General features: G+C 44.7%; 1 protein-coding gene across 1 annotated transcript; it reads right to left on the bottom strand.

The window, feature by feature from the left end:
• Positions 1-29,993: 29,993 nt before the first annotated feature.
• On the bottom strand, positions 29,994-128,732 carry MSTN (myostatin). The gene is made up of 3 exons (XM_078680378.1): positions 127,660-128,732; positions 39,930-40,300; positions 29,994-34,225 (listed from the first exon to the last, which is right to left on the bottom strand). Exons 1-3 carry the CDS (start codon positions 128,033-128,035, stop codon positions 33,845-33,847), a joined length of 1,128 nt encoding a protein of 375 aa, XP_078536504.1. The 5' UTR covers positions 128,036-128,732; the 3' UTR covers positions 29,994-33,844.
• Between the last annotated feature and the right edge of the window lie 15,447 nt (positions 128,733-144,179).

The following is a 144,179-nucleotide window of genomic DNA, read 5'->3' as shown; positions in this document are numbered from 1 at the left end:
TGCACACAACTGCAATGGCGGAAGGGCGGAAGTTTGTGACCCACCTACACAGTGTACCGAGGGAGGATAGACAAGAAAAGCCCCTAAAAACTGAAGAAGGATGGCAGGACGATATCGACCACCCATTAACGCAGTCAGATTGGAAGAAAATCCACGAGGGAGTCCGTAGAGTGTCCATAGGGCCAGGTTTAAAGTAATACAATACAATATAATACACATGATGTACCTATCCCCCAGAGGACTGCACACGATTAACGCATCAAGAGACCACCATTGCTCTAGATGCAGGTGTACACAAGCTAATGTTGTGCATATGGTCTGGCAGTGTCCCCATATACAAGAATACTGGATTGAAGTACTAGAGCAACTCAATAGGGTGACAGGATGGATGGTAGCACTGAAGATAACAATGTGCCTTATGGGACTGATACCGAGCAATCCCAAGCGTAAAATGACTAGATGTTTTCTGATATTGGGATTCACAATAGCAGAGACAAATTACAATTCTATGCCTGTCTGCACAGGGCCCATCCATTGATAAATGGAAGTCAGATCTGAAGGAATGGGCGACTGCAGAGGAGGATCACATGAGGAAAACTAGACACAATGACGTATTATTAACCTGGGGAATGATGATACAGGAGATGGCAGCCACACCCCAGTCATCTCAAGTGGTCCAACGGGATACAGGGGACTCCATAAGACAAGAAGTACGAGCTGAGGACATGAAGTTGACTCCTGAGAACTAACATATTGTATGATGTCAATTGTCACATTGTATCTGTCGGAAGGATATATAAAATATCAGTCATACAATGGGACGTGATTGTTGCCTACGTGATGAAACAATAAAGACATTTGTTTTAAAAGAACTTGCACGCCTCTGTGCAGAGTGTTGTTGACTTGCAAGTCAGACTGAACAGACTAAATTGACTATAACTGGCACCTTCCCCATGCACTGCTGATACCCTATCATGTTACATCACTTTTAACATATTAATACATAGCATTCATACCAACATGCATGACATCTCAAACGACATATTTTATGGGAAGACTACGCATGGTAGAGGGCTGAATTATAGCTAAATTTGTCTGGCTGGCAGGTTGACGGCATTCTCTCTGCTGGTGTGCGAGTTACAGTAAGTTTTGGGCAGCGTGCAAATTAATACTTAGAATTATAACTATAAAGTTAAAACTATAACTTTTGATTTTCTAATGTTTGAGTAGTTTAGGTTGGTTTTGTATGGAAATAATAAATTACGTTTTATAAAAATATATATAAATATAAAAAAAATATATATATATATATTTACAAGGCCATGAAAATCAATGTAAAGTGGCTTTGTGTGGCCTTGTAAATATGCTGCGGCACATTGCGCCACTGGGGAGTCAAAACCGTGATGCTCTGGCGATGCAAAAGTGCCGCTAGGGACCCTGTAAATGAGGCCCATAGAGACTACTGCTGTTTTGGAATAGCAAAAAGAACAATTGATGGACAGAATGCTGAACAATGTCAAGCATTCATCCCAGTACAGAGACCTGGACCTAAATCTATCCATTGTATTGCTCCCCATGTCATTTCAGTTCAAACCCAGCCATATGCAAATCAGTCTTGAACCTGCTCCCGATGGATACAGCTCTAACTGAACTGCCAGGCCAGGTCCTCCCTGAACCAGAAACAAGCATCCTGGGACTGGTTTCGGGGTATCACCCCATATCAGCCAGGCTAGCTTGACTCCAGTGGCATGGAGAGCATGGGACTCACGTCTGGGCATATCCGTCTCACTCGGGGTGACAAATGCAAGAAGAACAATTGATGGACAGAATGCTGAACAGTGTCAAACATTCACCCAGGTACAGAGATCTGGGCCTAAATCGATCGTTTTTTTGCTCCCATTGACATTCCAGTTGAAACCCAGCCATATGCAAATCAGTCATACTAGTATAGAGATCTGGGCCCAGGATGCTTGTTTCTGGTGAAGGGAGGACCCTGCTCGGCAGTTCAGTCTTGACTGTTACCATGAGGAGCAGGGTCAAGACTGATTTGAATATGGCTGGTTTTAAACTAGGATGGCATGGTGAGCAAAAGAATAATGGATTTTACCCAGATCTCTTCACTGATGATGTTTTATTTGCTCCATATTCCGTCCATCATTTCTGTGCAGTTTGCTTTCTGGAGAAGCCAGCATCTGTGCTAGTTTTGCTCCACAACAGTTGAGGAGCAGATTCTCAAAGCTGTGTGGTTGGGAAGCTCCCATCAAACCCTCTCATCTGGCTCACCTATTTATTTAATCATACAAGTTTTTTAAATTGCGCTGATCCCCATTAAGGGCGTCAGCGCATATTGCATGGCCAAAACAGAACGTACCAAAGAAGCATTTGTGTTTTCCACCTTGGGAATGTATTAAAGTGAAGTGACAGGAAGATGGTCTCTCAAAGCTGTAGATTGCCACTTGGCCTCTATCATACATTGTGCCACCAGCACTTCCCAAGGGCTGGGCGCTGCCAGAGGGGATGAATAAACGCCGGAGTGGCTGGTCCTGGCACTCCGCTACCACACTAAGGGCCAGATGTAGGTGGCCCAATACCAGTCGGTAACGGCCAAAATTACCGAATTTCGGCCGTTACCGACCGGTATTGGGCATTTGGGATGTCGGTGGCTACATTTCAGATTTGGTGATTTACTGAATCGGTATTTTTTTTTTTTTTTTTAATATTTTTATTGTTGCATTGCAATATTCATTTTGATATGTATCGACATGGAATAGTGTGGCTTCAACATTCAGCCATAATCAATCATTACTGCAACTTACATTTTCTATTTGTACAACTAAGAACTAAAAACGCTGTTGCATGGATACTTGGCATCAGTTCGTACACTCATCATTACATTGTTTATTAGCTAAGCAGTAGTATAGGCTAAACATGTTATGATTCTTATGAACTATAGCCCCGTCCGGTGAACAAGAGTGTTTTGGTTTACCCATTGTGTGTATCCTATCTACTTCCCCCCCAACCTTATTCCTCATCTTCATCCTCTCCCGAACTATCTACGTCTATTTCCTCTGGTAGTGGCGCGCATATATCCCCCCTATAGGTGTTCCAGGGTAGCCATAATTTATTCCACTTGCGTGGGTTAGACCTTTGTTCATACACCGCCCTCTCCGTCACCATAGTTATGTCCATGTTCCTACACCATTGGGCCAGGGTAGGTGTTTCCGCTGCTCCCCATTTTTGCGCTATGTCGCGCTTCGCCAACATCATACCGACTCCTACCCATCGCCTCCCATATGCCGTCAAATCATTTGGGCCCCATATGTTGAGTAGGCAAAGCCTGGGGTCCGGTGTAATGGGTAGTTGTAGAGTTTGAGCCATAGTGCGTGTTATTCTCTGCCAGTATATCATGATTTGTGGGCACTCCCAAAGAGTATGGAACAGGGTGCCTTGTGCTCCGCATCGGCGCAGGCAATACGGATGTTCAGCTCTATGTATTTTGTGAAGCATAGTACGTGTATAGTAGACTCTATGCAGTATCTTAAACTGCACCAGTCTAACTGAATCGGTATTTTAAGGAATCGGTAAATTACCGATTCCTTAAAATACTGAATCGGTAAATTACCGAATCTGAAATGTAGGGAGCACTCAAATGAGTGCATTGCACAGTTAAGGATTCGGTATTTGCCACCAAAAAAAGGTTGGTGGTAAATATCAAAAACCTCAATAAAAAGCAATTTTGTGCTTTTTTTTACTGTGCCATGTGGCAGACATGTATGTGTGCCACAAGTGCACCCGTGCACTATTCAGGGGTGCAACAGGGTGTCAATGTGACACCCTGCCACCCTTGAACATGATCCCCCTATTACCGAATCGGTATTTACCGAATCGGTAATTCCCAATCATTCCGATGGCCCATAGGAATGAATTGGAATTACTGATTCAATAAATACAGAATCGGTATGTACCAATTCGGTAAATACCAAATCGGTAATTCCGAATCCTACCGATTCGGTAAAATGTACCGAATAATTAGCTACATCCCATTTACAGATTCTGAAATACCGAATCAGTAAAATTGGTATTTTAGAATCGGTAAAATAGGATTACCTACATCTGGCCCTAAGTATGTGTCTGTGTGTCCGTTATTTCAAGCACCTGAATACGTGTGTCCTATCTTCACATTGGAGCCAAGAGGGCTCAACATTGGCGACAAGGACGGTCTTGCCCGCGTTGGAGCTGTTAGTGAGAACTTGACCATGGTGCGAGCCTGCTGTGCGACTCAGTGATGGCTGCTGCTCCTGCAGGAGGGACAGCACAGCCTGCCCCTTCTCCCTGTGATGCCTCTGGCAAACCACAATCTGAGAGGGCCAAGTGCCTGGAGGTCCTGAGAGAGAGAATAAAAAAAAACAGAAGGAAAAAAAAGGGTCCGAAAACACCAAAAGAGATGGGAAAATGGAAAAAAGAACAAAAAGGCAAATTGACTCTACAATACAGTAGGCCACTGAATGGATTGGCAATAGGATTAATGCTGTGCTGTGGAAAAGGTCATTTGCTGCTGCATTGAGGCTTCCTCAGTTGCTTTGCATACCTAAAGACGTACCAGGCCTCCACCCTTTCTGCTCCCAAGCTAAGTTGTACACATGTCAGTCCCCGGCACCAAAGCGCTCAGGAGGTGAGGAAAATCAGTAACTGCCGATGCTTCTGCCCAGGTCCGGCAGTGGTGAAAGGCCTTCCGGCCAAAGAGTGCCTCGTACAATGTCTCAGCAGCAACGGGATCCACCCCCACCACCACCTGCTCCATATACCCACTCATCTGTCATGGCACTGCTGCCATTCAGTGAGCTAATGCCATTCAGTGAGCTAATGCCATTCAGTGAGCTAATGCCATTCAGTGAGCTAATGGACCCAACAACAGCCTCACTTGCGCTCTTGGTTCAGAAGGTCACAGCACTACTTCCATACCATACTTCCATACCACACGAGATCATTGCTGTTTCACTTTTCAGGGGCAAAGCTGTGTCAACTGTTCGAAAACCTACTCAACCTGGGATGATGATGTGGACTTTGATACTGCCGTTGCAGCTTTTAACCGACACTTCGAACCTCAGCTAAACCCAGACTACGACTGGTTTTAGCTGCGACAAGCACGGCAGATGGAGGATGAGTCCATCAACATCTACGCACAAACTGGCGAGCATGTGTATCAATACTGACCTGCTCAACGAGATCAGAGCGCAACTGATACAGGGCTGCAGGTTGCCAGTCCTGTGACTGCTCATCCTAAGCCAACCAGGGACCACTCTCGATGCTATCCTGGTTCTGGCAAGGTCGAATGAGTTGGTGAATAGCCAGGATCTACGAGGGCCCATTTCTATATCACAGAAGGCGACACCAGCACCCTCCTCGGATGCCATATGGTTTAAAAATCTGGTACTCGTTTTCTTCGCGAAGCAGATCCATGAGTCACATGTGTGGTGATCATGCAGGAGTTTACCCAACTGTTTGAAGTGCAGCTCAAGATCACAAAGGAGTGGCTCCACATTGATGATATTCATGAGGCCCACAGTGCTCCGTCACTAAAGAGTATCCTTCCACCTGTGCTCCTTGGTGGAAGAGAAACTACGGAAACTGGAGCAGCAGGGTATGATCAAGAAAGTCACTAGGCCCACACCCTGGGTATCACCCCTTCTAATCGCGCCCATGCCTACGCAGGTCCATTTGGCTTTATGTAGAAATGTGCCTCCCAAACAAGGTCATTCGGCTTGTAGGGCATATCACCCCAACAATGGACGACATTGTGGCAGACCTGAATGCTGCACAATGGTTCTCCAAACTTGACCTCAGTGCCGGCTACCACCAGCTGGAGCTGGCTCCCGCCAGTCGATATATAATGAGGTTATTGATGCACATGGGCCTCAGAAGGTACAGGTTCTTGAACTTTGGCATCTCCTTGGCCATTGAAGTGTTTCATAACACCACCCATGAAAGTCTTTCCAGCCTTGTGGGTGTCTTAAACATAAGGCTCGATTTTTTTCTGGTACCCTAGAAAACACCATATGCAGCTCCGAGCAACGCTATGAAGATTGGAAGACTATGGCCTAACACTCCATGGATCGCCCAGATATGGTGATTTGCCAGGTGAATGATGACCTGCTGGCAGATGCAAGACAAAACTTGTTTTGGATGCTAGCCCTGTAGGACGCGGCGCTGTCTTTTTGCAGGAAAAGAGTAACAGGTTTGTAGGTCCCAATCGCGTATTTAAGCAGAACTATTTTGGACACAGAGGTTGGATGTGCTGAGATAGAGCAGGAGGTACTGGAAATCCCATGGGTCTGCAGGCATTTCCAACTGCACTTGTGTGGCCAGCAGTTCAAAGTTGTCACGGACCACAAGCCTCTTGTCCAACTCTGTGCTGGAACATCTTGACATGCCCCTTGCAGCATCGAGGGGTGGGCAGTACAGCTGCAGCCGTATTCCTTATAAATAGTGTAGTGCCGCAGAATTAATTGCCTGGCTGAGTACCTGTCTTTCCACCCCCAGGAGCAGCTGTGAGGAACACTAGGAGGCTGAAGCATTTGTAGAGATGGTTGTACTTGAAGCATGTGCCAGGGTTCTGTTGATTCGAAGAAATTACTGACACAACCATGACAAATATGAGTTTGTCTGAGGTCAAGGAAGCACTCTTTCGAAGCAGTAACATCATTTTCTGGATGGGGTCATATCACTACAGCCCACTGATCAAAGAACCATGACCCACTCCCACTCCAGTGGCGCTGCCTCTCCCGTGCTCCCCGCCGGCCCTGTGCCCGCGGCGGCCACCGGTGCTGGTCGGTGACTGCCTCCTCCCTTTCTGTTGGTGCACCCGCCCCTCGGCACTCCCCCCTGATGTTATTATGTGTGTCCCCCTTTGAGGGGAGGACCTCTGTGTAGTGGAGCTGTGATCTCAACCTTTGAGTATTTCCGCTCGCTGTAAGATATAGTCTACTAGTTACCAAATGCTTGACTTGATTTGTACTCTGTCGTTTTGTGCTGCTATGTTGCACAGTGTAATGTGTCTCACTTGAATTCCCTCAATAAAGGTTTTTGAAAAAGAAAAAAAAAAGAATCATGACCCAGCTCAGGAGGGTCAGGAATGAGCTGAGCACCAGGGGCCTCATTTATGAGGCCTTGCGTCAGTTTTGCGCTTCTGATGCATCACTTTTTGTGACGCATCGGCGGCGTAAAACATGCCTCCTGTTGTGCTCTATTTACAAAGTGACGCATCTAAGCAGATGCGTCACTTTGTAAACCCCTGCGCTACATTATACCTGCGTCAGGTATAATGTATGCAGGGGGGGCGTTTCCCCGCAAAAAGCTTCGTAGAAGTGACGCAGTGAAATCTATGAGATTTCACTGCGTCACTTCTAGGACACTGTTGCGTCAAAATCTTGCGCCTGCCTCACAGCAGGCGTAAGAATGACGCAAGCCCTTTCACATGGGGCTTGCCCCATGTGAAAGGAAGCATTGCTGGGGTTGCGTCACTTTTGTGACACACTCCAGCAATGCGTCACTTTTGCGCTTACAGATACGTCAGAAATGCTGACGTATCTGTAACTCCTTGCGACATGATGTGTCATACATTAAATACGACGCATCAGGTATGTCGCAAGGAGTGCGCACTGAGAAGTGACGCATCACTGCTTTCACGCAGCAATGCGTCATTTCTCATAAATGAGGCCCCAGGATGAAGGACTTCTAATAAGAGGAAAGTGTAATATAGTGCCCCAATGCCTAACGACAATGGTTGACTTGGCCCATCAAGATCTCTAAGGGGTGGTGAAGACCAAAGCACGATTGCGAGATGAGGTCTTGTTCCCAGGGATGGACACCATGGTAGTGGAAAAGGTACAGGGTTATCTTTCCTGCACGATCACTAGCGGGGAACCCCATCCTTCTGTAATAACCGAGGAACCATGCCTAAGACCCTGGTCCCGAATCAACATGTAATTTGGAAGATTCCTTGATGGGCGACTTAGGGCAGTGGTAGCAGACAGTCATATGAACTGTTACAATCCACTGCATTTTCAAAAGTAAAATCAGTCCAAGAGAAAGTCTTTCCTATGCTAGGGCTTTGACAAAGTCAAGACAAACAATGGCCCCCATTCTAAAGGTAGGAGTACCAGTGGTACCTGCTATTGCTCTACATTATGCATTGGAAGGGGACTCCCACAGTGGCCCCAGCCGAACGAGGAGGTGAAACGTTTCATGCTCGCAATGAATGGAGCACTCCGCATAGGCGTGGAGCAGGACGAGGATGCAGAATGCTGCCTCCACCCGTTCCTGCAGGCATATTGGCAGACTCCGCATAGCACCACAAACTGTGCCCCCATGGATTTAGTACTCCAGAGGTCCACTAGGTCCAGCCTCCCAACCGGGCCCAACTTGCAGCCAGCGACTCTTGATCTGCAAGTGACTTAAGAGAAAAGGAGGGACAACAACAACTGAACCAGTAGGGCCTGACGTGCCGCTGTCCCAGTGCTATCAGTGGGCAATCAAGTGATTATGTGGGATCGCTACCCAGGGTGTAAGTTCATTACGCCGTTTGAGAGTGAAGTCTGGAGAATAGTATACCTCCAGGGGACCATGGTCACTGTACAGCAAGGCCAATCAACCGTAGCCTGGAAAGGGTCCTGGTTCAAGCGAGTGCCGCCTTCACTCAAGGAGCAAAGCCATGATTTGGTGGAACAGGATAAGAGGTTGGCTGAGGGGGAGGTGGCAGCTGGCCATAGGGCTGATGGCGCAGGAAGCACCCCTCACAACCTGCAGGGCACGTCATTAACTGCCCATCCTGTTCCCACTAGTGATCATCAGAACTCAGGTGCCACTGTTGCTCCACACACTGGTGTCAACCCCGGCTTAGTGAGAGAGATGATGGGGCTGGGGCCAGAGGTATGCTCTTCGCCCCAACCCAGCCCAGAGCCAGCAGCTCTGAGACTATGTGTGTATAGTGTACATTTAGTTTGGTTTTCCTCTCATAAAATATGGGTGTGATGTAGAATGCCACCTGGCTTCTACCATCTGTTGTGTCACCAGCACACCCCAAGGCCCGGACGCGGCCTGAGGGGATAAATAAGTGCCAGAGCAACTGATCATGGCCCTCCGGCTACCACACTAAGAATGTATTTGTGTCCGTCATTCCAAACACCTGAATAGGTGTGGCCTAACTTCACGACAGAGCCACGAGGGCTCAACAAGTCGCTTGACTAGTGGCTTTAAGGATCTGAGCTGAACTCTGCCTCCAGTCAACTGCGCTGGTGAAAAATGTTTTACTACAGTGTTTCTCTTTTACTACTAGTAGCCTATTAAATAGCGTCAGTTTAGAATGCCAAGTAGTAGAGGCGGTTTTACTGTAGAGAGCATGCTCTGGTTTTAACTCCTTCTAAAGTGAACTCGGAACACCAAAATTAATAATGCAGGAAATAGGTACATTATAGAAGGGGTAGAAGAGGAATAGCTTGAAATATGAGGTCTTCGGTTACGGGCAGGCAAGGGCTCTTCTGTGGTGTGGAAAGGTGTGGGGAAGTACCACTCCAGCTTGGTACTGCTGGAACAGCTGAATGATAGGTCAAGTTCGCCTATCCAGAGCCCAATAAAAACCTCAATAGCACATAACCTTGTGTCTCTCCATTGTGGCAGTTGTCCCTTGCAAGAAATCCATGTCCAAGTGGTCTTCACCCTCAAGCGTGTTCTGCCTTTACATACCAGTACCGCACTGCATCATTGGGAGAGTGATTGTGTGTTGGTGTTTAATATGTTACACAGTCACTTCAAAATGGCAGCTGAGGTGGAAAGGCAGAAAATACAGGGTTGGAAGACCGAAAGAAGAGGGTGGAATAGGTGTGACATAAAGGTATGCATCTGGTAGTGAATGGCCTAAGGAGAGAGAAGGGCATTGAAGGAGATAGGATGGAGGAATCTACAAGGCTACAAGAATAGTGTTGAATGGAGAGAGGTGTTCTAAATGTAGTTGGGCAAGGAGAGCCTATGCAGATATTTTTATGTCTAATATTGCAAGCAGATGGGGACAGCTAATTTTTCAACATTTATGGACCAAGTTGAGGTGCTATGCTTGCACCTCAACTTGCATAAGATACTCTCAGCTAGGACATCGTTCCATTGCCGAAAGATACACAGGTTCTCCTCTGCATTTATGAAGCATATTCGGTATTACTATAGGGGGCCGAGTGGAAGGGGTCGGATGTGTTCATCATAATTGAAACCCTGCAAATATTCACTATATAAATGAGACACCAAAACAATCACCGCAAAAATGTGCGTTCTGTGATGCTTGGATTCATAGACAGTTATGGTCATTCTCCCACAGCGCAGACATCCCTAACAGCAGTCTTAAACGTACAGATGGCAAGTATTTCAGCCATATGACCTCTAGGCCAATCAGAATCATTCAAACAATGCAATGGATTGAGGAATTTTAATGAAACAATGGCTGGCTAGTCTTTCCCTGATGTCTTCTCGTCCCACGGGCTATGCATACTGTAAATGCTTCGTTGACACAGAAATGTTAGGTATGTATGTGTGGAGCGGTGAATGTGTCATCAGTGGATAGAGATGTACTTTCCATGCAAGGAAGCAGCTGAATGTAAATGTGACAAGTTCACTGAAAGTTCAAATTCGCTCACTGGTGACCTGTATTTTAGGGCCGACGGAAATCTATCAAATGAACGATTTACAGAAGATCAGGATGGTTTTTCATTTTACTCAGTATGACCACGAAAAGTGTGGCTTTTCAGAATAATTATCAATTTTTCGACTGACAGCCAATTAGATACTCAATTACAAAATTGTAGTACATGACATTTTAAAATCATCGATTTGATGCCGTCTATGTGATAAGTTAGATCTGAGCAACTAAATATCTGGTGCACGGGTATATGACTCAAAAGAGATTTGGCTTTTGCGTCAATGAAAATATGTTGAGGGCCCCCTTTGCTACAAAATGACGCAGCGCAGCACATGGCAGCAAGTTAATATGCTGCGTCATTTCAAAAGCACAGATGTGGTCGTATTTACAACAATAAGACGCATCTGTGTGCTTTCCGCTGCGCTGGCACACAAGTGGCTGTCATGCTCCAGAGCAGGCAACCTGGCTTCATGTTGCGAGGGTCACTCCCTGGAGTAGCTGTTGTGCTTCATAAATGCCTCAGTAATAATAATGATCTGCACCACAGAGTGCTTCTGACCTCTGCTCTACAGGGCTCATTATGATGGTGGGCAGACATTATTCCTCCCGCCATCATAACGGTGCTGAGACCACCCGCCAGACGTGCGGTGATCCCACCAGTGCAATTAGATGCTCCTGCCAGTATGGCAGGCGCATCCTGGCCTTTTAACATTGCGGACGGTGCTGCTGGCTGCAGCACCATCCACAATGTCCAAAGAGCATGCACAGCATTTCCCTGCCCCACTTGGCAGGCACCACGCAGTGCCTGCCTTTTGGTGCATGGAACTGCAGGGGGTACCATGGGTACCCCCCTTGTGCACCTCCCGCCACACACAGAGGGGGCACAAAACGGGCCCCCCAAAGCCAGTCTCCGCCTGTCTTTTTGCGGTGGGATATTCGCCGCAAAAAGACAAATGTAAGGGCTTACCATAATCACTAATGCGGGGCCTGCATTGCACTGCCGCAATATTGCCTGGGTCAAGGTTCCTCAAGGTGGGTGGAAAAGGACCGCCTTACGGAACCATGGCGGACGGACGGAACCATTGTGATTTTCACCACCATCCTAATTTGGCAGTGGGAATTTTCAGTATGATGGCAGAAGGACCGCCACCGCTGGCCCGGAGGTGGTGGTCCTTCCGCCATCATAATGAGCCCCTCAGATCTGCACTAAAACAGGTATCACTTGGCTACATTTCAGTTTATTTTAGAGAAGAGTTTAGCCTACAAAATGCTATATAGTATTTTTCCTACTTCACAATGGAGATGCTGGGAGCTGTCCTAGAAATGGAGTGAAATTTGCAAATCGGTCTATGCAATTTTCCATACTTTGGATATATTTCTTTAATGCTGGTTATTGCGTTCATTATATTGAGTTTATCTTGGGGTAAACAAATGAAAATGAAACTACATTTAAGACTTCGCATTAAAGCATTCCGCCTTTTTGCACTGTTTGATTCTCAATAAAAGTGTTCACAATTGATATTAGCAACCATATTTTATTCTGAATACAAAAAAAATTTACACTGAATTCATGCTGCTGTATTAAATATTATTCTTAATTTTTCACTTTGAATCTTTTCATCTGCCTTATTGCAATACTTTTCTTAAATTCAACATCAACTGGTTTCTTATATTTTATTGTGGAAGTTGAATAATATCTGCAACCATGTGACACAGTTGCCTTACCCCTGCTTGGGAACAGGTGCATATGCTCATGTGGTGCCTCTAATGCCCAGGTTCAACTGGCATATACAGAGGTACAGCCAGTGTGCCCAGGTTTTGCCTCCTATATGTGCTGCACTCTACTCCAGTATATTCTATTCCACTCTATGCTACTCCAATAAAGCCACTCCACTGTATGCTACTCCATTCTACACCACTCCATTGTATGGTACTCATTCTACCCCACTCCATTCTACACTATTCCATCAGACTCCACTCCACTGTGCGCCACTCCACTCCACTGTAAGCTATTATACTCTACCCCATTCCTGTGTAAGCTGGTATACCCTATTTCAGTGTATGCCACTCCTTTATAAGCCACTGCACTGTACTATTCCAGTCTATGCCACTCTACTGTACAACTCACCACTCTACACTGTTCCACTGTATGCCACTTCACTCTCCACTCCTCCACTATTCACCACTCCAGTTTACACCACTCCACTCTATGCAACTCCATTCTATGCTAGTCCATTGGACTCCACTATATGCTATTTCACTCTACCCCTTTTGCTCTGTACACTACTCTGATCTACACCACTCCAATGTGTGCCACTCCACTCTACCCTATTCTACTCCATGCTATTCCACTCTACGCTATTTTACTCTAACCCACTCTACTGTACTCCACTCTACACTATTCCACTGTATGGCACTCCACTATACCCTATTACACTGTACACAACTTCAATATTTACCCCTCCACTTTATGATATTCCACTTTGCCTCACTCCACTGCATGCCTCTCCACTGTACACTGCTACACTATTCGCTATGACTGTATGCCACTCCACTGTACACCAATCCAGTCTACGCTATCCCACTTTTTCTGCTCACTGTACTCTGCTGCACTTTACGCCACTCCAGTGTATTCTCTTCCACTCTATATAACTCCTTTACAAAACTCTACTACATTCTATGCCACTCTACTTGCGTCAAATCTATTCCTGTAAACTCCATTTTGCAAATTTGCACTCAACTCTATGCCTGTGCACTCCATTGTACAACTCTGTAATCCACTTTATGACAGTTTCCACCACTGTACGACACACCACTCCAATTTATACCAGTTTTCTCTATGCTATGCTGCTTCAATGTATGCCACCTCACTTTAAGCTAATCCACTGTACCCTACTCCACTGTACACCACTCCACTCTATGCTATTCCAATCTATGCCACCCCTTCTACTCTCCATTTTACAGTATTCTACTGTATGCCTCTCTACTTTACGGTAATCCACACTACATCAATACAGTGTACGCCACTCTACGCCGCTCCATTGTAGAACACTCTCCTCTGCTCTATATAACTGCACTTTATAAAAGTCTACCACACTTCATGGCACTCTACGCCATACTACTCCACTCTGTCCAGGTACACTACACTGTCTAACTCTATACTCCACTCTATGCCCAAACACTCCAATGCACAATGCTCAATTCAACTATACAACACTTTCATATATAGGACACAGCACTCCACTCTACTATACAAGACCCCCACTCCAGTTTAGAACAGTTTATTACCTACACTGAGCCGGTACACTCCACTCCATGCCACTCTATTCTATGACACACCAATACACTGTATTGTACTTTACTCTACACTAAGTTACACCACTTCACTCAACTTGACTCTACTCCACTGTGAGACTTTACATCACTCTATGATACTATACAACAATTCACCAGGGGTGTGGAATTTAATAAAAGATCTACTTGTCCATGGGACAGGTTGCTTCATAAATCTACTTGTCCTGTAACAAAATCCACTTGTCCCATTGATGCCATGTAGTGTGGCGACAAATTATAGCAGCAATCTTATTATATGAGAGCTCGGATATAGCCTCTCTGATTATGCCACGTTTCCGCAGATCTACATACTGGGGCTGAAAGTAGTGGTAAGCTATAGTTCCAGGATTAGAAGGGCCTTTTGAGTCTGTGCAAACCTACTAACTTACGTGTTTAAAGGGTTTTCAGCAACTCTTCTCTAATCTTTTCCCATATTGAGAAAGGTTGGAAATTTACTCCTGACAAGGGCAGGCGTAACCCTTATTCCAGAGTTGGGAAAAAAGTGGTTGGAGGGAATGTGAACATGCAAAAATTCAGATTTTCACATGAGCACATCTACACATGCAGATATGCTCATGCTAAATTGCAGTTCCCAAATATTTTGTAGGAGTACTATTTCTTGTCCTACTTCTGTAAATTTTTGGGAATTCACAAAAGCTGTATAGCTGCACTTAATTCAAGGACATATACCATGGGTGCACTTTTGGGACTTTGTTTAATAATTGGGCCCCTAATTTGGTCCAGCGTTGACCGTGACCTTTTGTGTTTATTAAAAGTCTGTGTCTCTCTCTCTGTATCAGCTGGCTTCACTGTGAGTGACAGCATTCTGCTGTTTCACAAGGAGCATATCGGCACACAAAGTAGTTCTGTTCAGTCCAGTAACTGCTGTGCCAGTGTGCGCTTTTTGAGACCAAAACAATGCTTGCCAATGTTTGTTATAATGGTGAGAGCCTCCAGCTCCCACACCAATAAGGTTTCACAAAAACCCATGCCAAAACAAGTCAGGCATTGACAAAACTAAAAAGCTGACCACCAATGTCAGCCCTACTGGCTTTGCTAGTGCTTGTTTATTTTTGTTACCCATAATATTATTGAAACTGGTTACACTGATTCTTCTATTATGAATATTTTTGGGAAATACTAGCGTGCATCAACACATGTTACTAAATGATGCTGCAAAGAAATGGTACCTGAAATTTTACAGTAGTTTGGCGAAATGTTTTTTTTCCTGCTTTTATTTTTTTATGAACATTTTATTTTGAAAGCAAGGAATCCTCAATTCTCCTTTCAAGCTTCTGCAAATATTTGCATCAAATCAGAGAGCATTCTGGGAGCATTATACATAGCCTCATATTGCTAAACTTGGAAAACGTGTGCACACATTTTTATACTGGAAACACTGTCAGTACTGCGGTCAGAGCTTACAACATTTACTTAGAGTGCTCACCTTAATAATAAAGGCTATCAATTAATGAACCATAAATACAAGTTTGAACAGCATTAACAAATGGACAAAAATATTACCTTAACTGCAGACATTGCCCCTCCCGATCCATAATGTGGTACTGCAAACCGGCAGCCAAAGGGTTTGTGCTGCAGGGGCTTGGCCTACTTGTCCCAATGATAAAATACACATGAAAACTTGTTGCTCTTGTCCCAAGACAATATGTCCTGGGCGCCAGGCTATTCTACGAAGCTCCACTGTTTCAAACACTACTGAACTCTTAGCAACTCCACTCTACTACACTGCATGGCACTCTTTGACACCCAACTTCTATCTATGGGCCTTCGCTCCACTGTGTAACACTGTACTGTACAGTATCCCACTGCACACCACTCCACTCTACACCACTCAATATCATCGTACTCTGGAACACTATATGCTAATCCACTCTACCACACTCTCCAGCATTGTACTGTACTGTACTGTACTGTACACCACTGCACTGTACAAAAATGAGCTAGACTGTATGGCACTCAACTGTAGTCCACATCACGTTTCAATACTGTACGACACCCCACTACACTCTACTGTACAGCATAGCACTCAAGTTCATGACACTTTACTCATCTGTATGCTAAGCCTCTCCACTCCACTCTACTTCACTCCACGCCACTAAAGTCTATGACACACCATTCCAATCTATGACACTTTAATCCACTCTACACTAGCCCACTCCAGTGTATTCCACTCCACTCCACTTTATCCTACTCTACACCACTGTACTACACTCCACTCTGTCACTCCACTTGTCTGACATCCTATTCCACTGTATGCAGCTCCACTCTACAGCACTGTACTGCAATATATGCCATTCTGTGACACCCTACTCCACTTTACACTACTGTACTACACTGTATGACACTCGAAGACATACCACTCATTTTCTGTCAATGATACGTCAGTCCACAACATGACATGGGACTCCACTCTAAGACACTCTCCTCTGCTGTATTCTACAGCACTCCTCTTGATAATACTCCACTCTATGACATCCTACTTCACTGTACTCCACTCTAAAACACTCTACTCCACTCTGTGACAGTCTACCACACCATACTCTACTGTTTGACATGCCATTCCACTGTACAACTCGCTGCTGCAGTCTACGAAACTTGACTTCACTATTTGAGACACCATGCCAGTACACTTTAAAACACTTTACTACACTGTACGCTACTACCCTCTACTTGATTCCAATCCTCAATATTCCAGTCTATGACAATAGACTTTACAATACTCTCCCCCACTGTACCATACAACACTGCACATAAAAACTCTCTACTTGAGACACTGAACACTGATTTGAAACACATTTTATTAAAAATGTAAAAAAATATTGAAATTCAATTAAAAAAAACAAAGGTTAAAGCTTTGTTATAGTTAGGGAAACGTTTTTCCATATACAACCCAAGTTCAAACTATATACACTTGAAAAATGTCATGGTTATAGCTTTCATTTACAATGTATCCACCACCTTCAAATTATAGTATAAGTAGTGGACGTCATTACACACTCTTTTCAGCCTGCTAGCCTTGACAACACTAACTATAATTCCCCACTCTACCACGAACTGTTCTCACAAATACTGATACTCCACTGTACCACACTATACTATATGAGACTCTCCGCTATTCTACTGCGTGATACTACACTCGACAAAACTGAACTATACAGCACTCTACTGAACATCACTCTATGCCACTACACTAGGACACTCTATGCCACTGCTCAATGACATTACACTCCATCACACACCATTTTATGACATACCAGACGCTCGTACCTGCTTTGCCACAGACACCAGTGGAGCCGTGAGGGCAACGGCGGATTAGCGGAGCTCTTACCGGGAGGCAGCCCGGACCGGACTTCACTACCCAGCAGGCGCTGGGGCAGGGGCGCCCGTGACGCCACACAAGCGCCCGGAGGCGCGAGTAAAAGGCTGACCCCCGCGAGCATAGTGGGGAACACCAGACGCTCATACCTGCTTTGCCACAGACACCAGTGGAGCCGTGAGGGCAACGGCGGATTAGCGGAGCTCTTACCGGGAGGCAGCCCGGACCGGACTTCACTACCCAGCAGGCGCTGGGGCAGCAGCGCGCCCGTGACGCCACACAAGCGCCCGGAGGCGCAAGTAAAAGGCTGACCCCCGCGAGCATAGTGGGGAACACCAGACGCTCGTACCTGCTTTGCCACAGACACCAGTGGAGCCGTGAGGGCAACGGCGGATTAGCGGAGCTCTTACCGGGAGGCAGCCCGGACCGGACTTCACTACCCAGCAGGCGCTGGGGCAGCAGCGCGCCCGTGACGCCACACAAGCGCCCGGAGGCGCGAGTAAAAGGCTGACACCCCTCTCGCCCCGCGAGTCGCGCCCGCGGGAGTGCCCGTGGCGAAGCCTGGGCAAAGGGTGGGCCCTCTGAGGCCCTCAGAGGTCAGCAGTGGTCGGGCGGGCCTCCCCTCTAACATCCCCTGTGAGAGGTGAGCATTCCAGCAAGTTATTAAAATGGGTGATTGTAACGCCATTAGTAACATCACAGTTTTCGCCACTCAGGGCGCTGAAACCTCTGTATCTCTGATTACATCTTTCGAGACATTGATAGATACTGCATTCAATGAAATTGCCGAAACCGAGAGGAGGTTTTCTATGGGTTCAAGTACTATTAACAGATCAAGATCAAGCGCAATAAGTGCAACTGGTAATCTAAGTGGTAACATGCACATAACCCCTGAAGTCATCGTGGTTAAACCACCCCATTCTGCTGCCAGTGTGCCCATTGTCCATGAAGATGAAAATACTATTGTGTATACTGCCCCAGTTGTAACTCCTGACCCTACCTCATTACCATCAACTATTGAGGTCACTGAGATTACTAAGAACACAGGAGCTAAACGTAAAAGGGGCCCAGCGAAATTGACATTCAATAAAAGGAAGCAGCCCCCTAGGAGTGCCAATCAACCGACACCACAAAGTATGTGGAGCAGGGGTAAGAAACAGAAGCAAAAGCAATACATAGTATCCGTGCAGGACCAACCCCACCTGGATGACGTTGTAGTTATAGACAATGATGGTTCTAATTCAGTGTCTATTTCCACTCAAACCGAACTCCTCAATGTAAATGGCTACAACCCAAAATCAGAGGGGAATCTAATTGAGACTATCGCGGATACAATAAGTAAGCAACTTGAAGGTCAAATGATCAAACAATGTAATAATATTTTTAAAAGACTTGATAGACTGGAAAATTTAATCAAAAATGTTGATGCCAAGAGTAAAGGTTCAGTTTGTTTGGATAAACTAAGAGGTGAACGCCTGCTAAAAGACTTGGAATCCACCACTCGTGCGTTAACTAGCGGCGATCATATTACAAATAGGGCCGAGGAACCTAAGGTTGCCACTAACTTACCCACGACTATAACATCTGTGGCGACTACAAGCGTAAGGGAAAGTACTCCCTCTGTTTCCTTGAATAAATCTCCTTTGCCTCCCATTGTTGTCACTAGTGCCCTAAAAACTAATCCAAACAGTAACCCTGCTATAAGCACTACAACGCAGAAGACGTCCATAAATTCCAGCCAACGCCAACATTACAATAAGACTCCTGACGAAGACACCAGGCCTTTTAAACATCAAGGCCCTGCCTTACATCTACCACCTGAGGCGTGTCCCTACGTCTTGGTTCTGGCTGGCATTCCACCCCTTAGGGAAGGGCAAGGAGAATCGTGGGTCCAATTGCATAATAAATGTATCGACTGGCTAGCTAAGTACAAGGGGGTGGGTTATGATATTTCTAAAGAAATTATATCCACACGCCGAGTAACTTGGGTAGGTCCTCTGTTTAAAAATATTAACGGGGACTGCATTGTAGTTAACTTTAGAAACCCGGGCACTGCGAAATTTCTGTTGAACAAAAATTCTGCTCAACATGGCCCACCCACTGTGGTGACTCCTCTATCGTTAAATTACTTTTACCGTCCCCCACACAAAATGATGCAGCCACCACCTGTATTCCCTCTACATAACAGGTTCTCAATACTCTATGACCAGGGAACACTGGATTGACTGCCCCCTACTATTGTAGAACCTGTCCCTGTGAGTCCAGTTCTTGATCACACAGTGGGAACATCATCTGAGGCACCATTGTTAACATCTAAAACTTCTTTACTTGAAACATTATGTGAACAACAGGGGCTTTTTACAATCACACCCTCCCCAGGAATTGACCAGGGCCTTTGCTCGAAGCCAGATAAAAATTTGTCAATCCTTAGCTGGAACATTGCTGGCCTGAAGGCTAAAATGGAGATTACATCCTGGAAGGATTGGGTTAATTGCCACGACGTATTAATGTTCCAAGAAACCTGGTGTACCGATGATTTGTTACTTGAGGGGTACAGCTGTCATAATAGGATTGTTTTGGCCCCCCCTTTAGGTCGCCCTAGTGGGGGCTTATCTATCTGGGTCAAAATAGCTGCAGAAGTTAAAGTCGACACACTCCAAACCGACTCACCAAGCTTCATGGCACTATCATATACTCAAAAGACAAGGCTATGTCTGATCAATTTTTACAATAACGACTTTTTGTCCCAACCTAATTGTAATTTTATTGTTTTATTCGATTTTATCGACAGAATTATGGATGGACAGAAATATGGGGAATTTGACGGCATCTGTTTAGGAGGGGATTTCAATGCCCATATACATTCTAGAAATCCCCCATGTAGGAGAGGCACAGAACTGTCAAATCTCCTTGCAACTAGAGATCTTGTAAATTGCATGGAGCACGCTGGCAGGGAAAGTAGCGTTGCCCCCTTTCCAACTTTCATTGGTCATGGGAGTGGTACTACAATCGATTATGTATTTGTTTCACCTCCTGTTGCAAATGTTCTAACGAAGGCGGAAGTTGTCTGCAAAGTATATAGCGACCATTACCCTATCATAATTCACCTATTACTTCCGAGGGGTAAGCGTACACAAAACGAAATAGGTGCAAGAAACTTGGAGGTTTCAACAGATAAATTGAGGGTAATTTGGAGGGGCGTGGATAATAGGGGAATCCTGGCAAACGTCATTAAAAAACACCCAGCTCTGATTGAAAACTGTCTTACTACTGATGTTCATGGGGGTAATATAATTACATCATTTACTGAACTCTGCTCTGTAATAAAAAGTGAGATCTCCAAACCAGTTTTAAGGAAATCTGAGGAAACACCCAGATGGTTTGATGCTGCTTGTTCCAAGGCAAACAGGCAGTTGAGAGCCGCCCTAAAAGCAGAACCTAGGGATATTTCCCAAATAAGGTTACTCAGAGCAGAATATAAATCTACCCTACGGTTCAGAACAAATGAACTGGTTAAGACCCACTGGGGTTCTTTGGCACGCTCGGCCGAATTAAAAGACACTACTGGGTTTTGGAGTGAGGTAAAGAAGCTAAGATCTTTAGGTTCAAATTTAACAGCAATTAACTGTAACATTACTGGTCCTACGTGGGTTGAACATTTTGCTAAAATTTATGCCACACCAGACAACCCCTCTTTAACCTCCCTCCCTTTAAGCCCCCTTAACATCTCTGTGTCTGAGGTTGAGGATGCCATATCTGAAAGCGCCGGAAATAAAGCGCCTGGCCCCGATGGGCTCTCAATTGACCAGTTAAAATGTGAGCTTGACTTTTGGGCCCCATTGCTATGTAACGTTTTTAATAATCTAACGAATGAACAAATTCCAGAAAGATGGTCTTGCAGTACAATAGTCCCCATTTTTAAAAAGGGAGATAGGTTGGATCCCGGGTGCTACCGCCCCATCTCGTTAATCGATAACACTTTGAAAGTTTTGGGGAGGGTTATCTTTAAAAGGATCAGAACCTGGGCGGATGAGAGTAAGATTCTACACCCCAGCCAGCTTGGTTTCCGTAGCAATGTTGGCACGGTGGAACAATGCCTGAACTTGAGTCTGATTATGGCAAAATATAACATTGCTAAAAAATCCCCTCTATATTTTGGTTTTATGGACTTAAGTTCTGCATTTGATTTTGTTAACCGTTCCCGCCTCTGGTCCACCCTTCTTAATTATGGTTTAGATGATTATTTGGTCCACTTTTTAGCTTTTTTGCACAGTGATTTAAGAGCACGAGTGCGTATTAACCAATTTGGCGAAGTCTCTGACGACATCAGGATTGGTAGGGGGTCAGACAGGGGTGTGTGCTGGCCCCCCTCCTTTTTATTCTTTATATAAATAATCTGAGCTGCAGGTTGAGTACTTCCACACATGATGTCCCCCATGTAAATGGAGTCCCCATACCAACTCTCCTTTACGCTGACGATGCGGTCCTAATGGGCCGCACACCAAAGGCACTTCGCTCTTTAATTTCAGGCTTTGTTCACTTTATGGCAGACCTTGGTCTGACCACTAATTTAAAAAAATCTTTAATCATGAGTTGTGGCCCTAAAAAATATAAAATTTCTGAGATTAAATCAGGGTCAAATGTTCTGAAAAGTACTTGCACTTTTCCCTATTTGGGGCTGCTATTTTCGAATACTGGTTCGTGGCAACCACATGTATCTTACGCTAGGAATAAGTTGGGTAAAGCCATAAATTGTGTCACTTCTTTGAAACAACCCAACTATGTTGATGTGATTACACCACTAGTAAAGATTTACCAAACCCAATGCATCCCAACTGGTACCTATGGCGCCGAGGTTTGGGGTTATACAAATTGCACCCATATCCAAATCGAAGAAAATAGGTTCTGCCGGAAGGTGCTGGGTGGGGTTATCTGTTCCCCTCACTATATATGTCACAGTGAACTAAACATCTCATATATAGAAGACTTTGTAAAATCTAGACCAGCACTCTTCTGGCTAAAGATATGGATTAACCCGGCAGCCACCCTCACCCGTGACATAATCTTGGACTGTTTAAAGTGTGATAGGGCACACTGTATACCATGGCTAAAAGCTGTAAAAGATTGCCTTGATAGCGTAGGACATGGTTTTTTGTTTACATCACCCAGTTTAATAAATCGCACTCATAAAACCATTCTTCATAGGGCACTATATCAGCTGTATAGAGACGAGCGTGAGAGGAAGAACCTGTCAAAGTGTACTATCATGAAATACAAGGGTTATTTTGAACCTCATACTAAAAATCCAGGTCCCCCACATAGGTATTTATGTTTACACTTTGGCAGATGGAATAGGAGGTTATTGTTTCGCTTTCGAGATGGGAGTATAGTAAATTTACTAAACTTCCCTCTGGGCTACAACAAGCATTTAGAAACCTTGTATTGCCCATGTAACCCTAATATGAAACAGAGCCTTATGCACTTTTTGTTTTTCTGTGGTTTTTATAAAAATCTCTCCGCTCATTATTTAATGCCCTATTGTAGAAAACATAATTTGTCTAGTTTTAGAACTGCATTGAGGTCTTTTTTATCACTGGGATCGGATGAAGTAATATTTAGAGTGAGTTGCTTCCTCAAAGCTGCCGTCCGTTCATGAGCCACTTTACACATTGATGTATAACATCCGCACATGTGCTCTTTATACACTTTGTAATTTTATTTTGTACATTTTTGCATTTTGCACATTACTTATGTGGACCTATTAATGACGCTGATAACATTTATCCTTTTTAATTATGTTTTTAGAAATCACTTTTTAAATTGTGTAAAGGTTGTTGCTTTTAATAGGGAGGGATACTTTGTATGTTGATGTGAAATTGACTGACTGGCCTTTTGTCTTTTAGCCAGCTGATATATTACTGTACTGTATTGTTTTGATTGAATTTGTCGCACTTTTATGGATGTTTTTATTCCGAATAAAGATCTTTAAAAAAAAAAATGACATTCCAGTCGATGACACTCCACTGTACAACACTGAGCTCTACTGTTCAACATGGCACTACACTACAACATCTTGCTCCACTTTACGATATTATACTTCAAGATACGACACACGTACTACTCCACTGTATTACACCTTACTTCACTGTACACTACATCACTCCCCTCGACTTGATTACCCTCTACAATACTCCAGTGTACGACACTAGACTGTACAACACTCTCCTTCACTGTACTGTGCTACACTCCACTTTACGACACTCCAATCAATGACACTCCACACTGCAATTTAAAACACATTTTTATTAAAAAATAAAAACCATTAACATACAATGAAAAAAACAAAGGTTAAGGATAATTTATAGTTAGAAATACCTTATGTACTCTTTCTATAAAAATTTAACTCAAAATACACAAACATTAAAAATTGTTAAGTTATAATCATAACTCAAATTTATAATTTACAAACCACCTTCCAATTACTACAAGTCACGCATCTCCTAACACAGGCTTGTCACCTCACTTGCCACACTACATTAACTATGACTCATGTCTTTTCCATGCACTGTTTATACCCTTGCATACAAAATCACTTATAGAATGTGAAATCATAGCATTCATAACTACTGTAACAACTTTTCAAATTACATTATTTGTCACACCACAATCATGGTAGAGTGGAGAGTTATAGTAAGTGTTGCTGGTTAGCGTGCTGGAAAGAGAGTGTAACAAGGTCCGTTACTTATAATAATTTGAAGGTGGTGAATAAATGCATTCGAATATTTATGTTTGGGTACTTTAAACTTGGATTGTATAGGCAAAATAAGTGTTCCTAACTATAACTAAGCTTTAACCTATGTTTTTTCATTGAATATATCTATCTATATATACAGATATCCATCTATCTATAGATAGATATCTCTCTCTCTCTCTCTCTGTATATATATATATATATATATATATATATATATATATATATATATATATATATATATATATATATAATATATATATATATATATATATAAATATATATTCAATTAAATACTGAGGAAGAACTCGATTTACATTTGTAATTGTGGGATATATGGAAGGCAGCATCCTCTCTGTTCTCAAAGGCTCAGTTCAAGGTGGAACCTTTGAGAACAGCATTCTTTCCTGTAATGTGTTGCAGGAAAGAATGTTTCGGTTACAACTCAATTAAGGTGCAGGTGTTGAACACAGATAGATGAGTGGGATGCACAGTGATTTCACTATGTGAGAGGCAATAACTGATTTAAGGATTTTCAATTCATGGGGAAATGTGTTTGTGATTTGAATTCCAGATTAAATTTCAAGAATAACAATTGGAAGTTAAAAACCTGTTCTCCTTGTTTCCCTTGGGTGATAGTATCTTAGCCCACTTGGGCATAATTCCACGAGGTATGAAGTATCTTGCACACCATATTAAGCACTATGCACTTTAATTGTACTTTGTAAACTCCCAGTTAAATGACAAATAATTTACCACTTGCAGGTGACAAAGAGAGAGAGAGAGATACTGTCATGAAAGAGATTTCTGTAGGAATACATTTTTCTAAAAAAGAATTAAAAAAAGAATTTTAAAGAAAGAATTTTAGGATAATCTTTCATGAATGTTGTGCACTATACTTGTTATAAATGTTTTAAGTATACATTTATTTATTGAATGTATGTATTGAAACCACCTTTTGCACTTTGTGTATAAAGATAGAAAAGTCGAGAGCTAGGTGACGAAGTATTTCTTCCCTGTTTATATGAAACACCAAAACATGTTGCGCATATTTATTGGTTACCGTAATGATGTATAGTCACTTTGAAAAAGGCTGGGGAGCCAGCTGAAACGCGTTATGTGCGGCAACGCTGATGACAAATAACATTAGAAATTTGCTACCCTGTGGAGTGTTGGAGTTTGTAAGAAGGAAGGTAGGACAGACCCGTGCCAGATACATATATCACGTAGGGGGCTGTTGCCGATATAAAATACACGTTGGAAAGAAGCTTGGGCTGTGGCGTTATTGTTCGTGTGAAAAAGGATGGCACGTTTGGTGGAATATATATATATAAATATATATATATATATATCAAACACAAACTGTCCCGTCGCAGAGGGAGCGCTTCGCAAGTTGGTGCCGGAGTCGGGACCAGGACAGGGTCTCGTAATTAATCGACTCACAAAATAATAATTATTTAGCACACTGTGATCACAGTGTGCTAAATAAATTTAATTTCATCTACCAAGCGGAGTGCCGGATTATTATTTTGTGAGTCGATATATATATATATATATATATACACAATATAAAGTGCACTTCAGCTTGTAAAATACTTTAACATTTGTGTAGGATTTCTTCAGAGTGCCTAGATTTGATTGCTACAGCTTTTATTGAAAACCTATTTATTCCATAACATATTGCAGTAGCTTTCTTTATTAAAGGTCTTTTGTTTTAGAATCACACTTTGATATTGATACATCAATGTAAATCTAATAATGGCTTACAGTGCAAAGGAGGCGAATTGTTTTAAAGCAATATTGTGCTTCATTTAAAAGTAAACTATTACGTATACACTATGCTACTAACGTTTATTTTCCAGGGCACACTGTAGATATTTTAAAAGTGTTTTTACATGGAATATAAGAATTGATCAGACCTAGTCTACCAGTGATTGTGTGCACTTTGACTGCACCAACCTCACAAACCAGAAGCATGTCTAATTTAACTAAAACGTGATTCCATTGCACACTAAGTGGGATCATGTGTATGCAGCTCCTATATATTTTTCTTTTTAGTTATGGGACTACATAAGCTTGTAAAAATCGATTGCAAGTGATCAGTTTTAAAACACCATGATGCCCAATCATAAGTTACACTAATATTGCATACAAGTAATCAGATATAAACTACTAATTAAAATGGGCGCCACAGCTGTATTTCATAAATTCAGATAGTCACTGAACATTCACATATCATAGAATCAGAATATATTTTTTAATTTTACATGTATAAAAATAAAACATTGGTAGCACAATGCACATCAAACATTCATCCTCTACTTATGTAAAAACAGGAGAGTAATCAGCAGCTCTTCCTCACCCCTACTACAGAGCATTCTACATGTGTTTTACTTGTAAATATATTTAAAACTAAATGTTTATGAACGTCAACTTATTTTATCTCATGGCTCATATAACGATGCTAGTATGCCTGGTATAAACCAGTGGGCATTTCTTTTCAAAACTTGCTGAGATTAACACTTAGCAGCTTTTGAATACAATGGCCCAATTAATTGCGATAATATCGCAACTCCTGTTACTGCACATATTGCGATTATGAGGTGTGCGAAGAGTACTGCATACCCACTGCATTTTCCACCAGGTAAGCTCCAGCAGGTCCAATCGGCTGAAATTTACCATGGGCCCTGTTTTGAGGGCATGAATCCTATCTGGCTGCTATTTATTGTACTGGATTGCTTCAGATCCTTGCAATGTTGGAATTTACTGCAAGAAATCTTCTCTAGGGTGGCCATAATCGGGGCCTGCAGCATGCCTTTTTTACATGGTCACCCCAGATTTTTCACCTGGGCCCTATTCCTGCTGGTTATTAGACTGTGCATTTTAAAGTGTCCATGCACTTCTTTTAAACATGGTTACATTGTCTTACCCAATTGACATATTTAATTTGCCAATAAGTCCCTATTATATGGTATATTTAAACAGGACCTGTAAGTTAAATGCCATGTGTGACTTCAGCACCTATTGTGCCATCCACAGAGTAGACCTAGAAAACATGGTTCCTGGCCTACCATGTGTAGCCTGACTTCAGCAGCCTAAAGTCCTGCTGTCAAACTGCCAAAATAATAATTTTTGATAGACAGACAACCCTGCCTTTAAATATTAATAAGTCACCACTGAGTATACTTTGTTGAACACAAGGTAGGGTGCCTAGCATATAAAAGTGGAGCATGTGTGAAATGAAAATTGACATGTTTCTCCAGTGATTTAGCCAAAAAAGCTATCTTTACTGGCCGCCCTGTAGCTGAATCCTAGAAAATGTCAGAGTCCAGATTATAAACTATATTCTGTAACATTTTATAGGAACCGGCGGCAAAAGGGATTCAATTACTATTTTCTAATATTTGTTAAAAGCTCAATTCAATGGTGAAGTCAGATACTTCATACATATTTAGGAAAAGTAACTTTTAGAAAGTTACCTTCTCCCTGCCTGAAGCTCCTGAAGGATAATTTACACATGGTCTCCAGCAACTATCCCGCCAAGTGCTTGACCTTAACCGCATGCGTGCGGGCGGAATTCCGCTCGCACGCTGAGATATGCGAAAGCGCATGTTACGTGACGAGCTGGGCTCGTCATCAGCGTAGCAGGAGGCTACCTCATGACGAGCCCAGCTCGTCATCAGCGTCGAAGGGGTTAATGACGTAAGAAAACTCCACTCAGAGCAGAATAATGGATTAGGACAATGATAGGATAGACTGGGTGTCGGGCATGTGATCCTAATCGCCCAGGGAGGACAGTTCTGGTGGACAGATGAACTTCATTAACTTGAAAAGAACAGGGGTGTGGCTTGCCCGTTGACAGCTTTGTGTAATGAGAGACATGAAGAAAGGAAAGCATTTGTTCCCAAATCTCACACTAGCCAAATGACTCTTACAGTACTTCATTTGAGCTGGTGGAGACCACCAGCACTCATTTTTGGGGACTAACACTTACTTTTATGCATTTGACTTCTTTATAGTGCAAGAGATGTAAAAATGCACAAATAGGAAAGAGAAAGAAAGAGTAAAACAGAAAACAGTCACAAAGGGAGAATTCAGGAACCTGCAAGAGTGAAATAAAAGAGTAGGGAATGTTTGGTATCCGATTATTGAGCCATGAGGTGGATTCCAAACTGCATCCTTGGTATTCGATGCACTGATGACAGCCATGGTCTTCTGGGCAGACTCTGGTCACAGGCACTTATTCTTCTACAAATATAGCTCTGAACCAGTGGGTGGAGGAGGGAAGCTATCCTGAGAATTGTTTTGAAGTGACACAGGAGAGGTGATGGCTTATTTCCCTGGCCACACCTTTGGGTGGGCTCTAGAGCTCTATAGAAGGTCGAAAGAGTTTCCCCATCCTAGATTCTAGGAGTGAGGTAAACTGTGGGATTGTTTGGAGTAAGTCAAACGGGAACTGCTGAAAAAGTGGGTAGGGCTGTCCCATGAACTTTTTCCCCATTGGTCAGGAATTATCCAGGAGATATCCCTACTCACCGGCTAGTGAGAACCATAAATGTGGCATCCCAAAGAACCCTCCTCACAACACCCACTGGACTTGTGGAAAATCAGAGGAGGTTTGGACCCACTGTATGTATACTGAGGGGAGCCTGAAAGGACTGGACCTGCTCTCTCTTGTGCCAAGGAAAAAAGGTTGACTCCAAGGGTCACTTAGCTAACCTTCTCTGTAGCTAAAGGAATTAACATGCAAAAGGCCTTTTTCCTGAAGTGACCAGTTGACCAGTACCAACTGGACCTTGCAGCTTGCTGTTGTCTCTGCTGAAGTGATGCCTGGCTCCTATGTGGTGTCCTTTAGGTCTTTGGGGCTTTAAAAGAGACCCAGACTAGCTGTTCCTGAAACCCTGAAAAGTGGGGACTTAAAACATTTTTGGACTTCCATACCTCTGGAGCCTTAAGAGGGATCTCTCTTCAAAGGTGCCTGATTTTGATGCATCTTCCTCAGATATAGCTACTGGCTTGTCCCGCTGGAGGACTTTGACCCCCATAAAAAAAACTAAGCCAGAAGGTAAAATCTTTGACCGGGACGAACCCGCTTGGTGTATCCGACCTGCTCTCCATTGTGGTCAGATTAAATCGTTCCCAAATCCAGGTCCACCATTTTCATAAGCTATCGTTGGCTTTTAGTACTTTTTGGCGCTATTGTTACTTGCAAATGTAGAAATTCATATCTCTGGTTCCCCTTACTGGATTGTTGTAGTTTCTGTGTCCTTTTGTGCGTTACAATTTGCTATATTTTCCTAATCTGGCTTGGTATTTTTATTGGTTGGTATTTTGACTTTATACTGTTTTGCAACTGCATAAATACTTTACATGTTGCCCTAAATTAAGCCAGGTAACTAAGTTAGTGTTCTTATTCTTTGAGGTTGGCGACCACCTACCCCACGTAATAGTCTACTTTCATATATAGCCTAAATCTCAGTACCAACTAGAACAGCAGATCGTGGTTTGAGTTTCTATTAAGAGATCTGGGCTGTTTAGAAAATTAAATATTAATAAATTAATAAAGTATATTCATAACAAATTAAACACAATTGTTTTAATGCTCTGTAAATGTGAAGGAATTTTAAACTGGAGACTGCAAAATTAAGTTAGTGTCCTTATCTTGATTTGTGGGAGCAGCACAATTTCAGTAAACAGAATCTAGTATGGACAATTGGTGGCCACAATTTAAGCACTGATATGCACCAGCAAAAAGAGATCATGCATCAGGAGCAAAAAACACAAAGGGATATACTGGAGTCTAGCATATTAGATCGTCTTAATGAGATAAAATTACATTTTGAACAGCTCCAACCATCCCAATAAAATTACAACTGAGATTTTTGCATATATTTTTCTTTGTGAATCCAATAAAATATTTAATCATTTTTATATTTGTTTGATGTATATTTTTTTTTTCGGTGTATTGTTGTGAGGTTCAAATCATAGAGATTGCATATGCAGGGTTCCTGGCTTCTACCTGTGAGTCAGTGGGAGTGGGGGGGGGGTGTTCCTAGAGTTCAAAAGGTTAAGAACCGTTGAACAACAAGCGAGCAGGTCTTTCCAGGAAATACCTTTGTCCTGAGTAGCACCTTAGTCGTGATCTCTGAGGACCTATCTGTGATTCAATGCCTTGTAAAGGTTATTACAAATATAATTCTATAATAATATTCAAATAATATTTTGCTCCTGGTGAACCTGTCCACTGACACCCAGCAGCGTCTGCATTTGTGCGGAAGAATTCTTCAAGAACCTCTAAGACTTTAGCTAAAAAATATTCTCCTCCACACAGCAGATAACATTGGAAAGGACAAAATGGTTTTTGCCCCAAAATAAATGCTATTCTAAATACTCATCGATAGGCGAGACACTGGGAATACGCTGATTTGTGTAGGATTTTATTGCGTATATGACTGGAACTGGAGTCAGTCGTTTCAGGTGTAAGTATTTTATTAGGTCTTTTTTTGCATTCGCTGATTTTGTCTATTTTTATTATAAATATAGAAGTACGACATAGCTGGTATCCAGTTTAGTGATTTAACAAAGATTACTATGGATTGCGGGACTGGTAACTTCTCGTTACCCGATAAAATGACGGAAGTCTCAGTCCAAGAATACAAAGTGTTTTGGAAAACAAAGGAGAGTTATCTGAATTAAGAATGTCTCTCAGTCACCCCTACTGTTGAATGTAGGAATCGGTGCATTCTTGTTCTCAGAGACTGTAACTCTGAAAGCTGGCGGCGACTGATACTCGAGCTGGCCACAGCTCCATTTTAGCTGCTGTGCAGCACTTCATCACCCATCTCGATTCTGTAAGTTAGTGGGACAGATTGATGGTACTACAACTGAATAGCAAAGTTGCACAAAATGGCCGGTGTGCCTAATGAGCTGCCTGCTGCAGTAAAACTGGGAGTCTGGGGAGACAGGGTATCCCAGCAAGAAGAATGGTTGAAAGCACTAGTTGTAAAGAGGGGAACTGTCCTTTGAAGTGGCATCAGCAATGCCTGCCTGTTCCCTTCTCTGAAGGAGGAGTAGGTCAAGAGAAGTACAGAATGAGACCTTTAAAGCGACGGCCGCAGAAGAGGCCATTGCACAGGCACATGAAAAGAGTGTGTGGTGGCTTATGCCACACGTGTGTAATGTGTGCGCTCTACCAGTCACGCAGGGTGTTGATGCAGGTAGAGAATTTAAGCATATCTATTGAGTGCTGGTGACCAGAGCAGGATGGAAGGGCACAGGATCAGGGCTTTAGAACGCCCACGTTCCAGTAGAAATAGGTTTGCTGCTGTTCTAGAGTTGACAGGAGCAGACTGAGATGCAGGCAATTCAACAAATGCTAAGGGTTTCCTCACCAAAGATGATCGAGAATTGGCCTGCTGGAGGGCACAGCTACTCTACAGCAATGTGGACAATTCTATAGACTGAGGAGAAAAGAAGACACCAGCCGTTTGTCACTACTGTCACGAGAGGCTGAGTGGTGCTGAGAATGGCTTCTCCATGTCTTTCTGCTGTGAACGGGTGAACAACCAAACTAATGTCGTCCTGTAGAGTGAGGCTATTCCACTTAGTAGAGAGACTAGCACCGATCACCCGATGAACCCATAAAAAACACCTTGCTCTGAATTTATGATTGGCAGGTATAAATGAGATGCATGCATCAAATCAAAACTGCGCAAAACAATCAATGGAGGATGTGGAGAGTTTGTTGTCTGGATTAAGAAGCTTTTTTTTAAAGTGATGTGCATTGTCCTATAAAGCCCTTCACCGAAAATAGCACTGGGTATACAGGCTCTCAGCAAGGGACAATGGATGTAGATTGCTGAAGGCTGGTTTGAGGGAGAGGTTTGAAGAGAAAAGAGTGCAGAGTAATCCGAACAGAACTGCTGGTTACAAGGCTCAGGGTATTATTGGAGGGACATTCTTCAGGAGGGATGATTTCAGCTGTTTAATATTTTCTTGCGAAGTATTCATTACAGGATACAGGAGTATCATTGATGAGGGAGTAAAGAACATCTTGCGGTACATAAGAGAATAGTGGAGTACTTTATCGTCCTTACTTCTGGGGCCCACATGGAAGAGTGCCTAGAGCTCACTGATAGTCGAAATAACAGGAAAATCTTTGATTAGAGTGCATTGTTTGTTCTAATAGGACATAAAGTTAAATTCTTTAAGATCTCTCTAGCTGGAAAGAGGGCTCCCCTCTACCTTGTAAACATGGGCTTGTCCTTGAGTATTTTAAATGAGTATTGCCAATGTAATGTTACAGATGTTGGTTTGAATTGTGCAAGGAGAAAGAACAAAGCAATGAGGCTTGCCTTATTTTTTACTTCAGGACAGGGAGATTAGTCTCGAGTTAGGTGCACCTTCCTAATGTCTTGTCGGAACCAGGATGGTCAGGGTCACTGGGAGGTCATGAAAAGTGCAAGGTGGGGACAATAGAGCTAGAGCAGGTGACAAAGAAGTTGGGAGAAGGTAGGGAGAGCTTAAATGATATTAGAGCTTTGGAATGTTGGGCACTCCACTGAAGACAATGAAGCAGCTCAGGCTAATACTGGTTCACCTAGACCTTTTGCACACACATTCCAAAGCTTGTCTTTTTGTTTCTCCCTGTATATTATACCTCCAGTGGGTGGAATGTTCTAATGGCATTATTGCCCATCTGCCTTTGGCTATCCCAGTTGCTAAAGGCTATTTTCCTTGTTACAGGCTCGCATCTGTAACTCTGGTTCATGGCCTTAACAATGATTATAACCTTGGCAGTGTGCTATAACGCTCAAACGGATTAGTGGCTATGTTAGATGATCACGCTAGGTGACAAACATACTGTGAGTTGGACCTGTTTCATGAAAGCATTCTTTTTCACATTATTATGATGCTCATGATATTTCACCACCATTCTTTCTAGGGTAGCCAGGCTATGAGCCCCTGACTGCAAAGAAAACCGCTACTCAATGAACTTCTCACATCTGTAGTGGAAACATTTGAGATCTTTGCAAATTTGCTCAAACAGAACCTACACTTCAGTTCTCTTCACATTGCTTCTAATAGAAAGTGGCAAGACAAGGTAAGCAGAATACAAACTTTAAAAAATGTAGTACACTATATTTTCACTAAAGCAGGTGAACTGTTTCAAAACGACATAAAAAACATCAGACATGCTTATGCCCGTATCTGCAATAAATATCCTTGTATGTTTAGTTGCACTGCATGATTACATTACATTGACAAGTGATGGGTGAGTTGCTCTGGGGTTGCATAAAGGGGTGGATGCCTGCATACATGATTGGATTGTGTCAGCCAGTACGTTTGCTTTCTTGTAGAAAGTCCTTAAAGAAATCCCCTGTTATCTGGTTGCCGGACGTCCTGCATTGAGAGTGCATATATATTACTTCTCTTCATTTTAAAGAACTATTGACCAGTGAAAACATTGTGGCCTATATATACTGATGTACTATTTTATCACATTCTAACTCACTGAAAGCTATTGGAGTTAGAACTGGACACAGCAGATATTTTGGGATACCCTACGAAGACAGAGGTAATCTGTCGTTCACATGCTATGTCCTTGAGGTGCAGTGACTCTGCACTGTAATTCACTTCCCATCATAGTGCACTGAATGTCAGTTTTCAAATTGCCAAAGTCGAGGAAAACTATTTGCATTGCACTCCTCATGTTGCGAAGCAAGAGCCCTGTAAAGATAGTTCATGAGCACCCACAACTATCTACCACCATGCTGGGGATTTTGCCGTGTATGATCTCCTGTTCTCCATTGAAATACAGCATGTTGATTGGGGACATTTTGGAGGGGGTGCAGCAGTGGCCAGCAAGGCCTTTACGCTTCTCGTTTTGCATCAGAGGGATGTGAGGGTACTTATGCAGGAAGATGGACTCGCAGTCGCCAGAGCAGTAGTAGGCTTTGTATCTTTTGGGAGCGATTATCCAATCCCAGCCAAAGGCTTCGAAGTCCACGGTCAGGGGGTAGCGGCAGCAACGGGTTTCTGTGGATTGCTCATCGCAGTCCAAGCCGAAGTCTCGCCGGGATCTCTTGGGGGAGTCCGAAATTTTGACTTCCAGAAACGGGTTCTGAGAATTGAAGGGAAAACATGATGAGAAAACCTCATATAGCAATGGTGTTGACATTCAAATTATAATACTACAATGCAAATTCTGTGCTGAAATAGTCAAATTAAAGGAGGATTTCTCACTACATGTTGATGATACCACAGACTGCACTGTTGTATAATGTCTCATTTGAGCTAAGTGAGCTCAAGGAGTAATGGACCTAATGTACTATTCTACACACAAAGCATGATGTTCATTTTGAAAATCAAGTAGTAGGCAGATGGGAATGCAGTTTGCTTTAGGACCTATTTACTGATAGGTCGCAATGCAAATTATCCATTCACAGGGGGTACCAAAATGACCAGCCTAATGAATATGAATTCTCAGACAGCAATTTGTGACCCCTTTAATTAGCTGCAAATGTAAGGATGGAGGTCTGCAAAGGATAGCAGACCTGCAGTACTGCATTTCCATTCCAAAACTATTTACGCCCATTAAATGGACAGGCACTTAAAAAAAAAAGTTTCATGTTTGCCTGAGGAAACATTGGTGGAACCAGGCAGTGGTCAGTTTCTCATTTGCAAATCAGTTACACCACCACCTCTGTGGTTCAGCAACTGATCATGTATTTGTGACCACTGATGTGACTTCCAAATAGTTGGGGTGGGGGTTGTCCCTTGTTACAGGTCCCTTTATTTGTGGTTCCTGATGGGTCACAAAAGCCATTTTAGGAGTTGAAAGGAATTTTCTAAATCGTAAATGGACTTTAACGCATTGTAAAAAGGTGATTTACAGTCATAAACCCTGTGATTTTATTCTTTGCTTCTGCAAATTTCAGGCTTTCCGACTACAAATTACGTCATGGTGCAAGGGTATCTGCATTGCAGGCAGGATTGTTTTTGTGCAGGAAGGGGATACCTTCCTGCACAAAAACAATTCTCTGAGGCTTTTTTCTCTGTCCAAGTGTGCCGCAAAATGCAACGCAGGCATCAGAATGCAGCACACTAAGAATGAGGAAACAATGAGGAGAAATTAAGATATTTCTCCTCATTGTGCCTCCCCTGTGACGGCGTACCATTGTTACACATTCTCAGGTTTATGACTGTTGGTATAACTGGGAATGTGCCACCATCTATGGGTGGATGCATAGGAACGCCCACGCTCCACCCATGGACTGCCTTTCTAGGGCAGAGTAATGCAAGGCAGTGCTTTGCTCCGGAAATTCAAAACAAAGTAATTAAGTTCTAATTTTGCCCTGGGACACATTATTGTTTATTTTATTATCTTCACATGCTTATCCTGTGTGCATTTCAAATCGGAGAACAACTTCCTAGGAGGACCCCTTGATACAACGTAGTCCTTGATTCAATAGTTGTAAAGATTGTGTAGGAGCAGTGGCATTTGTAGTCTGGACCAATCAGTTGCATGCCTATAATAACGTTATTTAACTACTTTCACTGTAGAAAGGTGCAAGGGAAGAAATATCAAAACATGAAATAGACACGAAATACAAAAGAACAAGTAAGAGAAAGACAATTACTTCAAGAACAAGCACTAACAAAGCCAATAGGTCTTGGAAGTGAAAGCGTTTGTATTTGCCAATGTTTTTATTTTTGTTAAATGCCACAGTGGATTCACACGCCTCTATGACATGAATTCTTTAAATGGGTCTATTCAAAGATTAGAAATGCATTCAACGATGGCCGTCATCTTTGAATACGTTTATAATATTTGAGCAAAACCATTCAAAGAAGACTCTATTTCAATAGGTTTGGGCAAGTATTAAAAACTCATTTTATGGTAAATGGTTCTAACTGTTATAGCACATACCTAAAAAGTATTTGTTTCACGGATAAAATCTTGATTTGTTATGAACTTGAAGCTGCTAAAAGTTTCCACAATGGAAACCTGCACACATTTGGATTAACCGTTATATAAATCTTTTCTTCAATATTTTAGGATTCAACTACCTCCTTATGCTAGTGTCAAATAGCTGGTGATGATGAATCTTCAGGCATTATTATCTAACTGAAGTATTAATCTTTATTGCTGATTCCGAACTTTTACCATCTTTTGAGGTAATTGAATCAAGTAACATTTTTATGGATTTAATGTTATTTTTACACATTTATTTGAATCGAAAAAGGCTGAAGTTCATTGCCTTTTACAACCACATACACATTGCTAGTTATTGTGCAACAGTACTAGGGTCGTTTCTAATTTTGTGCTCAAAAATGTTGTTAATATTCGCTTGAGTGAAGCATAAGCAAAACACGAAAATGTTTTCACACATATATATTTAGAGGATAAGAGAGTAGAATTAATTATATGAAAAGACGTGGACCAACAGTCTTGAAAGAACTCCACGTCCTCCATTCTCCAAGCAGTTAGGGCCCCATTATGATGGCGGGCGGATCGACACCGCCCGGCCGGCGGTAGCGATCCGCCCGCCATCACACCCACGTTACCCGGTACCGTGGCGGATAGAAAGTCCGTCCGACGATTTTCTGCCGGTCGGATATCGTTACCATTGCCGGCCGGGTGGTTCTCGGGCGCAATATGGTGGCGGTGCCAGGAAGGCACCGCCATCCATATTATGATGCATATTATGATGCCTCCCTTCATTGCCATGCACATGGTGGCAGGCAACGCGCGTGCCTGTCACATTGGGCATGGCAATGCACAACATGTATCTGTGGCATTGCGGCAGGTGCTGCTTACAGCAGCACCCGCCGCAATAAAACAGATGTGGGATGCAACCGCCAGGGTGGCGGTCGCATCCTAATTGGCAGTGCAGGACTGCTGCACCGCTGGCGGCCAGTCTCAACACCGCTAGGTCCACCAGCCATCCTAATGGGGGCCGAAGTGTTTCCACTATACCATCTTCACAACAATCAGCCAAAGCATTGTACAGCTGGGTAATGGCGTTGGTAGTGTAGAATATTCCAGGTATTTCATCTGAACGAGATTTGATCTGACTTATTCGGGATACTTGATCCTATACTGTAAGTATAAGTAAGAGTTTGAAATTGTGACACGGACAAATACATTTTATGTAAATTTGCTGAGCAGTCATTTATCTTAGACACATCTATGTCACAACCTTTACATTGTTTTGCATTTTGCAAGCTATGTTTATACGGTTTAGCAGGTATATTTACTAACCCTTAATTCCAATGAACAAAAAATGTATGTACTAAGTTTAGATGTAATATGGTTAGTCAGCAAATCCTGGTCCCAAAGTAGCTAAAAAATTAATACACTCCGTTTTTCCTTACTGTAAAGTGATTTATCCTGCGTCTGATCCATCATCCCGATTCTGTTTTCCAAGTGTTTTACTTGTCTTTGCAATACTTATGAACTCAGCTCAAGGTCTGACCTGTGTATTTGTGTCAAACTATTTAAAAAAAACAACCTTACATGTAAAGTGGTCTGCATGTAAAATATATAAGGAGAGAAACGGTAGCACACCATCTTCTCAGTCACAGTACAGATTTTAAAAGTTTATTTAGGTTACATGAATGTAAATGTGAAAATGATATAGTGTATTGACATGGTCATTCCAAGCTTAACACTTGCAGTTATGTATCTAGAAACTGTCAGTCCAAAAATATACTATCTTTGAAACATACATCTATTGAAAAAAAACATGATTCTGATTGGGGGTTTTCTCAGATTGTTTCCTATGAACTTATAGATGTTTTACTTTTCCGTTTCAATCTAATAAACGTATATTTGGAAATGATGAGAACAGCATAATAGGTACAGACAAGCTCTTCTGTTAATTTTACCATTACTACATTTTGGGTTGGGATGGGCAACCCTAGTGTTTCTCAGGTTCTTCCTCCACATTTCCTCCTTAAATTAAAACTCCGAGCGAAACCAGCCCACACTGTGGTACTGAGCTTCCCAGGTTCTCTATGCAACCGGCAGAGAGAGGCATTGAGGGGAGAGCATTTTTTCCAGATAATCTTTGCAGTAGTCATATTGGCTCATCCGTAAACAATATTTAAGATTTGATTTGCATAAATTAAATTTAGAGTATAAGTAGCATTTGTAGGTAAGTTAACAGTTGATTAGGTTAACCTTTGATTGAAAAGCCCACTAAATAATGTCAGAGGTTTCTACATAGAGTGGAAACCTATGTACCACCTCAATGACTCATCTAAAGGCCTGATTATGTATTTGCAGCAAAGGCGTCCCAGCAGTCCTACTAAGGGAAATGTAGGATAGTATGGGTCTATCGCCAGACCTGAAGGACTGGGCTAGACTCCACCTGGATAGCTGTCATGCTCGCTGAAGAATTTAATTTAAAGTCCTCTCAACCCTTGGAAATGAGGAGCCAATTCAGTGAGAACTGGAAGATTCTCTGATTGTGGAAATCACTTTGTACGTTGAAGCATGTAAATTGTTTGCCAAGACTTTTAGGCAGCCCTGCCTCACCAAGCTAAAGGAGTACACAACCTTGCCAGCCACCAGTTTGGGAAATCTGTGTGAAAAGAATCTAGAAGACTGCAGTAAGAAGGAATCATCGTAGGGCATGTCCACATGCCTCTCCAAAACAATGCCAAGGTATCTCAAGGTGCTAGCACCACAGCCAAGCATTGACACCTGAAGCACATGCAATAACAACGTATTTAGTAGTGCATCCTAGCACCTAAGGCCTGTCTGAGGACCTAGTGTAGCAGAGCCAACTCACCCCCTTCCCCAGAAGGAGAGAGAACTTCATCATACTACACACAGAACATTAATCAATTCCTAGTGCTTTGTGGAGTATACTTTGTCTTTTATAGACCATTATGGATGAGGCTTTATATTTTACTTTTATGCTCTTATGGTCAAACAATGTGATTTGAATACCAATAAACAATTAAAATGTTTTACATGTTAAATTGATCCTATTTTTCAAAAACATTATTGTTATGTAGATTACTCCTGTTATCCTGGCCTTTTAGTGGTATTTATTTAATATGTTTAATATTTTTATTTTTATCTTTGTCTAGACCCCCTCATCCTTGTCTTTTGCTAGTTGTGTATTGTGCTCATTGATTCTATCTAACCAACAACATCTCTCTTCTGGAGAGGCCTTATCATACCATTGCTACCAAAAGGAGAACTCGCCCCTGTCTTTGAAATGTTTGTATAGTGCAGATCAGCCACGTCATTCAACTCTAGGTGCTTCTGGTATTGAGAAAAGGTAAGCGCATGCTCATTTTCTTGTAAACTTTAAGATGATCAGTGTTGATGGGCACGTTTATTGGGAAAACATTCCATTAACAAAGATATTGGACTGTGGAAAAACATTTGCATCCCTTTGATCTACATGTGAATTTGGAGGATCTAAAGCAGTTCTGGTAGGATAAACACAGTGTCTATGGAGGCAGTTTTGTATTTAAGCCTTTTCTTTTGGTTCATTTCTAAATGAAACCGCATTGATGGTGACCAGACCATCAGACTGAGGTAATTGTTGAGGATATAAAAATTCAAACTTCTTTCTAGCACCAGACTGAAACGTGACTTGAGGAAATGGAAGATAGAATAGATCAGTCAATTGATGTGAGTGGGACAAATAGAGGCAAATGTTAGAGTAGCTACACGTATTCGTGAGATGTGCTTAAAGTGTTTGGTACCGAAAGAGATGGTAATATGTTACTAAAGCAATAGTCATATAATTATGCTCACTAGAGGAGGATGTTAAGTCAGTTGTTCTGCATGCATCACTTACTAGTCCATCATCATTTCTCCCTTGGTAGGTGATTGGCAGCTCACGACCTGCCTCATCGGAGGCCTTTATCTCAATGCCCAGGTTGGACTCCGGTTGCTTCAGCCAGTTTTGCACAATGGATTTCACGTCAATGCTCTGCCAGATGCCAGTGTTGGGCATGTCGAGCTTCAGGGACCTGATACCTGTAAGCCTTGTGCCATCTCTCAGGGGTTTTATGAGCCGCAAGATTTGCACACACACTTTTGTAGGCTTTGGAAGTGGCTTGAGGTAGATCCAGAGCTGAGCCTTCATCACTTTATTGTGCTGGATCTTGGAACTTAGCTTAAAGAAGCAGCATTTCGGTTTTATTTGTAAATGGGTGTAACTTTCATCTAGAATAAGAACAAAAAAAAGGTTACTGTGAGTTTTCAAGAGATTTGTCTCCATTCAAATGTAAATAGTACAGCTAAAAATTATTTTCTGCAGCTGTTTGTCATATTTCATAAACGTTGGTGTCAGAGCCCGTTTGTGGGCCACAGTGCAGGCAGGGGCTGCTGTGCCCCAACTGTAGTGGCCGAGGTCATTTGACACTGCTATCTTTGGGCCTACCTTCAATGGCTTTGCAAACTGGGCCAAAACACCCTTTCTGCACTGTCAGGACAGCGATGGCAAGCAGTCACCTCTCAAAGAGGTAGCGTAGGGGGCACGAACATGGAACTCAACAATCAACAGATAATAATTTCGATGTTGAGGTCTGTGCTGTCATTTTAGGAAAAACGTTTAAATCTTACAGCAGTAGTCAGATACTTGGTTACAACTCTCTCATGTGGCAGTTCACCTCTCCTTGCCGCTTCCATGCTGTCTTACCCGCTGGATGCCCCTTAAAGAATTTGCCCCACAAAGATTATTGCAAAAACACGAAAAAGTGTCAGGTGCTGACTACTGATGCGCAAGTCAAATGCACTTTCATTCCACTCGTTTGTTTGTTTGAAGTTCTACCTCTGACGGTATACAGAGTAGGAATTCAGTTATTAATCCCTCACAATTGAGCAGGGCAAACTTGGCAGTGTAATTCTACGGAGGCGTAGCACGGCCCATATTTGTCACTCACGTGGCTTCCCTTGTTGATCCACTGTCCCATGGTGATGTGTGTACTCATGCAGGTGTCAGCCTCACAATGTTGCTCCCTCCTGTTAGGGAATCAGTGGTAGCCCTGACTTGACTGATACAAATACGACAGCACTTGTAGCCCGGATGTTGCCAGGCGAGCCTTAATTTCAGGTATGTCCCTGAGTGGGCTCAGTGAACTTCACGGCTTTTGTAGTAGTTCTTTCCTTAAACTGTGGAGAGATCAGGAGACCCTGTTCCGCACGGTGTGCGCCTGGCTTTGCTTTTCAACACTATACTTTCTCTGTGTGTCCCTTTGTTGTTCAAACATACTGGGCTTCTTTCCTTGGACAGTATCTCCTCGGGCAGGACTCCTTATCTCTCTCAACAGGCTTCTAGGCAGTAGGCAGATACTCACCTCCTCTAGCAGAAAGTGCAGAGTTCAGGTGCTATTCCATGGGAGACTGGCTGCCAGGCACACACCAGCCATTGTCATACAGAAGTCTTTCAAGTACTCTCTCGAGCACTCCCTTCCTTGGGCATGAAGAACTCTGAAACAGAATAAAGTGGGCTTGGATTCCACTTTTATACACATTTGTTTAAATGGTGAAGTGGATCCACTGTCTCAAACTTTAGAATCAGTTTTGAGGGGGTCTCTTTCACGTGACATTCTTAGACTGCTCGACAAACACAGACTTTGGGACCTGTTACGTTGTAGCGTCCGTCCGAAACTGTCCCGGAACTGGGACCCACCGACCTCTGGTCGGCGGTCTTGACCTCCTGATTAGGATGCGACCGAACACTATTCAGTTGCATTCCGACATTTCCCAATAGGAGCATGTATTACGGCCGTAAACCTGCCGTAGTACATGCTCCCATTGGGAAATGAAAGGTTGTGTTAATCCCTGCACCCCGTGGCAGGTACCTCAAGGTGCCTGCCACAGGGTGCAGGGATTAACGGGGGCAATTCATGTGCCCTCTCGGCCCCCAACCAGAGGCCGCAGAGGCAAGGGGCTCTGCAAGGGGCCTCCATATTTGCTTTCTGACAGGCTTTCCATGTCAGAAAGCCCGACATGAAAAGCCTGCATGAGACCGAGTATTGTAATCCCAAGGACGAAAAGGCCACCTTTTGGGATTATGGGCCGGCCTCCGACGAAGCGAGCTGAAATGACCAGCTGGTTTAAGTTCTGACCACCAGCATATGAAATTAAAATGAGATGCGACTCCGAAATGCTCCGACCAACGGTCGGATCCTTTCCAGGCCACATCGTAATTGATTGACCCCATGTGTAAAGCAATGAATCCTGTACTAAGAGCTACTTCTGATAAATGAAAACCATCTTGATCTACTGAATAATATATTGATTAGATAAGGGCACTTATAGGCCAGACAACAAATGCTGCTTCTGGAGAACACCTGGTCACATGTAATGTGCTTACAGTGAATACCAATGAGGGTCTCCAGGGACAAATCCAATTTTGTTCCTTTATTCTTAATTAGAAATCACCTCTCTGAAACGAGTGACTGACTGGGTGATTTGGTCTATTTGTCCTGCAGTACATGGGATGAGCTCCCTTTTTGAGACCCATGTCTCCAAATACTTCTATTATCTGGTTAAATGGTCTAAAGTTAACTGAATCGCGTCACAAGCAAGCGAATCAGAAAAGTGTTTATTTTTTAAACAAATAAATTGTACCCTTAACTAGGATTTACAGCAAAAGTATACTTTGTGTAGTAGATACAAACTTGTTTTCTATAAATAAACATATCCTGGCAGCTACCCCTATGCTGATGTACATGCCTTCAATCATAGAAAGAAAAATCAATGCATGAAAGGAAGAAAGTGTAGAAGAATCAAAAAAGGTAGGAAGAGAAGGACAGAAGGAGAAAAAAAGATGCAAAGGACAACTGGGAAAGAAGTACAGTAAAAGAAGAAGAGAAGCAAAGGTGTAAATTGAGAAAGGAGGAATACAATGTGGAAGATAGATAGGACAGACGAAATTACGGACAATTGAAGAATTGATAAGTAAAGGAGAAAAACACTAGATTGAGAAAATAGAGAATTAAAGGAGAGGCACAGTGGAAAAGGAACAGAAAGGAGGAAAAGAAAACACAACAGAAAAGCAATGTAGTAAAATGAAATGGAAGGGGAGAAGAAAATGACAAGTGAGAGAGAAGGAAATGAGAAAAAGGTGAGAAGCCAAAGTAGAGAAGGAAAGTAGAGAGGTGAGAATGGAAATAAGGAAAGGAATAGAGATAAAGGAGAGAGTGAGAGAAGGAGGGCAAGAACGAATAAAATGAGAGCAGTGAAGTAGAAGTAGGAGGGAATGAATAAGGATAAAACAAGGAGAATGAGATAATAGAGAAAAGGGAAGGAGAGAACAAGAGACAGAATGGAGAAACAGAAGACAAAGGAAAGAAGAGAGCATAAGAGAAAAACAGGTAGGAGAGAATGGGAGATCAAAATAAGGATAGAAGGAAAGGAGAACAAGCGGGGGAGAAATGAAAGAAAAAAGAGAGGGAATGGAGCAAAGCTAGAGAGGAAAAGGAGGAGAGTAGGGAAAGGACTAGTGAAATGGAGAAATAGAAAAGAGAAAGGGTGGCTAGAAAAAAGAGAACGAAACCGAGCTCCAGCACTATGTACAGGTGCGTAAGAAACTCTCCTGCAAAACTGAAAGTAATTCACATTGGCCTTTTCATTCTAAGGGGTCAATTCCGATGTCGTTCGGAAAGGCTCCGAATCGGATTTGGGTTTGCCGAATCCGATCCGGAACACTTGTTTCCAACCACACTTCCCAAAATCCGATTCCGATGCCTGGAAACCTTTAGGGCTGTCCGAATCGGTTCCGAAAGGCATTCGGACAGGTTGCGTCTTTCGGACCAGAATCGTACAGCTCCATGGACTTGGTTTCCGAGCGAGCGAGTACGATGACCGATTCGGACAGCTGTTCCGATTCAGTTTCTCCAGAACTAATTGGTTGCCAGAATCTTTCTTTGGGGGCCCATAGCAGGCCACCCCTCCCATGGGGCCTTCCGAATGGAGCCCATGGGGGTACGCAAAGGACCCCTTTTCCAACCATGCACAGTGTGGCAGGCACCATGGCGTGCCTGCCACAGGGTGCAAGGTTTTCCCCAGCAACCCCTTTCTTCAATGGGAGACTGTGTTCTCGTACGGAACGCAGGCTCCCATTGAAGTCAATGGGAGTCTGGCCGAATCGTTCCCGGAAGCATCCGGATACATCTAAATCGCTCAGCTGAACTCCCCGGATCTGAGTCGACCGGAAAGCATTCTGGAACCAATTCGGTAGGAATGCTTTCCGAAGTACATCAGAATCGACCCCTTAGTGCAGGATGAGTTCTAGCCTATCACTATGAATGAAGAAGCTTAAGCACAATAATTCTGCACTATCTGCTGTGCGGTATGTGGCTGCATGGGTAGCTTATCCAGGCTCACAAAACCAAACACACTTTGTAAAAATTGTGCCTTAGCATTGGGCAACTGCATAATTCAAATCGACTGACAAGCAGTTAAAACTCGAGAGCTACTCAGAGGCCAATGGTAGCTCGCAATCGACCTGTTGAAGAATCCTGCTGTACAGCTTTTCACATTAGGTAGCAATGGGGCAGTTTCTTAACTGAAGTATTCACAACATGAACACAATAAAGTGTTGAGGTTTCTGCAATTGGCTTTCATCAGCCTCACTAAATCGGTATTCAGGGAAAACTAAAGGACAGTTCTGAGCCAAAATGTTCCTCGACTTGAACAACAGAAACTGCAATCCCAACCTTCACCCCTACCATCTTCTAAACGACAGTGTTCAAGAAGTAGTAATCAGCAGCTCATCACTAAAATGCCTTGACATTTCTAAAGTCAGCCCTGACTCTCCTCTCTTCAGTGCCTGAATCTCCTCCCTCTCTTCAGCCATACGAATGCAGGCAATACACAGTCACTATCTGAGGAAGCTGCCCTCCTCTTGCTCCTCCATTTTGTGCCATGGCAATCCAGGGGCATCCTAAATGGATCGAACTGTTTCCAGTATTAAGACTCACACACAGAGACTTGGTACTGCACATGTGATATACACACACACACACACTCACATGCACGCAATATACACACAGGATCTCAGTGCAGAGTTCTGGGTATTCACATAATACAGGACTTTACATGAGACGGGTATTAGCATACACTCTCTGACTTCATGGCCTGGTCACACTATCACTCTCAAAACACTGTTTGCTACCATCACAGCGTTATGTGCTCCACCCAGGAAGAGACAGTATTCTTCTTCTCACTAAGATGACATGCTTGGTGCACCCCTTCATGCCACACGACTGATCCTTGACCTTGCATAGTCATGGACAGGCCTAGGTCTCTGCGTATATGGTTGATTTCTGTGACGCTAGGACCAAAATATAAGCCAGGTTTGCAGACAAGCACTCAGGGGATGGGTACACCTGTGTATACCTTGCAGGGGGCATTCCAGTCCCAACAATTGGGATTACTAATCACACATTGGCATCTGTGTTTCCTATTATGATGGTAAATGATTTCTGAAAATTTCATTTGTAATGGAAAATCTAAAAAAAACAACCGAGTTTACTTACAAAACGTGTGAGGAGCTTTTATGCACTTCACTTTTTTCAACATCAAATTGAAATGTGGAAAACATTTAAGAAATCTTGGATAGTCCAGACATTTGGAAAATGAGAGGAGACTGATACATCAGAAGGAATGATAATGTTAAATTTATTTGCTAAGCATACCTCTGCAAAGCTTCATGGAGCTATTCATGATGACATCCCTAATACCACTAAAATGTCCCAAAAAGTGGAAATCTTAAAGCTGACATCAGCATTACCCAGGCATAGGCAGTGAAAAAGGCAAACATATCAATATTTTTCTTACCGAAAGCATAATATAGCCTTATAGCCCGCCGTAGAGGGCTATACCGGCTATTAAAGGCCCTCTCCAGCATTAAAGGCCCCGAGCCGAAGGCGAGGGCCTTTAACAAGGGAGAGGGACTTTAATAGCGGTATAGCCCATCTACGAAGGGCTATAAGGCTATTAGAACATTCTGTCACTAGAGGGCAGAATGTTCTAACAAAACAAAATAAAGCCTTTTGGGAGCGTGAGGGGATTGGAATCCCCTCAGGTTCCCTGAATCCTTTGTTCACAGCCAGAGCTGTGAACAAAGAAACATTGGAATGTTGGAGCTCCAGGCTTATACCAGCTATTATAAGCCCAGAGCACTCCATTGTTTTCAATGGAGCTCCCAACATACCAATGTTCTAATACGTTTTATTAACAATTTGAGGAAGCAGACTATGCTATTTTGCAATAGCCAGGGATGCATTTCTGTCCTCGTAGGAAAGCGTTCTGGTTTTGAAGTTGTCCAAAGGGCATTGGTGGCTGCTCATAAAGGGTGGCGTCAGAATACCACGTTATCTTCTTTGCACAGATGTTTGGTGTTTAGTGTAGAGTGCCTTGTGGATAGTGGTCATGGCCTACAATAAAAATATCTTATGAACAAGAGATATTGCTTTGAAGTAAAACTTTTTTTTAATGAGAAGCAAATCAAGGGGTCTGAAGACTGGTGAGATATGATCTTCTCGTAAGTAGCTGGTGCTCATGGAAGCTGTAAATGATGCAATAGTTTTAGGTTCACTTACAAAATATCGCCTATGAAAAAATTGCCATACCAAAATATCGTGTCCAAAATATCGATGTAAAAAATATCATGATACTATACTTCTAATGGTAATTACAAAAATATAGAGAATAAGAATTGTTATAATGAATTCTCATTTTTAAATATATATGTACATTTGAATATTAAATAGTAACATTAATTTAATAAAAATAGAATAGTTTTAATATATATTTCAACAAATACAATTTTGTTAAAGTTAAAGACACATATACATTGATATATATATATATATAGAGATAGATATACATTTACATATATCTAGTTCAAAAACTACTATTGAACTAATATTTTTAATTTGTATTATAATTTTAGAATGTTTTAAATCATGTAATAATATATAATATTATAGCAAATAACTATCAACAAATAAGCAAATATATATATATATATATATATATATATATATATATATATATATATATATATATCAGGGCTCGACAGCTCACATTTTCAAGGTAAATTTAATGAGGGTGAGCTAGTTTTAGGTCCTACTTGCCCTTTCTGGCGAGTAGGAAGACAAAGGAACTTTTGTCCTCTGTCACGGAAAAGGGAGCAAATGTGACAAGATAACAAGATTTATAGGCATTTTTATGGCTCACAAAGTGATTGAGCAATAAAGATGTCTTTAAATCTTGTTATCTTGTCACATGTGCTCTGCTTTCAGAGACAGAGGTCAAGTAGATAGCAGTTAGTTCGAGGAGATTTTTCAAGGTACTAGACCTGCAGGACTAGGCCCATTTTTAGGATTTTGTGAGCCATATATATATATATTCACTGAAAAACCATAGGTTATAGACCATATATAGTTAGGAATTAGCATTTACAAAACCTTGAAAATTCACTGAAAAAACCATAGGTTATAGACCATATATAGTTAGGAATTAGCATTTACAAAACCTTGAAAATTCACTGAAAAAACCATAGGTTATAGACCATATATAGTTAGGAATTAGCATTTAAAAAACCTTATTTTACTCACACAAAACCATTGAAATTCCATATATAGTTAGTTGCACTAACTATATATCGCGCACCCGCAATCCACTGCTGATGATGTCACATATTACATCATTCATGACATGGTCAGTGACATCACTGATGACATCACTGATGACATCTCAAATGACATCACTGATGACATCATCCAGTGACTGTGTGTTTCTGTAAAGTTTAAATATGTTTTACATATTGAAGAATGAGTAGATGTAGAAGTGTCTGGATGAAGGATTTAGTAGGTGCGTGACTGACTGTATGAGTGAGTGATTAAATGTGTCTCACTGAGTGCATGGGTTAGTGACTAAACTGTCTTAATTTGTGCATCATTATGTCTGTTGTTCTGTAAACTGCTGCATGTGTTGATCAGTAGCTATATGAGTAACTATATGGGTTATTGATTGATTGCCCAAGTATTTGTATGGGAGACTGAGTGTGTGTGTGGCTGGCTGGGAGGTGTGTGACTCTGTGCAGATCAATGTGTACTTGTATCAATGATTGTATAAGAGAGTAATTATGTGTTAGTATATGTTTCAAAATGTAAGGTGCTCTATGTTTAACTGTATAGATTAGAAAATGGAAGTGTGATTGATTCTTTACAGGACTGACTAGGTGTGTGAGTAACTCCATGGATGAGTGACAGAGTGTGAGAGTCTGTATAGGTGTATGAGTGCATATGATAGTGTTGTAAAGATGAGTGATTGTATGTATGAATGATTGTATGGGTAAATGAGTGAATGTGTGTGTAAACATAGGAATCACTGAGTGCGTATGTAGTAACTAGTATTGGTGTGTCAATGGTTTCAAAAATTATACTCTGTATTTAACACTGGGTGTAACAGAGGTTATATTAAAGTGTGAGGAGATGCATTGTATTGTCACATGAATGATATCATCAGTGATGTGGTCATTGATGTCAAATGAGATGTCATCAGTGATGTCATTTGAGATGTCATCAGTGATGTCATCAGTGATGTCACTGACCATGTCATGAATGATGTAATATGTGACATCATCAGCAGTGGATTGCGGGTGCGCGATATATAGTTAGTGCAACTAACTATATATGGAATTTCAATGGTTTTGTGTGAGTAAAATAAGGTTTTTTAAATGCTAATTCCTAACTATATATGGTCTATAACCTATGGTTTTTTCAGTGAATTTTCAAGGTTTTGTAAATGCTAATTCCTAACTATATATGGTCTATAACCTATGGTTTTTTCAGTGAATTTTCAAGGTTTTGTAAATGCTAATTCCTAACTATATATGGTCTATAACCTATGGTTTTTTCAGTGAATTTCAATGGTTTTTTAATAGCAAATATCATAAGCTGTCGAATGTCAAGTACGTGGTAAGTAAAAACATTTTCGTGTTTATGCACACTGATCTGCTTTGAATGCTGCCCCCCACCCCTCATTTCTATTAGGAGTACTCTCTCTTTGCAGATAGTGAAGGGTAGTTAACGCAGCCCTTTGCCCCCTTTGTAATCCGTCGTGCCTGCTTCTCTCTCCATTTGATTGATTGTTCTCTTTGGTTCATTCTCTATTTACAAACAAGCACAGAGTCGCAATACTCTGTTTAGTCTTTGCAGATAGCGAAAAATCGTGTAAAAAAACAAAAGGAATCGAGCAAAATCAGTAGGCCACTAATGGGATCTCTTTTTGACCTCGCTAAAATAGAAACATTAGGAACAACCTGTTGAAAATAGCAATGCGTATGTATATAAGCGGCGTTCATTTGTGTTCACAGTACCCCTTGTTGATTGTTTCAATCGAGCATTGAATTGTTCGAAGTTAATTCTCTTAAGGATCTTCTCTACCTGCAAACGAGGAAGAATAGGAATATTCTCTCTCCCTTTGCAGATAGTGAAGGGTAGGTAACGCAAGCCTTTAACACGTCGTACCTATTTCATTCCTCATTGATTGATTGATTGTCCGAACATTGACTGTTTGGGAATTAGTTCTTTTTGGAGGTATTCCCTGTTTGCAAATAAACGTAGGAAAATCTTTGCAAGTAGTGAAAGGGTACGTAATGCGGACCGTTCTCCCCCGTTGTAATCTGTCATGCCTATCTACTCCCCACTGATTGATGCACCTTTTTCACCCGGACCATTTACTAGAGATACGTCATCTGGCCCGACCAGAGAGCACCCCTAGTGAAAAGGACATATGCAATAATAACGAAGTGATCACTGTATCCTGTTAACAGAAACTTTACCATGAAACAACCTGGAAAGAAAAAAATAGGAAAACGAAAATCAGTAGGCCACTGATGAACATGAACTTTTATTAAACAACGAACAAAGAAACGATAACATAACGTAATGATAAAACCTATTAATGTCCTAGAAACAAGAAAACGTTAAAATATGCCAGTGGTGAGAGACCAGAAAAACAGTAAGAGAAACCAAATCACCCCTCGCTGTCCCACCGCCTGCCACGCCAAAAAAATCGATAGACTAGGGAAAATGCAAGTCAGTAGAACATCCACCCCCACTCTGGAAACTTCCAAGGTGGGGCAGGGTTCCGGCTACGCCCAGCCGGGAGCAGCCCATATAAGGCAGGTCCTGCTGCCACGCCTCGGCCAGGAGATCCTAACGTAGGGTGTAGCCGGAGGAGAGGCCGAAGCCAGCGGGACCCGGCCAGGGGATTGCCTTTACAACGCTGAACAGTTGCAGGGGGGGGGAATGTCTCCTCGACCCTCCCCTCTCTCTCCCAGTCCGGCCGCGGTGGCCCTTGAGAGTTGCAGGTAGTCCCGCCACATGCTCTTCCGGTCCGACCACCAACGGTCAGGGGGCCGAGGCCGACGGGATCCGGCTGCAGCCGATAAACCAAGAAACCCGTTCATGGGGCCAGAGCCAGGGGCGTCCGGCCGACATCCACCGGAAGCCCGGCCCGAAGACGGACGGGACACTTCTTTCTTTTATAATGGCTGCGACAACACTGGGGGGGGATGTCTTGCACATGCCTCCGACCCCCCCCCCCTCGTCCTCATCGCCTGGTCCGGCCATAACAAATCTCAAGCGAGACGCCGTGGGGTGCACTGGGAGGGAGAGACGGTGCGAACAGGCCTCTCCCGCCTCCCCAGGTGGAGGCTTCCCAGCTGCACCCTCAGCGCTCCAGGCGCCCGGAAAAGGGTTCTTCCACTGTGGCCATGCTGCAACGTCTCGCCCGGCAGGGTGGAGCCCGTCCGCTCATGTGACCCCGCGATCGCCGGTAGCTGCCGAACTCTCAAAATGGTGGTCGACCTGGCAAGAGCGGGCCCAGCATAAAGAAATGGCCCGGTCACTGGTTGACTCCACCACCGTAGTCCTCCACGACCTTGAAGATTCTAGAGGACCCGCGGGAGTCTCCGACCCCCGATGGGGAATGACTGCCATGATCGCCCGTGGAGTGACGAAACTGTATCCGCGGGACGTCGGCGCTCCCATGCTGGCGCCAGCCTCACTTTGAACTACTAGAATCCTGCAGACCTCAGTTCCGGTGAAAGCACAGTGTGACCCGGTAGGAAAACTTGTTGCACCCCCTCCCCTTTTTGACTGATAGTTCAAACCACCGATCCTTTCCTTTGCCCTTTTAACGGAACTTTGGACTGCCTCCCCCTCTTTTACATTTTCTAGAGAAAACAAAACATTAACCACTACATTAGCATAGCAGTTGACACCAGAACTGTTTTCAAATTGAAAACCAACAACATCTTCAACAGAATCCTTTTTGTTTCTGCTGTGACCCTGCTACAGCACAGGCATTGTCCCCAGCAGTAATTCTGCAATGCCGGTAAGAATAGCTGTGGTGCCTACTGGACTCACTCACCCCCGCGGCGCCCCACGCCGTTTTTTGCTGGGCGGCAACTTACTAGACATCACTTTCGTGCCATCTAGATTTCAGCGCGTTCTGCTGCCTTGGAACTATTCGCACAACAGACCGCTACTGACAAGAATATTTCATTATTGGTGCTGTCAATTTCAATAAATCTATTGGATAATTCAAAAGAAATTGCCACGGTCTCTTCGTTGTTTAAATGTTTTTACTGTTTTTGTTTTCTTGTATATATTTATATGTTATTAAAGTTTTATATTCCTACTACTTTGTTGGAGTGCTATATATTTTTAATGTGACACATAATTGTAAAAACTTTGATGTACAAAGAGTCATTCCTGGAATCTTCCGCTTCAGGCTCGGTCCCCTCCCAAATAACAATATAGGAGGGTTTGCAGATAGTAGGAACACGTGTGGTGTGACGGATCTCATCGAGTGTGGGCCATGATCTACTATAACTCCTTTGAAGAGGGGTGATTCTTTACAGCTGGGGCCATAAACTACATCTGCAGGGCTAGCTGATAGCCTGGACAATCGGACACAGAGAAAGAGGAGTGTCAGAGGGTGCGGTAGTGAATAGGGCGAAAGGGAGGTGTCGGGCGGGCACAGAGTGTGATTCTCAGGGAAGAACAGCGCAGATGGGGGGAGGTTTATTGCCGATGCATAAGACAGAGAGCGGTGGTGACCAGTGCCTAGGGAAGATGCTTGCGTGGGTGAGGAGCCATGCTACGAATCGACAGCGTGCAGAGAGTGGGTCTGGTCAACACATCTAAAATGGCTGCCGTGCACGACAAAAGTGTGGCATTTCAAAAAAGGCAAGATGGCGCAGACAATGTTTTTCAACACTTCCTCATTTCCTTCGAATCGAACGTTAACAGACGTTGGGGCATATTACCAAAGTTAAGCAATATTTATCGCTAACGATGCTTACCAACCAATTTTTTACCACTAAGCATCGTCAGAAATTATCGAAGATAAACCTTGCTATTATCAAGGTTTATCGCAAATGCGATAATAAACGGCCGCAATGCATGAATATCGTTAAAACTCAGCGATATTCATGCATTACCGAGCTAATGCTCTTAGCCATGTTATCCACCTCCCATTGGATAACATGGCTAAGAACTGCTCAGGGCAGGTGTTACTTTTTGGAGATATTCGCGCTTAGCGCGAATATCTCCAAAAGTTGGTAATAGGAGATAGATATCTTGCATGTTGTAATGCAAGTTATTGTGGTATATGGAACTCATACCATAATCTCTCAGGAAAGCAGAAACTGATCCTTTTGGGACCGCCTAAAAAGGCCTAGGGGGTGAGGAGTACTCTACTTTGCCCCCTTTTCACGTTCCGAACTATTTTATTTTACTCTCTTCTGTAATTACACAAAATAGCAGCGATAAGATGCATCGGAGACACACAGTGAGAGAAAGGAGGCCGGAGATGAAGAAGAGATGTCAAATACACATTGGAGATAATATAGTGGCAGAAGGGAAGTAAATATGAGTAAACTTACCATGTAACATAAAAATGTTGCACTCTATACTATAAGTCTCATTTTATACTACAATCACTTCGCTACAACCTCATAAATTAAAAATAAAAATGAATAATGTCTCAAACAATTTTTGATTTCTAAATATAAATTTATTCTTCAGAATTTTCTAAATTTGAAACAACTAGTAACATGTCCTCATCAGCAATGTCCTCATTAAAAGTCTCCAATGATGATTCTTGTAACTCTATGGTCTCCAAACACTCGATAAATTCGCCATCAAGAGATTGATCAAAAAAATCATTCAAGTCATCTCCTCCTTGTGACAATATTTCATTATTGGTGCTGTCAATTTCAATCAATGTAGTGGAATCATTCAAGTCATCTCCTCGTGACAATATTTCATTATTGGTGCTCTCAATTTCAATCAATGTAGTGGAATCATTCAAGTCATCTCCTCCTTGTGACAATATTTCATTATTGGTGCTGTCCATTTCAATCAATCTAATGGAATCATACAAGTCATCTCCTCCTTGTGACAATATTTCATTATTGGTGCTCTCAATTTCAATCAATGTAGTGGAATCATTCAAGTCATCTCCTTGTGACAATATTTCATTCTTGGTGCTGTCCATTTCAATCAATCTAATGGAATCATACAAGTCATGTCCTCCTTGTGACAATATTTCATTATTGGTGCTCTCAATTTCAATCAATGTGTTGGACAATTCAAAAGAAATTGCCACGGTCTCTTCATTGTGAGCCATTTTATTTTGAAATTGCTTGCTGTAAATTGCAGAAAAAAATAATCACTTTCATTTATCGTTTTTAGTAATACATAATATAAAACTAACTTTATCAAGTATTTAGTATAACAGAAGGACTGCAAATAAATAACAGAAAACATTTTTCAAATTATCTTCAAGTGTACAACATAGTTCCCCATACAAATTAACAACTCACCTTTTTAAAAGTAGCAGAAGTGTTAGTACTGTGTAAATCAAACACCAGAAATTCACCACCAAAAATTCCTCACAAATGTACCTCAGACAGTAGTATCACAAAATGGCTGTGGTTTCCTCTCATTTGACATATATACATAACCAATTAACTTTCATCACACACAAATACAAAACCAAAGTAACATTTTAATTGGTTCTAAATTTCAACACTTTCAAATGTGTTTTCCCCATGCAATTTTCCATAGGACATTTACATACGTCTACAGCCTGAATGGCTGAACGGAATTACACCAAACTTGGCAAAATGGTACATCAAACCTAAGAGGTCAGGAAGGATCTACTATGCCCCCTTATGGTCATTTCCCCCTTCGCTTTGGCCTCCTCTTGTCTCTCAATCCTACCGAGAGACAAGATGGCGGCCGCTACGGACTGTTTGGAATGTTGACAGACGCCGGAGAACCAATCAGCTTCGCAAAGCTCCGTAACGCGAAAAGTACGCGAAGCGGAGCGCTGTTACAGATATATATCTTTTTTTGAACGTTAATTTCTCAAAATCCACTGGAGCACATATATTGAGACCTAGCAAAGGCACATCGGGCTACCAGTCCCTAATATTTTGCCAAGTTTCGTGCAAATCCATTCAACCGTTCGATTATTATTATTTTTTTTTTTTTTTGCCCCGCGGGGCCCTTTTAAAACCTCCACATCAAACCTAGGGGGTAAGCGAGGATCTACTATGCCCCCTTATAGTTATTTCCCCCTTTGTTTTGACCTCGTCTTGTCTCTCGATCCTACCGAGAGACAAGATGGCGGCCGCTACGGACTTTTTGGAATGTTGACAGACGCCGGAGAACCAATCAGCTTCGCTTCACAAAGCTCCGTTGCGCGTAAAGTACGCGTCCTGGGACGCTGCCAGGTCCGCTGTTACAGATATATATCTTTTTTTAAACGTTAATTTCTCAAAATCCACTGGAGCACATATATTGAGACCTACAAAAGGCACATCGGGCTACCAGTCCCTACAATTTTGCCAAGTTTCGTGCAAATCCATTCAGCCGTTCGGGCTAAAAAAGAGGCCAACCGCCCTATGGAAAACTCAATGTTAAAAAACACGTTTTGGGACCCCCCTTTTTTCTCGGCCCCCCCTTGACGAACCCCCCCCAAATTTTCAAGGGCTGCTCAGAAACAAAATGTGCCATTTTCCTGAAAATTTCAGCCAATTCCGTCCACAAACGCCAAAGTTATTAGACATAGAATTTTCAAAAATCCCATAGAGAAAAAATCCTAACTATATATACCTACTGGCGACCGCCAGTAGGTAATATAGATATTGAAGCTCTGTGGTCCCCTCAATTGTCCAGAAGTAAGACTCAAGCACTCCGGGTAAGGCGACAAGATTTTATTAGCGCCTACAGCAAACGTAAAATGACAGACGCGTTTCAAACAAAGTCCTTCCTCAGTGTCAGCGATGTGCTGTTCACGGCTCATTTTTGTAAACGCCCTCATTGAAAGTGAGAGCGGACTTGATTTGCATACAGAGATGTTTGTTAAGGAACACTCGGTGGAACGTGGCAGCCATAGTGCATGTAATCAAACATAAATGACATGTTTCATATACCGTATATTCTTGATGATTATACAATCAATATGGACTGACAGCCACTGCCAGATGCAAATTAAATGCAAGAAAAATAATAAAATGTTGCCGTGGATCGGCATGGTTCTGGCTAAATCCCCAACTCAAAATTACAAACACCATAAATTCATAGACTTTCGCCGCATGTCTCAAAACAGAGGTAAATTTCAATCTAGCCGTGTATCGGCAAAGCTCCGGCAACACAGTTCATACTGTATCCCGGAGAAGATTACGTATCCGACTAATTCATACCGATTAGTTAGCAATGAGGTAGGAAAGAGATTTGATATATTTACATATAGCAGTTTGTCAACAGACATAATACTGTTATCAAAATATACCATGAGTAGAAAACGAATTACAATAGAAAATGGAAATTGTACTGAGATACTGAAATGGCTTTGCCTATCCAAACTATGACCAGCAATGTAAATATGTGAAGACAAGTCATATGTACCACTAATTCTATACAAATAGCATCGGAATTTTGGACATCATGAAAATAACATTGTAAAAAATTCATTCTATCATTCAACAAAGGAAGGATAATCAATGGAAATAATATCACAGAGATCTTTTGGAGAAATGACTCATGTTAGTGTCTGATTTCATGAGATACTGCTATGCAGTTTCGTATACTCCTATCTATCTGTTCCTCCGTATTCATACCTGGGATTTATTACACAAGTTTAGTCATGAAGGAATATTTACAATGTATTGGGGGACATATTTCAGGAGACGGAGGATCATCTACCTAGATGTACCGTAAGTTCTTCCCCAATGTTAAGCCCTAAGGGACTTTTAGTCTGTAGGTCTATGATAAATCTAGACTCCAGTCTGCGAAGACTCAACAATCTATCACATCCTCTGGGGTGCATAGGTACATGATCGATGCCATAGTAACGTAGCAGTTCCCTATTGCTACCGTGTACTTTGGCAAAATGTCACGCAATAGGGTAGGTCACATCCTTGTTTGTGATTGCTCTTTGATGTTCTAATATACGGAGTTTTACGTTGTTAATCGTGCTCCCAATATATTTAAGTCCGCACGGGCAAACCAAACAGTACACTACATACGGTGTCGTACAGGTGATAAATTTGTTAATCATTCTAGGTTTACTCAATCCTGGAACACTATACTTTAGTGTCCGTCTGCTGTTATCACATGCTCGACATTTCCCGCATGGATAGAACCCCCTCATGTCTTTCAAAGTGCCACTGGTCTTGGGTTGAGTTGGCATAAGATGGCTCTGTACCAGATTATCCCTTAATGATTTTGATTTCCTGAATGTAAGTAGGGGTTTGTCTGGAACATCACTCCCAATAATGGAATCTATGCGTAAGATATGCCAGCTCCTTATGAGCATTTGTCTCAGTTTGTTGGCTTCAGCAGAGTAAGTTGTAATCATACGAAATATGCTGTTCACCTCTGAGTGCTCCCTGATCTTAGAGGTTTGTGCCAGAAGATGCTTTCTAGGTATTCTCAATACCTTGTTGAAGGTGTCATTCAACAACGTTTGGTCATAACCCCTATTCAGGAATCTGGCAATACATCCCTTAGCTGCGGAGACAAAGTCTGTTTCTAGAGAGCAATTGCGTCTCAGTCTCAGGAGTTCTCCATAAGGGATGCTGCGAATCAGACTGGGGGTGACTGCTTCCAGCATGCAATATACTGTTGCCGGCTGTCGGCTTTCTATATAGAGCAGTTTCCAGCCTTCCTTGGTTGACAAATACCCTTAAGTCAAGGTAATGTACCTCTGTCTCACTTATATCAGATGTAAACTTAAGGTGTAACTGATTCTGATTGAGGTCCCCAATGAATTCCTCCGCCTGTGTGGAGGAGCCCCTCCACACCAGGAAGAGGTCGTCGATGTATCGACGCCATACCACGATGTGTTTGGCCCATCGCTGATTTTCACCCGCTAGGGCCACCTGCTCCTCCCACCAGCCTACGAAAAGATTCGCATAGCTGGGGACGAAGCAGGTTCCCATTGCAGTCCCACTGGTTTGCATATATAGGTCGTTCTGAAAGAGGAAGATGTTATTTCTGAGACAGAAATTCAGACATTCTATTAGCATCTTCCCATGTTCCATGTATTTGGCTGGTCTTTTGTCAAGAAAATACCTAATAGCCTCTATACCTTGTTCGTGTTGTATACTAGTATAGAGGCTAGCAATATCCAGGGTGATTAATATATAGGATGGATCCCAAACAATCTGATCAATCTGTCCAATGAAGTCCTTGGTGTCTTTCACATATGATTTTAAATCAAATACAAAACCTGAAAGAAAAGAGTCAATATAGATGGACAAGTTTTCCGTAAGACTACCCTTAGAGGACACAATAGGTCGTCCCGGTGGACACTGAAGATCTTTGTGGACCTTAGGTAATTGGTAAAAGGTCAGAGTTACAGGCTCTGGGTTTCTGAGAAAAAGAAATTCATTCATGTCTAACATCAGTTTATTACGCCATTTTGTCAAAAGATCATGATAGGCTTTGATGCTTGCTGCATATTCATCTTTATTGATCATTTGGTAGTTTCTTAAATCTTGAAGCTGTCTCAATGATTCTTGACAATACTGGTCACGTGTTAGCAAAACAACATTTCCCCCCTTGTCTGAGGGTTTTACAATGATCTCTTTATTTGTACTCAGATTTACAAGGGCGTTGGTTTGTCCCGGAGTTAAATTGTTCCTTGGCTTGAACCTCTTGATGTTCGAGAGCCTGTAATTCATCAGATCCTGTGTCACAGCATCTGCAAAAGTGTCTATTGCATCATATGTCATCTGAGGATTGAACTGAGATGGAGCCTTAAAATCTGTAATTGGTGATTGTTGCTCAATGTTATGTGCCCCAGGTGTCCCGGTGATATTTCGGGCACTTTCAACCAATTGCTCTGTTCTCAAATCCTCCAAGGCTTGTACTGTATGAAGATCCTTAATAGACAGGACGTCTGTTGGACACGCTGTGATTTTCTTTTTTGTTTTCTTTGTGCCCTCAGATTGAGGTTTCATCTTATGAAACTTGTGTAATTTCATTTTGCGGGTCAGTTTGAACAAGTCGATACGGGTTTGGGTATATTCCAGTCCGTTGTTTGGGCAAAAGCTAAGCCCTAGTTGTAAGGTGTCCTCTTCATCTTTAGTTAGGACCTGATCCGTCAAATTGATGATCGTGGGACTGGAATCTACCATTTCTTCCCCTTCTTCTTGCGAGTATTTTGGGTTGTTACTCTGCCCCTTCCTCTTCCTCTGCCAACCACCTCGTCGAGTTCTTCGTCGTTTTCGGGTGGCTTGAGTTTGCCCCCTCTCAGCCAGGTGCGGCGGATGAGGTCGAATTCCAAGTGAAAAGGGGTCTTCCTCCCTTCACTGCTTGTTGTTGGCCTCTCATCCCCTGATTGTTCTTCTTCCGTGGCTGATGATTCCGATGTAGGGGTTCTTCTACCGGTCCATTATTCTTCATTTTGTTAGCAGCTTTTCGAGGACCATCGAATTTTTTCGAAAAGGTGAGGATCCTTCCTTGAGCGTAATCACGCTCATCTCTTTCAAACTTTTCTTGTTTCCGCTGTCGTATTTTCAGTTCGTACTTGATCAGACGTTTTTTCATGTCTTCTCGTAGTTGTGTAGATTTAGCGGTGTCTGTTTCTTTGGCAATTTCAATCTCGAGGGTAGCTATCTCATCAATGGCTTTGGCCCTATCGCTCCAGGCGAATTTGATAAGTAGATCGAGCATGGCCTTGCAAGAGGCTGCAGTGAGTTCGGCCCATTGCTCCAGTAACAAAGGGTCAGGGCTCTCATAAGCAGGTACTGTGTATATACGGAGCCCTCTGGGCACTCGATCCACATCCATATAATTTTGTAAAGAGGTAGCTTCCCACCACTTTCTTATCTCTCTCTCACTTAGTCGTTCGAATTTCAAGAAGAGATTCTGTAGGGAACTTAGTGATGTATTCCCCCTGCCTCTGATGTCTGGTGCAGCAGAAGGGTTCGGTGTGCGTTTCTTGAAAACATCAAGAGCCGCTTCGCGGTGTTCATCTTCGTCACACATGCTGTTTGGCGTCTTTTGAAGGACCTCAGGTAAGCCTACCCGGGTCAGGTCGCAAATACCCACTCGCCTTACTGTTAAAATTGGACCCTCGCAAATGCAAGCAGCAACAGACGGGAGTGTAAATAACGGGAACGGTGAATTACCAGCGTCTTTGTTGTCAGCCGTGCGCCCGTCCGTTAACTCCTCGTGCTTCCGGTCCGTGAACAGCGGTGCTCCCGATAAACATGAAAAAAGGGGCTCAGTGCTACCAGGGGTCTCGGGGCACTCGTGGCGGGTGCTGTGTCGCGCTGGTAGACGCGTGATAAATTGAAGCTCTGTGGTCCCCTCAATTGTCCAGAAGGAAGACTCAAGCACTCCGGGTAAGGCGACAAGATTTTATTAGCGCCTACAGCAAATGTAAAATGACAGACGCGTTTCAAACAAAGTCCTTCCTCAGTGTCAGCGATGTGCTGTTCACGGCTCATTTTTGTAAACGCCCTCATTGAAAGTGAGAGCGGACTTGATTTGCATACAGAGATGTTTGTTAAGGAACACTCGGTGGAACGTGGCAGCCATAGTGCATGTAATCAAACATAAATGACATGTTTCATATACCGTATATTCTTGATGATTATACAATCAGTATGGACTGACAGCCACTGCCAGATGCAAATTAAATGCAAGAAAAATAATACAATTTCGCCGTGGATCGGCATAGTTCTGGCTAAATCCCCAACTCAAAATTACAAACACCATAAATTCATAGCCTTTCGCCGCATGTCTCAAAACAGAGGTAAATTTCAATCTAGGTATATATATATATATATATATATACATACATATCTATACATATCTATATATATATATATATATATAAAACATAACATATTTTAAAAAACAGCCCATTTTAAATAAAATACAAGAGTAAACAACATAAATTTCTTACAATTTTATTAAAATATAATGCTCATTAAAACATTAATAATTATAAATGTTATAACTTTAAACAAGCATAAACTTAATAATATAAATTATATTATATAATTTTACATTTAATACATATACTATCCCCGCTACAATTGATACAAAGATATGCACAGTGTTCTACTAAACATGTCTAAAACTCTCACTTCATGCAGCGCAACAGTAGGAAAACTGTTACATCACTTAGGGGTAATATTTACTATTCCCACTCCTGTCAATACAATAGTAGGGAAAATGTTGGATTGCATAGGGGTCAAATTACCTATTCCCAATCCAGTCAGTGCAACACCAGGGAAAATGTTGGATTGCGGAGAGGAAGAGGTAATTTTCACACACCACTCACTTTAACAGTAGGGAAATTGATGGATTACAGAGGGGTAACGTTTACTATTCCCACTCCTGTCAGTGGAATACTGGGGAAAGTGTTGAATTTCGGAGAGATAAAATGTACTATTCTCCCTCAAGTCAGTGCAACAGTAGGGAAAATGTTGCATAGCGGAGGGGTAAAATGTATTATTCCCACTCCATTTTGTGCAACAACAGGGAAAGTGTTGGATTGCGGAGGGGTAACATTTACTATTCCATCTCCAATGACTGCAACAGTAGGAAAAATGTTGGATTGCGGAGGGGTAACATTTACTATTCCCACTCCTGTCAGTGGAATAGTGGGGAAAGTGTTGAATTTCGGAGAGATAAAATGTACTATTCTCCCTCAAGTCAGTGCAACAGTAGGGAAAGTGTTGCATAGCGGAGGGGTAAAATGTATTATTCCCACTCCATTTTGTGCAACAACAGGGAAAGTGTTGGATTGCGGAGGGGTAACATTTACTATTCCATCTCCAATGACTGCAACAGTAGGAAAAATGTTGGATTGCGGAGTGGTAACATTTACTATTCCCACTCAAATGAGTGCACCATTAGAAACAAACAAATTCTCTTAAACACAATAAAATAATTGCAATACCATAGTAAACAAATAAAAATATAAATATGTTAAAAAAATACAAATATATTTTATATTACAAAATACATACATATTACAATGTTAAATGCATATCATAAATGACTACAAATATTTATTTTAAAATTATTTAACAAAAAAATTTATTAAATAATTTTTAGTTACTTCCCACCCTATACCTCTACAAAACTTACAACACACACCTAAAACATAAGTTTAAAAAGCACATTATTTACACTATTAACATAATTATTTATCAATAAACTAATTATCATTAACTAAAATTAATTATTAATTAATTATAATTAATTTACTTACCACAATATACCCCTGCAAAACACACATCACACTCCTAAAATTGAATGTACCAAAAAATGAATTACACAATCAATATAATTAATTATCAATTTGAAAATAAATATCAATTAATAATTTAATTATAACTGAAATAAAATTAATTTACTTCCCACCCAATGTCCGTACAAATGACACAATCCACACCTAAAATGTAAAGAAAAAATGTAATTGTGTTACTTACATAATTAATTAGCAGCTAAATAATTAATATTTATTAAAAACTAAATATGAATTACTTATAATTAATTTATTTCCCACCCTATACCCCTATAAACCCCAAAACCTGCACCTACAATTATAAAAAAATATTTACACAATTAACGTAATTAATGATCAATTAAATAAAAAATATCAATTACCAACACATTTTTAATTAATTATACTTAAATTAGTTCACAGCCTGTACCTCTATAAATCCACTACCTGCTATGGTACTAAAAATTACAAAACATAATTAAGTGGAATTTTATTACTACTAAAAATTTAACAACTATATTAAAGAACATAATGAATACTTATACAAAAATTCACATCAAATACATTCAAAATATATTCTAAAATATATAACAATAATTAAAAAACATTACGACCAACTATATTTATATAAAAGATATTAATGACTTTAATATTTTTAAAATGTATATTACTTACCTCAAAATCGATATTCTTGACAATGATATTCTTGCAGATGATATTTCCATATCACAATATTTTGGAGACTATGGGCCCAATTAGGATGGTGGGCTGAAAACCACCCCGACCGCCATGGACGGGGAAAACAACTGTCCGCGGTCAAATTAGGATCAACCGCCAAAACAGACCGACCGCGGCGGTAGCGGGCAAATAAAAAACGCCCGGCGCGGGCGGTGACGATCTGAAACCGACGCGGTGGTCGGAAACGCAGGGTGAAAGCAATAACCCGCCGCAAGCATAGCGGAGACACCGCACAGGAAATTAAGATATCCCCGATGGTCCTGCGGTACAATCCGGTGTTTCTGACCACCGAGGTCGCACACTTGAGTGAATGGGAGAGCCAGCTGAATAGCTGCAGCATAGCCACCGCAGCAGACGATCCATAAAAAACATGGCGGACGATGCAAAAACACCACAACAATGGCAAACTTTGCACAAATCAAAGTAGTCATGCGCCACCAAATACACAAAACACATTCCAATTAAACAAACAAATGCCAAACAGAAACATACAATTTCAAGGACAACTCTCACAACACACCTGACAGCCAACCCCCATTGGGACACACCCACATAGCTGAGTATAACACCAGCCCCTTCACTGACCACAATCCTTTGCAACACTCCAGAAGAGAAGGGCATACACCAGACCTTACAGGAGAGGCAAGAGACCACAGCACACTCACCACCACCACCACCACAATCACACCAGCACCAACTATCCTCTAGCACATAACACACCTCACACACAAACACCACACCCACCACTCACACCCTTGCACCCACTACACACTATGGCATCACAGAAAATGCCCAAATTCACAGAGAGTGAGTTGACAGTCATGCTCAATGAGATAGTCAGAGTGAAACCACAACTGGTTGGTAGCCAGGTCCAACAGACACTATTAGCCACAAGGACGCAAATGTGGCAAAGGATAGTCCAAAGGGTCAATCCAGTAGGGAACACACCGCGATCCAAGAAAAAGATCATGAAGTAGTAGCATGATCTCAAGAGGGTTGTCAAAGAGAGGAGGAGCAAGAACTGGAAGCTGGCTAACCGGCCTGGCAGTGGCCCTCCCATCCCACAGAAAACATTCACACCATGGGAGGAGAAGGTGCTTGCCATACTGCATCCCGAGAGTCTCACAGGAGTATCCGGGAAGTGGAGGCTGGTAAGTACAAACAAATGTTAACCAACACACTGATATGTACTGTTTTGCATACCCAAAACACACACACCACCCAAGAAAATCACATCCATCTGCACCACACAACCACAAAAACATGTCTCACTGATCCAACAGTCACTCACTCCCATTTACCTTAAACGTAGCTAGCAATATTACCATGGGAGCATGAGCACAGTCACCCTGCACTACTACTCCCACCATGCCCCCTGTCCCACACCCAAGCAGGATGGATCACTCCACACCAACCCAGAAGCAGTTTGAAGCCATTGTATTGTTCACCCTCACCTAACAGGTAGGTAGCCGTCTTCCCTGGGAGGGCTGTTTGGGGAGGGAGGCCTGTACCACTATTCCCACCATGCCCCAGTCCCACACCCCAGCAGGATTGATCACTCCCCCACCCCACCCCCAAGCATGTGTCAGCCATTGCATCACGCTCATCAAACTTACAGGTAGATAGCCAACTTCCCTGGGAGGCCTAATAGGGGGAGGGGGGCCTGTACCACTACTCCCACCATGCCCCCTGTCCCACACCCCAGCAGGGTGGAGCCCTCCCCCACCCACAAGCACTTGGAAGCCATGGCAGTACACCAAACAAACTAACAGGTAGGTAGCCATCTTCCTTGGGAGGGCTGTTTGGGGGAGGGAGGTCTGTACCACTACTCCCACCATGCCCCCTGTCCCACACCCCAGCAGGATGGATCACTCCCCCACCCCACCCACAAGCATGTGTCAGCCATTGCATCACCCTCATCAAACTTACAGGTAGGTAGCCATCTTCCCTGGGAGGCCTGTTTGGGGGAGGGAGGCCTGTACCACTACTCCCTCCATGCCCCCTGTCCCACAACCCAGCAGGGGTTCTGCTTCACCTAACAGGTAGGTAGCATGTACGTGCAGCCAAACATCTGTTACCAATAAAATTGTGCCATATGGCACCACCAGCCCTCTCCCTGCACAAATATGCACACCGACCCCGCCGGACATGAACAGTGTGCACACAGGTAAGCAAAGGGAACTGTCACAGATAACAGAGAGTCACACACCAATGGACATGCACAAGGAAGACCGTGCCCAACCATGCACAGCACACACTGATGAGTGCATTGCCATGTGGCACAATCAGCAAGGACCATGTAAAATTTCAGAAAGCATGTGTGGGCTTATAAATCCAAATATGTACATTACAGGACAAAGTCATGCAGTACAATACAATGGCCACTCCATGGCCAGAAGTGACGTCAGCCAGGTCATACGAATCAACAATGAGAGAACCATGAAACTCATTTGTGCTGGTCCCTACATGCAACTGGTCCCTGTGAACATGATCACAGCACGATTTGCATGCTATGCATCAACACCTGACAACATGTACGAGTAATGTATGTATCTCTTCATCATGTTATGAGGCACAGTATTGCACATAGCAAAAGATGTGAAGATCAGTCAATTGTGTAGTGTACAGACACTGGATGACACACAGCTAGCAGGATTCTTGCTGAGTGCACAACACTGACCATTCCCCATCTAATCCACAGGTGACCAAGAACTCACTGCTGAAGACAACATCAATAACCAGCAGAGCCAGTCTCCACCCCCGGTACATGGACTCTCGGATGTAGACTTGCAGGATTTTCAGGACGATGAGCTCGAGGCCGGCCCATCTGGTGTGTCAGGGAGCACCAGGTCCCAGGGCCCCATCCTCCCACCACAACGTCTGCTGCAACAACAACAGCACAGCAGAGCCCTGCTGTTATGGCCTGTGCATCCACCGCCACCACCACCACCAGTGCCACCTGCAACACCCTCCCTGTCCCAGGGGATGACAAGCCCACACCAACAACTGTAGACAGCAGGGAGAGTGTGTGTGGACCCACAGTGGTGAGGCAATAGGTCCGTGGCAGCAGGGCAGGTGGGAGGGGCAGGGTCACCCCCAGACATCAGGAGGTTGGGAACCCATCTCTGGACAACTGCACCAGAGTCATTGGAGCCTACAAACAGGTCCAGGGACAAAGTGGCCGGTCTGACGAACTCTTATGCGAGCTCATCCTGCTGATGAGGTCCATCGACACCCGCATCGGACAAATGGTGGACCTCATGGGCCAGCACGTGGTATTACTGAGGGACAGGCCTGCATCCCAAACAACACCTCCACCCCCTCTGTTGTGCTGCAGGATGACAGTTCACCATCCTCCCCTGCGGCCACTGAGAGGGGTGAGTCCTCAGACGCCACTGGCACCACAGCAGGGCCCACCCCAGCGAAGCGACCAAGGGGCCATCCAAAGAAGAGCCTGGGAGTCTCTGGAGGCAAAGCACCAGCCAAATGCCAGTCACAGAGCCAGCCCTGATGGTAACCCGCTTCCCCACTGCATTGACTGTTTGAACTGTCCTTCCCCACTCTGCCTTGTGAATGGCACCAGACTGTTGGACAGGGTCACCACATCGATGTGGTGTTTACTCATTCATCTCATTTACCATGACTGTCAACTGACTACTCCATCACACCTTCATGTTAATCTGCCCGCCTCCCTCACATGTCAACTTTGTAAATAAAATACCTTACACACTTTCATCGTATCAGCTTTGTCTTTAGTGCAAGATGTACAGTCTTCAAAATGTCCATAATGTACCAGAAAGATGTACTTTCACTGGTGTGAGTATGGCATCACAGACATTACACTACACAAACCATCTACATAACCCAACATGCAGACAACACAATGGGCAACAAGTGTCAATAACATGTCACATATACATTCACAGATTACATGTCACTGTCACATATCCACACACAGGTGACTTTACATCTGGCTGGCTGTACCATTCACACATAGCCCTTCTCGACACCAGCAATCACACCAGAAAATGTACATGTTGTACATTGTCATCCACCTTGAAGTGAAGTAGCGGGTGATGAGCTGTTGACGCATGTCACCTCCTTCCTCCGCTCCACTGTCCTCATCACTGGACTCAGGTTCTTGTCCCGTGGGGGCTTTGGGTCCTCATCATCACCCAGGAGCAGGGGAATATCCTTGCGAATGGCCAGGTTGTGGAGCATGCAGCATGTCACTGCAATCTTACACACCTTCCCAGGCGAGTATACCAGTGCACCTCCAGTTTTGTCAAGGCAGAGGAAACGTGATTTGAGCATGCCAAAAATACGCTCAACCAAACGTTGTGTCCTGCCATGGGCCTCATTGTATCTTATATCAGCCGGGGTCCTGGGATTACGTGATCGAGTGGTAATGTTTTCTATTGCGAAAAATGTGATCACTTGCCTGTGGTGACACAAGACCGACATGTGTGCAATCTATGGCCCCAACAACGGACAGAACATCCCGCAGCACCATGCTGAACATGGGTTGAGACATCCCTGCAGCGCCGGCCACGGTCTCCTGGAACGATCCAGTGGCAAAAAAATGGAGGGCATTCACACTGAAATCCAAATATGCACCATCTCAGCCCTGCATAATTGCACACTACCACACTTATGTGGATCTATATTTTGTTGGTGAGTCCATGTCCCCAGATGCCACACATATGACATACAGATATGTTCACTCGACATGCTCATTGAATGCTGCCCAGTCATGCACACAGTGAGTCTACCCACAGGCACAGGTCGATATATGATGTATGTAGTGGCCAGACATGCATAGGACTGGAGATGTGTGCAAGCCACAGAGGGGGTTCAGTGCTGTCATCCTGCATGTGTGTGTGATTAGCAGGGACCCTGTACGCCCTAATAAATGCATGCAATCACATCAGCTTAGCCCATGCAGAGTGCCCATGTCAGATGTACCCCAGGGTGGGATGACCAGAGATTATATTTGGTAATGAGTCTGTGTCTTGCTACTGTACTGATAGATGTTGGTACATGACACTGTGTCACTGATCATTTCCCCCTCTTTTCTCCCATGCCTGCAGCTCAAGGTACACCAGCGTAAGGCCGTGTGGAGAGCTACTGCAGCAAAGGTGCGAGCTCTGGTGGTATCTAAACGACGACGCACCCACTGCCACAAGAGGTGGGATGACATCAGCCGGCTGGCAAAGAAAGTGCCAGAGATTACCTTGGGGCTGCTTCCACGCACTGGGCGTTTGGCACAGCGCAGCATGACACCACTGATGGGCCGCATTTTGGCAGTGACTTATCCTGAGCTGGATGCACGTCTGAAGGAGCATCGGCAGCAAGGCAGGGGTGAGTATTTGGGGAGGGTGACTTTGGCTGGGAGCGGATGCATGTATACAGGGTCTGTGGCAGCGGTGGCCTATGTGATGTTTGTGGGGTGGTGCAGTGCTGTGTGATGTAAGTGGCTGCTGTGATGGGTGTCATGCATTAGCCAAAACTGTCCTTACAAAGGTGATCCTCCCTGCTGTGCATTCCCATAGCCGTATGTGTTTCCATCTTCATGGTTATTTAGCATTGGGATAGTGTGGGCAATCCATTTGGAAGTGAACAGCAGTGTTCACAATCTGAGTGTGACTTAATCTATGCGTACATTGCATGCACCATGAATGTTGAGGCCCACACATCTGACAACAATGTGCCCCAGAGTACAACATGGTGTTTGGCGTGGGCTATTTGCCATTGTGGGCTGTCATCTTCTAATAGGTGTCTGTGTTCTCCCCTCCTGTTCCCTCAAGGTCTGTCAGTGGCAATAAGTGGTGTGCCCACATCATGTCCCTAGGTGTGGGCAGAGCAAGTTGTGTGTCTGGTGGACTTCATCCATGGGCAGGGTGTTGTGCAGTGTGGCCTTAACATGGCTCATTCATGGCAGATAATCAGGGTTACAGGCACTGTTGTGGTCTATGTAGTGAGTTGCTGCACTGTGATTGCAGAGTGTGGTGGGCAACACATAGATTTGGGCATCTTTTGTACTGCATTGATTGTATTGCTTTGTCCTGTTGATGACACTAACCTGACCCTGCAACTCTCTCTCATGCAGATTAGCCAGTGGACACGGAGGGACATGAGCTGGACACCAGTGGTGGTGAGACTAGCACTACAGCTGCACAGGAGCCCAGTGACACAAAGATCACCAGCGCCTCAGAGGTGGACCGGAGTATGCAGGCGGGGATGCATCCATGTTGGCAGGCACAGGGCTGTGACAGTAGAACAACAGTAGGGAAGAGCAAAGCACCAAATGCTGAGAATATGCAAGAGAATCTACACAGGCAATTTCCCAACAGGAAGGTAAGTGGCCAGTTCAACACAGCAGAGCAACAGGGCCAGTGTCCAGGGCAGGGTGCACTATATTTAAAAGAACAGTGGTCCCTAGTAGTTCAGGGATCTTGGCAAAATGATAGACATACGCTCAATAGTAAGTATGACCTTTGTCCAGCTGGACAGGATTTTTAATTAAGGAGAATTGCAAAGATAAAGAGGAATTTTTTACACAGTTGGTACATCCAGTAACTTGAAATGTCTATCATTTTGCCAAGATCCCTGAACTACTAGGGACCACTGTTTTTTTAAATACGTTACTGCCCAAGGTCCCTAGTGCCATACCTTTGGGTTCCCTTGTTTTTTATAGAAAAAGAAAAAGAAAAAAAGAAACAGGGCAGGGTGCACAGCAAGTACATGAGAGGCTGCACAGGGGAGAGTCGAACACAGCAGAGCAACAGGGCCAGTGTCCAGGGCAGGGTGCACAGCAAGTACATGAGAGGCTGCACAGGGTTGTGTCCAACACAGCAGAGCAACAGGGCCAGTGTCCAGGGCAGGGTGCACAGCAAGTACATGAGAGGCTGCACAGGGGAGAGTCGAACACAGCAGAGCAACAGGGCCAGTGTCCAGGGCAGGGTGCACAGCAAGTACATGAGAGGCTGCACAGGCAAGGGCATAACAGCAGTGAATGACAAGGCCATTGGGCATGGCAAAGTGCAGAGTGAGTACATGAGAATCTGTACAGGCAAGGGCAGCACAGCAGTGAATGACAAGGCCAGTGGGCATGGCAAATAAAGCAGTTTTTTAAAAAAATGCAGCCAATTTTCCTTAAAGGAAAACAGCATGCATTTAAAAAAAAAATATATATATATGAAACTATTTCGTTTAATTTTTTAAGGGCAGGTAGTGGTCCCTCGGGCCACTGCCTGCCCCTAAAACATATTTCCCCCTGCATTTGCAAAGGAGAAGGGGTCCCCTAGGGTCCCCTTCTCATGTGTGACTGCATTACCACCCTCTTGAAGAGGGCGCAATTGCGGCCATATAACATAGGGCTGTGAGTCACAATTAGGAAGGGACGCCCTTGGGACGCCCCTTCCTAATTACGAGTCGCTAAATACTATTTTGCGAGTTAGTGGTAGTACATGGCCCACCGGGATTTTGCATGCTCGTTTGCGCATGCAAAATCTCAAGGTACATCTGGCCCTTAATTTCTCATTTATTATTACTTTTGAAAGAGCACAGTTTTACTGAGTGAAAATAAGTGAAACAGCATTAGGCCTGTATTTGTTGGTTGTTCATTTTAAAAGATCCAACAATGGCCAGGTTAGAAATAGAGGACCCGATTCTAATGAGGTTTGGAAAGCTTCCTGACTGAATGGGTTTGGAGATTGTTTCCAGTCGGATCGGGAGAGTTCAACCGACCGAGTACGATGCATACGGGTGCTTCCAGATACGATTTGGTTGTACTCCCATTGACTTCAATGGGAGCCTGTGTTCCTATCCACATTGTAATCGGGCCCTAGGTCAGAATGCTTTCCTAACCACATCTTAATCGGACCCTCGTTGGAAAGACACCTTCCCGATCTGATTTGGACAGAGCAAATGCAGTTAGGGGGCCTTCATAACCGCATCAGAATCAGGCCCAGAGTGTGTAAAGGGGTGAGAGGGACTTTGTGCCATAAGTCAGAAGTGAGACAGGCCATCCAGAACAGCCTCTTCATTTGCTGAAGGTTAGCAGGTGGCATAGTCAGCCTTTCCTTCTAGAGGTTTAGCATCCTTTCTCCCAGCACATGCGATAATAGTAGATTATGTTATTATATTTAACAATAACTTCATTATTCAAAAGCAGATAGGAGAGTGTGAACTATCTTTGAACTGAGAATTAGGCCAGGATCCTCAAGCCGAAGAGATGGAAAGGAAACCTGAAGGCATTCTACTGATTTAAGATAATCAATACTCAACTGTAGGAAATCCACCATTTGCGGTGTCCTCTAGACTAGATGGGTCAGCGGATTAGACTGCAGCTTAATGTGCTCTAGACTAAGAATTAATATAGTTTTTGTTTAAAGGTTGACACATTTGCCACCTTGGTAAACCAACTTTAATAGTGGGCATCTGTCTGCACAGTTTCACAAGTTCAAAGAGATGATGCTCAAGTGATGGAGCTAATATTTCTCCTTGCATTCGGAAAATATAATGTGCTTTGAAAACATGTTTTTGCAGAAAGCTAAACAGTCCTTCTTTTAAGAGTGTGATATGAATGTAAAAAGTAAATTGCTACTTTTTGTAGAGTCCATACATTCTAGTGGAGCTGGTCAACATAAAGAGCTTAAGGTTTTCTTTGATCCATGGTGAGATCACCTGGACTTTCCTTGGGTGGAATATAGAGTTCAGAGGGAGAGGTAGGACATTAGAAGCTAAAATATCTCTTTATAGCAGGTGAAAGTACTTGGAATAGCTTTTCCACAAGCAGGAACTGAACTGAGCTATTAAAGGTAGAGGGTTTGAGAACTTTTAGTTTGATTTGCTCAAGGGATCTATTAGAGACTTCAAGTCGCAGATTTCTTACCTTAGAATGTTACCCAGGAATCAGACTGGATAGGGAAACTTTTGAGCAGTGTCCTTGAGTGCCAGTAGGTGGAGCTGTTTGGCTCCACATGGCATTGTCCACACTGGAAGTGACATGCATGGTGCCTATATAGGCACCACTCCAACACTGTGACCTCAGTGCCTTCTTTTCCGCACCATCAGCATGGAACTGGATCGAACTCCCCTTAGTCGCGTTTGACTGACTTTTTTTACTGTTTCGTCGACTTCACTGGACAAGTGTGCCTTTTTTACGCCCAATAAATCATCTGGTTTCAATCATTGTGGTGCCTGTCACAGGCCAATGTCTGTGACAAACCGCCGCTCGGTATGTATATGGTGCCTGGAGCGGGACCGCAACTCCAATGCCTGCCCAATTGCAGGACCATGAATCCAAAGGCCATCCACGAGGAGTTCTATGAAGCTTCTGGGCACTCGCCACGTGACTCCTCACTACTCCAGGTCCCATTCACAAGGGAGATGCTGGGACTGCTCTCAAAGTCCCTCACCCTGGTCATCGTAGCAATCTCTGACTTCAATTAGTAAGTCCTATAAGAAGAAGTTCAAGAAGCCAAAGCTTTCTTTAACTTCTCTGCGCTGGTCCTATTAATCTGACAAGGCGTAGGAACAGCACGACAAGTCTAGCCCCCACACTCAAGTCGTCAATGTGAAAACCACACCTGAGCCGGGGTCTACTCCACGCTTTCCTTAGTTTACCTGAGCCAGAGCACCCCCCACCCAATTTAGAGAATTGTTTAGCCCGTGAGCCTCATTTATGGTAGGCCGGACACCTCTGAAGTGCCTTCGGGCTCCATGGGTTCAGGAGGGACTCCACCAATGGGTTCGCCCTTGGTGTCAGTTGGGCCCTCAGAATCCATTGGAAGATCTAGACTGGCCCCGGCTGCAACTTTGCAACCTCCTGTGGGGGTGATTCCAGTGACACCATTCCTGGCAGGGTTGACTCCCATCAGCGCTACTGTAACTTATCGTGATTCCTGACTCCTATACTGAGCAGGACTGGCATCACCTATGTCCCAGCCTAAACAGTTTGAATTGGAGATGGAGGCTGATTTTCCTCAGTGGACCTGTGAGTAACATTATTTGAGGGGATCTAAGGATCCCATTGGTTATTCCGACCCCCTACAAGAGTCCCTGACTGACAATGGTAGCAGAGAGGAGGCCGGTGTCTGGTGAGGTGACCAGTGGTCTGGTCACCTCACCAGACACCAGCCTCCTCTCTGCTCTCACAATGGCTATGGAGGAAGGGCCCTCCTTTGGGACAGTGGTCAGGAGGGTGGTTGATGTCCTGGACCTGACGCTACTCATGGTAGAGGTCAAGACCAACGTGTTGTCAGAGGTGCTTTAGCTTGTAGTTTTCCCCTGTGAACCCTTCAATAAAGCCCTCACTGATGTGCTGCTCGGAGCCTGAGCCAAGCCCTGCACAGGCACTCCTGTGCACAGGACCATCACCAGCTACCATCGCCCTGCACTCGGGGACCCAGCCTTCCTCACCAACCATCCTACCCCCGAGAGCCTACCACCTCCAAAATTAATCCTAGCGTGTTCCCTACCACACCACCAGATAGGGAATTCAAGAGGCTGAATGTCAGTGGAAAGAGTATTTCCGCTTCCACCGGCCTTGTATTTCCATCAGTGAACCCTGCATGCTTATTGGGCTGCTATTCCCATACTTTATAGCACATGGTTGTGCAAGTGATGCCCATGGTCTCAGAGGAGACCCGAGCCATACTCTCTCAAGCTGTTGCTGATGGGAGGGATGCAGCTAAGTTCACGATTGGGTGCAGATTGGATATGACTGTCTCTTTGGGCAGATTCATTATTTCCACAGTGACGCTTTGAAGTCATGCCTGGCTGAGAACTACTGGCTTTTCGCGGGATGTACATTGTTTCCTTATGGACATACCCTTCAACTGCATTCTCCTTTTTGGCATCAAGGCAGATTCGGTGCTTGAACATTTGAAGGACAGTAGGGCCAATGCTAGGTTGTTAGGGCACACCATGACCCCGCCACAGCCATTATGCCTTCCATTCATACCATGGCTATGGCAAATGTCATTTACCTCCATGGCCAGCAGGAGCCTCAGTCCTACTGTGGCCACAGATGCAGCTCCCATAAGCCTCATAGGAACCAAGGCCAGAGATCTACTCAATCCACTCCTGCCTTGAAGCCGCAGCCTCAAAACCCTTTAATATGCCCTCACATCATCATGTACACCCAGTTAGTGGCAAGATTCAGTACCACCTGTCCCAATGGTGGGAGATTACATTCGACAAATGGGTGCTTCAGATTGTCCATCAGGGTTACCCATATCTTTCCAGTAGACTCTGCCACATTTGCCACCATCCACTTATCAGCTGACGGAGGACATCTTTTCATTCTTGCAACAGGAAGTGCTGGCTCTTCCGACCAAAGGAGCCATTAAGAAGGTGCCAGCATCAGAACTAGGTTGTGGTTGCTATTCCTGCTACTTTCTGGTGCTGTAAAACAACAGACGCCTCTGTCCTATACTATACTTATAATTACTCCCTGGGAAAAAGAATCAAGATGCTCACTATGGTTCAAGTTCTGTCTGCCCTTGACTCTGGAGACTGGATGGTATTGTTGGACTTGCAGGATGCCTACTTCCATATCCTCACCCTCATGCTCATCCTCACGGTGGGCTACAAGCATTATCAGTTTGCTGTGCTCCACTTTGGCGTTACCAGTGCCTCTCGAGTGATCACCAAGGCAATGGCGGTGGTTGCAGTACTTCTACGGAGTTCAAGGGTTCCATTCTTCCACTACCAAAAGGACTGACTATTGAAGGCGGGTTCACCCCAGGCAGTCGTTTCCCATCTTCAGTCACTCCTGCATTTGCTACGGTTCACTATAAATGTGCCAAAGTCACATCTGACTCCCTCTCAGACATGCCGTTTCACTGGAGCTGCTCTGGATAGAGTGCAGTTTCGGGCATATCATCAGGAATGGCATGTCCAAGGTATTCAGGCTATTATTCTAATGCTCATGTCTCTATTCTCGAGTTTGCTGAAACTGACTCTGAGGCTGCTGGGTCTCAAGACATCATTTATCCTGCTGGTATAACATTCCTTACGGCATATGCAGGCTCCTCACTGGGATCTGAAGTCCCAGTGGGCGCAGAATCAGGGAAACCTCTCCGACCTAGTCCAGAGATCGGAGGTAACTGAAGAAGATCTGCAGTGGTGGCATACAATTGAGTCAGCATCATAACCCCCTCCCTTCACACCCAGAGCTCACAGTAGTGACAGATCTGTCAGTCAGTCAACAAGCTTTATTCGAATTCATTAAAAAATTCATAAAAGCGTACAAGATAAAAAACACAATAAAAGCAAACATCGATTATATCTATTACAAGGACACTGCATATACAGAATTAACAAAGTTATCAACAGTTCATTATACTAATAAAATCATTTTTACAATTCGACAAAAGCCGACCCTAGCAGCTTAGTTACAGGGCATAGTCATATCATTTTCAATTGAGTCGGTCGCTAGAAAATAGGGTATATTTGCAATTTTATAATGACACATTTAAAAATAAAACAGACGAGAGCCCTTCTGTAAATGGATTTAACAAGTCAGGGGACCAGGTCTAAGCCTTTAGAATAATTATAGGCGGGTAGTATGTGCTTACTAAATCCAGGACCACTCCTACCCATACCAAGGTAATTTATTTGTATGATTTTGCAGGGGGCAGATATGTAGTACTGGGGTAAAAGTCAAACAGTTCCCATGTTCCAATTGGGCCATCGCCCGTTTGTGGCTGCCAACTTCGGAGATGTTGGATAACCTGAGAGTCCCTAAAGTTGACCAAAACCAGGTCTCCCCATATGTCCTTGGGGGTTGATCCCAACCACCCTACCCTTCTAACATTTAGAATCGTTCCATCAATATTGGGTGGTAGGGGTCTATTCTTTGTCAGCCAGAAAGACACCTTATTTAGCAGATTTGCCGGTCTTTCAGTTTTACTGTTAATAAGCTCTGGCACGCCCGACAGGATACACACGAATGGAGCTGCCTCTGGCGGTAGGTCTATGTGCTTAGCCCTTCTTTGCATGTTATCATGGTTGTTGGACTTCCCCTCTTTCGGTGTAAGTGGTTTGATCTGCCTTTCTCTAAGTGCAGGTTTCTGAGTTATTGGGGGGTTTGATATAGCTAATGTTTTAGATGTTTTGAGGGCAGGTGCGTGAGTTAGTGTGATATTTCTTTGTACAGGGAGGATGGGAATGTCAGCAGTAATTAGGGTCTCATCTTGATTATTACCTTCTATTCGTTTTGTGAGTGTTAAGTTTGCCCTGGTGATTTCCTCTATGGAGCAGAGCCTTTCCCCTATTGCCTCAATTCTTTTTTCCAGTGGGGAAATTAAGGACCTGATCAGAAGTTCAATCTGGGCCAATAGGTCAGGTGGTATAATAATTGCGGGCAACTCCAGATTTGAACATACCTCTGGTGTTTTTAGGGTGTTGTTAATCACCGGAGAGGGACTTTGGTACAATCTTTGTTTTTTTGCTGATCTTCCCCTCTGTTTGGGGCCTTTGCGCTTTCTGTTAGGATAGGGTACCTGAGCATTTACTGGCAGTTGTATAGTATCATTAGGTGTTAATAGAGGGGGAGAACCAAGATGGCTTGAGTTTAGTTGAGGTTTGGTAATAGAGTGAGGGCTAGAAATTTTCGTTGCATGTGCAGAAGCATTTGTTAGGTCATTCCCATTATCAACATTGGTGTACCCGGTTTTACAAAGCATATTAAGTTCCTCCAATAAAGAAAAATTTTGAGTTTGGTCTGATAACAATAGCTGAATGGGTACTGGATGTAAGAACTGTGGGGAGAATTTTTTCTGCTCTTTCTATGACGGACTCGATTGCCGATGTGGTCCTGATTAGGTAGTTATCCAATGTCCCCTTCCACTGCCCCCCCTGGAGGGTGTTATTTAGGTAAAGACCTTTGTCAGTCATGATTTGGATAGCTTTTCTAAAAATATATATATGATAAAACAATGACAAGGGACTGAGCAAAAGCACACGTGCACTGATTATCTGGCCACGGGAAGGTTAAAGACTAGTTCAGTGAAGGATACCGAAATTGGCAGTCACTTTGATGGAGTTAGTTAGTTCATGTTACCTCCCTTTTCCAGTGAGCAAAGGGCGAAGATCGAAAGGGGGTGGCCCGTCCCGTCCTCCTCAGACCTCTGAGGGCCACAGAGGGCCCGCCCTTTGCCCGGGCTTCACCCGGCGCGCATCCCGCGATGCGGAGGAAGCCTCCTCTTTTTCAGCGCCTCCGGGCGCGCAGAACCAGGAAGTAGGAAGTGACCCGCTCGGCCTGCTGGGAGCTGTAGTTCTCCTCCCCGGCGGCCGTGCAGGTGGATGACAACGGCGGTGGGGGGAACAGCAGCGTGTGGGCCCCAGCAGCGGCGTGTGGCGTGTGGCAGGTAAGACTGTCCCGAAATGGCCCCCTGTCACTTCTGGGTTGGAGTGGTCATCTTAGGGAGAGGTGGAGATTAGAGGACTCTGGTCTTTAGCGGAATGTCAGCTCCACATAAACCTGTTGCAACTGAGAGTGATTCACCTGACATTGAAACCTTTCTTCCTCCCATCAAGGGAAGGCTGGTTTAGGTGTTCACGGACAACTCCACGACCATGTGGTATTACAACAAGTAGGGCTGGGTGGGGTTGTGGACCCTGTGTGAAGAAGCCCTGTGTCTCTTGATATAGCTGGAGCATCAGGACCATCAGGAGCAAAACAGTCAAGCTTAACTTAGAGGCAATGTGTAAGGTATTTATGTAAGGTATTTATGTAGCACTACAGCTAGTACTAAAGTGAAAATGGAAGACAAGAAAAATTTCACAATTTCTGAAAATAGAGTATAATGTCATAAATTATTTGAGACCAAACGACAACAATCCAAACAGTAGAACCGGTTTTAAAGATTTAAGTGAAAATAGTGCCTAAAAGCACAAAGCTCCATCTGTGGTATTTGATCATGTCAGATCGGAACACATTCACAACTTCAGGAGAACCGCTGTAGAGCGTGGGCAGGATACACGGACCAAATTAGGCCTTCTGAATAAAGCACCTTAAATACTGGTTGTGGAGCTTTGCTAGATCCCACGCCGAACATTGGTTGCACAGTGGCGGTTCCGAGGAGCTGTGGGCTGCCTGTGAGGAGTCCATCATCGTCAGTGAGTTTGCCTTCGACGAGGGGCTTGCAAGGCAAAGTTTGGCAAATGCGTCATGAAGCGTTGGTGCTGAAGAAGCGTTGGACTGCGATTCGCAGTCCTACGTCCTTGTTGTCGATGCAGTAGATGAGGTACTTTTGTTGTGAAGGCCTGTGTCAAGGTGGCGCTACGCAGTCGTGGGCTTTGATGCGAGGTCCTGTGTCGGATATGCATCGCACATTGGTGGTTCCCAAGCGGAGCTACGAGCAGGTGTGTCGCTCTGCGTTGGTCCAGGACTGGGCTGACACCACTTGGAGTTAGAACTCACAGCAGGCAAAATGTAGGTACTGGGTTCAAGGTGGTTGCAGCCTTGGGGCTGTGATCAGGAGGTCAGCCAACTAGCCCTTGGTGTCACTCTGGTGGCCCTGAGTTCAAGATGCAAGTCCAGTCCTTTTCAATGAGGCATCAGGGCAGCAGAGTAGCAGTCCTTCTTGCAAAGCAGCACAGCAGTCCTGAATCTTCCACAGATCCAAAGGTGTACTGATGAGTTGGGTCTGATGGTCCAATATTTATATCTTTGCCAGCCTGTTTACACTTCCAGAGGTGTTTGAAATGTCCTGCCTCCCTTTCCTAGCCCCAGATTGTCTGTCATCACCATAGACTAGTGTCAAGCCCTCTGTGAGTGTGCTCAGGCAGAGCCTTTGTGATGTGCAAATGTGGTAGGTGACAGCAAAACCCCCTCATCAAGCCAAAGATGGCCCATCCTGCCAACACCTATTCTCCCTTTGCCACACTGTCTGGGAGCAATGCAGAAAGACCAACTGTCAGCTACATCTAGTCCTGTGACCGAGGATACAGGCTGCAGGCCAGGCACCAAATAGTTGGGACAAGAAAATGCAAACTTTTCTAAGCGTGGTAGTTTCAGAATTGTGACTTAAAATCCAACTTTATAATTAAAAACAGTTTTAAATTACAATTATTTAGACACCAAACTCGATATTCCTAATGCTCCCTATTGAAAGTTATCACTTATTAAATGTAATAAGTTAACCAATGTTATCCTATGGGAGAGGTAGGCCTCACAGTAGCGAAAGACTCATTTAGGAGATGTGGCTACCAGAACACGTAAAACTTAAAGGTAAATGTCCAACTTTTTAAATACACTTCACGCTGCCCTCTGGGCTGTGTAAGCCTACATGAGGGGTGATTTAAATGGATTAAAAAAGGAGGTTTAGGCATGGCAAGAGGTTTATCTTGCCAGGTAGAAATGGCAGCTTGAACTGCACACAGGCTGCGATGGCAGGCCTGAGAGATGTTTAAAAAGGGCTATTTAAGTGGGTGACACATTAAGTGCTGCAGGCCCTCTTGTAGCATTTAATTTACAGGCCCTGGGTACATGTAGTACCACGTTACTAGGGACCTACAAGTAAATTACATGTGGCAATTTGGTGTAAGGCAATTTTACCATGTTTAAAGGAGAGAGCACAAGCTCCTAAGGCAAACAAAAACGAGATCAGCAAAAATGGATCAAGGCAAAAAGTTTGGGGGAAGACCTCCCTAAGGCTGACAGGTTTAACACCTTAGTTAGATCTATTCGCCACCGTTGGGAACGCGCAATGCCAGCACTTTTGCACACTGGAGTTTCCAAGGCTCTCGCTTGGAGACACATTTTGCCTTGAGCGGAGCTTAAGACTCCCGTATGCATTTCTGCTGATATCACTCTTGAGTTCTCAAAAAGATCAGGAATGACCAGGCCTAAATCATCTTGGTGGCTCCACATTTACCACGGAGAATTCCTGAGCATGAACATCTGTCCTCTGATCAAGCTGCCCCTGTTGGAAAATCTCCTGTCACAGCAAAAGCATCTTTGATCTCCTTCCAGAAGTGTGTGATGTAATTCTGGCAGCAAGGCAAGCCTTAACAAAATCGGTATATGCCTCCTGATAGGAAAAATGTGTGACTTGGTGTGCTGCAAAGTGCACCCTTGTCTGAAATCCTTTTCTTTGGCTTATCTCTTGCCAAGCAAAGCCTTGCTTTGGGCACAGTAAAGGGTATCTCAGCCATTTTGGCTTTCTTGCGATTGCTGGATCAATCCTCACTGTTCAAGTCATACGTTGTGACTCGTTTCCTGAAAGGTTTGTAGCACGTTACCCCCATAGCTTACATTATGCCCCATTGGGATCCTATTTTAGTTCACACTTTTTAAATGTGTTCACCATCTAAGCCCATGCACAGCTGCCCTCCTGAGACTGCTTACCATCAAAGCATAACATCTAACAAGAGGGTTTGGGAATTGCAGGCTCTTTCTGTCAACCCCCCCCCGTATACTGCCTTTTTTTCCTGACAAACTGATTCTTAGGACACCTGCCTCCTTTTTATCCAAGGTGGTGACACCTTTTCACACTGGGTAGAGCATCACACTGCCCGCATTGTCCCCCCCCCCCGTCCTACGAAGGAAGAGGAGAGATTTCACAGCCTAGATCTCAAAAAAAGTGTTATCATTCTACATTGATCATACCAGATAATTCCGGGTAAACAATCAAGTCTTTATTAAATTTGTGGGTGTGAAGAAGGGAAAGGCAGTTCACAACAGAACCATCTACAGGTGGATTGTCCTCTAAATATAAATCTGTTACACAACGGCCAAGAAGCAACACCCTGAGGGCTTGCGGGCTTACACCACCAGAGCCAAAGCTACGACCACTGCACTAGGTCAAGGAGTCCCTGTCCTGGCCATCTGTCAGGCAGCTACGTGGGCATCACTGTACACAGTTTCCAAGGATTACTGCCTGGACAGTCAGGTTCACCCGGGTGGGCATTTTGGCTGCTCAATCCTCCGAGACTTTTTGGTTTAACAGATTCACAGACCCACCTCCAGGGAGAGATTGCATTGGTAACTATTTTAATCTGCGGCTAGAAGTCTCTATCAGATGTACAGCTTCCTTGCCTTTGATAACACCTTATCTGGTAGAGACTATCTAGCTGCAGATTCTTTTCTGACCCTCCTATCATCCTTGTTATGTGAACTGTACATTTCACCTCTACGTGATCCCTCAGGACCTCACTTTGGCACATTGGTCACACCACCTCAGTATGGCTCCATGCTGCTGCTGGCACGGAAAAATTGTCACAAATTGAGGTCAGTGAGCTGAGGTGGAGCCTATATAGGCACCTCGCATGCCACTTCTGGCACGGATAATGCTGACGATGCCCCGCAGAGCTGAACGATGCCACCTAAAGGCTCGAAAGGTGACTGCTAAAGAGTTTCCAGATCCAGTCTGACAACTGGAGAATATTCTAAGGTAAGGAATCTGCATCTAGATAGAGTCTCTACCATGTAAGTCATTTCCCGAAGGTAAGTAACTCTCTTTACTTTATAAAAATCTCTGCATGACCCACTGAGAAAATAGAACTTCCTGGCAACAAATGAAGACAAGAAGCCTTCCCTGCATTCTTCTCTGAATGATGCTTGCCTAAATACTAGAGGGAGTGTCTCGAGTTTGACCTTGAATCTCTGAAACTACATATTTTCTCCATATTTGGAGGTGCTACACTTTTGCTGACCCCCTAAGGATTCTGGCAATGCTGTGAAGCCTGTACGCCTAGTTGAGCTTCTCACTTGCAGGTGAATAGTTCTGAAGACAATGAAGATAGAGGAAGTTCTATCAGCCTAGAAGAGAAACAGTTGACCATATGTAATGGGGATTTTTTCAGCCCGCCCAGATGATGCTTCTTCCTTTTGTCTGGGAAGTGAAGAAAACCACGTGGACCCAGTGATTAAAATCTGCTGCATAGGATTTCTAGGAAGACGTTATAAGTGGTTATTTTGCTGTGAAACTGAACTGGTGTTGGTGGAAGCCTTTCGTTTTTTACTTGTGGCCTGATGTCCAAGGAACCTTTATTGAGGTTTTCAGAATTTTGAATCACCAGTTTTAGATTTAGAAATTTTTCATTTCTAGAGCAACAGGATAAGGTGCTTAGCCACTCTAAAAAAGCACACTTCCCAGCTACATTTTTTGAGTTGTCCTGCTAAGATCTTTTAAGTGCAAAGTTTGAGGTTACGGAGGGGACAAGAATAAAGACCTTTTAGGGCCTTGTACAACCCTTTATTGCTACTGAATAACGCCTTGCTCTGCTGTAGATACCATGGAGGTGCTAGCACCTCTTTATTCTTTGTCCCTGGGTAACTCCTGGGCATCACTTTTTCAAGTGGCAAATGCTGACTGTCTGCCATTGTGAGTGGTGGCTTAGCTGGGGGAGGAGGGAGTGGTCCACCCCGTGTAGCACGGGTTTTTGGGGCGGCATAGTCCCCTCCCTGGCGGGCAGCAAACACCAGGATCGCCAGCACACTCCACCCTGCTCGTGCCTGTGGCCTTTGCGGGGTGACAAACGCAGGGAGTGCCACTGGCAGCAAAAGGTATAGTTACGCCACTGATTGTGAGGAGTAAGAGTAGACTTCAGAAGACAAAAGAGAGATGAAGCGCTATGTCATAACTGTGGCTAACTCGGGAATAATGTTGATCCCGGTGTAATTGGTCCTATCTTTGACATGACATGGAATTTCCTAAAGAACTGTTGCTACCCATACTGTAATGGCGTGCCTTGCATAGCATAATGGTATCCACCACTGACGTAGTGTGGGCATTTTTGAAATAGTTGTGTGTATCCCCAATAGAATGGTGTCTACCTTTGAAATATTATTGGCAATCGACATTATTATGGAATAAATGTAGCGCTGCCATAATGATGCCCATCACTGGCACATTATGGGAATTCCTAACATAGATGTGTCTATCCTTAGAATGATGATTTCTATGCCATAATTGTGCCAATCCTCGACATATTATGGGCATTCTTGGCATAATTGTGGCTATTCTTATTATTGTGATAGTGATAATGGCGATCATATAATGGGCAAATCAGTTATTTGTTGCTCATGGTAAATGGGCATGATAATCAGAAACTGTGCTTGTGTGAAAGTAGTGCACGTCTATACTTGACGAAAATCGCAAGCTGATGTTTGAGGCTCAAGGATGTATTTATAAAAATACATGACAAAAATTCAAGACAAAGGGGTGTTTTTGTTGAAAATAGCAGGCTTTTACTGCAACTAAGGGGCTTATTTATGAGATCCCTGTGTCACTTTTGCACTACGTGAAGTGGTACATGCGTGCTACAGGGTTCACAATCAGATTTATGAAGCCACCCTGCTGGCTTTGAGTGGCATCATTTATTTTTATTTATTTTGTATTTATTTATTTGCATATTGCAGCACACATAGAGAGAGGAAAAGGCCTCTTAAGATTGTTTTTGTGCTGGAAGGTTCACCTTCCTGCACAAAAACAATCCTGCATGCAAGGAGGCACCCTTACACCATGGTGCAAGGGTACCTATGTTGGTGCTAGGCTGCCGAAATGGCGGCAACGCAGGGGAAAAGGACAGAAATGCACCGTAGTGCATAAATACAGTGCATCCCTGTCCTTTCACTTTGGCGTGGGGCAGAACAGCAAGTTGCCTTGCTGCGCTTCACCATGCCAAAATCTCATTAATAAGCCCCTGAGTTTCTTTATCTAAAATTAATATTTTAATTTCATGGCAAAATGCGTGTCTATTCAGGAACTGAAAATGTGGTGTTTAGGGACAAAATGTTTGTATTTTCATAATATATTCAGTTCTCATAATTAAGTAGTAAATCTTGTCAGTTTGGAATGGTTGTCGCTAATCTTGGTTCCTTGGAGCCTCAAAAACAGGGGGCATATTAGCAAGAACCTTGTTAAAATTATCGCCGTCTTATCGGCAGGAAACTGCCGCTAAACGGCAATAATGGGCTTGCTAATATGCACTAAAGAATTCCAATAGAAGCCCAGGTTAGATGTCCTGCACATCTAACCTGGGCTTCTATTGGAATTCTATAACGCATATTAGCTAGCCCATTATCGCCATTTTAGCGGCAGCTACCTGCCGATAAAACGGCGATAATTTTAACGAGGTTCTTGCTAATATGCCCCATACTTTTAAGCGTTATATTTCTTGGCTTGCGTGGAGGCATTTTATCAATATTGAAAAGGCTTATTATGCATTCAAGCTTATTATCTCTGCTGCTGTCTGAGGCAGGAGTATGTATGAATGGTGTAACCTGTCTTCGTTCTCTTCTTTTAACGAATCGCTTTGCTTTATGCTCATGCTAGATTTGTCTATCTCTGTTGTCTATTGTTTAACACCGCCTCTTTCAAATAGATTGTCATTCACAAAATATTACTGATCATGTATGTGGAAGTACAATGCAGAAATATGGAAAAATGTTATATTACATTTGATAAATGACAGACCATGTGAAATTGCAAGCATGGATATTTTAACAGATTGGATACCTGCCTTTCTTTAGTCAAATTCTATTTTGGTCAATGCTTAATTTGTGAAAAAAGTAGGAGCGAAGGCCCTTCCTCGGAGGCCAATGCAGCTTGCACCAGCTTGCACCACCCACTGCCAAAGCACCACTGCCAGTAGCAGTACTAACACAATTGCTAACCATCACACTCCTTCAAGTGTGACAATTGAGACTATTTGGGCACGCCAAAGGTATCCGAATTATCATGAATTTTTAATGCACATTGAATTATTAAACACTGTTGGGGTGCTCATTTTAAAATTAGACAGCGCCTCTATGTGGTGGACTGTCATTAGTCCCGATGTTGAGAATAAAGTGCCGGTGCCAAACACCGGAAACCACAGGCTCAAATTAAGCCCTGTTATGGGGTGAACCCCCAAAGGCCTCAAAAGGATTGCCTGGTACACCAAGAAAATATTGGAATATTATGTTGATGCCCCAGAGGACAATTTATGTGAAAATTGTGCTGTTAAATGTAGCGTTTGTCCACACTATTTTTTCAAAGTTTTTTTGGAAGGAGAACCACCCAGGAGGGACTTGAAGCAGGAATTTACACTTCACCTCTTTTAAAGAGTACCAGCTGCTACCGACATTCTTTTGAGTAACCACAGAGATCAACACCCTGCCTTTCTGTTGATCAAGACAATCGAACATTCCGTATTCCGTATTCTGTAGTTTACTACCCCCCACCCTTCCCCTGCCCCACGTCACCGCCCGGCGGCACTCCCACCACTGACCGCTACTGGGTTACCCCCATTTTGCTCACTGTTTACTCGAGATTCTACAGCATAAACAGTAAGCGGTGGATAATTCATACTCTAATAGACACTTTTAGGCAACAACCTGATGTAAAATACATTCACTCCTTGATGAAGACTGGCTCTAGATCCATCATTTCTATAGGACAATTTGATACCCGTGGAACACTTGTAGATCTGAAAAGAGATGCAGGTAGGGGAATTCGGCAAAGAAAAAGAATCCTAATATGTATTCTACACATAATCTTTGTCTGCGTTTTCTGAAGTGAGTTACAAGGGGCAGTAATGAGCCTCTTACGTACCTGTAATCTTTATAACTTCAAGTTGTGATCATCCTCATCATGATGCTAAGGAATTGAATTTTTGCTTCTTATCAGAGACAACCAACTCTACGGCTGTCCTAAAAAATGACTAATTTAATTTGTGCTAGATTTGTTCTTATTTGTCAATATACTATTTCCATGAAGCCCTACTTCCTCCTTCCACCATCTGTGAATTTTATAAGCACCTGGTATGTGGTGAATCAACGCCTTGGGGTGGCCAATTGCAGGACAGTGATATGGACGTGTTTGACATGGAGTGTGACACCAAGGAAAAAAATCTATAGAATCTGGTAGACTTTGGCCCAGATTACTTTTAATCTTTAGTGTGCCAGTGCCAACAACAAACTTGCTAGCATCACATCACAGTCCCCCTTACACTTACATCCTCTCACTCACACTCATGCTCTCACAATTACTCTTTTACACCCGCTTTTAGTAATTCTTACTCACTTGCATTCACTCTTAATCTAACGCATTCTCACTTACTGGCACTTAGGGTGTGTGAGACTTTTGTGAAGCAAACACAGAGTAAAGTGTTAAGGTGGGATTTACTATCCTACACAAAGTAGGATTTGCATTGGATAGTATCCCAAATTAATTAAAAGTTGCTCTAAGAACTGCTTTGTATACTTTGTTTCAAGGAGGCATTCCAAGGGTGGTGCATGGGTGTTCCCATGTAACCACCAGTTTTTTTACACAACTCCCTATCTAAAAATATTGGTAGACAGGAATTAGCACCAGACATTTATGCCGTTGTTAAGGCATCTGTAACGAGAAGTAATGCTTTAATTTCTCCTTGTTTTTCCAACTTTAGATGTGTACAGCATTGTACAGCATACATAGTAAGTTGGAAAAGCCTTTAAGTTTATTTTTGTACTTGAAGGGATACCGTCCAGTACAATACCTTTGCCAGAGAATACAGACACCGTTTCCTATGGGACAGGGGTGTGCGCATTGTCTCTCGGCTGCCAAAAGTGCACTAGCTCCCAGTGAGAGAAAAAATGCACCATCATTTAGTAGATATTGTACATTTATTCTCTTTCCTTTTGACTCAAGGCAGCACAGCAATTTGGTGCAGCATTGCCTTGTGTCAAAGGATAGTAAATATGGGCCTCAATCTCCCTCAATACCTATCACGCTCTCACTCACAAATCATGCGCTCACAAAATACCTTTAAAACCATTTTTACTTACTACCGCTGCCATCAAAAGTCCTGGTGTGATCCACATTTTATTTCGCTAATAGTGAAAAGTACAATATTATTCACTGTTGGCATAATCAAAAAAGGGCAGAAAATAAGGATTGGATAGCTGTCCCTTTGTTCTTGTCACTGATTTTCAACCTCTAACGCAGGGATCGCAAAGGCAGTGTCACTACAGGGGATCACAAGAGTCAAGCAGGGGTTCCACCTGCAACCCCTGGTGACCCCTACATGACTTTCATGTTGACCATATGTACTAAACTTCTAAAAGCCCCAAAATGTCCTGGAAGTTCACCGAAGTCCTTCTTCACATCTTCAAAATCCCTTAACCATACTCATGAATAGACATCTCCAACTTTCTCAGACAAGTGGACTTCCTATATATTCATAAAGGACTCCCTTTTGTTCGAACCCTAAAAGCAGTTGTGGGTAACGTGTTTCTGTGTAAAAGAGAGGGAGAGACTTGAGGTTACTGATCTGTGTTCCCTTTGGAGAGCATGATGAAAATAGCCTTTTACGTAACTCTCAACATACCTGATTTAGAAAATGTCAACCTCTCCTTCCTCATTCTACAAACATTGGCATTTGCATTGATTTGACGGGGATCACATTTCAAAGCAATTCAACTTTACCCTCCCTTCAAGGCAACTAAGGTTGAGAGGAGTGCCTTTTGCCCATGTTTCAGATATAAAATGGGTATAATAAAGTCAAGGTCCAATTTAGGTCTATTATTGTGCAGTTTAGTATCTAGTTAACATTGTTTGGAAAAAAGGGAAGAAGTATGCCACTGTGTCAATTAAACCTCCAGGGACGAGACTGTGTGTGTAAAAATAAAGAAGGCCGAGGGAAATGATCCGGGGCACGCAGTAAGGAGGAGATTGAAGCATTGAGGAAGGCAGTATTTGTAAAAAAGTGGTGAGATGACATTTATCGTACAATAAATCTGTTTCCTTGGGCGAACCAGAGGCAATAGATTCAGAAGAGGAGGGAGCGAGAGAGATACAGACGGACTCTTGAGAGAAAATCTAAATATAAGAAACTTTGAGCACTGTGTGTGACTGTCAACTGCACTCATCAAGGAAGGGAGCTAGCCTCTGCTGCAAGCACGGAAGCGGGAGTTGACAGGACCAGGGCAGTAACTGACTAGAGTGCATAAGAGACTGCCTTGCCAGGCTGCACAATTGGCACTGCAGGGCTTGAGTCAGATGCTTCATCTCCTGACCTAAGTACTGCAGACAGTCAAGTTTACGCTCAAGTCCTCATGCAGACATGAGCACTCTGTGTGGGTGGGCCGTGGATTCCCATGTCATTGTAGTACATCCAGTAAGAGTCAGCAAGCAAAGGCTTGGCAAATAACAGCACCTTCCAATCAGTGTAAGCAGTGTAACCTTTCACCGTCAAATAACAGAGGTGTGTTACACGGGCAGTTACTCGTGTTGAGATGCCAGCATGAGCACACAGCTGCGTCTTCCCTGATTAAAGCTTGGAAACCGGCAAGGAACAGTGCCGCCAGGCTTGCGGCCAGTAAATAATAATTGAAAGACATCGTGGAAAGGATTGATTGCGAATGTCACCATATGAAGTTTAACCTTAGCCTGTGAACTTTGGGTTCACGCTCTCTTTGATATCTGGAGCCTCTGGCCCACTACCAACCCTAGACGGTGTCACGCGATTCGGCGTGCCTTTTTAGGTGCCCTTCTTCACTACCCTGACACCCTACCCCCACCTGTCCTGATGAAGACCCCGCAGTAGGGCATGATTCAGCCTACACTTCTGGGGTCGAAATGTCGACACGCCCTTGTTCGCCCCTACCCATCAACAACAGATCATGATTGGCTGTGTTAGCTTGTAATGGGATAGGAATATTTCAATTGTGTAAAATACTTGAATGACAATGTATATATGTCAGTGTGGTACTTAACTCTAAATGTATATGAGACCACTTGCAATTTCTTTTGAAACTGATCTGATTTCTGCACTACCCTGATCACACTCCCTCCTCCCACCTGTCCTTCTTTCCCACGCCCCCCCTGTCTTGGGCAATAAGAATAAGTTTAATTCCTTGTTTGTTAAAAGTATTGGCAATTAGTTTGCAAATGAGGATGTGTATTAAATAACATTTCTCAGAGTAACTCATTTTGGAAGTTCTTTATTGTTTATATTGTTTGTATGAATTGTAATTTTGTGTCCTTCACATTGTTCCAACTGGGACCCCTTATGTTTTAAATCGAAGGCTGGCAGAAAGGGTTTCAGTTTTCGCAAGGTCTTCAGGTGGAAGTGCTGATATGCTTCTGCATCTTTAAGTTGCTGTCAAGAATTATCCCAAGTGATTTTGCTGAATCGACGATGAGCGGTTGTTCTTTGAGAGCTGTTAAATGCTTCAACCAGACTAGGATAGTGGGAGTTTTGTTAGGGGCGGCGATTAGGAGGAATTCCGTTTTGAGGGAGTTTAGTTTCAAATAATTTTTGGCCAGCCAAGTTTATTTTTTTTGTTAAGTGGAGTTGAGTGATTTGATGTCATCAAGTGAGTGGAGCTTGATGTAGATTTGGGTGTCGTCTGCATACATATGGAAGTGGATCTTCGTGAGGCTTAGAAGATCGGTAAGAGGTTCCATAAAAAGGTTGAAACGGGTCTGTGAGAGGGAGGAGCCTTGTGGAACTCCAAGTGTTACAGGCATAGGATGGGACAGGCATTGGTTGACCTTGAATCTTTGGGATCTGTTTTGAAGGAAGAAGGCACGGATCGGGTCATAGCCTGTGTGCAGAATCATTTTCGGCAACCCATGTATGCCAGGAGAGGTCCGCTGTGGACTGAGACGAGTATTGAGCACTGTGCGAGAGCACTAAGCCTGCTTCGTATTTTTGCAGTGACTGCATATGTCAGAGGGAGCCACCGTTGAAATGATGTGTGACCAGTGTGCCAGGACTTGTGAATGCCAAGTCAGTGTCTCTGTATGCCCATATGGGCCACTGTGGTGTGGACGATTGTACCGGAGGAATCTAAGCTGTGTCTGAAGGGTCCACAGCAACCCCATGTTCCAGGGGGGCTGCCGGGATCAAATCACCAAAGACTTTGTGCCATAGCCTGTGACAGAAGTGAGGCTGCAACCTCAGGTCTAGTCGCAAGGCATTCATCACCATTTTGAGGACATCATCTGCCTCCATTTCACAGCGCCATTCTTCAGCCATAAATGACCCTTCTCCAATCACCACCACATCTTGCACAGAAGCAACAGCACCATCATTACCAGAGTGAGAAACAACTTTCCAATCTAAGGACAGTCAATCTGAATGTGCCTAATTTTATACTGATACTCTTGGAGTTTTGCTGCTAATCTAGTCAACCTTGCGGGCCCTTTGTCAGCACCACCGGGGGACAAGAACCTCACTAAAGACTTGCGGTCAGGCCTAAGTAAGAACCTCATACCCCAGAGATACGTGCAAACATATTCCACACCCCAGGCCGCCGCCAATGCCACCCTTTCTATTACAGAATAGAACAGAATAGTTCTGTTTGGTACTCGTAAGCGTCCTGGACGCAAACGTAACCGTCTTTTCTCCACTCGGATGTTTCTGAGAGAGGACAGCACATAATTCTGTAGCACTGGTGTCAACCATGATGATAGATTTAGGGTTGACATCAAAAGGTGCTAACACATTAGCTTGACAGATCTCTTTCTTTATGCTGTTAAAACACTCAGATTGTTGGCCCTTCAACTCGAATTTTATCCCTTTTTAGAGTTTTAAGTTAAGCTTTCCTGTTGGCTCCACTGAAATAAAAGCAAAGTTTATTTTATTTTAGTGAAGCTAACAGCAAAGCGGACACTTCCCAGCTGACCAGGGACTAACTGACTCACAAGAGAACGTTCATTTATAAAACAACTAAGAACCCACGATTAATCTGCCCTGACTGACCCCTGAGGACCAGGAGGATGCCGAAGAGGAAGTCACACATTTGCTGGGCTCCAGTTGGGATTCGAATAATCGAATTCCCCCGTTGGGGAGAAAGTGGATTACTGTGTCTACCCAATCTGGAAGCTGCTCTGATCACTGGAAAGAGCCAGCTGCACCGCTCAGGAGAGTAGGTCTGCGACTGCCTGGTGCTGCTGTGTGCCCCCTGAGCAGCCCAGCTTCTCCAAGCAGGAACAGAACTCGGATAAGACATGAAGGGGGCCTGTGGGCCTTGGGGGATGTGCTTCTGAATTTGCTGAAGCTTTATGGACACTTTTTATTAAATTCATAAGAGTCAAAAGGGATCTCTTGAGTATGGCCTACTAGTAAGTATTCCCTAGACGTGGCAACCAGTGAATGGGGAGTAACCCCAACCATATTTCACAGCAGAGGGTAGTATACGGTTTTGCCTAACAGCTATGACCTCAAGGGAATGGTTATTGCTCATGAATGTTGTTACTCTTTTGAATGTGTAGGGTTATAACTAAAATACTTATTTTTCTTATAAAAGTAAGTATTGAGCTGGACAATGATTCATTGTTTGTACTATGTGCACTTGGAGTTATAGGCTGTTTTCACTTACCTGTGTCTACACTTCCCCCCTGAAGGAGCCTTTGACTGCTTGTCCACAGCTAGCACTGAAAGTCAAGTACAGATAAAGTACTTGGCCCAGTTGCTTAAGATAAATAGTAGGTCGGGCCCCAGGACATCAGGAGTAAAACGCCTCTAACACCACGGTTGGGCCCAGGAGCACCTGCGTGCCCCATGGCTCCCTAAAATGTGTTTTGACACCCAGATATTAGATCATGGCCCTAGCCATATGAAGCAGGGAAAGATCAGCCCACTCTTGGTCATGTCCCAGTCATCGGGTGTGGAGGCCATGGACTGGGGAGTAAAATGGAAATTCCTATATTCTGGGTTCAGTGCCCACTATACATCTCTTTGATTCCTGTTGCACAATCGCTTTACTATAGCATTGTCAATCATAGCACTCATTGTTTTGCATATTGGTGAGAAGTATCGGTCTCTAAAATGATTGTCCCTACAGTTGATTCCCATCATTCACATGCTTAAATAAAATATGTTGTAGCCAGTTCACTGGTGCTATATTTGGGGCATACACACTCATCATTCAAATCAGAGACCTGTCTAGCTCCCCCCTCAACCAACACATATCTGCCTTCAGGATCTATCACCACCTAACTTTGTAGGAACGGGGCATTTGCTTTTAGCCAACTCATTGAACCACTGGTGTAGGAAGAATAGCCCGTTGCATAAGCCTTCCCTTTCCATTTGGTCTATAAACTTCTTATGCCTGTGATATGTAGATTTCCTGTGGAAAAACTGTTTGAGTCCCTTTCTCCTGAGGTCTTTGTAAATGTTGCTATGTTTGATAGAGGATGACATACAACAAACTTTGCAAGTCATTATTTTATAAGACGTGCATGTGCGAACCATGTCATAACCTTCTTATTAAGCTCCGTGTGCTTACCACCTTCGCTATCTACAGTTCACAGCAAGGGCCTATGTCTACAGTAGTTCAGTAGCATCTGATGAATCAAGATCCAGGTTTGTGCACTGTATATCTCCCCAGTCAGTCTCTCCAGTTCAACCAGGAGCTAGTGTGAACATCTTAAACTTACCAACAACTAGTGTCATCAAATGAAGTACATATACCTTGTGATTTCAACAGAAAAAGCAAAGGAAACAAACTAAGTACTCACGAACAAGCTACTGATCCCGCTGCATTGGCGTGTGTGACTGCTCCTAACACTGCAGATTTCCCAAAGTTAAGGAGACCAAGATAAGTTCTTGAGTTAGAAATTGGATTACCTGATGTTACCCACTCATGTACCTGTCATTCATTTAAACTCAGCAGCACTGTGCCTGGTTCTCAGACCCTACTCAGAACATCTTCTCATCGAGAGTGGATGGACCTGCCAGGCAGTGGGTGATAAAGAAGACTCAGCCCTCTCTTTCATATCTGTGCCAGGTGGTATGGCCAACACTGAATTTATCCCAAACTATGCACAGCAGACCAGTTAATTAAGCACCATTCCTATCTCCACTACTCCCCTACCCCACAGCCAAATCTTCAAACACCTGACTGACCTCACTATGCCACCTAGCTTGCTGTCATAGGGGTGACAAAGGACCATATTGATCCTCCTCTTCTGATGCATCCGATTTATTTCCTCTCAAAGAGTCTGAGTCCGGTGATTCTGTCAACTTTTCCTCTGCTGAGTGTCCTTTATGGCCAACGTTGCTGCCACTCCTCTCTTGTGTTGTTGGGGAAGAGACAACCTTCACCTATTTTTCCTCTCCTGGTGCGTCTTCTCCTGTTGGTTGCTCTGCTAGTCTCCCATTAAATTCTTCGCCACCAGGATATGCGACACTTGAAGCCAGCTGGCCACTTGCTCTGCTTCAATGAAAAAGCGGGTTCACCCTTAGTAAAGGTCTTATACCTTCGCTGGAAACGGAGGCATGTATTTACACTGGGTCTTTCTGAAAAATGTTTTTACCTGGATGAAAGTACATCTCTGAGCGTGGACTGCTGCTGTGGAGTCAAATAGACTCACTCACATTTTCAAGTTTGTGTGGGCCATATGCATAAACAGTTTTTAAGATTACATCTGTGTCTCTATAATGTAGAAGGCCACAGGTCTCGGTGCATTCCTCTGTTGCAGCTGTGGCCCCGGGGAGCCCGGTCCTATTTCTACTACCGCAGCTCCATGGACTGGGGAGGGGGGCATACAATCGTGCACTCTGCGCTTCCAATGTCTCCCTACCGAGACAGAAGAGAGGAGACGCTGCGTTGAGCTGCTCCCAGGACGGTACTCACTCTCGCTCTGACGGATCACTTGACAAAATGCTGCTGCCCAGTGGTCCTTGTAGGCCTCCTGCCTTCATCGTCGACCCTATGCACTCACATGGGGTACAGCAGTCTTCACGTGGCGTAATCAGAGCTTGACAGGGTCGGTGAGTCTTATCAGCATAGTCCATGAACCCTGGGATGACATCCAGCCACACACTCTCCATGCTGGGGGGGCAGACATATTCACAGCTGGATGACGGTGCATCTGGCCCAGGCTCGGCAGGGTCTGGCGGCTCCCTCAACCCTTGAATTGTGTAGGATGGGTGGGCGGAAAGTATCACAAATGGCATGGGACCACTTGGCTGCAATACGCAGGGCAAAATGGAAACTGATAGCCCATCCAAGCAAATGAGATAGAAATGCCATGAAGGGAAAAGTAAACATATAGAGCTCAGCTCTGAATCACAATCAAAGCTGCGCGTTGGTGTTATATAGATGGAGACAATCACACACTGAGCCCCGTCTTAATGAAACACTAGGCACCCTGCATCCTCATCATCAGAGTGACCGGCTCCACACAGAGTTATGAGTGGCCTCTTGAGTGCATCAGTATTCTTTGTTGGCAATGTGTTGATAAGCCTATTGTGTCTCTGGTCTGCGCTTGTCATGGTGGGTGTGGCAGAATGACCTGTGTGGGGTTTGTGTCACCATCTTACTCCTTCCTGTTGGAATCCACTGAAATGGCTTCTTCTTACTTCTACGTGTATCATTAAATATATGGTACATCTACTTGGGGTTTGCCTCGTTTCTTTAGCCCCCAGCCTCATTCTCACTCCTTGCTTGTTTTATCTTTGACTTATGGATAGGGGTGCCCTGCGTGCAAGCAGGTTGTATGCTTTTCCAGTTTGGATGCTAAAACCAGTCTTGACCACGGCATCGTCACAAGTGAGTGTACATACCACATAGACTAAGATACTCCTTAACCCGTATAGTAGTACCCATACTTGTGCATGTCTGCTCAGTAGCATGCACACATGGCTGTGATCATTTGAATTCGTATTCTAGAGAGCCATGGTATTAAATGTTTTGTAGAGGTGAGAATGCCAAGTACTTGGGCAATATTGAATGTTGCTAATCTATTCTACATCCTATCGCTGCTAGAATTTGCAGCTAAATTGCGGCACAGTGGGGACACGGCCTCCTCCCCAAGACGCCATTTTTGACACACTTAAGTCTGAATCTTTGAAAACAAATCCAATATTCAAGGCAATATATCCAGTCCAGTCCAGCTTCTGTTAATGGAGAGGTCAGGCCCAACGCAAATGTCTATTAGCTGCATGCACCCTGTCCCTCCATCGCTGAGCCATCCCTGTGTCCTGTATAAATGCCTGTGTCTCGATGAGTGTACCTGGACAAGCAGTCCTCTTGGCCGAACGCCATCCTCTGACAGCATAACGTGCTGCCTATATTTAGATGTACTGCATCTATTGACTGTGCTGCCACTGGCAGGGTTAGTGGTGTTGATAATTAGCACACATATATTTAGCTTTCACTTGCAACTTATTTGCCTACCTCAGCCTTAATGATTGCTCTGTTTACCCTCTCACCATAAGCTCTTACATTCTGAAAGAGGCATGACTCTCATATCTTACAATGCTTGCTTCTATCTATCTATCTATACTACTTAATGGGTAACTGTGCAATTTAAGCACACATTCTGATGGAGGGATTCTGGTGACATTTAAAAACCATGAGGCACAGGCTGAGCGATTTATAAATGTGTAGCTATCACTTGAAACCTGATGTGACAATATAGGAACATATTATACATGATACTTGTTTTGTATTTTGTTCTATTACATGATTTTTCAATTGCTTTTAGTACTCTGTAAAAAGATTTTGAGGCGTTAAGAATTACCAGTTTAGTATTCCTCGTTTGCCTGAGACTGCAGGTATGCGTGCTAATGTGCTGAGAAATGTGTGTTTTGTTGCAGATAATGTGCTAATATTTCAAATTAGTTTTATGCAACGATGTGGATTATTATGAATTAAATGTACAGCGCATTGTAAAGAAATTAAAAATGTATATTAAAAAATGCTTTTAATTAGTAGTGTATTGGCACCATAGAATAGGTTTAACCCAACATAGATTAGGAAAAATAAAATAGAAAGTAACTTATTGCTGACACAGTTGTGAGTTTGAAATGTGTAATTTCACAACATTGGGGTTTGGGGTGGGGTGGAGAGGGAGGTAGATGTTAGCATCAAGAATGGGCCTGCAAGGGTAAGCTTGTCAGGTGCCCTGATTAATGCACTGAAAGCAGCTGCTATTGTTTACTTTACTATTGGATGCTTTTTAAAGTAAGTAAAGAAAGAGAAGCCGTTCCCTTTGTCTCTCAGGTTGGCGGAACTTCACAAGAGATAGATTAACTCTTCTTTCTCCTTCTGAACAGCAAACGGCTTTTCACACGAAGACTGAGACACATGAAACACACTCCCGGGGTTTCACTACTTTCAACCAATAGCGATGCAGACTAAACATAGGTTCCAGGACCAAGGAGAGCACGTCAAGTGTGGAGGGGTAATCCAGAGTCCAGTGGCGGCAACCGTGATGAAGTTTAAGGAAGAATGTCCCTCCCTTAGATTTCCTAATTTCTATTACATGAATTCAGTGACGGATAGAACGAAGGCCTGTTTTGGGGGTATGCATTTACCTTAGTGAGGCAGTGACAACTGAAAGAGCCCTCCCTCTACCACAATGGTTTGGACCAAGTTTACTCAGGGTTTCACAGCAAAATGAGGCATCTTCCACTAAACTCAAAAGGGGTGCACTATTTCGTTATTAAAGTCCAGTTTCAGTGCTCTATGATTTTTGGCAAAGATTATTTATTTGGAAATTTTATATAGCGCAACAGATGCCTCAGCGAAGGGGCGTCCCGGCGCTTCAGGTCATGCCAAAGGCGTGCAGAAGCTAGGCCTTAAGAGCAGAGGCTAGGCCCAGGGAAATAGAAAAGTTTTAATAGCTTTACGGAAGGACAGAAGGTAGTCTAAGCAGCGGATCTGCACAGGAAGAGAGTTCCATGATTTGGCAGCAAGGTAGCGAAAGGACCGACCCCCAGCTCTAAGTCGCTTCACCCGGGGCACCGTGACAAGGCAGTGCTCGGCCGAGCGTAGCTGGCGAGTAGGTACGTAGGGGATCAGTAGGTTGGACAGAATCTCAGGGGAGGATTTTTTTTATAATTTTGAAGGTTAAACATAGGGCCTTAAACTGAATCCTCCGAGGCACAGGCAGCCAGTGCAGCTGCCGCAAAGCATCCGTCGCAGAGCATGTTCTAGGGAGCCGCAGGAGGACACGAGCAGCTGCGTTCTGCACTCTTGAGAGGCGCGTGACTTCCACCTTGTTGGCTCCCAATAGAAGTGAGTTAGCATAGTCCAGCCTGGACAAGATAGTAGCTTGGACTATCAGCTGGCGGGTGGGAGGGTCAAAGAAACCAAGTATAGGTCGAAGACCTCGGAGAAGACCGAAGCAGGAACCAGCGATCTTCTTGGTATGCTCTTGAAAATCCAGCTTGGTATCAAACCAGACCCCCAGGTTTTTTACCGCCGACTTAGGAGTGGGGGCACCACCCATGGAATTAGGCCACCAGTGTTTGCTCCACCGTCCCCTATCTTTCCCCACCAGTAACACCTCTGATTTGTTAGCATTGAGTTGCAAGCAGTTCGTGGTCATCCACTGCGCGACCGCTGCAAGACCAGCCTGGAACTGTGCGGCAGCCCGAGTGTGATCTTCAGAGAGGGCCACCACCAGCTGAGTATTGTCAGCATACGAAATCATGGACAAACCATGGTCTCTTGCTACTGCCGCCAGAGGTTGAACATAGAGGTTAAACAGGACCGGGCTTAAAGCCGAGCCCTGAGGAACCCTCTGCTTGATGGCATGAGCATGGGAGAGGAAGGGGGGGGGGGGGCATGACCTGGAATGCTCGGTCAGAAAGAAAAGAACGGAACCACTCCAGGGCCAGCCCTATCACCCCCACCTCCTCCAAGCGGCGCAAGAGAATCTTATGGGAGACCGTATCAAACGCCGTGCTGAGGTCGAGTAGGATGAGCTCCGCAGTCTGGCCCTCATCCAGGATGGTATGTAGATGTTCACATACTGCTATTAGTGCGGTCTTGGTGCTATGGCCTGGGCGGAACCCGTTCTGGGTGCGGTCTAAGGCGCCAGAGTTGCTCAGATGTCCAGAGAGAATATTGTTAGCGTGAGCTTCAGCAATTTTAGCGACCCAGGGTAGTAGGGATATGGGGCAAATGTTTTCTAGCTTAGCAGGGTCCAGAGAACGTTTTTTCAACAGGGGGACCACCCTTGCAGTTTTCCAAGAAATGGGCACCACTCCCGTATTGAAAGAAGAGTTTATAATCTGGCATATAGGTGGCAATAGCACAGATAGGGCATCTCTTAATTGGGCCGCTTTCATAGGGTCGCTAGGGGAGCCAGATTTAACCCTCTTACTTAACGTAAGGAATTTGTCGCTTGTACAGTATGTGCATATGTTGGAGATATGTATTGAGTTATTTGTGTGTTGCCCTTTTCTTCACATTTGTCTTCTTAAGTGAGTGGCGTGCAATACGGTCCTCTGGCTCGTGTTGCATGCTGCTGTCACTGTGTGCTGAGTCCAGGAGCGCCTTACTAGTTCTGTGACTCTTGGATGCTGCTGCCCCAGTGCCATCATGTTAGTGTCTACGAAGCCCGCGACAGGTGTAGGCAGTATCCTAGGTGCTCTGCACTAGCCCAGGGTCAGTAATTGGTGCCGGAAAACTCTGTCACACTCCAATCGCAGTTTTTTTTCCAAACTTTGCGCTCCAAGCGGAGTGCAAAGTGGGCAATACTCCGCAAACTCCCCCAGCAGAGCAGAGTATACCACCCATCCCTAGTAATCAACTGCAGAGTCTTATGGACAACTAGAGCGCTAACGTTTTGTATTCAAGACAAAACTGAGGCACTCCTGAATGCCATTTTGTTGAACTATGAGCTGTTTAATATAAAACTTTTCTTGAAGAGCAGACTAAAGTAAATGAGTGCTAGATATTAATACAGACGTGAAACTAAAGGGTGTGTGGGTTTTTAGTAATGTGAAACAATGTTTTTTTAAAGGGTGTAAAATTAAAGAGAAAGAGGTCTGCATCAGTACAATATCCCATTTCCACATCTGTTTGCTCAGTGTACTGAGCTTCACAATCTCTTAACAGCTCCGAAATTTTAAAACAGTAACATTTTGATATATATATATCATGTGAACAAGGCTCCTCGGAGCCGAAACGTCATGCGGCTAACTTGCACTAAATAAAGAAGTTTAGCACTTTATCTGGTCCGTGTCTGCGTGATCCCTGGCTTGGAGGATTCCTGGCGCGTGGAAAAGAAACGCCGTTACTTGTATATATATATATATATATATATATATATATATATATATATGTATGTATATGTATATTCTGAAATGTATATGCTCCTGGATGCTTTGAATGCCAGCTGGTACTGAGTTCCAGAGCATGGGAGTTCCACTGAGAAAGCTGTGCCTCCTACGTCTTTCCTGTGGTAAGATGGTATAATGATAAGTGGTGAAAGCTTGGAGTGCAGTGTACTGTTTTGTTTGTGTTACTTGATTTTAACTTCTAGGTATAGCTGCCCTTTTCCTTGGGAGGTTCTGTGGACAATGCAAAGTGCGTAGAATATTGTTCTTCTAGCTATAGGTAGCCAGTTAAGCGATTGCAAAACTGGAGCTGTGTGTCCTCTTGGGTGAAGGCGGAGAAGAGGTTTTGCAACTGCATTTTGAATAAGTTGTATTTGGCATATGAGGAATACAGGTCACCAAGGTATAGGCGGTTGATATAGTCAAGCTTGGAAATTATGAATGAGCATGGCTTACAATTTCTGTTTGCATCCAAGTTGTGGGAGGATGCAACGTAGAGTTTTCATTGCTTGGAAGGCCCTGTGTGTGTTGTTTTTACACTCTGGTATCAAGCAAGCAAAGGTCTAAATCCATGGTTACCCCTAGGTTTCTGATTTCGTTTGATATTGTTGGAGGGCCTCATTTTCCTTAGGAAATATGGTGGTAGGCTGGTATTTCTTTCTTTATGCGCAGATCAAAATTTCTGTCTTTGCGGTATTGAGCTTTAGAGGGTCATTCATCATTTAAGTGTTTATGCCCTAAAGGCAGTCATTAAGTTATAAATAAAGTCTTTCAGGCCATCCATTTAAAAAAGATATGTGTGCCCTCTGCGTAGTTGCTACAAGTGAGGTTGAATGATTTAATCAGGGATGATAAGGGGGCTAGGTCAATTCTGACTAATAAAGGAGATACAATGGACCCCTGAGGGACGCCACAGTGATGTGTTTGAAGAAAAGTAGTACCAACACTAGTTCACAGCCACAGCTGAGAGACGAAAAATTCAATGGACATTAGTTGAACTCCTTTCTTACCTTTCTTTATGCTATGACAATTAAGAATTTGCCTTGTGAAGCGATATCATAACTGTGCCGGACATTGAGTCATGTTGTTCTTAAGCCAGCAACAGTTCCTATTCTTGATACATAAGTTTGTCACTGCCTAAACCTACCAGCTATTCAAAAGCGATTTCCAATGACAAAATCTCCAGATTCCAATATGGCATAGTGCTTTGATTAGGCTATTGGTTACGGTAGAGTCGTCACAATCGCATTGCTCCAGCCTACAGCAAGTCCAGGGACAGTAGCATGGTGTGAAAGATTGCCTGGTGAGATAACGTATCAGCTCTAGTGATCTTTATTTTATTTGCAGGAGCCACGTAGCTTGTTAACTTTGTGGCTCTGTGGCAGAGGGTGAAAATCTGTAAAAAGCAGCAATGTGAATCTGAAATGACCCAATACAGCCTGCAATGTCACAAAGGGCTGCTATGAATGAATGAATGAATGAAAGGCATTTTTATACCGCACAAAACTTAGCCCCAAGGGCATCAAGGCGTAATACAAACAAACATAAAAGTCCAAACTACCAGGTAACTAGAATAAGATGCCACTGAAAAAACATAACCTAGTCGGCTTGAGAGAAATACCAGGTCTTCAGAAGTTTTTTAAATATTACTAAGGAGGATTGACTGGTGGGTTCGAGGGGGAGGGAGTTCCACAGTTTGGGAGCCAAGATGGAAAAGGCTCTACCTCCCCATCTTACCTTTGCAAACCTAGGAACCACAAGCCTATTCTTCGAAGATGAACGAAGAGTTCTGATGGGGGTGTAAGCACACAGAAGCAATCTAATACCTTCAGATCCTGAGCCATGGATGGCACCATGGGCCAGACAAAGAATTTTAAAAGAGATCCTAGATGGAATTGGAATTGCTATAATAGACTATATAGCTTTCAATAATTGGTTAATATTTAGATAACCTACCCACTTACATTTCTAATGCGGAGTCCTTCTTGGCTTTTAAAAAACATTTGAAAACCTGGCTTTTTTCATCTTAGTTTTGGATGCTTGGCTGCCTCTCATCTTGTTTCCTCCTGGTCTGCTATAGCGCCCTGACACCTCCGGGTATTAGTGCTCTTTACAAATGCTATCCTATCCTACCCTTTAACGGTGCTGGAATCAACACACTGAGGATTCATCACCTTCAACCAAATATTGTGAAAACCATATGGGGAGATCTGAGGCTGAAAGCATTTGTAGTCATGCCATTTGTAATATTACGGGTAAGGTAGCATATCATGCCATTAACCAGCTCATCTATGTCATCTGTAGCATCAAGGGTGCAGTTATGGTCTGCATGGCATGTGTGTGAGCTATAGATTGCACAGCTAGTCATAACTGGGGAAATTTAGAGGGGTTGTGTTTTATAACCAAAACTGCATTTTAACTTTAACATGACCTCACCCCTGAAGTGAAAGATGTAATTACAAAGGTTGTGAACAATTTCACAGACGATATTACTTAATACATTACCCTTATTACTATGAAAGATACAACTGCGAATGTTGTAATATTTACAGGTATTAGTGTGTGTTATTTAATTATGATTTGCATAACTAACCATTTCAGGTGCTGTTAGGTTTTGTTTCGTAATCATAAATGTACTTTGCTTCATTTTATTTACTTTTTCAGGAAAGCTTTGAGCTTTTTGTACATATGTTAATGTCTTTGAATAAATAATTAATGAAAGTAACTATATTTTACCCCTAACAAAGTTTTTATAATGCAGTTTTTGTTGATAATTTGCCAAAAATGAACCTTGGTGTCTTTAGATACCTCCATTCCCGAATCTCTGTGCACAATCCACTTATTGGCCAACCCTCCTACACACAGTCTTCAACCGTGGGCTCTCAATGCATAGCCAGGCCTGTGGTCCGGTCCCACGCCTCTAGACAAGCTGTGCATGGCTTTCACTGGTGCGCAGCATAATCTGAGTATTGGGCCTCCATCAGTCCTTATGCAAACCACTCCCTATGCTGTTGAACGAGATGTACATGGCTTTTGGCCTTGGGCAGCAGAGAAAGAAAACAATTCAAACAAAACAAAACAACTAAACAACTACCACTCACAATTGAAGAACGCCAAGAAGGATTCCCTCAACTCCTGTCTGAAAGTCAGCTCCAACCACAGCAAGGAATCCTTCTGCATTATTAAGGAGCTCTCCAACCCCCCCATTGCCCTCTTCCCAGGACCTCGGCAACTCCATCACAGAATTGTTCCATGAAAAAATCGCAACCTTACCCAAACCAACACTTTAAATCCTTGAAGGATTCCTCACCAACAATGACCACAACCTAACCACCATCACCATGTGGGAACCACTCACACCCCAAGTCCACCGCCACCATCTTGGGTTCCATACACTCAGAGCCCCCAAAGATCCCTGCTCCATCACATGTTCAATACGAAATCAACGCCATCAGCAAGGACCTCCCTTCTATCATCAACATCTCTATCGACTAACCCAACTTCCCAGCCACCTGGAAGCAAGCGGACGTCAAGCCACTCCTAAAACAACCTCTGCGGACCTAGCAGAACTCAAAAACTACTGACCAATATCCTGACTCCCCTTCCCAGCCAAAGTGCTAGAAATAGCTATAAACATCCAACTAACCAACCACCTGAAAAGAAACAAACTCTTGGACCCCTTGCAGTCAGGCTTATAAGCAAACCACAGCATGGAGACAGCCCTGATCACTGCCACTGATTATATCAGAGCTCTCATGGGCAGGGGAGAAACCGCAGCCCTGATTCTGCTCGACCTATCCACAGCTTTCGACACCACATCCCAATACTCCCTGCTGCTTGGCCTCCACTAGACAGGAATCCAAGGGAAAGCTCTCAAGTGGATCGCTTCCTTCCTTACAGAAAGAACCCAAAGCATCTGCCCCTTCCTCGCCTCAGGCCCAAATGAAGTAAACTGCAGAGTCCGCCAATGATCTTAGACACTTACATGGCTCCTCTAACCACCCTGGTCAAAGTGGATGAGATGAACATAATTTCCTATGCTGACGACACACAGCTCATCATGTCCCTGTCTGCAGACTCCACCAAAACGAACTTGCACGACGTATGACTGATGTGGCCAGCTGGATGAAGAACTAGTACCTCAATCACAATATCTAAAAAACTAAGGTCCTCACCTTCGGGAACACCACCTCCTCATGGAACTACACTTGGTGCCCAATCAAACCTGTTCCCTCTCCCACACCCACACAAAACACAAGAAACCTAAGCATCATCCTCAACATACAAGTGATCAATGGGAAAGGAGATAAACGCCATCTCCTCTGCATGTTTTCACATCCTCCACATTATGGATTTTCAAGTGGCTCCTCACCGACACCGGACGCCCAGGCACTCATCACCAGCCACCTGGACTACGGCAACACCCTATACGTAGGGATCACCACACAACTTCTGAACAGACTCCAGATCATACAGAACGCAGCAGCAAGACTCAGCCTTGCCTTCCCGAGACGAGTTCCCATGACCCCCGCCTCAGAGCACTACGCTGGCTCCCTGTAAACAAATGGGGCCAGTACAAACTACTAACTCACGCCTACAAAGTCCTCCGCAACTCGGGTCCCGCCTACCTCAAACACAGAGTTAACTTCCACCGGAGAACTACGGTCTGTGTCCCTTCACCTGGCCCACCCCCCCACATCCAAAAACAGCAGGAGCGTCAGATGTGCCTTCTCCCATGTGACCAGCAAAGACTGGAACAAACTCCCTCTGCAACTCCCAGGAACACCCACCGCCCGAATTGTTCAGAAAGAAACTGAAAACCTGGCTGTTCAACAGATAGCCCACAGCTGCAGCACCCTCCACATTCACAGCACCTGGATACCCTCATGGGTAATAAGCCACACTTTACAAATCCTATTGTATGTTTACATATTCTGGTTGCAGGGCCTGGCCTGACCTTGTGGTGAAATACCACCAAACCACCAGCACACTATGTATGAAGAGTCAGTGAAGAGGGGCGAGCTGTCCCTGTCACTCAGGGAAGCATGTCAATGATTAATGTGGACTATAAAATCTAATTGCTTTGCGGCTCCTTCTCCTGCTGCTTCTCATAATGCGGCCACATCAATCCGGTTTTGTCCTGAGTAGTGCCACAATGCATAACCTGCGCATCTTTTTTGCCACCCTTCAGGAGATCGACCCTGCGCTGGAGGCAGCTGCCATTTTCCTCGATGCCACTAAGGCATTTGATTCTCTTGAATGAACATATCTATTCACTCTGCTGGCCCTCCGGGGATAAGCCCTAAATACATCCAACTGACTAATCTCCTCTGCTTAAAGCCTACTACGAAGATCCGTATTAATGGGGTAGTTCCCCCCATTACAGGTCCCCCGGGGGACGAAGCAGGGATGCCCGCTCTTCCCCATCCTCTTCACCATGGCCATGGAGCCTTTGGTGTTTCACCTAAGGCAGCACCATGCCCACTGAGGTCTTCCCTTCACGCCTCAAGTGATAGTTGTTTCCTTGTATGCGGATGAAGTTACTTTATAAGTGGAATACCCGGCTGTGAATCTAGACCCACTGATTAGGGAATTTATCAGATTTGGTGAGCTATCAGGCATATTTATAAACTGGGCAAAGTTGGATATTTTCCCGCTTAAAGAGGCCACCATGCAGTTCTCTCTGAGTTCCCCCTCCACTGGGCAGACGACCCGGTGTGGTATCTGGGGGATGGGGTTAAACCGAGACATTAAGGTTCTTTGGAGATCAAATTGTGGTCGTCTAATGGACTAGTTAGAGGGCCAGGTGAAACAGTGGGCACGATTGCCGCCCTCTTTGGTGGGATCCCTGGCCATTGCTCAAATGGTTATATTGCCGAAATGTCTTTATTTGTTCATCAGTCTCTCCTTCGCCCTTACTAGCATCTTCAGGCGTGGGCTACGTTCGAACATGATATTATTGGCATGGGGCGGGAAACATCCCAGAGCCTCCTAGGAGAGACTGATGCTACTTTTGAGCAGGGTGGTCTGTTTTCACCAGACAAGAACCTTTATTACACTGTGCACAGGCACAATTCAGGTATCTCTGAGTATACCCTACGCAGTCCATTGCACACAGTGCGCCGGAACACGAACAGGCTGCGCCGCATCCGTTGCACATGGTCCAATATAGGGTGAAAGCTAGGTCGCGGTCAAGAGTGGACACTGTTAGCTGCACTGTATGGACATGGCACAAGCTGCGCCGGAGGGTGTGACAGGAGGTGCAGTTTGCTACAGCTATACCACTAATTAAACACCCCGCACTGACCTTTTCTCGAGACGTGGTGTGGTGACACGCTCTGGTTGTTGGGAGCGTGCACCAGGGCATCACCGGAACGTGCGGGCGGCCATGTTGGAAATGCCGCGACCCGCGCGAGAGACAAGGCGCTTTCCCGGCACTCGGGGATAAAAAACTTAATTAAAACCTACACACGAGTCAGTGTTTATTACAGGCTGACCATTATAAATTGGCGAGGAGGCTGGGAAGCACTTCATCGCACTCGGTGGTACCGGACCCGCCCAGCACCTTATCGTCCCGAGCGTGGCAGAGGAAGGTGAGTCACCACGTGGCAGAAGGGGACACCCTAGGGTCCCCGAACACGGCACAGAGGTCAGTGATTCCCATGGAGAGTGCAGCAGAGGCACAGGTCGGGCGTGGAACAGAGAGAACACAGCGAGTGTACCCCACACACACACACACACACACACACACACAGGGCCAACTACAAGCCCAGAGACCACATGGGTTGGTGCACACACCGGCACAGCTAGGCCCCACCAACAGCAAGAATACAGGGCTCACCACAGAGGCACAGCTAACACCAGCCCACACAAGCAACCACCACTACAGCCCGAACTGCAGGCAACCCGTGCAGCGTGGACCGTTTAAGAGGCACATAGTGTCCCCCAGCTGAGATCATAGCACCCCAAACCTCACTGGGACAGAGCACAGCGCTGGATACCCCACGCTCATCCAGAGATAGGGAAGGGAGTCCTGTGCCTCCGCAGGCAAGCAGCACAGAAGAGAGACAAGCCCCGGGGAGTCCACCAGGAGTTGCTATACAGCCAGTTCCAGCCCAGGGCAAAGAGGGGAAAATGTGCGCACAAACGTCATCCCTCACCAACCTGGTCCCGTCCCTACCCCAAAGGGGTGAGCCAGCAATGCCTTGGGAGGACTGGAAGCAGTACTTTTTGAACTACCTGTCAGCCCTGGAAGACGAGGGAGAAGACGAGTTCTCCAGTGCGAGGAGGAAAAGAATACTGCTACACAACCTCGGTCCAGAGGGAATCTGTGTTTACGACAACCTAGTAAAGAAAACCAGTCTTCCAAACGACACAGATGAGTTCCAACATGCGCTAGAAGATTTGGATTCACACTACCGCTCGGTGGTGTGCATAGCAATGGACAGGTGCAATTTTTTCCAAAGAAAACAAAGCAGCAGCGAATCAATAGATAAATACGTAGCGGCGCTGCAGAAACTAGCGGTGACGTGCAAATTTGGCACACTGCACGACGAGCTCATCAGAGATCAGATCATTATGCACACCGCAAATACAGCGATCCACGAGAAACTGTGGGTAAACGGAGACGCCCCTCTAAAGGAAGTCGTAGCGCTAGTGAAGAAGGCGGAACTATCCAAAAGATGTGCAGCAGCAGCGAAAAGGGAGAGCCTCAACAAAACTCCTGTGTGCAAAGTGACGGACAGAAGCAAACAAGAAATAACCCAGCAGCCTGCACAGCCGAATGCCAAGCTCCAGAAGAGGTACCCTCAGAGACCCACGAGAACGCAAAGGCCACAAGGAGAGAGTAGAAACAACTGCTACAGATGCGGGAGTCAAACACATGCCAGCCACGATAAAGGATGCCCAGCGTTCAGGGCAAAATGCTCCTTCTGTGGGATAATGGGGCACTACGAAAAAGTGTGTAGGCGGAAATTCAAGAGATCAGACGCGAAGTACGTAGCCCAAGAGACGGACAGAGAGGAAGAAGCACCCGAAGAAGAAGAAGAAGAGGACGGAGTCTTATGTGTTGACGACCAGGTGCTAGGAATAAACTGTGCAAGGTCCAGGAAACCTGAGTTACAAATGGAAATTGGAGGAGTGTCAATTAATATAGTGGCAGATTCAGGCTCCCCATATACCATGGTCCAACGAACAGTATGGGAAAGAGACTTTGAACCATGGGTAAGCCGAGACCTATGACCAGCGGACATACACCCAGTCGCGTACACCGGCGAACCTATACGCATGGTAGGGTATTGCACATTCAAGTTCGAGTTCAGAGGAAGAGCAGCGGAAGGGAAGCTCTACATCGCCGAGAAGGGACCGTCGGTCCTAGGATGGATAGACCAAGGCGCGTTAGGGATCCAACTCAACCCAGGAGTGACCACGCAAGTGATGATGACAGACACAGTACAGGCATATGAAGAGGAGGCGCGGAAGAAAGAGTACCCGGAGGGCTTCAAGGGAACGATCGGTCGGATGACGAAATGCACGTACAAAATATGCTTAAAGGCGGGAGCACCACCAGTGAGCCACAAAGTCCGCAACATTCCCTTCATGAGCAGGGAGGCCGTACAGGAGGAGCTCCAACGATTGGAAAAAAATTGAGTCATTGAAGCCATTGACAGCGCCGAATGGCTTGTACCACTGGTAGTTGCACAGAAGCCCAATGGGAAGGTGCGTTTGTGGTGGATAAGTTCCCACTGCCCCGGATTAACGAGATGCTGGCTAAAGCGAAAGGGGTAAAATAGTTCTCCAAGGTGGATCTCACATCCGCGTACCACCAAATCACCCTCCATCCTTCGTGCAGCCACCTAACATCGTTCATTACACCCTTCGGATGCTATAAATTCCTGAGAATGCCGTTTGGGTTGGCATTTGTGGAGAAGCGTGGCTCAGTGGTTAGAGGCGGCAGACCCGGAAGCTGAGATCGGCCGTGGACCAGGGTTCGATTCCCTGCCTCGGCGGGTCTCGGGCTCAAAATTCCACGGACTCGACAATTCTCGCTCCGGTGCCTACTCGACTCACGGGGTCACACTCTGCGACTCTGGGCAATAGCTTGCTTAATCTCCACTACGGCCCCTCGTGGCGGGATGCCTGGCTTTCACCTTGTGGATACCCTGCCAGGGTATCTCACAGGGGAATACCAGGACGGGTTCCCTAAGCAAGCGCCTTGAGACCCCTGGGTGATTCGTGCGCTATATAAATCGAAATACATTTACATTTACATTTACATTTCATAAAGTGGAAGGCGTGCAGTACTTCCAAAGCGATATTCTCATGATGGGCAAATCAAAGAGTGATCATGATGCAAAACTGCACACAGTTCTGACCATCCAAGCGCAAAATGGTCTCACTGCAGAGTGGGGAAAGTACAAGTTCGGAGAGGGATCAGTGACATACTTAGGTCACGAGATCAGTGGAAAAGGAATCGAACTGAAACAAGCCAACGTAACTGCCATTAGAGAAGCACCTACGCCAAAAAGGAAGGAAGAAGTCTGCTCTTTTCTGGGCATGGCTGAATTTTACAGCAAGTTTGTTCCCCACTTTGCATCCAAAACACATCACTTAAGACAACTATTAAAAGAGAAGAACACCTAAGTGGACGAAAGAAGAACAGACGGAGTTTGAACTATTAAAACCGGACATCTGTGCAGCCATGCCCCTCAAGGGTTTCGACCAAACTGCCTCATCCATACTGACTGACTGACTGATGCCAGCGACAAAGGACTAGGGGCAGTTCTAATGCAGACGTCCTAGGAAGGAGAGGTTTGTCTCCAGATCCCTGGCTCCGAACGAGGAGAAATTCAGTGTTATAGAAAAGAAAATGTTGGCTACAGTGTGGGCCATGGAACGGTACAGACAATTCTTATGGGGTTCAATGTTCTTACTCCGCACAGATCACAAGTCACTGGTAAAAGTCTTGACCTCGAGTGGGTATGCACATGCGACGCCACGGATAGCGAAAATGACATTAAGACTACTTGATTATGTCTACGATGTGGAGTATATCCCCAGGACAAGGAACTAGGTAGCAGATTTCTTGAGCCGAGCAGCTGCCATGGAACCTGCTGCGGAACAAGAGCCCTCAGAGTGGGAAGGTTACACCATGGCACTCACGCAAGACCATGAAGGTGTGATCAGCAGTCAAGAATGGGAGGAAGCGTACTGCAATGACGAGACCTTGAAGGCAGTGAAGAGCTACGTGACACAAGGATGGCCAGACAAAAAGCACCTGGACAGCCAGTTGAGGAAGTATTGGGACGTCCGGGAGGAATTATCCATTGGGGACAATCCAGTGTTCCTGCTCTGAGCGGACAAGGTAATACCTCCACAACCACTAATAGATTATCTCCTAGCTATCCTGCACGAGGGACACCTCGGAATAATGAAGACAAAGTCCAGGGCAAAACAGGCGTATTGGTGGCCGGCAATGGACAATCAAATAGAGAAACATGTTAGGATGTGCGAGAGTTGCAGCCGGGCGGACAAGGCGCAAGTCCTACTACGTCCACCCCTAGGAAAGTTCACGTGTCTCACAAGCCCGTGGGAAATGCTCTCCGTGGACATCTTGGGACCCATACTGGACACCAACGGGGTACCAAAATATGCGATTGTCCTGATAGATACGTACACCAAGTGGCCGGAAGTGGATATTTGTGAGGAAGCCAGCACAGAAGCCATACTTTCCTTCCTCACAGCCACTTTCTTGAGGGAAGGAATTTCCAAAGTAATCACGAGCGACAATGGTCCACAATTCAATTCAGACAAGTGGAACGCGTTCACGGACCGCAACGGTATAGAAGTCAAGCACAACCCTGTGTATCATCCGGCGGGAAACGGACTAGCGGAGAGGTTCAACAAGGTGATAATGGGCTCTGTGCAAGCAGCAATAAGTGAAGGCAAGGACTGGGAGAAGGAACTCCAAAAGATGCTGTGGGCATATCGCATTACACCAGCCAACACAGAGTACAGCCCGTTTAAAGTACTCAGAGGACGAGACCCATTCACAAAAGACAACCTAGCATGGAAACATATGGTGGTCCAAAGTAAATGGTCTCCGGCTGTTGTACGTCGCAACATGGACAATGCACAAGCCTTGTACACTCAGTACTATAATAAACGGCCCAACGTGAAAGAAGTGACTTTGGAGAAGGGCGAGTGGGTGAGAGTGAAACAGGCAGTGATGAAGAAGAAGGGCGACAGCAAGTTTAGTCCTCCATTGCAAGTAGTAGAGCCATACGCAAGATCGACCTTGCTAAGCGACGGCAAAGTGTGGTCGCAAGATAGAATGGCACGATGCAACAAAGTCATGAAGTGGGAAAGCTTGGAAGATGGAAGTTCACCCACCCCAGCGAAAAGACCAGAACTGGGAAAGACACTAGAGACAGAAAGAATTGAACAAGATACCGTAATCAGTGAGCAGAATGACGAAGAACTGTACAATCCAGAGGAGCGTGAAAGGGAAGGATCAGCCTTTTCATTCACGCCTTGCAGCCAGGGTACGGAGACAATGGAAGGAGAGCAGAGGATTAAAGCGATGGGGAGCGCCAGCTCTCCAGGCAGCGACCAGCCTATGAGAGGTAGCCAGATGAACACCCGTACCAGGTTGGGCAGGCTGGTCAAGGCACCTAAGAGGTTTAAAGACTATAACATGGAGACCAAGTAAGACTATTTATTACGTGTGACTCTGTCTACCTCGGTAGTCCAGGGATTGCTTCGGCATCTATCTTTGATTGATCTACATTGTGTTGTAATGTTAAAGGGGGGAGATATGTGGTGACGCGCTCTAGTTGTTGGGAGCGTGCACCAGGGCATCACGGGAACGTGCGGGTGGCCATGTTGGAAATGCTGCAATCCGCGCGTGAGGCAATACGCTTTCCTGGCGCTCGGGAATAAAAAACCTAATTAAAACCTACACGCGAGTCAGTGTTTATTACAGGCTGACCATTATACTTGGGGGCTTGAAACAGATTTAGGAGACTGGCAGATGCATTTCCATAGGACGTATTTATTGCGCCACAGCAGGCCCTGGCAGGGGCAGAGCTCAATGAGCTGGACAGATTCACTTACTTATTATCAGCTTTGGGCTGCCCTGCGTGCTAGTGCTGCCTCATTTTCAGTAGTGCTGCCCATGCTGCGGGCGATAGAAAACTTCTTGAAGAATCCTTCCTCCTGTAAATTGATAATGCGGCTGTATACCGAAATGCAACACATGGCACCGGTACAGTGGAGTGGTGTGGCTCACTTGTTAGAGGCGGCAGACCCGGAAGCAGAAGTCGGCCTGGGACCAGGGTTCGATTCCCGACGTGGCAGGGTCGTGGACCAGGGTCAGCGGACTCAATAATTCTCGCCTCGGTGCCCACTCTAACCAGGGGTCCCACTCGGCAACTCTGGGCATTAGCTTGCCTAATCTCCACAACGGCCCCCTCAACGCCGGGGATGCTTGGCTCCACCTTGGGGATTCCCAGCAGGGACCATCCCACAGGGAAAGCCAGGACGGGTTCCCCAGCGGTATACAGCGCCGAGATGCCCCGCGGTGATTCGCGCACTATACAAAAAAAGAAATAACATAACATGTTCCTAAGGCGCGGCATGAGTGGGAGGTTCAGTTGGGCATACCCGATCTGGAAGAACAGTGGATGTTTTGCTGGGGAACCCCTAACAACAGGTTGCATCTTATACATTATAATTTTCTGCATAAATTGTATCAGACAATAGAATAGTTGTTTAAGGCGGGCTTGATTGAGGATGCGCGGTGCGTCAGATGCATGGCTCCCTGCACGAATTTCGTGCACCTGGCATGGAATGCCTCGACAGCCGATACTGGGGGGCTGTCTTTGATGCTTTATTTGTGAACAAAATGAAAGCTGAGTCTCCCCCCCACTCTTTCTCCCCCTCTTGTCCGCCTTCTCCCTATCCCTCTAATCTCCTAGTTCTAGAGTTATGAAATTAAAAGACTTGCCTTACATATGCCTACTATGATGATATAGTGTTTACATACTAGAAGATTCCATGTAAGAAATGTATGGAGCTCATACTCTTTGAACAATACTACAATGTTATTGGACTTCTACACTCTCCATTGTATATTGACCTATATCTTCAGTAAACAGAATAAACATTTTAAAAACACCAGCGCACAACCTTTCACTGTGCGTATTTGACTGTGAATGAAGGTCCTCGGCAAGTCCTGGTGCCAATGAACCAGGTATACTTGGTCTTCAGCAGTGCACAACATGTTTTAGGGACCCTGCCTGCCACACCAGCCCTTGTGCTACCGAACCGGCTTTGCCCATTATTTGTGCACTTAAACAAAAAACAATGGTTCTGTCGGACAACAGTCAATTCAAAAAAGTACTTAATACATAGACTTAGCCATATATCCCACGAAGGATATGTGCAATGATTGTAAACTGACCACAAAAGGAAAAAACACAATAAACGTATATCTTTAGTAATTTGATATATTCAAATGTTTTTGTTTCTGTAATGAATCAGATATGCTGTCCAATATATATAAAAACAAACATGGGATGCGAATACATAAGGTGTCTAGATTGTGACTGGTGACTGGGTGTTATAAGTGACAAAACGAAAATACATAAACGTAAAAACTTTTTCAGAATATCCAATATATACAACACAATAGTCACAGGAGGTTTAAATTGTTCCTTTTGTCCAGTTGGACTTTGTGCACTTGGATATATGACAAAGAACGTCGACGTTTCGACCCTGGGGGCGATGTGCTGATTTATGCACATCTAGGGCAGGTCTTCATCAGGACTGGATAATGGTTGGACAGCCTTTTAATAAGGTATAAGAATCGTCTGGTCTTCTAAAGTTGGATGGTGCATGTCAGCCGACAAGCACCTATGGCACTCTCTGGTTCTCTTTATTTCATGGTAGTAATTCTGCACCAGCCGTCTGACTCCGCCGGGTCGTTAGTAGTCATTGCCTACTAACGACCCGACGGAGTCAGACGTCCTGCGTGCAAGCTAGAGCAATCGCCAAGGCGAAGCAGACCCCTTATTCAAATTGCACCGGCTGGTTTCGTTTTGTCACTTGTAACACCCAGTCACCAGTCACGACCTAGACACCTATGTATTTGCATCCCATGTTTGTCTTTATATATTTTGGACAGCATATCTGATTCATTACAGAAACAAAAAGGTTTGAATATATCAAATTACTAAAGATATACGTTTATTGTGTTTTTTCCTTTCATTTGTGGTCAGTTTACAATCATTGCACATATCCTTTGTGGGATATATGGTTAAGTCTATGTATTAGGTACTTTTTAATTTGACTGTTGTTGTCCGACAGAACCATTGTTTTTTGTTTAATTACCCGCCCAGGTTCTGAGGTTTACAGGGTCACCCCATTACACTTGACATTATTTGTGCACAGCAGGATCCTGTATAGGTTGTGTCCTTCAATTGTGCCTTGTTCTCAGCTTCATTACAGGAGAGCCAAATGGAAATATTCTTCAGCCAAGCCTACGGGGGCTCTACGACCAAGGGTCTAGTCGCCCTTCTTTCTGATTAGTTTTTGCTCCTCTTAAACATTTCATCCGTGTTTTTATAACCTGAAGAGTGAAAGATGTTTTCATTTTAGCATCAATATTTGCTATAGTTAGATTTCAACTGGGTGGATGTTCATTATCTGCTTCCTGAACAGCATGGTGTAAATTAACATTATTTGTATAAAATAAATTTCCACCTCTATAGGGATTGCTCCTCCTTTCTAACGTTGACCTGTATGCTATTACCCCTGTCTAGCTCGGGCATTTATTAACCACATGAATGCTACAGCAATTCATCCTCTGTGCTGCAGATCCTTCTTTCCCATTGTTCATGACGAGCTCAGCTCGTCATGAGCACACAAGCAGTGTACTGAATGACGAACTGAGCTCGTCATGAGCAATGAAGGGGTTAATGAACCGAGCATGCTTAGTGCATTGTAAATCACTTACCCCTTATTTAGCTCTTCTTCTTATTGATTTCGAGAAGGCATTTGATTCCATAGACTGGTGATATCTAGAAGACGTCCTAATCGAGATGGGGATGGGCCAACACTTCCGGAACCTGGTCAAGGTATTATACTCTTGACCACAAGCACGAGTCCTAGTCAATGGGGCACTCTCTGAGCTTTTCTCCATTGAAAGGGGAACGAGGCAGGGCTGCCCCCTCTCACCGTTCCTTTTTGCCCTGGCGATGGAGCCCTTGGCATGCCTTGTGCGATCTGATGACTGTATTTAAGGTTGGAGATGGCCAAATTCTGTGGAGGACAAAATTGCGTTATACGCGGATGATGTCTTGCTTGTCTTGGCCAATCCAGCCCTCACTGCCTCCGGGTTTTGCATCTTTTTGGACAAGTCTCTGGTCTGAAGCAAAATTCCAGCAAATCCGTCCTGGTCCCTCTCCATTTATCAAGAGACTGTTTTGATTTGCAATCCACAATACCTATCAGAAGACAGTCATTCAAATACTTTGGAATCTGGGTGGCCCTGCTCCCTGATCTCGCCTGGTCACTTAACGTCACCCCGCTGGTGAAGAAAGCCCGAGCTGTTCTCCATAAGTGGCAAACGCTACCGCTTAATCCCCTGGGAAGAGTTGCCCTCTTCAAAATGATGATACTCCCCAGTTTCCTCTACATGATCCAAAAAAAACCTCTACAATTACCACTAACCTGGTTTAAAGAGCTCGACATTCTGACTACTAAATTCCGTTGGGGTGGACGGAGACCCAGGATCCAGGCGATGATTTTGAGAGGAACTATCCCAGGACAATGCAGACGGTGACTCAGGCGGTTCTCCTAGCCTGGTGCGCATCCCTGTGCCACACCCAATGGATGAACAAACTGACTCAATACACACTACTTTGGCAGGGGACCTGGCTTTGTGAGGTCAGTGGCTTGGAGGGATTCTTGCCATGGGACATCATTGGTATCTCACAGCTTGGGGACGTGTGGACGAGCGAACATATGCACACTTTCCAGGACCTGCAAACCTGTTATTCCCTGCAACCCTGACAATTCTATTGATATCTGCAGCTACGTCACGTACCCCAAGGCACATCCCTCCTAGAGTATAGTCCATCTGAGGCGCAGATTATGTCAGATAACCTAGGAAAGGGGGTGTCCCTCGTATCTACTGCTCCCTAACCAATAACACTCCAAACACACTAGACCGGCTGCAAAACTTATGGGAGCACTGGGTGGGACTCTTGAAGAGGAAGACTGGAGAGATGCTTTAATGGCACCCAAGACAGTCACCACCTCCACCAGGCTCCATCTTGTCCAACTGTATTATTTACATGCTACCTACCTAACACCCAAGTGCCTCTTTAGCTCAGGTATGAAGTCAAATGCATCTTGTGCACGCTGCGATCACGACCAAGCTGACTTCTTTCACATGGTATGAGCCTGCCCTGTCATTGCACGCTATTGGGACTCCATAGAGAAAGAACTCACAGAGGTCCTGGGCTGGGAGGTCCCGCACACCGCCTTAAATATATTCCTGGGAATTATGGATGGACTGGATGGCCCCCGAGCTGACAAACAAGTTCTTACTACTGCCAAAATGAAGGCCAAGCGAGACATTGCGGCTAGTTGGATAAATCTGGTATCCCCTGGCAGAACGAAATGGTGCAGAGGTGTGGACTGATGCGCAGCACAAGAGAAATCGTTCTTTGGGGCTAGAGGGTGTCTAGCTAAATACCGTAAGGTTTGGGGAAAATGGCTAGGGCAGGTAGAATAAACATATCTCCTTCTGAAACTATGTGCACTGTGTGGGATCTATAGGACCGTGTACTGCAAACCCATCTCCCAGTATATGTAAAAGGGTCAAGTCAGACGAATGCTGTGGTATGCTGTATTTGACTACTGCTGGTATTCTTTTTAAAAAAACAATAACATTGTTTATCAAAAAAATAAATCCAGCGTGGTGGTTCATGACTTAGGTAATGGCTCGCAGAGATGAGACAAGATTGATTTTGAGTCAAGTTAGTTTTTTTCTAAATGACTAAATAGTCACAAATTAAAATTACAGTGTGAAATTTGACAATTACATTTACATGTTCAGGAGTGGCTGTTAATGTCAAACTGATTTACTTTTCACTCTAAAGAGGAACAAAATTGGTATATTTGTTCATAAACTGGGCAAATAGTTCACAAAATTCACATTATAGTTTCTCCCTACGGCATTTTTCACCTTTATGAGATGTGTCATCATCCCCATGTGGCTAGTGTGTAGTCACCTTGCCCCCACATAAACCGAACTAATCTTCTCTTCTTTAGAGGTTAAGCCTGTTTCTGAACTTATTAATGGTTTCTAGAGCCATTCCTTCAGGTTCATGAACCACCAGAGCAATGCACAAGATAGGGGGGAAGTGTCTCAGTCAATCAGCTTTGTGTTTGTATTCAAAATGGCTGTTTGACAGTTACTTCGTGAATTGAGCAATCCAGCAGCCAGGTTACAGATATCCCGTGGACAATGGACGTGTGTATCTACTTTTTGTGCAGCGGGCCCTTCTGTGTCCCAGCATGGGCAACAGATGATTGCAGGCCCACTTCTGTAACACCTACTGCATGGGCCCACATCTCACACCTGCCCACTATAAGGGAGGCCTGCTTCCACTTACATGGAGAAGTGACTGGGTGCAAATAAAGACATGCCGTTGGTTATGTTCTTGCATCGCATACAGATGTGAGTGCCTTATCAAGAAGGCTCTTAAGGGGCACACTAACTGCACCACCTAGGAAGGGAAACACAGTTAGCATGGCCCTCAAGCCACTCTAAGGGAAAAGGTGTGGGTAGCCCCAGCCTCATCCCATCCCCCAGTCCCGCCACAAGAGGTCCATGAACAGGCTGCCCCAACCTGTGAGGTTTATTGAGCCCTCCAAAGGGGGCTGGATACACCTGTATTGAAATACAGAGCGGCTCTTGCAACTGCTGCCCACCTTTCGAGGCGGAAGTTTGTTCAGCACAAATGATAAGTGGGAGTGTTAGCGCATGTGCTGCCTAGACGATATTTTTATGCAATCTGAAGTGCACAGTCCTTGTTTGTGTCAGATGCACATTTGCAAGGTGTGTGCCACGCCGAGCCAAGCGTGTGCCTGATCTCAATCAGACCCAAGACATCTATAAATGTTGCAAATAGTCCTTTTTAATTTTTTTTCAGAAGCTACTGAATGGATTTACTCTAAAAGAATGAAATTGTTTAAGTAGGATCACGCTCTAATCTTCTGCGAGGCTTGCTGTAATTCTGCAAAGCGTTTCTTGAGGCTGCAATGCGGATGTACCCATATTAGTCTTTGAGAGATTCAACTTTTGGCAACCCCTTAGAACCCATGCTGGCCAATCTACACAAACATTTCTGAACTCAATCTTAGGTGAACTTCTTAAAGAAACGTATTGCAGATCCATCAAACTGGACCTAAGTTGTTGTTAAAAGTGGTCCTGTTGGGTGAGGCAGGCAGACTAAACACATGGGGGAGGTTTACAAGCCCCTTGCGCCGCTTTTGCGTCACTTTTCCCATGTTAAAAGTGACGCAAAAGTGGCGCAAGGGGCTTGTAAATTTGCCCGGCGGTGTGGCCAAAGGCAACTGACAAACCGTATGCCCCAAGTGCACTGAGGACAGGAGTACAAAAACACTCAGGTGCTTGTTTAAGTAGGCAACAACAAAACCTACGAAAGTTCTATGAAAAACCTATATTAAGAGATCTGATAATTAAACAAAATGGTCAGTAATTTAACAATTGTATAAAGAGCAGATGTGTGAATGCACTTTAAAGCCTTCAGTAGAATGAAAGATATAGCCGCTATTCAAAAGCTGCTATGGTGAGCAGCATAATTATATCTTCCACTATGCAATTCTTATAACAAGGTATCACAAACATTACATATTACATCCCCTTTGACGTCGTCCGTGACATCACTGAAGTTGCAAATATGTTCTTTTTACCACATCTGTGGACATACAGCCTTCCTTCCATGTAAATGTGTTTCTTGTATTTCTGCATCCCACTGCAGCCTCCTGACTGTAATAGATCTATGGGGATATGTGTTAAGAGTCACATTAACTGAAACATTCGGAGTCATCTGTATGCAAAGATCACATCAAAGATGGCATTGACAGGACCCCTGATGCCTCGCTTCCACATCTGTTTGTTGGAAACGGAAACAGTTTTCTTTGTATGTCCATTCATGACAGGGACATTTGTCTGCTGGGGAGTGCCACTGCAGACTCCTTATTACAATGTATGGCTGGGAAGCTATGCACTGGTAGTGAGTGTAATTTAGTAGTCTCCATTCTCTATACGAACAACATATAGAGGAGGTCCAAAAAGACATCCTCATGAGCAGGGGCGCAACTAGACCCAAATTTCGGGGGGGGGCTAACACTTCAAATGCTGGAGGCGGAGCCAAAATCAGAGTCAGACTAAAAATTGCTTGTGGGTCATCCTGTCATTGTAGTGGTATAATGCATAGGGGTTATTTTTTTGCCAATACTTCACAGCTCAATTCAAAGCACGCTGGGCTCTAACATTAATGTATTCATAATAGTATTTAACACGTTTTGAGGAAGTTTAGGACTTTCCTTCAAGGAATTCTAGTAGAACAAATATTAAATGTTGTGTTTTAGTACACATTTAATGAGTTTACCTACTCTCACATGACATTTATAAATACAGTTTTGCCAACAATTAGTGACTTATGGATATGATGCACTGTAAAACACCTGAGTTGAATTGTATTAGCTTCAACCATTAGGCATTCAAAGTACTTTTAGAAGATATTTGGGTTCCTTCATTGTCCCACCTCCCAGAGTGGTTCGAAAAATTGTGGCAAATAGTGCAGTTTAAGCATACTTTTGTTTAATTGAATGAAATGAATGATTGCAAATAATATGTAAAGTGTACTTTTACCCTAACCAAGCAGCCTGGTGCTGAGCAATAAATGAAGGAGAGGTGGAGACTGCACTAATATGGAAAAGGCAAGTTTCTTTTTTTTTGAAGGGCTGAAGTCTCTGGAGCGCGGGAGACAGAGTTCCAGTGCTTTGATGCCAGAAATGAGCAGCATCAGCATCCAATAGGTACTTGCCTAATGTTAGGAATGCAGGCAGTTGACTACTGCAAAGCATAGGATTTTGGAAAGAATATAAAGCGTGATACAATGGTGAAGAAGCAGAGAACCTGTTTTATGGAGAGCGCCAAGATCTAGGAACAACACTTTGAAGTCACATTGTTTTACGTTCAAAGGCAATAGACAGTACTACAGTGAGTGAGAAGAGATTGTGAAGCAAGGGGGAAGTCCTCAGATGAGGCATCCAGGAGGGTTTGAATGATTTGAAAGCAGGAAGCCCAAGATAGACTTCCATTATCTAGTTGTGAAAAAATAGTTGAATTTATAGCAGTCCTGTGATTGCAAGAAGAGTTGGTTTTGCATAACACGAGGATGCTGTTAATGCAAGTAGAAAATGTGCCTGATCTGTTGAAAGAATGAGAAAAAGTAGTTGAAAATGAAATCAGGATTTTTTGCTGAGTCAACCTCGAGTGGCCGATGGGTCCAGCTCCATCACCACCAAATTAAAGACCATATCTATTCATTGAAAGTTCCCTAAAGATGAAGCCCTCTGTGTTGTTGTTACAATTGAGTTTTGATTTGACTTTATCCAGGAGGCAACTGTGAAAAAGCAAGAACATAATTTCTCTTGGGCAGGCCCCAGATCATTGCCCAAGAAAATAATCCTATGATATCATCTGTGTAGGACATCACAGAGAAACTAAAGGGTTGTATAAATAAAGTGAACTTAATAAGATAAAGAGTAAACAATGTAGGGCTCAGAGAAAAGCCCTGTGGGATTCTGCAAGTGAAAGGTCTCGGACATGACTAAAATACGGGGATGTGGACTGTTTATGCCCTCTCAGATAGACAAAAGGCAAGACACTCCAGGGCAGTATCTTCAATGCTACATTGCTCCAAAGAATTGGTATTTTAATAAACATTTTATAAAGTTTAAAACAATCATGTTATTACAGTGCATATGAATATCACCTTAAAGCACATACTTTGTTATTTTAAAATGTACTCTTTATGTGACATAGCCTATCCTTCCATAAGTGCAGACATTAAGATGTATACCTCAGTAAACAATACATAAAAACTGTGTTGGGGGTCAGCTTTAACCTGCCACCTAAAGTTTCCATGAGTGAATGCTAACAGGCAATATTCCCCAGCCCAGGTTAACTAAGAGCAGCCAGTGGGCCTTATTATTTTGCATACGTACTGAGCTTTAGCCACGAGTCCCATATTCAGGAAAGTTTCCGGGTCATCCGTGTTGCCACTAATCACCAATGTGCTGTCTCCTAAGCCACTGGTGATATTGAAGCCCAGTGATTCATGAAGTGCCTCCACTGCTGCAGCAGCCCTCTCAGCTTGTGTAGAGTAGCGGATGGCCTGTCAACCTTTTTTTTTTTCTTTTCGTAAATTGCGGTCTGGATTTCAATCTGTTCTGGGATGGCCAATAAATAGGGCTACCCGAGTTTAACAGAGCTTCAGCCCATTTCCAAACTGCTGATGTATCAGTATAGATGTGGGATTTCCCATTGTACAAGACTTTCAGATCCGCTGGGAATGAAAACATGTACTTGAGGTGTAATTTAGGGAGTTGTTTCTTAACATCCAGATATACTCTCCTCTGTTGTTGCACCATTGGAGTGTAATCTGGAAAAATCAGTACTTGTGTATCATCAATTGTGTATGGTCCATCAAGGCTAGACTGGAGCTTTTGTTGTGCCCTGACCCAAAGAACCTGGCTATCTATATTGCCTAAACTGTGTGACCCTGGGCAATTGTTTTCCTTCACTGTGACTCTTTTTTCAGTATAATTATATATTATATATATTTTAAGGCACCTTGAAATAATTGTTCAGGATGCAAACTGTGCAGAAACCTCTCTTGTATATTGTTTAATGCACCATAATGTTGCTCAATATATTACAATAAAGGCCTTATATAGGAGGCTCTAAACACCTGACTAGGCATGCTTGCCTTCCACAACCTGTCAACTGGAAGCCAGACTTTTGTCACAGCATGGGCATGGTCTGTTTCATAGCATGACTATGATTACAGTTAACCCTTCACCCTGAGAAAAATGCTGCACATCATGCCGGCAGACTCACTGATAGCGTATTGCATGGCCTCTTCAAGGAGCAGAACCTGAAGAAAATTGCCCTGCCTGCCCACTGTTTGGCAGTGCTAGGGTCATCTCAACTAGCACACTGCAAGATTATGCCCCTTTGTCTGTAGTATAACAGTTAGCTCTGTTGTGGCAAGTGAAACAAAATCGAGCAAACTCTGTAGTTGCAGCAGATGACATTATTATAGGCCTGGCTGGCCCTTTGGATGGCAGTAGTTATAATATGGACCTGTGCCTGTTCAACTGAGAAGAATGTTGTCAGGTAATAGGCTGTAAGTGTACTTAGTAACCCTTCCATACAACATTCAGTGCTAAAGCCCTTTGTTTGTTCCGTGAGGCCCCCTATCTGAATATTGGTCCCCATAGCTTTACCTTCCTCATCTTCGGCCCAGTATTCAAGGAATGAGATTCTGTCTTGTATGTTTTCAAAGTGCTTCCTGAGCCCTCAGATCTCATGTCAGTATTGCTTCGGCTTCTGATATTAAAACTGCCAGTTTCTTCTGATCAGAGTTAATCCTACATCAAGCACTAGTTTGTCAATCTTTGCTACCAGAGCTGCATGAGTATGCTTTATAGTGAGCAATATAGGTTCAGTAAGTCAGGAGTGTCCGCAGTTGTGGTTCACCCCTTACCCCATGTCCTAATCTTCAACTGTCAGCTCTCCCCTGTCTCTTACCTTCTTCCTTGCATGTCTACCCTTCCTCTTTCTTGCGGAGTGTTACTTTTTCTCACTGATTATTTCCCTCATACACTCACCTTTCCCCCTGCTCCCTCCCTCACTCCTATAGCCTATTACTTTCGCTCTGTGGCTCTGTCCCACATTCATCCATTTTTCCCTCCATGCTGTAATTTCCCATCGGATTGCCACCTGGCCAGTCTGTTACCTAAATAGCGGATATTTTTAAGTAACAGCTGGTGAAAAAACCTTGTAACTCAACAAAAGCTCATAGTTATTCTGATTTGAAATACGAGGCCAAGCAGTTAATACAGGTATATATCCAGAGCCACTGGAGGTATGCAACTGTATTGCTGTGTTTTTTTTCCGCATAGTTGAATATTTGCTGCATTTGCCACAATCTGCAGATGTTTACAGAAAAATGTTTTTAGCTTAAACGTTCAAAAGTTACTAAAAAACGCAGCTACATGTTGCCACACAGTGGAAGGACCTTGGCAAATGGTAACTGGTCACCTTTCTGTTGCTTATATCTGTATTTCAGTTTTAAACTGGTATTAATGAGATGCAACCAATGTTGAGACAGTGTTAAAAAGTGTAAACAATTACAAATTAATATAGTGATGCTATAACAAAATGTGCAGAATTATGCCACATAATTTACTCAACCTTGCTGCATAATTTGGCTCTCCCCCGCTGCAGAATTTCAGCGGCCGTGCATATATCACATCAAAATTATTACCAAGCAACATACACAATTCCTAAATTATTATTAAAGCTAATAGAGTCTTTCTCTTTGCTGTTCAATATTTGTCTCTAAACATTTTTGATGACCTGCCTTTATGACTTTGATGCTCAGTTGGTAAATGCAATAATTGCAGCTTCACATTCACTGTGCTCCAGATGAAGTCTTATTTTTTGTCTATAATATCCGGGTGTGCATCGCGAACTCCTCAAGACTACTATACTTTCTGTAACACTCACTATACTGTGTTCATTTTAAACCCCACGGTCATATTAGTTTGGTGTCATTATAAAATAAAATGAAATGCCTGATCAAAATAGTTAAGAGTTGCGAGTGATTTTTTTTTTTTTAAAGCTAACAGCAGATTTAGTTGCTATTCACTTACCAGCCTCGTCCCCATTTGCATCTGAAAATGTGGCAACCCTATGTATATCATAAGCCAACTTTACAATCATCTCTTCCCTACATTCTTTGCAAAAGTCTGTTGTGATGAGGGTGTATTCCTTTTTGTTTGCAGGATACTCTGTTCATTCCTGGGCGGGGGGGGGGGGGGGGGGGGGGAGGGGAGGGGAGGGGGAGGTTGACTTTACTTCACACCTTTAAACTCTGTAACTTTGCCAGTCTCCCGCTGTTGTCATGCAGATACAGCCATTAAGGAATGAAAGAGTCATGCAGGGGAGTCTGCTAAAAGAAAGAAAGATGTAAATAGGATAAACAAGAGGAAAGCTGTGACCGCCTGGGCTTTAGGACAGATCGAGTAATACCCTCGATGACCCTTGACTACTGCCTGGCAGCCTCAGCCCAGCCCACGGAACCTGACGGGGGGGGGCTGAAGCCCCTTCAGCCCAATGGTTGTTGCGCGCCTGCTCATGAGTCACATTCAATGTTTTTTTTTTTAACAGCAGGGTTTAGTTTCTGCTCCTATTACTTAACTATGTTGTCGCTTCATATATGTTTTTTCAGTGCTATTGGTGTGGTTTTCTCTGACTTTACATTGGAAAAATATTGTTTAAAGGATGTTTTTTTGAAAAACGTTTTAAATCCTTTAAAGTTTAGTGCGTGTTAGTCAAGGAGAGGAGACGAAATTAATAGAGGGTAAGAGGTGGTCACAAAATGTGATTTTAACATTTTGGGCGAGCTACAAAATGTTGAACGTCAGGGTCTGCCACAGCAGTTAGCGGCATTGTTCTTGACAGCAACGGATTATGGGTGAGATTACATGAACACGGATCTTTTCTCATGCAGATGTTTTAAAGTCTGGATGGGTTCAGGATCTCCTAGCCCTAAAAAAACAGCACTTGCCTAGAGGGGGTTCCTGTGTCTTAATTTGAATGGCCAATTAAACTTTGTAGAGGTCTGTCTGCGTAGAATTTCATTGAGATACATATGTATATGTGTGTGTGAATATATATATATATATATATATATATAGAGAGAGAGAGAGAGAGAGAGAGAGAGAGAGAGAGAGAGAGAGAGAGAGAGAGAGAGAGAGAGAGAGAGAGAGAGAGAGAGAGAGAGAGAGAGAGAGAGAGAGGGAGGGAGGAAGAGAGAGAGAGAGAGGCATATATGAGAGTTGGTGATAGTCTTTCGATCGCTATGATTAAGAATTAGTTTCCAAAATCATTTTTGTTCAGCTAATGACTGGCGCTTTTAGATTCATCTGCATTAAAACTGGCTAAAATGAATGCACCTTGCTGAGTTTCAGTTCTCTAGTTTCATGAAAATCTAGCACGAGAGGCTCGGTGCTTAAAATGAGAGGGGGACAGGTTAAAAAGGATGAATCGTTGCTCCTTGCCCTGTCAAAAACATGAATGAACAGATTTGAACCGCATTTGAAGTGAAACTAGACTTTAGTCCGAATATACCCTTTCCGTGGACTTTTCAGATCCTGGGGTTCTTAAGAGGGTCTTTGCAATTCTGTCGGGTTCTGCGACTTAATAAGCTCCAGAGTGTGCGCGCATTCTGTGGATCTTTGCGCATTCTGTGAATCTGTGCGCATTCTGTGACTCTATATCTGTGCGCTGTACGCATTATGTGAATTTGTGCGCATTGCGTGGTTCTGTGCGCATTCTGTGGACCTGTGCGCATTCTGTGGATCTTTGCGCATTCTGTGGATCTTTGCGCATTCTGTGAATCTGTGCATTCTGTGAATCTGAATCTGTGCGCTGTGCGCATTCTGTGAAGTTGTGCGCATTCCGTGGATCTGTATGTATTCTGTGGATCTGTGCGCATTGTATGGATCTGTGCGCATTCTGTGGATCTGTGCGCTGTGCGCATTCTGTGGATCTGTGCGCATTCTGTGAATCTGGGCATTCTGTGGATCTGCGCGCATTCTGTGGATCTCTGCGCATACCGTGGATTCTGCGGACTGTGCTCTTCTGTGGCTCTGCACCGCTGCTGCAGCTCTGTGGCTCTGCACCCCTGCTGCTCTGTTTCTTGAAAGATCCTGGGAGTTCTTTGGCCTCTGTGACTCTAACTACCCTGTTTCCCAAATCTGTCGGAGCCGTAGAGCCAACAGAACCAATATAAAAGCCCAGAGCTGTAGTACTCAAGGCCGAAAGGTCCCCGGGCGAGCTGAGAGCCACAAAGCCCTAATACAACCCGAGGAGCGGAGCTGCAAAGCGCCAGAGCAGCAAAGAGCCTTAGTGAATGACTCCTTGACTGCTGGACTGTGGGCAGCCACCGGCTCGGGTGGCTTCCTGACGCCGCGGCTCGGTGGCCTGTGCGCTGCAGAGCCATTCCTGTACTGGGCTGGGCCTCTCACAGGCGCAGGTGGCTCTGGCTGCTCCGGGCTCTTGTGGCTCCGGTGGCTCTGGCTGCTCCGGGCTCAGATGGCTCCGGGCTCAGGTGGCTCTGGCTGCTACGGGCTCCGGTGGCTCCGGGGGCTCTGGCTGCTCCGGGCTCAGATAGCTCCAGGCTCAGGTGGCTCTGGCTGCTACGGGCTCAGGTGGCTCCGGTTGCCACAGGAGGCTCTGGCTGCTACGGGCTAAAGTGGCACCGGCTGCTATGGGCTCTGGTGGCTCTGGCTGCTACGGGCTCAGATGGCTCCAGCTGCTACGGGCTCCGGTGACTCTAGCTGCTACGGGCTGAAGTGGCTCCGGCTGCTACGGGCTCAGGTGGCTGTGGTAGCCACAGGTGCAGGTGTCTCTGGCTGCTACGGGCTCGGGTGACTCAGATGGCTCCGGTTCCCACAGGCGCAGGTGACTCTAGCTGCTACGGGCTGAAGTGGCTCCGGGGGCTCTGGCTGCTCCGGGCTCAGATGGCTCCGGGCTCAGGTGGCTCTGGCTGCTACGGGCTCCGGTGGCTCTGGCTGCTCCGGGCTCAGATGGCTCCGGGCTCAGGTGGCTCTGGCTGCTACGGGCTCAGGAGGCTCTGGCTGCTACGGGCTCAGGTGGCACCGGCTGCTACGGGCTCAGGTGGCTCTGGCTGCTACGGGCTCAGATGGCTCTGGCTGCTACGGGCTCCGGTGACTCTAGCTGCTACGGGCTGAAGTGGCTCCGGCTGCTACGGGCTCAGGTGGCTCTGGTAGCCACAGGTGCAGGTGTCTCTGGCTGCTACGGGCTCGGGTGGCTCAGATGGCTCCGGTTCCCACAGGCGCAGGTGACTCTAGCTGCTACGGGCTGAAGTGGCTCCGGCTGCTAAGGACTCAGGTGGCTCCGGTTGGCGCAGGTGACTCTGGCTGCTACGGGCTGAAGTGGCTCTGGCTGCGTCGGGCTCAGTTGGCACCGGCTGCTAAGGGCTCCGGTTGCCACAGGCGGCTCTGGCTGCTACGGGCTGAAGTGGCTCCGGCTGCTACGGGCTCCGGTGGCTCCGGTTGCCACAGGCGGCTCTAGCTGCTACGGGCTGAAGTGGCACCGGCTGCTACGGGCTCAGGTGGCTCCGGTTGCCACAGGCGCAGGTGGCTCTGGCTGCTACGGGTTGTGTTGGCCATGTGCCGCCATGTCTCTTCTGAGCTCCGGCTAGTGGTGGGTCGGTGACGCCGGGGCTATGCCCTGCCTCGGCCTCGGGGAGCTCTGTGCCACCGTGGCTCACTGCTCTTCTCTGCGCGGCCACCGGCTCGGGAAATCTGTTGCTCGGGTGGCTTCCTCACCCTGCGGAACTGTCCCTTCTATGTTGTCTCGGGGATACAAGTCTCTGTCGGAATCAGGGCTTCCACTGGCAGGGATAGCATTGGGACGCTGTGGCTCACAGTGCTCTGCGCCGCCACTGGCGGGGACTCACTAGAGTCAAATCTTTAGTTGCACAGTTCATTAAAAAAAGCATGGCAATGGGGTCTTCGCTGCCGTGAGTTCAGGTGGCTCCATGACGCACTGGCTCTACTGGGCACTCTGCTGTTCTCAAGTGTCTCGCGTATACATGGCTCATCCTCTGTCTGTTTGTGGAATACCACTGGCTAAGGTGGCATTGGGACGTCGTGGCTCTCGGTGCTCTGCGCAGCCACGAACTGCTGTGGCCCAGAGACGCCGCGACTCACGGGGCTCTGCGCCGCCACAAACCTAGGAGGCAGGGAGACACCTTGGCACTTTGGTTTCTGGCTGCAACCGACTCAGGTGGCTCTAGGGCGCCGAGGGACGAGGGTCACTGAGCCCTACGCTGCCCTGGGCTCGGGTGGCTTGGGGGACGCCCTGGCTCTGTTGGGGCTCAGGTGGCTCGGGGACGCCCTGGCTCTGTTGGGTCTCAGGTGGCTCGGGGACGCCCTTACTATGTTGGGTCTCAGGTGGCTCGGGGACGCCCTGACTCTGTTGGGTCTCAGGTGGCTCGGGGACGCCCTGACTCTGTTGGGTCTCAGGTGGCTCGGGGAGGCCCTGGCTCTGTTGGGGCTCAGGTGGCTTTGGAACACCCTGGCTCTGTTGGGGCTCAGGTGGCTTTGGGACGCCCTGGCTCTGTTGGGGCTTAGGTGGCTTGGGGACGCCCTGGCTCTGTTGGGGCTCAGGTGGCTTTGGGACGCCCTGGCTCTGTTGGGGCTTAGGTGGCTTGGGGACGTCCTGGCTCTGTTGGGGCTTAGGTGGCTCGGGGACGCCCTGGCTCTGTTGGGGCTTAGGTGGCTCGGGGACGCCCTGGCTCTGTTGGGGCTTAGGTGGCTCGGGGACGCCTTGGCTCTGTTGGGTCTCAGGTGGCTCGGGGACGCCATGGCTCTGTTGGTGTCAGGTGGCTTGGGGACGCCCTGGCTCTGTTGGGGCTCAGGTGGCTAGGGGGACGCCTTGGCTATGTTGGGTCTCAGGTGGCTTAGGGACGCCTTGGCTCTGTTGGGGCTCAGGTGGCTCGGGGACGCCCTGGCTCTGCTGGAACAGTACATCGGGTGTATACACTTACGTTCGGTGGGCATGCTGATGATGGTCTCGGCAGTCGCGTGGTAGTCGTCATCCTCCAGCGTGCCCTCGCTGCCGTCGTCCCGCTGCACGTCGTGCGAGTCCATGAGGTTCTGGAGCGGGGGTGCCCGGGGCAGCATCTGGAGCAGCGCCTCGCCGCTGATGTTAGGCGCCTGCTCCATGCGCAGTTTGCTCAGGATCTGCGCCTTGATGGCCTCCAGGCGCGAGTAGCGGGCATTCAGGCGCCAAGTGCACGCGGTGCAGGGGTCGCCCCTCGCCGGACTGCCCTCGCCAGCCTGGTTATCGTCGTCGAGCTCCGCCGCGGGCAGGCTGAGGAGTGCAGAGAGGAGCAGGCACGCGAGGCACTGAATGGGCCTCATGCTCGGACGGGTGACACGCTGCGCTGGGTACCGTGCCTCAACGATACTCCCAACCCCCGCCAATGCTTCTGCCCGTGCTCCACTGGAAGCGGCGCAGCCCGGGAGAGCTTTTATACGGAACTTGAGTTACACTTCTGTCGTCCACCCCCTGGATTGGCTCCGTCGCCATCAATGAATCCAGCTGTCAGCGTCCGGAGTGCTCTCTGTCACAGGTCACCAGGGCAGGGCTCTGCTGCTGCTTCCAACAGCACTCGGCCCCCTGGGGCCATGCTTCTCCCGTCACTTCCGATCGGAAAGTTCTATAATGCAGCATCTGCAGTGCAGTGGGGGGACTTTCTCTGGTGCTTCATCTATCGGCACTGCCTACAGTGCACTGTGTCAGTTTTCTACAGTGTAGTATCTTTGTACTGCGCCCACTCCTTCTGAGCTTTCCTTCGAGCACGTTTTGCAGTGCAACCCTTTCCACATTCTACTATCTACCAGCACTTTCCAAAGGGCACTCTTTCTACAGTGCACTGTGGAGACTTTGAACCGTGCAATAGCTTTCCTGGTGTTCTGCAGTGTACTATCAGTATTTTAATGGTGCACTAGTAAGTAAGTACAATATTTATTAGACAATTAAAACCATTCTGATCTAGTGGAACAATACAATCCCTTCTAAAGGAAGAAAAATACTGTAAAAGAATAAATATGCTCTAAAATGCTGACGAAATATGAAAACAAGGTTTTGTTTAATGGTGACGTTCACAGATAAATGACATCGTAGGTCACATGTCTGAGCGACTGCGAGAAAAGTGCTTTGTGCATTGTGCAAGTCCTAACAATTCCACTTCAGGGGGCGGCTGCCTGCCTTCAGCCCCTGAACAGCCCTCCTTGAACTTGGAGGACCTCGCCGTGAGTCTGCAGTTTCTTCCCTGGAAGCAGGGCTTGACTGACTCCTGGCAGGATCGAGTGTCCAGTTCCTGCAATCGTGGCCTGAGTAGTATCCTTCTTTCCTGCGGAAAGGCAGGTGCACAATACAGGGAACAATGATTCTTTTGGGGCGGGGCAGAAGCGGCAAGTGGTCTCTAGGTGTGCATGTTTCCAACCTTGAGTCCCTTTCCCTACAGACCCCTCCAGAGTTTAACGTTTTTTTTGTTTTTTTTTACTTTAGACATTTTTGGCAGAGGCAGCCATAAGTAGTGGTTGCCTCTCTGCATAGATTGGTGCTACAAATTGGTTGTGGGTCTTGGCTTGTAGCATGCGCTGGACGTTCTTCGCTGATTGAGTATTCACGATTTTTCTCAGGAGACCTTTGAATCAGCCATAGAAGATGTTTAAGGTCTATGGTTCACCCATTTGAAGCTCTTCGAGGGACTTCTCAATGGCAGTTTGCTAGTGTGAGGCAGGGGAGTTGGTCAAGTCTCGACCAAGGTCGAATTTGAAACTCCCGGGCTCTGCCTTTTTATGTCTTGCGCCTAGCGTTGCAGTGCGCAGCACTGCTCGCTTAGCGAGAGACTTTATGTAGGCGGTTTGAAAACTAACCTAGGAATCGCACATGCTCGTGCTTTTCATTTTGCACCACGCTATTGGCCTTTGCGTGCGTCTTTTTCAGAAAGACAGCACGCAATTGGCCAAAGGTGGGCTCATTGCTCCGCCCATGGCCTATTGGTGTCGGTTACATACACAGCCACCATGTGGTTTCAATTATCGTGCCTAGACACGGGCGCGATAATTGAAACCACATGTCTCGCTGTGGCGCTCTCACCACTCGCGGGATCACCTCCTGCTCCCCCTCTCGCAATTAACTTTCACGGCTGCGGCCCTCGCTTGTATTTCAGTGCTTGTTTATTGCGCGCCGCCAGTTATGATGAACGAGTTGAAACTCCATACTTGCTTCCAGCTCTGAGAAAGAATTCAAAGCATGTGAATCCCTGAAAGCTACTGAGATAGGAGTTCAGCTAAACGTTATTTTTCTGTGACCTTCGGAGAACAATAATATTCCTTTCAACATTTTTTTTTTCCAGTTAAGACATATCCGTCCTCTCTTAAAGAAACTGTGGAGTTTTGCACAACACTTAATGCACAGAAAATACACTGCGTGCTGCAAGTCACGGCTCATTAATGGCAAAGTAACTTCTGGTGACATTTGTGAACAAGTCGACCTTGGGCCGAGTGCTTTCAACATAACCCTCCCTCCCCTGCCCATCTGTGGCATTACTGGGCTGTAACACGGTTCCCGTGTGAAGGGATTGTGTGTACGCTCGGTTTCCCCCTCGCTCTTTCATTCGCCCTCTTGATCCACCTTTCTCCTTCCATTTTCCCTCCGCCGTCCTTGTATTGTTTTGGTTTGTCTCTCCCTCCCGTCCCCCGCTTTTCTACACCTTTCTCCCTTCCCCTCCACCCCCTTTCCTCTATGGCTGTGACGTCACTGGTTACACATTACCACAGTGCAGATGGGAAGCGGAGATTAAAGTGATAAAGGTGTTTTTCCCATGTTTGTTGAAAATTAGTACGGTTTGGTGAACATTATCTGCGCCATCTTGCCTCTTCCCCTGATGCCACACTTTTGTCGTGCGCACCCGCCATTTTAAGATGCCCTGATCAGAACGAACCCTTTTGCATGCCGCTGGCCCCTGACATAGCCCTTCGCCCTCACTAAGCCTGCACGCTGACCAACCCCCTGCTTGCACCTGCCTTGAATCATAAACCCCTCTTCGGCGCTGCTCTGCCCCAGGCCCTCATCCTGTTCCCAGCGCGACACCTCCCTTCTTCCCTTTCATGATCCCCGGCCCTTGGATGCAAACCCCCTTTTTTCCCCGTGTGCCCGTTTGTCTTCCCCGTTCCCAGGCCGACACCCAGCTCTGCCGATACTATTCCTTGCCCCTCCCCGCACAATAGAAAGCTTCCCCCATCAAAGGATCCCCGGGTTGATCAAAGCCCCCTCCCCATGAGATCCGATCGACCCCCACATTCCATGAATCGGCGGAATATCCAGCTGCGCGATACTCATCACCTGTTGTGACTAGGGTGGGGACTTCAACTGTAAATGTGTGTGGGAACGGGCCCGAAGGGGGGATTCCGGGAATGTCTTTCCGTACATCAAAGCTTTATCATATGTATGTAAACTGTAATAAAAACCGCAAACACTGTATATAAGGGGCCAGGCCTCAAACATAAGTTAGAGCACCTCAGAACGATACCTGCTGTCCGTTTTGCTGTGTTCTCCTCCGGAGAGAATAAAAACCTTGTTTCCTGCTTTCCAGTCTCCAGCGCCTGCCTCTTCATTGATTAAATGACTAGAAGGTCACAGAGGCAATACCGCCGGGCAAATATCGATTGTCCCCGACCCGACTAATTTATTTTAACAATTGGCGTCCCAAGCGTGGGGCCCATCAGCGACTCCTGGATCCAGTGGGAGAGGTCCCGACGACAGAGTGAACGACTGCAACGATCGGGAGAGCTCTTGCCCAATAGACCCTCGTCTGGCAGCCGATCATCCGAACTTCACTAGTTCCGAACAGACCTCTCTCGAGTGATCTACGGTCCTGACTGGGGACCATTAGGAGTGCCGTGAGAAATACGAGAAAAAGAGGACGAACGGGCGCTGGATTCGGAAGACAAGAAACTGTCCATACGGTCCGGGTAAGGTCGTGTAAACACGACGGAGTGCGAAAATAATTGATTGCTTGATTGTTTACAATATATACTAGTATTACTCTTTGTTAACTTATTTTGGAGAATCACTGTCTGCACACGGAGAAACAGTAGGCTCCTTCTCTTTTGCAAACAGTGAAGGATAGGTAACGTAACCGTCGCGCCTATCTTTCTTCCCCACTGACTCTATTATTTCCTAACGGTTTTTGGGAGACTCCCCTCTCCCTCACTGATTAACTGGGTTCTTTAACCCCGAACTACTGTTCGCAGATTGTCTTCTGGAGATTCTCTGTCTGCAAACCGGAAACAACAGATTCCTCTTTGCGGTTAGTGAAAGGGTAGAGGACGCAGACTTTTGCGCCCTACTTACTCTCCCCATTGTCCTTTCTCTATCTTATTTATTTATTTGATTGTTTGATTGCTCCTCGTTATTGGTTACTTTTTTATTTTTGTTCATGAGGTTTTCACTGCCTGCAAACAACGAAGAATAGGAATATTCTGTCTAGTCTTTGCACCTAGTGATAAGTGCTGACTTTTTAGTCCCTCGTTACGAGCCGTCATGTCTGTCTTCTCCCCATTGATTGATAATTGGTTCAGCCCGGACCGTGTATTAGAGGTGGACCATATAGCTCCACTAGAAGGCACCCCTAATAAGGACATGTTCATAAACTATGGATTAGTTACCATAGCCTATAATAAATTGTGGCACAGGTATACCAAAGAAAGTCAAGACAAACAGTGGCCACTGGCAGGATCCTTTGACCTTGATAAAATAGAAACGTTGGAAATAGCCCTTCGCAATAATAAGACAACGCCTATTATGCTCGACAGTCTCGGTATGTGGCGCAGAGAGGCTATGCAACGACAGAGAAAAGACGAGGACAAACCAGGTAGAGAAATATACCGACAGGACAACCCCGGGACACCGCTACCCAAAAGTTATCCCCCGACACTACGCAAAAGACGGCCAGACTTAGGGCCAGACCAATGCGCTTTTTGTAGATATGTCGGACACTGGAAAGCCCAATGCCCGACTCTACTGAGCATGAGTAAAGGCAAAGGGCCGACAGGAATGACAGGCCAGCAGAATGAGAAAAAGCGCGAGACAAAGAAAAATCCGACTCGCACGGACAGACCAGATAGAACCACCACGTTTGATTATGCCCGATGGCACAGGTTCCGCCAGAACGATTTCAGCGGCATGTTCGAATTTTCCTAGGTCGGACAATATAAAAACGGGAACCCAACCTAGCTCTAAATTGACAGACGGAAAAAGATAATTTTGGCCATATAATCACTGTTTAATGTTCGTCTTCGGATCTTGCGTGTCATACTTTTCTACTACCCCCCCGTCTGAGTTTGTGTGTACGTAATATATGAATCTGCGTCATCCCCCTGCACGTGCTTCCATGTTACATAAACTATGTTAATAGAAATTTTAGCATGAAACAACCTGGAAAGAAAGAAATGGGAAACGAAATCAGTAAGCCACTGATAAACACGAACTTTTATTTTAACATAACAGGCAAGGGAAAACACAATAACGCTAGAAAAACAAGAACGGTAAACTGTAGAACATGAAAAGTCAATAGAACATTCGCCCCCCCCACATTCTGGAACCTTCCAAAGTAGGGTAGGGTTACGGCTACGCCCAACCGGCGGCAACCCATAGGCAACCCATATAAGGCGGGCCCTGCTGCCAACTCTTGGTCAGGAAATCTTAACGTATGGGGGAGCCGGAGGAGAGGCAGGAGCCAGCAGCCGGGGCAGTTGTAGGTAGTCCCGCCACATGTCTCCTCGGCCAGCCGCAACGGGCCTGGATAGTCTTAAGTAGTCCCGCCACCTGACCAGAGAAGAACGAGGCACCTCTTTCTTTTCCCTTCCGTAACAACCGCAGCAGCTCTGGGCGGCGGGATGCCCTGTCCATACCTCTGCAGGAATGCGTCCAGGTCGGGCTGGGAGGGAGAGGCGACGCGGACGAGCCTCTCCCACCTCCATCGATAGGAGGTCTCCCAGCCCCCGGCCCAACACCGAACACCCCAGCCAGGCGATGATGCCCCAATACTTGCGCAGCACCGAACGTGCAATGGTGCCCATATTTTCGGAGCACCGAATATGCAATGACTGCACCGATACTTGCGCAGCACCGAGTGTGCGCCACAGATGGCCATACTCCCACAGCACTGAGCACGAGACTTGGGGAGCACCGGATGGGGAGAGACCTTCGTGCGGGCCGATGAAAAAGAGCAGCATGGGGTGCACCGGAAGAAGGAGACGGCGCGAACGAGTCTCCCTCGCCCCCCAGGTGGGGGCATCACAGCTGCACCCCAGCCGAACGTCCTGCTTTCACAAAACAGAGCCCTCTTCCTTTCACTCCGAAGGATCTCTTCCACTCTTGCAAACTCGACGAGAGTGGCCCCTGTAGGGCCTCAAAATGGCGTCTGGGTCCGCTGGAAGGCGGGCCCCGGCCGCTAGAGTAACTTTGACCAGCAATATGACTCGGACACTTGCCCGCTGGGGCACGAGCCCCCATCTCCGACAGCATCTCCGCAGCCTTGAAGATTGTACAAAGGTCCCCGGCGGAGCCTTCGGCCCCTGCAGGCTTCCGGTAAGGGACGGCTGCCTTGATCACTAACGAAACAAGCATGACATTGCCACTCCCTCTGTTAGCATGAATACTAGAACTGCCGAAAAGGACTCTGGTCCAACTGCCGGTTGTAGGAAACATTTTTCCCTGATGCTACTTCCGGACTGAGCCGGCCCCGCCCAAAATGGCGCTGGTATCAATAGGAACTTACGAACACCTCGTGGTGTTCCTTCGCACTAATACAAACTTGATGTTCTGAGACTTATATGATCCTTCGTACACTTGGCTAGAAAAGACAAGGAGAGTTCGCTTGACGAACATTGTGAAAGGGTCCCGTTAAAAATGTTGATTACAAATGTGCGGTGTATTATATTTTCGTTGCTGATGTATAACCCCATTTATGACGCACACATACGGTATGCATATAGGAAATCTGATTGCGACTATTATAATTATGCTTCTAAATTATGAAATAAATGCCCCCGAACCCCCAGCCAATTAATAGACGTTTTAGTTTCTTACAAATGAATGAATAAAACTTTCCAATGTATTTATTGCTGCAAGACGACACCCCCACTGTACGCACTTTAGCCATTGCCACGTCCGGCCAAATACGACCGCACCCTCATAATCCACGTGATGAAATGATTTTGCAAAATAAAGGTTTTCGAAACTATGGACGGGTATTGCATGCTTTATTTTAAAAATGTGGGATCGGTGGGAAAGTTCTTTTCTGTGCACCCTACTCTGCTCTCTCTTTAAGGTTGAAAGAAGATGGTTGCCCAGCCCTGGAGGTCGGATCGGATCGACAACACGACACTCTGCCTTCAAAGTACGCGACTGAGTCATGAACTCTCGCATGGAGGAAGACCTCGACTTCCAAGGATGGGTAAAGCGAACGGTGTAAATGGGGAATGTAAAAGAAGGGTGAAATGAAATGATGTAAATATTATGAAGTACAACGCTCGAAGGTACTAGGGAACGGAGTTGACCAAAGAACTAATGAACCGCAGAATGTCACAGCGTTGAAGGAGATTTAAGGACCCCGATAGCTAGATGCACCTACCAACTGGATACCTCACACTAGGTATCTTTGGTTTTCTTCTTAACGTTTTCCTACACCCGACCTATAAGGGCACACTGCCCCTCTCCCCTCCCGACCCCAGAAACCATACCCCCGGGACTCTGCCCCGTGGAGGAAGGACGAGTAAGAGGTAAGTAAAGGACTTATGAATCCATGTATTTGAATGTGCGCGAATGCTGTCTCCCCCCCACCCCCTTTTTCCCTCCCTCTGCAGGTTACATCAGAGATTACAGCCGAGGTGTGGCGAAGACCTGAAGCCTTGCCGTGTCTAATGTACGAAGCAGACTAGCGCTGCAAGGTGGTGCCTAAGCACGCCTACTAACTACTCACGTATCGAACAAACCCGTAAAATTAGTATGACCTGATAAAAAGTGATCACCCTTAAACCAGACCACACGAATGAACCCATGTCACGTATGATGCGAAACTATGAGAGAATGTGTGTGTGTGACTGAGGCGTTGACCCAACTGGTCGAAGGACCGAGAATGCGAGAAAGTGCGACAAAATGGTACCTCCTTTCTTCTTTCCTTTTTCTCAAGGCACGTCCCCTCTACCCTGTCTAATGCTCAAACTGCATGATTACAAGATTCTAACGCAGACCCGTGAATGTCCTTTACTGTGTCATGCACTAAATAGCCTTTCTTGAATACACTGCCACCCTCTCTGTTGCACGTGTACTATTTAGCCTGCCGTTGCACTCTCTCTCTCTCTCTCTCTCTCTCTCTCTCTCTCCCTCTCTCTCTCTCTCTCTCCCTCTATTTTTGCACTCCCACTCTTCCGAGCGATTAGCCCCGAAAATTGGCAGACTGCCACCCCTAGCACACCACCTAATTGGCTTCAAATACCGTCAGTATTTGCACAAAAACTTGTCTTTAATACAATCACCCTGAGACCGTGTCATTACCTCTCCTTTTCCGCCAGAAGTCAATGAACCGAGGTTGGGCCGTAAGGGAAAGGACAGGTAAGACGACAGAGGTTCCCTAATCTGGCCCGTAATAAGGGAACTCCATGTCAACGGCTCCTATGGTATAAAAAAGGGACCTCAGAATACGCGACCCTCCCCGCCCCGAATTGTCGCAATACCCAAACAGGAAAAATGATCACCCCTGTTACATCCCCTGTATCAGCCGCTCCAAACTGGAGTTATGAAACTACCCCTCATTTCCGGTTGTGAGAGATGGGTCGATTTACGCCCTTACCATAAGTTTTCTATGTCCCTAGTTGTTTCCCATAAAACCCCTGTCTTTTCTGATAAAGTAATCAGGCCGTAGGAAGCTACGTAGGAACCAGAATGGTGTTTTACAAGGTTAAAAGACTAGACCAAAGTGAAGAAATCGTTGAAATGAACCCTGCCGAAAGTGAAAAATGTTTAGTTGAAAAACAGGACGCATTGATAAAAAGAAATGTTTAGCCTATGTTCGTCCCTCAGCAAAATACCTGTTTAGTACCATGTCGATAGCACACAGTACCCTTGGTATATATAAAACCCTAGAGAACGGCTTATCTTTGTCAAGCTCGTCTTACGAAGGTAGGTCTCCATCAGATAAACTGTTGAAACTGTAATAAATAATTATGAAAGAAAGTCATAGTACATCCAACAGGCCCGTCATCGGTCATTTATATGTTAGTTGTGAACCCTAAAATAACGGACGTTTTCATTTCTGTCTGAAGCTGGGAGAGAAATAGACTTTTGTGATTACCTTCCTCTGCAAATTCTCTAAAGACTGTCTTTTCAAACTCGTTTAAGGGTACAGCTGTCAGGAGAGAGAAGGACCGGATGTGGGAGCACGAGGCCTGACTGCAGACTATGGAACACCTGCGACATGGGCCAAGGCGAGACCGCGACAGAACAGAGCTACAGGACGAGGCACTACCTCCAGCAAAGTGAGAAGAAAGGGCTAACCTGATGCCCCCGCTCTATGTTCGAATGTGTGCCGAAAGGTCCCCGCTCTCTAGACTCGGTCATGAGCCCGCCCATCTGAAGTCTCTCGTTCCCCTAGTTTGTTCCTAATTTGGCCTTGCTCCATCCCCCTTTTTCTCCGACCTACCCTATGGACTGTTTTGTACGCTCTCCTTCCATCTGAACTTTCTGACAATCACCTCAAAGGACACAGGGCGAAAAGGACCTTTCCGACCAGGAATACGAGGGAAAGGTCGTGCCCTGCAACGCAAGACCTAGAATAGAGCTGGACCCGTAGCTCCATCGCCGGTGCTCCACAGCGCCAACGAAAGACAACAAAGAATACTGAGAACTCGTTAACTACGAACATTTTGACGTCCTCAATCACCGTTTCTGCTGCGTTTTCATTTCTCTCCCAGCCGCCATTGTATAGATCATGCTCCAATCCGAATCTGATATATGTAATAACCTACCAGTCCACGTTATGAAATGTACTTGCTGCTCTCGCTACAGAATCGTTTTTGTATTGCATTTCTATGACTTTCCTGTTGAACAAGTTTATCAAAGTTTATCAAATAGGTCCACCTCCTAAAAACTAGAAATCTCAAGATGTATTGTTTACAACTCTTTCATCTAGGGTTCCTACCGTTTTCTTTCTCATGCCCACCACAATAGAACCGAGTAGAAAATGAACCAGCAAGATGTCTTGAATATGTTAAAGGGAGGACTGTTGAAAATTAGTACGGTTTGGTGAACATTATCTGCGCCATCTTGCCTCTTCCCCTGATGCCACACTTTTGTCGTGCGCACCCGCCATTTTAAGATGCCCTGATCAGAACGAACCCTTTTGCATGCCGCTGGCCCCTGACATAGCCCTTCGCCCTCACTAAGCCTGCACGCTGACCAACCCCCTGCTTGCACCTGCCTTGAATCATAAACCCCTCTTCGGCGCTGCTCTGCCCCAGGCCCTCATCCTGTTCCCAGCGCGACACCTCCCTTCTTCCCTTTCATGATCCCCGGCCCTTGGATGCAAACCCCCTTTTTTCCCCGTGTGCCCGTTTGTCTTCCCCATTCCCAGGCCGACACCCAGCTCTGCCGATACTATTCCTTGCCCCTCCCCGCACAATAGAAAGCTTCCCCCATCAAAGGATCCCCGGGTTGATCAAAGCCCCCTCCCCATGAGATCCGATCGACCCCCACATTCCATGAATCGGCGGAATATCCAGCTGCGCGATACTCATCACCTGTTGTGACTAGGGTGGGGACTTCAACTGTAAATGTGTGTGGGAACGGGCCCGAAGGGGGGATTCCGGGAATGTCTTTCCGTACATCAAAGCTTTATCATATGTATGTAAACTGTAATAAAAACCGCAAACACTGTATATAAGGGGCCAGGCCTCAAACATAAGTTAGAGCACCTCAGAACGATACCTGCTGTCCGTTTTGCTGTGTTCTCCTCCGGAGAGAATAAAAACCTTGTTTCCTGCTTTCCAGTCTCCAGCGCCTGCCTCTTCATTGATTAAATGACTAGAGGGTCACAGAGGCAATACCGCCGGGCAAATATCGATTGTCCCCGACCCGACTAATTTATTTTAACATGTTGATGCACTCTCCCGAGTTTGTTGTCCATGTGCATGCTGCCTGCTGTGTAGGAATGTTCCGTGAGGGAATTGTAACACGTTTCTGAATGTTCAGTGCTTGTTACTACTTGGTAGGTCCCTTAAGTAAGTATCAATCAATCAAAAGCCCTTTATTCGGTTTTCAAGTTTTAGAAAAACCTTAAAAGTACATTTAAAAATTTTAAAGAAATACATTTTAAAAACTTATCCCAAGAAGTTAAAAATAAGAGTTCATTTACAATTTTGACGGTATATAAAGTGCAAAATACAGTTCTTGAATTAAAAACTTCTTCCAAAATAAAAATCTGTACAGAGAAATAAAATGACCATATTTTCCGTCAAGATGTAATTTTCATAGACTAATCTAGATTATGCCCATGTTTAACCACAAACTTCAAAAATGTAGCTATCGATTTTGTGTTACACTCCTCATCCAGAAATTGGAGAGAGAGAAAAGCGGGACGACACCTTCTAATACCCATAATTTCTAAAATTGGAATTAACCAACGCTTTCTGGGCTCATTGTAGAATTTGCAAAACAAGACCGTGTGAATTGAAGACTGATGAGAAATATCATCACAGGGGCAGGTTGATAGGTTCTTTGCCCAGGCATTTAGTTTTGGAAAAGTGACTAGGCGATGGAAAATGTCCAACCTGAACCGTGTTAATAAAAATCTTTCATAGCTGGTCAAGTTGTAAGTTAAATAAGGTTGTAAAGTCAGAGTTATTTGTACTGTTAGAATGTGCTGGACCGATTTTTTACTGGCCTCATTTGTCAGTCCCAGCTGTTCTAAATGGGTCATGCATAGTTTCCTAAAAAGCTTCATTGGAAGTTCTGAAATTTGTATGGGTGAATGATAATATTTTTCCATACCAAGATCGTAAAGGAATTTTTTGATGTATGCAATCCACCCAATCTTGTAAACATTTTCAAGGATCAAACAGTCCTGTATGAACTCTTTACATAAACTAGTCTTGGTGGAAGTACAAATACGGTGCCATAATAGAAGTGGTTGGATTTTAATAGTGTCCGTCAAATATGACACTCCCAATTCCATATGACACAAATAGGTCGAAGTACTTTGAGGTACAGCAAGAAGAAATCTTAAAAAAGTATTTTCGACCTTTTGTATGGTGTCCACCATTCCATAACCCCACACTCCTGCTCCATAAGTTGCAATGGTCACGCATTTTGTCTGATAAATCTTGATAAGTTCTGTGGGGGATCTTTTACCTAATCTGCGTGAAAAATTTACTAACGTAACTGTTGCCCTCATAAAGAGCAACTTTCTAGACTCAATCGCTTGCCTCCATGAGCATTTGTTATCTATTAAAATTCCAAGGTATGGGTACACATTTGTGCTCTCAAGTTTCGTGTTAGCAACAAATATAGGCCTAGTTTTCTTTGCTTTGGGACCTGCAGACATTACAAAGGTCTTTTTAATATTAATTTTCAGGTCCAAATTGGCCATAAAATCATGATATTTCAGTAGGAGCACGTTGTAATTCTAAGGGGGTACGAGCTAAAACAACGGCGTTATCGGCGTAAAGTAGGGCGGGGATTGGGCGTTTACTGATGGATGGCAGGTCCTGACACCCTTTTACCATGTCCTGTTCCAGGCCATTGGTATAGAGTGTAAAAAGAAAGGGTGCCAGGACACAGCCCTGTCTCACCCCCTGTTCCACCATGAATGGCGCCGCTAATTCTTCCCCCACCCCATACCTTACTCTTGCTATGGCATCAGAATATAATTCACGAAGAAAATTTACAAGTGATACTTCTACCCCCATAACCAATAATATGGACCAAAGTTTAGAGTGGCTTACGCAGTCGAAGGCTGCTGATAAATCAACGTAAGCCATGTACAAAGTCCCACTCTTAGCAGATACATAGTTGCCCATCAAAAGGGTCAAATTAAGAGCTTGTTCTGTAGTGCCTAAGCCTTCTCAGAACCCAAATTGAAGGTCTGATATTATCCTATTATCGTCCGCCCAAGATTGAAGTCGCTCAAGGACAACACGACCTGCTACTTTCCCCAAAGAATCCAGCAGGTTTATCAGACGATAACAAGAGGGGGATTGACGATGCCCCTTTTTAAAAATCGGGACCCTCATGGATTCTGACCATGAGTCCACCAGCCCTACGGCACATGATGCTACCAAGACTAGTTAAAATTGGGGTCCACAGTTCCAAATTGCATTTAAAAAAATCAACTGGGACCCCATCGGGGCCTGGAGCTTTTCCACTTTTACTGGCCATTAGGGCAAGTTCTACTTCGCCCTCTGTAATGTCGAAATCTATAGGATACAGAGTTTCTTTTATTACAGCGGTAGATCTTACGGTGTCACTTTGTGCTACGTGTCCTCCATCAGGCACACGGATATCTGGGCAAAGTGTTTCACCCATGTACGTTCGTCTATGGCTACCTCTATTTTAGGGCTATCGCTAGGTTCCGAAAGAAATGGGGTTCTAGTTGCCCAGAAAGTAATATTGTCCTTTGTAGTACAGCTTTTATGTAATTGGTCCCAAAGTTCTAGTTTTAATTCGGTTTTCCTAAGTTTTATAGCCTGGTTGTATTCCCTTCTCAGATTAGCAATTTCCTGCTTGTCCCTTACTGTTTTACGAAGGGCTAATTTAAGTCTAGAATAGGCTTTCGTGCATTTGTTATTGAACCATCCTTTAGGTCTGGGCGGTCTGTCTCTTAATTTAATAAAAAGTGCTTCTTTTATGGCTTTTGTTCTGATCGCAAAATTGGTCATAACATCTTCATGTGAAGTAGCGAGGTCTAGGCACTTTTCAATGACCATTAATGATTTTTTGACTACAATTGCTGTCATTTCTAGTGGGTCCACTTTGTCCCACTTAAGTGTATACCCATTTAGCTTGCCCAACATCAGGGTATTTTGCCCAAGTGTCCTCAAAGAATTGTGCCTATCTATTTTGTTTAAAGAAGATAGGGTAATACTATTAGGGTAGTGATCGCTGATGGCGTTATCATGGGTTTTAAACTTTAAAACTCGTGATCCAGCATTGACTGAGATAAATATAAAGTCTATGATACTGGAGCTCCCGCTATCATTAAAGGTACATGTGAGCGAGACTGGAGGATTCGTCAGTTCATTTCTAGCCTGAAAAAAGTTTCATTCAGGCAATCCCCTATTTTTGTGTGTGGAGAATGGGTTAAGGGGATGTTGTTCTCGTCCAAAAGACCTCATGTGTTATTTTTACCCCGACTGCATAAACTTTGGTTAAAATCGCCTCCCCAAATGATTATCATATCCTTATGTACCCTATTTTTCAATTCCTGCAAAGAGAAAGCAATCTCATTTATTGCTATTAATAGGTCAACCTGTTGGAGATTATTATAAAAATTTACTAGTACAAGAATATCAGTTTTGCTCAAATATAGGGTTATTATTTGGAAATTGGGTTTCATTCTGGCTGGGATTATTCTATTGACGGCCAGAAGATTAGAAACAAAGATAGTCAGACCTCCCTTCGCTCACCCAGAAGGAGAAGAAAGACCTGAGATGAAATAGATTTTAAATCCATCTATATGGATCTCCTGTGTAGCCCACGTTTCCTGTAAACAGAGGACATTAAAATCTTGTATGAAACTCAGCCACATTTCGTTTCCCACATTTTTGAACGCAAGCCTGCAATGTTCCAATAAAGGATACTCATGGACGGTCTGTCCAGAGTTCCAGTGGGTACAGGGCTGTGGCTCGTAGTCCCAGCCAATAATTTAGTTTGATTTGCAATATCAAGTACTTCATAGTTATTACTAACATCCGGGCCCTGGTCTACTCCGAAATTGTAGTTCTGCGCTATACACAAAATCGGTTTGTGAACAGATATAGTCGGGATTGAATATTTACCAGGAAACAGTGGGTCTACTATGTTGTTCTGATCCGACAAGGTTAATGCTTCAGAATTCTCAATGCAGATGGGAGTTGGCATGACAAGTCAATCAATCCCCTCCAATCCTGATAAGGGGTTAAATCTATTATGGGTTGGTACATCATAGCGACACTCCAGGCCCGACACAATGCTGCCGATCCCGAGTCCAGTGTGATGTCTGATCGGTGGGGGATAAAAGAAACCAAGTGGGAGTATGTTTATCTCGTCCATTCCCAATAGCTGGTTGCCCCTCTCCCATAAGATTTTTTTGACTAAAAAGGGTGATCTGAAAGTGAGAACAATGCAACCACCCAGGAAGATTTTCCCACTACCACCTACCCATTGAACCCTTCTTGCCATCTTAAACTCACTAAACAAATGTTAAGTCAAACCTGTTTTCCTGGCCAACCAATGAAGTGCTTTGTTTCTTAGTGATTCCCAGCCTTCTGGTTCTGTTGGCCCCTTTTTTGGAACATTTGCTAGAACAATATTATATGGGGTAGCAGCAGGTGGCAAATCGAGATGTTAGTCAGTATCCGGGTGAGTATCTGGGTGATCCCGATTCAGTCCTAAATGGTTTGGGTCTAGATATTGATGTGAGTGTTCATAGGGATGATACAAAAAAGTAGTTGTACCCAAGGTTTCTGAAGTTCTCGTTAAACCTCCAACCCCCTCAGTGGGCATAGTATTTTTGGATGAGCTTACTTTGTTACTTAGCCGTAATCGATTTCTTATTGGGTTAGTTATCGGATGTTTAAGAGTGGTGGCGGCTGTTTGTTGACAATCTTTATCCCTAAAGCTAAAAGGACCTTCATTCTGGAATGTCAAATTCCCTCCTTTCGTATTCATGCCTGTATTTACTGTTTCTTTCAATGTTAGAGGACTTTCAAGGTTTTCTCCACTTTGTTGTTAGTGCTAGATATACATTCTTCAATTAGGGTTAGTCTTGAGCCCATATGGTCCAGCCTAACTCTCAGGTATAAATCTAGTATTTCCACCACGGCTATTAAATTCTTTATTGCATTCCTGTGCACATAAGGATTTTTACAAACGCCCTCTCTGGTCTTTGTGATAGTTTTTTTCAGGGTTGCCTTTTTCTTTACTTGGTGAGTATATTTTGCTTTTGTGGGTGCCGTACTTTTACAAGTATTTTTCCCCCGTTGGTTATGCCGTTGTCAACAGGGATATTCTCAACAGTGGTGGGATTTTTTTGTTTCTTCTGTGGTGGTTGGAATGAGGAAGAGTCTAAATCACTTACAATTATTTCGTCAGGATTATGCTGAACACAACCATTCAAGGGTATTTTCGTCACTCTCTGTCTTGATCTATCTAGAGCCTCGGAATGTTCTGATTCAGGATTTAGCCTTTAGGAACCAGCTTCAAGGGATTCTTCGACTGAACTAATCTGCTTATCCG

This window comes from Lissotriton helveticus, chromosome 3_1 (genome assembly GCF_964261635.1).
Source record: "Lissotriton helveticus chromosome 3_1, aLisHel1.1, whole genome shotgun sequence".
NCBI lineage: Eukaryota > Metazoa > Chordata > Amphibia > Caudata > Salamandridae > Lissotriton > Lissotriton helveticus.
Note: the sequence above shows the minus strand (reverse complement) of the source record. Positions and strands in the feature narration are given on the sequence as shown.

What these genes read in the sequence shown, in the direction of transcription:
- MSTN (XM_078680378.1), bottom strand. Translation starts at nt 128,035, where the DNA reads ATGAGGCCCATTCAGTGCCTCGCGTGCCTGCTCCTCTCTGCACTCCTC. An exon ending in CATCAGCATGCCCACCGAAC is followed by an intron (nt 40,301 to 127,659) that starts GTAAGTGTATAC and finishes TTCTTATTCTAG; the next exon opens with ATGAAAGTTACACCCATTTA. An exon ending in GGAGAAATGATGATGGACTA is followed by an intron (nt 34,226 to 39,929) that starts GTAAGTGATGCA and finishes TTCAATTCTCAG; the next exon opens with AACCCGTTTCTGGAAGTCAA.